Source organism: Esox lucius, chromosome 7 (genome assembly GCF_011004845.1).
Source record: "Esox lucius isolate fEsoLuc1 chromosome 7, fEsoLuc1.pri, whole genome shotgun sequence".
Lineage (NCBI taxonomy): Eukaryota > Metazoa > Chordata > Actinopteri > Esociformes > Esocidae > Esox > Esox lucius.
In genome coordinates, this window is record NC_047575.1 from 2,346,318 (window position 1) to 2,473,802 (window position 127,485).

The 127,485-nt window shown below is 40.7% G+C and overlaps 1 long non-coding RNA gene across 2 annotated transcripts; it reads left to right on the forward strand.

Annotated features, from left to right (window-relative positions):
- Nucleotides 1-3,299: 3,299 nt before the first annotated feature.
- Nucleotides 3,300-101,619, forward strand: LOC105031119. Of its 2 annotated transcripts, XR_829670.3 has the most exons (4): nucleotides 3,300-3,720; nucleotides 56,045-56,100; nucleotides 84,221-84,369; nucleotides 101,440-101,619. It is a non-coding gene; the product is annotated as an uncharacterized LOC105031119 (long non-coding RNA). The 2 variants fall into 2 exon arrangements; XR_002196536.2 differs by lacking the exons at nucleotides 84,221-84,369; nucleotides 101,440-101,619 and adding an exon at nucleotides 58,129-58,155 and having other exon boundaries at nucleotides 3,302-3,720.
- Nucleotides 101,620-127,485: the final 25,866 nt, after the last annotated feature.

Consider the following 127,485-nt stretch of genomic DNA (forward strand, 5'->3'; position numbering starts at 1 on the left):
TTGTTCACATTATATGTCACAATAAAAATGGAAAAAGTTCTGACGTGATTTATCTTTGTCTCATTCTTTTACATCACAAAAAACTGGCATTTTAGCAGGGGTGTGTAGACTTTATATATCAACTGTAATGCACTGCTTTTCAAACACAAAAGTGCATTTAGGATCAAATTTGAACACATTTAAAGATTGTTATTAATCACAGTTGACTATATAAGATCATGCAATTAATCGCTATTGACTATAGAAGATTATGCAAATAATCGCTATTAAGTATTCTAATTGTTTGACAGCACTACAAATAACACAAAGACATTATGAAAAAAATGTATCTAACAGTTGATTTTTATAAAAAAAATTATAAAAAAAATCTTTTAATTTGTAGATTTAGTACATCTTTAAAGTTTATACATTTACTCAACAGTTGTTTTTGGTGCCCTATTCCTTGCATGCAACAACAACTTAAAACTTTTATCCCCACAAACTTAATGGATGCATTTGCATTTTTTGGGGGTGATGTTTGAATATGTTTTGTCTGAAATGAACTATGAAATATGTATTTTAGTAAATTTTTGTCCTTTGTCGAGTTACTTTTATTTGTAAGATTTCATGTGTCTGAATAGGATCTAGATGCTAACAAGATTATGGATAATCATCATAAGTAAGAAATAATCAGAAACAATTTGAGAAGTAATTTGAGAAGGTGAAACAGAAGAGAAGGTTACACAAGCAAAAATATCATACACGCAAGTCTTACCACCCATGTAGTGGGTAATAGGTTATATTTTATTGTCTTTTGACTAATCGTTATTCATTCATGCTTTATTTAAAATCATTGCATTATAAGGATCACAGAAGTTTTCAGAAAAATCTTGACTATTTAAAATGCATAATTTACCAGAGTTTGCCAATATGTAACACAAAATGTAGTCACAAGTGTATTGTTGTAATTTAATAAAATAAATATAGAAATATGGGGCCAAGTTTTCGATTTTGGAATAAACTTTTATAAGCTGATTAATTTTGACTAAGAAGCTTTTTTACAAAATGATGCTTCATCTAAAATTACGACTTAGTATTATTAAAAGTTGGGAACTAATTTTACATAATATGTATGCTGAAACAAAACAAAAAGGCTAACAAACTTCCTCTCACAGCTGTAGGTAATACGGTTCCAGGTTAGACGTATGTGTTCTGAAGGCTGTCTGTTTATCTGTCTGACGGAGGAGCAGGGATAGACAGGTTCTGTGAGTGAGAATGCGGAGGCAGAGAGGCAGGCAAACTAGGTCATCACAGACACAGCCGGAGGAAAAATTGAGTTTAGAACGACGGACGACCAACATCGCTGTGAGCGGAATTAGATTGCAGAATTTCTAGGACAGCCTTTACATAACAGCCAAAACAGAACAGAAAAGAATGAATCAGACAGCTGAAACACTCTGGGAATATTTTCTCTTTTGTTTGATAATGTTGGGGTATAGCTGTCTAGTAGGCACCACCAGTGGGACAGTGATCCTGTAAACATCTTTGTGTACTTTCCATTTTAGTCTATAGTACATATAAATAAATTACAATTGCAGACTGTTTACACCATGAAGGAGCCTACAATCTCTGTGACTGAGGTGGTTTCTTCTCAGTACAGTCTAAGGAGTGTGTGTGTTTTCATTTTATGTATATTTTCTTTTTATCGTGGGATTTATTAGGTCCTTTTGTTAGTCCACACAAGGAAAAGTACTTTCCATCTTAGGGGTTAGGTTTAGGGTAAAACCTAACTGTGATTAGTGTTAAAATGTATATACATTTTATGTTCAGGAATTAAGGGTTAGGTTTAAAGTTAAAGATGCTCTCTGGGATGTTTGCCATTGACAAAATGTGTGTGTGTAGAACAGAACATGCAGCTGTGGGGCAGGTATGATTAGCACTGCATTCCAGAGAAGAGACAGTTGCCAAAGGTTCTGCATCTGGAGCCAAGAACATACCCATCTTGGTTATTGTCTATTGGTTTACATTAAGAGCAGTCCGTGCTTCTCATAGGATACTGGACTTTAGAAATACTTCACATTCTATTTGACAAAACATTTTGTGGCAACAGAATTAATCCATCCATTGTTATTTTGGAATAAAATATAACTTTCTTGTTAACTCATTCTCTGTATTGTATCACAAAAACAATGAGTGACCGAGGATCTAAACGTTAATGCACAACATTGCAGGATGTTATATCAATTCTTGATTAGCATTTTATTTGACATCAAGAATATAAGATGTTCCATAGGATGGTTTCCCTAGAGGGTAGAAAGAGGGATTCACTTAGTGTGTGAAGTTTACCTCCAGTCTCTATACCTGCCTCTTGTTGTCAGCCACTAGCTCATTAGAATTTCACAGTCCAATAATGTTGGTGTCCCTGCTCTTTAAGGTAATTACAATATGAGCAATGCATGGTATCCACCATAAAGATGAGGGAAAATCATTGTATTATATAAGTCACACAAACTCTAAGCTATGATGTGTACTTAAAAATAATACTTAAAAATAATTCAGTGATATTCTGTTACATTAACTCAGTATTCATAAAAAAATATATATATCTAAAAAAGACAGGTGTCAAAATTATTGCTACCACTGTTTTGAGTGACTAAACTCATGACATCCTCAGATGAAAAAATATACGATAATGCTTTGTAGTTGGTTATGATAAATCCATCTTATTTACACATGAGCAGTATGGGTATATCAGTTTTAATGGAGACATCTAATAGAACACGACGAGTATGAAAATAAATGAAGCTTCAAAATCAAACAACTTGGTGTCCTTAGGGAATAGATCTCAATTTCACCATTTGCTGAATATTTTAAGAACACTTGGAAGGGCGTTGAGAACTACTGCACCAATAATGTATAGTTACTGGTTAATGTGCTGTTGGTGTGTTTACCAGTTTGCTCCCTGTTCCCTGCTTAGTACACTATATTAGACCACAGCCCTACGGAACCTGATGCTATGAAGGGGATAGGGTGATATTTGGAATGAGTGTTCCTTTCAAGTCATGCACATTTGCAAACTGTAGTCAAACACACTGAAACACAGGTTTCTGGACTGATGTGATATTTAAAAAGGGGCATCAAAATTATTTCCATTCATGTATGTATAGGACTTCTATCTCTCGCTCTCACTCACACACACTTATAATAAATGTATAGAAGCATTCAGGTGTGTACTAATACTGTACATGAGCGCTCAAGATAACACACGTATGCATCCTGTGTGGTGTGGACTTCAGTCCCTCTCTGCACACCCACTGGCTGCAGTTGAGCAGAAGCGGATAAAAGGGAGGGGAGGAGGGAGAAGAGGAGGAGGAAAAGCCAGGCTTGGAGTCCCACACAAGGGGAGCAAGCCAGTGGGAATCGAAGCAGTGTTCATTTCAGAGTGTGCCTCTGTTAGCAGGGCACTACACTCTCTGAGTCTACTCTCTGTATCTACTGGGCCTTTATACACGCTTTCTCTCCTTCTCTTTTATCTTACTCTGTATATCGTGACTTCAGTCTGAGCTGGTTAGAGAAGTAAACTCGGCGAGAGAGCAGCTGAACTGGATTTGAATGAAAGACTCGAAGCAATGAGAAGAAAAAGGTGCCAAAGAAAAAGTGGTTGAAGTAGAAGAGAAGAAGAAAATCTGTAAGCAAACATTCCTATGAAGAAAGAAACATGTATGACTTGCAAACACTAAGGTAGGAAGCACAATACACACATTTTTGCCATTGTCACAATGTTTGGTGGTTGGGAAATGCAGAACAGAGGCTGCAAACCTTTCTACTTCATTCAGAATATTCATTTGCCTGAGAAAAGTATCAAACATTTTGTTTGAACCTGACATGTTCCTAGCATTCACATGTTCACATTGATCAAGTCCCTATGGTTTCTTGACATTTGTGTGTGTGTGTGTCTGTGGTTGAGTGCATGCGCATGTGTGTGGGTGTGAGGTTGTGTGTGCGCGTGTGTTGGACGGCCTCAGCTGCTCTACTCACGTTCTCCTGGGCATGTCTGTGTCTCATTGTGTTCAGACGTCCAGACGTCTCACACGTACAGAAATAGACACATGCTTGCACGGACATGGACACACACACACATATGCACAGATAGAGGGACGCAGCCGGCAGAGGACACAGTGCACCACTGTCTCTCCAGTCAGTCCATGCTGTACTGAGTGAAAACCTGGGAAAAGTTTATAAACCTCAGGGAAAGAACTTGGTTGGACAACATATTTGATTGCCCAGTGGAGCAGTTGTGAAGAATTTAATATACAGATCAAATGAGATTACTATAAAATAGCAATACAGTTCTGCAGTTTATACAACCTTTTTTCATATATTCTGATATTTTTTATTTATTTTGTGTTAGGTTTTCTCTATACTACCATTGTTGTCATGTTGTGGTGTTTCACTGAGATCAAAGGAGTTCATGCCCCACTATGTATTTTCTGTGTTTTTATTCAGTCTCAGCCAGTGACATGAAATGCTGTAAAAATTTATACATTACTCAACCTACTATCTAGGCTTTCCACTGGTAGCTGAGATCTTTATTGCTGAAACGATCCCACTGTTTATTATATTCAAATGCCATTACTGTGACAATAATGAATATATATCTTGGATTTTGAGCTAACTAGCATCTAAGGATAATACCTTAATTCTACTATATCAAAAACATAATGGCTGCAATTTAGCAAATGCTTCCATTCAAAGCTACTTACAATGTAGGTTGCTCCTGCAGAAATAAAACCCAAAACCATTGCTGTTTCAAGAGACGCTTTACTAAATGACCTGAAACATTTAAAATTACCATTTTGGAATTCAGTTTTTGCGGTGTTGATGAAATTTTTGCCTTTTTTCAACCATCCAATCGCTCTATTAGACTTAAAGGAATGATTTGTGAACTTAACAGAATAGGAGAAAACTGTGTGCTTCCAACACAACAAGACTACTATTCCCAGTACAAGGAAAGTATGAAATGTATGTATGCACTACATACATCATGTAAGTTTGCTTAATGACTTTAATTAAACCCCAAAGGATCTCCACACACATTACTGCATTTATATATTATATGTCATGGATTTTTAAATTTTTATTTTTTGTTGATCAGTGCTTATGTATCCACAGTGTAATTGCAACATTGGATATTATCTAAGTGAACATTTAGGTAAGGTATCATGTCTATTAAGAATATGCTCAACACCACTGTACAGTTTGTGTTATTACGGAATTTTCAGAGTTTCGTCACACATTCACAGAGTGGCTGAAGCATCGACCTACCCCACAGCATGTGTCTCTGTGCACTGGAGGGTTTCGAAATACACATGGTTTCCAAAAGGATATCCTGCTGGGAAACATACTAAAATAGTCACTCTCCCTCCCCCCATATGTTTTTCAAACAGATCAGAGCAAATATAGGTCCAGCTGGGGAATATTAACCAATGTGAGTTTCACACAGCCTTGGAGTCATATCTCTGTGAACTCTTTTACACTCCTTCCACAGGAGGAGGGGCCAAGATTGAGGAAGAGTTGTAGAGACCATGAGAGAGATAATCAAAGAGACAGAGGAAGAAAGAGAGGAAAACTGAGAACGAATGAAAGCAAGTAGGATGCAAAGGGAGCAAGAAAAAGAGATAAAAAGGAGAAACAGACAGAGGGGAGAGGTAGCAAGAAAGAAATAAAGGGAGAGAGGAACATTTGAGGTAATAGACCTAACTGTATCTGCATACATTGTACACATGAAAAAGAGAACCAGGAAAAGATCCAGAGACTGAGATAAACAAAGAGAAAGGAATTGAAACAGACAGATGTAGAATATATAGAAAATGGAGGACAGCGATGAGGAGTTGGTTGTAGAATGAGAGACTTATACAGAGAGAGGGGGTGAGAGACTGAGCGGGAGAAAGATAAAGAAAACAGGAGGCATGTTTTTGCCTAGCATGCCTGACATTCTTAGCTGCTGACCTCTATGGAAAATAATAACAGGAGTGTTCCAAGGTCACCATAACATGGCCACTGGCTCTGGAATACGACCAACGATGTTGCCATGGATGCACTGAAGTGAAGAAGTCTCTGACCTACGTGCCTTGTGTCCACATGGTGCATCTCGTAATGTTGTTTAAAACCAAAAACATAAAAAGTAACCAAATTAATGACTGTTTCGGACCGACTTCACATGCTATTTGTGCATTTAAGGCATCAACAAAGTCGTTTTTCAGTTGTTTACAAGTGTCAATCAGATGTGGACAGTAACCGACTTACTTGATTTTCATCACTGGTTCTGTTGGTGCTGTTGTGTGTCAAGTAAATTCGATGAGATTGATTATTTCTCTTTTGTATTTGTTCATTCTGCTCTTTCAATTGGAGATGACATTTCGATTTTAGTAATTTAGTAGATTCTCTTATCCAGGGTGCCTTACAGTTCATCTAATAACTAAGTTCAGGTTCAGAAATAGTAAGTCCATTTTAGTCAAAGTAGCTGGCAGCAGGGTCCACACTAGAAAGAATTCCTTTGGGGATATCACTCCTGAAACATATTCCATCCATAATAATTTGTACGGATCACTGCACTTCTGATTTGTTCATTCGGATCCCAGTTAGCTAATACTCTGACAAATTCTGGTCTTCCTCGGGTCCAACATTGTACAAATACATTTTTTAAATTGCACACATTTTACAATAACATTTACATAAACACAGACATATAATTGCTTGTTTAACTCAAACAAAATAAAAGCTATGAAAAATAGGTGTTTGTGTGTCTCACTTCACAAGAATAATTGTGTTATTTTATTTTATTTGACTCTTGAGTTGGAAAAGGGACTTGAATTTCTTAATTACTGAATTACTTATAAGACAAATGCAAACCAAGAATGAATTTGAATTAATACACCATTGATTTGTTGAAAGGTGTATATTCTTATTTTGCTTATTTTAAGTTTATTTTAGCATATAGGAACTTTTCACACTTTTTGACCTCTATGTTGACGGGTCACATTGATTGGCAGCAGAGTTTTAGGGTGAAGTGTTAGGGGAAGAGGACGAGGTCGTGCCCTTTTTGTCTTTTTAAACTCTGTGTCCGGGGTCACAGCCGGCAGTGACACATAACAAGGTCAAAGTTCAGAGTCAGCCGAGGTAGCCGATCAGCAGGGAGAGGGACCATGGATGTATTAAACAACCCTGTATTCAGCCTCTAAGCCACTTGTGACATGTGGCTTATGTCTGAAAAGGCCATTTAATTTGTGTGGACACAGGCTGTTGGGAAGAAAAACGTTTCAGGCTTTAATCCCTAAGCAAATAGAATGAAGGCAACGGCGGCAATGAAAGCCATCCTCCTATATGTTACCAAGCATCAGCTCCATTCAGTTCTCCTCATCGGAAACAGTCAGAGGACTGTCTCAAAAATGAGACAGAACACATGTTCACAGTCAGGGCGATGGCCGAAGAGCCTGTTGACTATAATTAACAGTGAGAGTTGTAGTTATGTAGTCACTAATGATCAAATCCCAGTCGAGTCTTAAGACTCATTCTGATGGCTAAGTGATATGCGTAAAAGCATGTGCACAGCTTTAAGTGACTTTGGAGAAAAGGGTCTACTAAATGGAATGTTATTCTAAATTGGGCAGTTTGGGTCCTGGTTGCTGATTGGTTGAAAGCCATGGTACATCCAATAATACTTTAGCCCCCCTAAAATATGAATTAGCTCCCCCTAAATAAATACATATATCAGTCAATATATTTTCTCTGTGATTTCTTTTTTTATCAACCTTTCCATCACATCTTAACTTGCTCATCTGAAGCGAGCTGTCTTCTGTAAATAATAGTTAATGTTTCTAGTGGTCAGAGAAGTAAATACTTTCAAATTAAAAATGTAATAACACTAGAAAGCAACGGTACGTTTTGATAATCAAAATACTCTTTGAGTTAGCCCCCCACCATTTTTTATAGAAATGTATGGAAGTTAAAAAGCATTTTAAGATCTTAAAACTGTTGTATGGAAATTGTTTAGACAAGTTGCAGTTTGTGAATTTCGACTTGCAGGACTGTCCGGACGTCATGTAATATCAAAGTGATTAGTCTTTTTATTCTTTACCGGAAGGCAAGAAAGCTAGCTACAACTTTCTAGTAGACGATTTGTAATGAAAATAAAAAGCTATTATGATGTAATTCAACAAAATAGTAAGGTGACCAATAATTGGAGACGGTGGCTGATAATACGCAGGTCGTATTTTTTTGCTATGTCAGTAATCAACTACTGAAAATATTAATTTCCCATCAATGACATGCTAGCTAACATTTGTATGTCACAAATAATCATCATGAACATTGATGACTTGATCAAATTATCACTTGGTACAAGAAGATATTTTAAAAAATTGCTGTTGGATATGCCGATAATTGGTTTGAGATTAGTCATGTTTAATACTTCGGTTTCAACGGAACACAGTTACAAAACTGTTTGCGTTTCACAGATTAATGTTTGTATGGGTTAGAAGTTGACATATTGCTACGTATTCTGTTCAGAAAGAGGGAGATTACTATTAAATGTACGTTTTTTTGATTATGATACATCTTTTAATGACTTCATTCCGAGATGAATGGACAAATGAATACATCTGTTTTTAAATTATTCTGAATGATTCAGAGATATCTCGCTTAGAAACAGAATTTGTACTGTATGTTGATGTTTGTTTACTATAAACTATACTATATTTTGGTTACAAAGAACAGCAGTTTTTGTGCCTTTTGTTGGTGTTGGATGGATAAGGTCAGAGTTGACTTTCATTTCTTTATTTGGTTAGAATTTAAGTGTCTAACAAAGACAGGTATACTTTTAGCTGACCTTGAAAATATGTTTTGCGGAGTATACCCAGACCCCCCCAAAATGAGGCTTAGCCCCGCATTCATGATTTTCTGGTCACGTCCCTCTCGTAGGGTAAGATTTGCTGCTTTATAAGAATGACCCTTTGACACAGTACGTGCCAAAAACCTTTTCAGAATGGAGAGCTGAACAGTGAACAAATTGATTGGCACGACAGTCCAAACCAATGGCTGACCCTGAAGGGATGCTGCAGGGCAGGGCTGAAAATAAGAGCTATTCCCAGTGAAGTGAAAATGAGATTTTTACCCAGGATAACATCCCAAATGGTTCTGTTTTCTGCTGAACAACATTCTCTGAATTCTCATTGCATTTGTCCCTGTCTCCGCTCCTCTGTTGGCTGTTCCCTCCTTGTTATAATGATCTCACAGCGTCCTCTTTCTTTGTTGGGAGAGAAAGTGGTTTCACGCCTGAAGACAAAAGCACTCATGTGCCCACCAGCTGTGATTTGATACACGTTCTGTTCTGACGTTAGTGTGCACACACCCGCGCACACACCTGGGTTATGTGTATTGTACTACAGAACCAATGAGATGTTATTGTCGCTCTAAAGTCGTGTTCTGTACATATAACATATTTCTCTACCCCATATCTTGGGCTGGGTATGTTCCTGGTCATTATAGGACTGGGATATGGAACAATAAGACAGCTGTGTTTGTTAAGTAATCATTTGGAGTGGATAGGGATTGGGTTGAACACTAAAATTATAATGATGGTTTTGCTGTCAGGTAAGGCTTGCCTTGTCAACAGTGATGGCTAAGTGCAGTAAGCTGGAAGCTCTGCCTCCAATGATTGCGGGTTCACTCCCAGTGCAAGACTGTCTTAAATTGTTTCTTTACTGAGCACTAAAGAAGTATTCACCCTGTGAGTGAAGATGGCTCATCCTCTTTATACATGTGGTTTTGTGTGCTTCGGATTTGCATGCTGTGGTTTCACTGAGGAATTGAGGTGCAAATCTTCTGTGTGTGTGTATGTTTGTGTCTGAATGGTTTCATGGAGTCATACTGTAAAAAGTCTTTATGGAGCAGCACTGTGTGTCCTGGTGTCTGGGCAGTGAGCTGTAACTGGGATGACTAGCAAAGACTGGTCTGAGCCTGATGGCCGTGAGTTGTGATCCGGTGTAGGCAAGTCCCTCGTAAAAGCAACAACCCTATTAAACTAACCTCGGCCAGCCTGCCAGGCAACACTCCCGCTGTCACTAGTAAAATATGCCCCTCACTGACCTTATTCTCTCTGTCTTATCTCGCTTTCTTCTACCTCTCTTCCCATTTCCCACTCATTCCTCTGTCTCCCTGGTCATGGTGTCGCAGTTTCAACAATCAAACATTTTGGTTTATTTAAAGTTCATTAAGACCTTTTTAATTGCTAATAAATAGGATGTTTATTGTCACTTATGGTTGCAACGTGGTCTAAGGGGACTACGTAGACTATTTTATGAAAATCTATGGTCCCCGATTTCGCATTATATTTCAAGTTACATTACAATGCGCTACCAAAACGTATAATACATTATGAATTGGCTAAAACATAACATATCTTACGAATGCTACTACAATGTATAATATGTTACGACTGCTATTAAAACATATAATATGATACAAACGCTTTGAAACCATATCATTCATTATGAATTTGCACGAAACAAATGAGCCAAGTTTTGATCCTGCATCATTCAGGTCTGAAGGCTGGCACCCTACCCACCGCTCCACACATGGTTTAGGGATGTCAAGGGATGAGTAATGGCCTTAGCATTGGGGTTAATGTTTGGGTTAGGGTTAGAAAGAAAATCACTTGTAACATATTTATGTTGTAACACCACAACTCACCATCTCTGACAGGAATTTCCTGTTTGGAGCAATGTATAGGGTGCCCGTCGACAGAGCGCAAGGACCTGGATTCAAAACATGGTCTATGATAACTTCTTTCTGTATTATTAAGATATCTGTTCAGGCTTGATTATTTTATTTCATTCTGTTGTGCTTATTGGACTTTTCTTTTTTCTGATGTTTTTTCAACTGCATCAGACAATTTTATGTTTAATATGAACATATGGCTAGAACATTTGTCAGTAAATATTACTTTTATTATAAGTTTATAAATGTATCAATTTTATATTTTTTATTCTTTTGAATATATTTTGTTGGCAATATAGTGTATTTTCGCTGATAAGTATAACGTAATAAATTAAATAATGCAAACACACGTGGGAGCACTGAGATGGATTAATTGTATCTATTGTATATCCTGTAATGACTGTTGACTGCATTGCACTACAGTAAGCCTTAACACAAAATGGAACTCAGACCAAAGTGATGCACCTTGCACGTGGTCTGATATCAAAACCTGTTGCAGACTAAAGGAAGTTTGGTGTATGTTGTTTTTTATTATTCTCACTATTGGGCTGAACCAGTACTTACCAACATATTGAAACACATATTTGGGCATTGCCACCCCTAACTCTTATTACCAAGACTATCCGAAAATGAAAAACATTTAGGTTATGTTAGCACAAAAGCTTATATGTTAAATTACTTTCCAAAAGTGTTAACTATTTGGGGAGGCCTTAACCTAAGCAGTTAGTAAACCTTAATGAGGACCTTATCTGTCTTCAGTTCCAGTCCAAACTTCACCCACTGAACTTGAGCAACAATAAAATCTTACTAGGCCAAACTTTGCTACACATATTTTCATCATATTTTCAAGAACATCTTATATTCAGCAATAAATTAAATCAAATGTTTTGCATGGCAGCTTTCTCACTCCATTGACTATTTTTCTTGCTATGCGACTGTCAGGTCCTGGCTGGGGACCTCTAGACATATTTATGCACTTGGGGGCCACAGTCAGGACCTGACCACAGAGGTGCCTCTTTTAAAATAGATGACTAAATAAGGTGACCAGTAGAGGTTGCTGTTCGAAAGTTTCCAGCACCAAACCGCCCAGATCAACCACAGAGGCTTTGGAAAAAGCATATGATCAAACAAAGCTTCAGACATCAGATATCAATCACGTGGTATTACACCGATGCAAGCCGCACCCCTTTCGCCTGGATTCAAATGGGTTGCAATTTCAAAGCATGCCTCGATCGGAGATGTTGGTTCAATCTCCTGACCAAATATTATTTAACCCTTTGGCGCGTACGATCACACTGGTGTGATCAATCTAGAGTGGTCCCTGGAGCGTACGATCACACCGGTGTGATTAGAACGTCATGTTTAGAACGCACCATTAGCATACCTAGCTACAAGTAACGTAACAATGGCTGGTAAAACCGCGCTATTATGTACTCACATTTAGCTCAAACAGTGTTTATAACTTTATTTCTTGATTGTAATTGTTTCAAGACCATACTATGATATTAACCAGGTAGAAAGCATTCAAATCGGGACAAGAAGTGTTAGTTACATACCAACAGACAGCCAACACTAATGCACAAAAACGAATTATATTAGCGACTACTACCGATCAAAACCATTGCAAAAACTTTCTAAAAGTTACGTTCCCCGTTGTATGCATTTTATATAGTTTATTCATTTTCACTGCACTGAATAACTGCTCACGATTTGTTAGCTAGCGGGCAGCTGACGTTTGCTAGCGGTTAGCTGACGTTTTCTAGCTAGCTACAGTAATAAATCAACCAACTTTTGCAGCTCTTAGAATTCGAGTCAACGAGAGAAGCTTGCAATGCAATGCATGTAGTGTTCCTTACCTAGCAAGGTGACTGTTCAAATGCTGGCATGAGTTCAAATGCTGCAGAGTACTGAAGTCACGTGCAAAAAAAACTCACGCTGGGGGGTCGGTAAGGAATATTTGAAACTCACGCGTGAAAAGGTTAAAAACGTTTGCATCCTTGGTATTATTGAGGATGCAAAAGAGAAAATATTAACATAACTCATAAGAAAATAAATATAATAATTTCATTAAGTGTGCTGGCACATAAAACCTAAGCTAAAACCCGATTCAACACTGTGACAGTGATGTCAGATAATTATCTAATCACCAATTTCCCATAGGCTACTTAGCTATCCACTTGTAAATAACTAGGCATTTAAATAACCGGTCTAATAGGTCTACAGAGGATGCCATCTCCATGGCTCAACACTCTTCCCTGATCCATCTGGACAAAACCAACACCTATGTGAGAATGCTATTCATAGACTTCAGCTCAGCTTTCAACACAGTCATCCACTCTAGGCTGGTCAACAAACTCCATAACCTGGGGATCAGCCCCTCTCACTGAAATTGGACTCTGGACTTCCTAACCAACAGACCCCATTCTGTCAGGTTAAACAACCTCACCTCCTCCACCCTGATCCTGAACACTGGTGTACCACAAGTGGTGTGTCATTAGTGACAACGACAAGTCAGCCTACAGGGAAGAGGTCATGCCTACAGGGGACAACCTGGCCCTCAAGGCAAAGAAAACCAAGGAACTCATTGTCGATTACAGGAAGTCTAAAAGCTGCAGTTCTCATTGAGGGTACTGAGGTGGAGTATGTATCCAGCTTAAAATGTCAGGGTGTCCACATCTCCGAGGACCTCTCCTGGACCATCAAAACCTCAGCTCTGGTCAAAAAGAGGCTGATTGAAAGCCTGTCTCTCATCCAAGATCCTTGTGAACTTTTAGCGCTGCACAATCGAGAGCATTCTGACAAACTGCACCACAGTGTGGTTTAGCAGCTGCTCCATAGCTGAGCAGAAGGCCATGTAACGGGTGGTGAAAACTGCCGAGCACATCACTGGTGCTCAGCTTCCTGCCATCGCAGACCTCGAGCGCCAACGGTGCTGGAATCATCAGGGATCCTTCACACCCATGCCACAAACTGTTTGCCCTCCTACCGTCAGGCAGTCGCTACAGGTCTCTTCGGTCCCACACCAGCAGGAACAGTTTCTTCCCATCCATGGTAACCCTGCTGTAACCCATCACTACCATACCCCCCACATCTCAAGGACCTTGTTACACTACTCCCTTGTACTACTCTGACACTGCCTAGCAAATCCTGATAATGGAAGTTTTCCTCAGGAACCTAATCGCTGGTATTCTTGCATTTAAGTTGCGCATGCACATTGTAGATTCAATTTACCTCTTTGCACATTTAAACACACATGCCTACCTTGAGGACCTAAGTGCTGCTAACTCTGCATCATGGTTCCTCATGGTACCCTACTACAGTACTCGTTTGGGCATCTTGTATACCGTTTAGAAATTGTCATTTGTACCCGAACAACTGTCAGCCCACTCGTAACATACACTATACCTAATACTTGCAAACTTTCTACCTTCCTTTATTTGCCTTAATTGCACATCTACATATTCCACCTGTAACAGGCATATGCTTAATACTAAAAGATGCCCAGTTCTACCAATGCCACTGACAAGTAAACATCTGTATATGGTCACACAGCAATGCCGTTATGCTAAACAATCGGAGAACAAAGCATTTGATACACTGCCGGTTTTCAGGTTTTCCTACTTACAAAGCATGAAGAGGTCTGTAATTTTTATCATAGGTACACGTCAACTCTGAAAGACGGAATCTAAAACAAAAATCAAAAAAATCACATTGCATGATTTTTAAATAATTAATTTGCATTTTATTGCATGACATAAGTATTTGATCACCTACCAACCAGTAAGAATTCCGGCTCTCACAGACCTGTTAGTTTTTCTTTAAGAAGCCTTCCTGTTCTCCACTCATTACGTGTATTAACTGCACCTGTTTGAACTCGTAACCTGTATTAAAGACACCTGTCCACACACTCAATGAAACAGACTCCAACCTCTCCAGAATGGTCAAGACCAGAGAGCTGTATAAGGATATCAGGGATAAAATTGTAGACCTGCACAAGGCTGGGCTACAGGACAATAGGCAAGCAGTTTCGTGAGAAGGCAACAACTGTTGGCGCAATTATTAGAAAATGGAACAAGTTCAAGATGATGGCCAATCTTCCTCTGGTCTGGGGCTCCATGCAAAATCTCACCTTGTGGGGCATCAATGATCATGAGGAAGGTGAGGGATCAGCCCAGAACTACACAGCAGGACCTGGTCAATGACCTGAAGAGAGCTGGGACCACAGTCTCAAATTGAACCATTAGTAACACACTACGCCGTCATGGATTAAAGTCCTGCAGCGCAAGCAAAGGTCCCACTGTTTAAGCCAGCGCATGTCCAGGCCCATTTGAAGTTTGCCAATGACCAACTGGATGATCCAGAGGAGGAATGGGAGAAGGTCATGTGGTCTGATGAGACAAAAATAGAGCTTTTTGGTCTGAACTCCATTCGCCGTGTTTGGAGGAAGAAGGATGAGTACAATCCCAAGAACACCATTCCAACCATGAAGCATGGAGGTGGAAACATCATTCTTTGGGGATGCTTTTCTGCAAAAGGGACAGGACGACTGCACCTTATTGAAGGGAGGATAGATGAGGCCATGTATCGTGAGATCTTGGCCAACAACCTCCTTGAAGATGGGTTGTGGCTGGGTCTTCCAGCATGACAACGACCCGAAACACACAGCCAGGACAACTAAGGAGTGGCTCCATAAGAAGCATCTCAAGGTCCTGGAGTGGTCTAGCCATTCTCCAGACCTGAACCCAATAGAAAATCTTTGGAGGGAGCTGAAAGTCCGTATTGCCCAGTGACAGCCCCGAAACCTGAAGGATCTGGAGAAGGTCTGTATGGAGGAGTGGGCCAAAATCCCTGCTGCAGTGTGTGCAAACCTGGTCAAGAACTACAGGAAACGTATGAGCTCTGTAATTGCAAACAAAGGTTTCTGTACCAAATATTAAGTTCTGCTTTTATGATGTATCAAATACATATGTCATGCAATAAAATGCAAATTAATTACTTTAACATCATACAATGTGATTTTCTGGATTTTTGTTTTAGATTCTGTCACTCACAGTTGAAGAGTACCTATGATAAAAATTACATGCTTTGTAAGTGGGAAAACCTGCAAAATTGGCAGTGTATCAAATACTTGTTATCCCCACTGTATTTACTTGTACATTTTCATCCCTTTTTGCACTTCTGGTTAGATGCTTACTGCATTTCGTTGAACTTTACTTGTACTATTCAATGACAATAAAGTTTAATCTAATCAAAATTATGTTGTGGAGGCATTTTGCAGGAAATAGGAAGGGTGTACTTAAGAAAATAGATGGCACCATGAGGAAACAACACCTCAAGACATCCACAAGAAAGTTAAAACTTGGTCGTAATTGGGTCTTCCAACAGAGCATACGGACCCTAAGCATACTGTGACAGTTGAAACAAAATGGTTTAAAGACAACAAAGTCAGAGTCTTGGAGTGGCCATCACAAAGCCTTGACCTGAATCCTAAAGAAAATGTGTGGACTAAACTGAAAAGGCGTGTACGAACAAGGAGGTGGTCATATCTGATGCTTGAGCAGAAGCTTGAGGAGTCTGAATGTCTTTAGCCGAGGTATATGTTTGGCCTCAACTGTAGATGAGGCCATGTGTGCTGTCAGCATTGATGACTTCTGCTCAAGTGTGCTGTCAGCATTGTGCAATAAACTCATGGAAGGTTTGCAAAAGATGGGTTTATTGATCTGGGCAGAGAAGAACATAAAGTAAACAGAAAAATCTTTGATCAGTAATTGTAATATTATAACTGTAATTGGTACAGTATTGCTTTATATTACTTGTTACAATAAAAAATAATATTATTAATGTAATGCGTTACCCATAACATTATTGGTTAATTTATTGTTTGTTAAAGGCTTAGCACTGGGATTGAATCGGTGAGCCAGAGTCTTCCGCAACAACAGCCTAGCATGCTGCATGCTACAAGCCTATTAGACAGAAAGAGTAGCTCACGTTGCCCATTTTGGAAGGATGGCAGAAAATTGCTGCAGCAGTAAAATCCCTGCCTTGTGCCATTGCGAGACCCACGAGTCCTGCAGAGGGAAATTGGCCAGTACTGTCTATGTTTGGGGCAGTTAGTGATTTGAATATGGTTCCCTTGACTCTTTGCACTCTTGAAAATATTTCTTATGGCTTGGACGCCTGTTAGCTCAATCAAGAAATTCATGGGGAATGCTTCCTTCTGGAATCCAGTATAAAATATATGTTGAAGTGAGCAGCATTTTAATTATACTAATCAACAAACAAGTATGTAGGTTGTGGCTTTAGGGGTCCATTTGAGATTGAACCTCTGCCCTATGGACCCCAATCAAAAGTAATGCATTTCACAGAGAATATTGTGACATTTTGGTCGCACATACTAACTGTAGCAGAGGTGGGACCATTGTTTTCAAGTCACAAGTCATATTTGGCTGCAACACCAAGACTTCATGTTGCCTTCAAAATAAAGGTCTGCAGAGTGTCTATAGTTTTAGTAGTTATTGTGTAGGCTACATTTTCAAAGGTAAAAACTATGTGGGGGAAATTATGAGGAAGAATTTATATTTCAATAATACTTTAGATTTAGTTAAATAATATTATAAGGTGGAGCACACTGAGAAATGGTAAGAGCTTAAGTTAATGTAGAGAACATTATGTAATATAAAAAAAAACTATTTTGATGTTACTGTTGTTCATTTGCTTGTGCTCATTATCTTTGGAAAGGGATTTTGTAATACATCCAACCAACTATATTTTCCATCCCCCCACTGTAATGTACAAGAGTTACTTTTTGTGGAAAACGCTTTTGTGGAAACACAACGGGGGCTAGAAGGGCGTCCAGATATCCCCCCCAACGGGTTTGAATGTCAATTAATGTTTTTGTTCATGTCATGCAGGCTTGTCAGTGACAGTGTTAAGGTTTCCTCAAAAGCATTTTTCAATTTCCTGCTGTTGCTGGAATAATTCCTGCAAAAAACAGACGATCAATTTAGTCTTCCGTCCACACACACTAAAAAGGGTTAGATGGTGAACTAGGTCAACAGACACTATTGGAGACAAACACAACACAGTCAGACAGAGGATGCTCTGACAGCTCATAGACTCAGGATCACAGCGCGGATCAGATAATTATACTTTCCATGCGTCCCACTACAACCTTATCTCCTACTATTAATTACTTTTCTCCAGGGCGTCAGTCAAAGGTAGTGCACTATATTAGGAACAGAGTGTTGTTTGGGACTAAACAGGCGTCTTTAATATGGCTGAGCACTAGCCGACCCAGCAGGGAGTAAAATGTCCATATCATATTTATAACTTATGGTGTCAGCAATGGGCCTGGCGCTGGTCTCTGCCTATCTGTCTGCCTGCTTGTCTTTATGTGTGTCAGTCTATCCGTTGTCTGTCTGTCAGTCTGCTTACCTTAAATCTAGCTGTGTCTGTCAGATGATCTGTGTATCAGTCTGTCTGCTCAACTGAACTCTATCTTTGCCTGTCTTGCAGTCTGTCTGTGTAACTGTCTGTCGACTAAAATTAAATCTGTGTGTCAGCCGGAGACCTCAGGCCCAGTGACAGAGAGATGATGAACTGACTGATGACACAGGCAGCCTGAGAGGGAGAAATACTGCAGATAGAGAACATGAAAAGCCTGGTCTCATGAATTTTAGGTCTATACGTTTGGCATGTTAATGACTGTTCGGGTGTACAAGACAGCACAAACAGATCTGGGACCAGGCTACTAGAATCTGAGGATTTAATGAAAAATAGTTCATCTTTCAAAGGACCTATCTAGCCCTTCTGTTCCAAATAGTTAAAATATGAAAGTAAAAAAGAGGGAAAATAAAGAGATACATAGAGTCATATGAGTGAGTTTCATATTGGGGGGACACATGTAAAATGTTTGCAAAATGTTCTTATTATTGTAGGAGGGACCAATTTATCTCCTTCTAACATTGGGGGGGGCATGTCCCCCCTGCTCCTACGCCCTTGTATAAAGTATAAGTTACCTTCATGGTCAACAATGTTGTTTATGCTTGACTGGTTGTCATTTTCACAAGGCAACTGGTCACAAATCTTGCCGCTATGATTGCACATTGCAGTACTATAATATTAGTTCATCAATGTTTGAATTCTCACATTCTCTGCAGGTCTGTATGACCTGTGGGAAATATTGGGGTTGAATGTGGTCTATCCTATCAGGTGGTTGAAGTAGGCCTGATGTATTCCTGATGTATGACTGAAGTATTGTCGACATACAGCAGAAGTATGGTAGACATATTCATGGTTAAAATGTGACTGAAGTATGGCCAAGTAGGGTTCATGACTGAAGTATGGTTGATATATGCCTGAAGTATGGTTAATGTCATGACTCCCGGGACTCAGGACAGAGGTAAGGTCCAGAAGCAGATACAGACACCGGGGTAAAAGGACAATGATGATGTTTATCGTAGTAGTCTGAGATGATAGTGGATATACGTAAGAATTACATAGGTGGGTATGAATGTATTGTTGGAGGGTGGATAGTGGGTAGCAGTGGTACGAAGTCCGGGAGGCAAGAATGGTCAGAAGATCAGGCAGGGTTCGGTCAACAGAGTGGGGAGTCAGTCCAGGCGAAGGTCGATAACGGGAAGGCAGAAAGGTGGTTGGGAGGGAGGTACAGGACGGGTCTCGGAACAAGGGGCTAAAAACGAACGGGGGGAAAACACGGTGAACAGAAGATAACAAAAATAGGATACTCAGGGAATAGGATAGCTTGCTTAATTAGGTAGCGAACACTGTAATAATTACGTGGCTGTACAATAATCCGGCAGGGACTGAAAGCAGAACTCTCCTATTTATAGGGAGAGTGGCACTCAGCCCCCCAGGTGTGTAGACTGGTGCAGGTGCTCAGGATCAGTGGTGATTACAGGTGCCTTCGTGGAGTGCCGGGAACAAGGAGACTGGTACTCAAGGAGATGAAATGACAGACAAACAGCTCAGGAGGGCTGAGTCCTGACAGTTAAAATGACTGAAGTATGGGCAAGTAGGGTTCACGACTGAAGTATGGTTGATACATGCCTGAAGTATGGTTAAAATGACTGAAGTATGGCCAAGTAGGGTTTATGACTAAAGTATGGTTGACAAATGCCTGAAGTATGGTTAAAATATGACTGAAGTATGGCTCAAGTAGGGTTCACATATGACAGAAGCAGTGGCGTTAGGCCTGGGCTCCCGGGACTTTAACAAAGATCTTTTTGTACTAGCCTCAGGTCTTTTGATCCAATTCCAAATATATTCAGTGGGGAGAACTTGTATTTGACACACTTCCGATTTTGCAGGTTTTCCCAATTACAAAGCATGTAGAAGTCTGACATTTTTATCATAGGTACTCTTCAACTGTGAGTGATGGAATCTAAAACAAAAATCCAGAAGATTACATTGTATGATTTTTAAGTAATTAATTTGCATTTTATTGCATGACATAAGTATTTGATACATCAGAAAAGCAGAACTTAACATGTGGTACAGAAACCTTTGTTTGCAATTACAGAGATCATATGTTTCCTGTACTCCTTGACCAGGTTTGCACACACTGCAGCAGGGATTTTGGCCCACTCCTCCATACAGACCTTCTCCAGATCCTTCAGGTTTCAGGGCTGTCACTGGGCAATACAGAATTTCATCACTCTCCAAAGATTTTCTATTGGGTTCAGGTCTGGAGATTGGCTAGGCCACTCCAGGACCTTGAGATGCTTCTTACGGAGCCACTCCTTAGTTGCCCAGGCTGTGTGTTTCGGGTAGTTGTCATGCTGGAAGACCCAGCCACGACCCATCTTCAATGCTCTTACTGAGGGAAGGAGGTTGTTGGCCAAGATCTCACGATACATGGCCCCATCCATCCTCCCCTCAATACAGTGCAGTCATCCTGTCCCCTTTGCAGTAAAGCATCCTCAAAGAATGATGTTTCCACCTCCATGTTTCATGGTTGGGATGGTGTTCTTGGTGTTGTACTCATCCTTCTTCTTCCTCCAAACACGACAAGTGGAGTTTAGCCCAAAAAGCTAAATTTTTGTCTCATCAAGACCATATGACCTTCTCCCATTCCTCCTCTGGATCATCCAGATGGTCACTGGCAAACTTCAGATGGGCCTGGACATGTGCTGGCTTGAGCAGGGGGACTTTACGTGCGCTGCAGGACTTTAATCCTTGATAGCGTAGTGTGTTACAAATGTTTTTTTTATAGACTGTGGTCCCAGCTCTCTTCAGGTCATTCATCAGGTCCTGCCGTGTAGTTCTGGGCTGATCCCTTACCTTCATCATGATCACTGATACCCCACGAGGTGAGATCTTGCATGAAGCCCCAGACAGAGAGAGATTGACGTCATCTTGAACTTGAACATTTTCAAAAAATTGCGCCAATAGTTGTTGCCTTCTCACCAAGCTGCTTGCCTATTGTCCTGTAGCCCAGCCTTGTGCAGGTCTACAATTTTATCCCTGATGTCCTTACACAGCTCTCTGGTCTTGGCCATTGTGGAGAGGTTGGAGTCTGTTTCATTGAGTGTGTGGACTGGTGTCTTTTATACATGTAACGAGTTCAAACAAGTGCAGTTAATACAGGTAATGAGTGGAGAACAGGAGGGCTTCTCAAAGAAAAACTAACAGGTCTGTGAGAGCCGGAATTCTTACTGGTTGGTAGGTGATCAAATACTTATGTCATGCAATAAAATGCAAATTAATTATTTATAAATCATACAATGTGATTTTCTGGATTTTTGTTTTAGATTCTGTCTCTAACAGTTGAAGTGTATGAAAAAAATTACAGACTTCTACATGCTTTGTAAGTAGAAAAACCTGCAAAATCGGCAGTGTATCAAATACTTGTTCTCCCCACTGTATTTGTTCTCCGATTATTTAGCATAACAGCATTGCTGTGTGACCATATACAGATGTCTACTTGTCAGTGGCATTGTTAGAACTGGGCATTTTTATGAATAGTCCCAGATCTGTAATTATTCATGTTTGAGGTATTTTTTACCAAACATTTTATGAATTAGTTCACAATACCCTGAATGTATTGTGAACATAGCAACACCTCTAGACTGAAGTATGGTTAAGTATGGTTAACATACAGCTCTGAAAAAACCTTTTTATTTCCTTTCCAGAAAAGTTGAGTGAGGAACAGAAGTATTTAATTTGCAGTGATCTCTTAATTTTAACCCTTCCGTTTCTCACTCAAAACCTCTCACTCACTCCAACTTTTTTGGAAAGGAAAGAAAAAGGTGCAGTGGTCTCTTAATTTTTTTATATGCCTGAAGTATGGTTAAAATATGCCTGAAGTATGACTGAAGTAGGGTTGACATATGCCTGAATTATGGCTGAAGTAGGGTTGAAATATGCCTCAACAAAGGTTGAAGTATGATTGATTTATGCTTGAAGTATGGCTGAATTAGAGTTCACGTATGCCTGATATTTGGCTGAAGCATAGCTGAAGTATGGGTGACATGACATAAGTTTGGTTAACATTTCTGATGATTAAAGACAGATGGGCTTGTGTTTCAATAAGTTTTAAGCAGAAAAATGCTGAACATGTAGTTCACTGGTACTTTGGATAAAAATGTCTGCTCACTAAAGTACTGTATAGAACTATAGTGTTATAGATCAGCATTTTCAAAAATAAATTGTGTCAGGGACTGGCATGTCATGGCCTTTTTCCACTGTGAACCACTTAGGTAGATAGACCAATTTGAAATCTGAAGTATTTAGGTCTATGTTTGTGGGGAATGAAACGCAATCAGAAATGCATCGTACTGGGAAGTCTGTGAAAATATTAGGGAAGATCAAGTAATAAATAAGAGTAGAAAAAAGGCAAGTATTTCTTAGAAATCCAATTTCAACACGTACTACACAGCTTTAGAGCATAATAGACAGAAACAGATGTTACATACATGTTCCTGAGATACGTATAATTTAAGGATGCATACTATAGCTCCAAAGCTAAATATATTTTTTTAGGACTGAAATACAACCCTTTAACAAAAGATGAGACTCTGTGTAAAATAGAAATAGAAACACAACGCCTAGATGTGCAAATCATTTGAATACAATATTCTACAGAAAATAGAACAAAGACATATATCAAATGTTGAAACTGAAAAATCTTTGCTCTGAAAAATGCCCACTTTGAATATGATGCCAGCATAATGTCAAAAAAGCTGTGACTGGGGCAACAAGGATGGGAAAGTTGTGTGATACAAAAAAATAACCTGGTGGAAATAATTAGGTTGATTGGCAAACAAGTCAGTAACATGATTGGTTATAAAAAGAGCGCTCCCAGAGAGGATGAGAAGTAATGATGGGGAGGGGTTCAATTTAAGAATAACGTTTCTTAACGCAAAATTGTCGAGTTTATGGTACATAATATAATTAATAGATTCAGAGTATCCGGAGAAATCTCTGTACACAAGAGATAAGGCCAAAAACCAATACTGGATGACCGTGATCTTCGGGCCATCAGGTGGCACTAAATTAACAAGAAAGCAGGCAAGCCTAGTTCAGCCAGAGAAAGAATTGCCCTCTTGAGATTCAAACACAGGTAGCCGACATGAAAAGCTGTGTTGCTAACCACTACATCACAGAGCTGTTCATTCAAAATTTTTGTCAATGCAGAATAATTCACAATGCGTACTTCGCTTCACCTGCAAGGAGATAAGAATTCGGGACCTACAGCTCACAAGTCCACTTCTCTAACCACTACGCTATTTAACAAGGGGTAGTCCGTCCGTCAGTCAGTCAGTCACTCAGGAAGAGACATTCACTCTTCTTAGCCGGCTCCGCTTACGCGGTCTGGCAAAAACAGATACGATTCTGTAGTGGACATCACTGCATAGTCTCAGTAACACTTCCAAAAATCACGGTCTGTGAACGCAATACATCGCTGCATCCTCAAATTAAACCATTTAAAGAAGAAACCAGATATAAACAAGATCCAGAAACGCTGAAGTGTTCTCTGGGTCCAAGCTCATTTAAGATGGATTGAGGTGAAGTGGAAAACTGTCCTGTGGTCTGAAATATAAAAATTTGATATTTCTTTTGGGAATAATGGACACAGTGTTCTCCAGGCTAAAAAGGAAAGGGACAATTCGGCTTGTTAGCAGTGCACAGTTTAAAAGACAACATTTGTGATGGTATGGGCATGCATTAGTGCACATGGCATGGGTGACTTGCAGATCTGTGAAGGCACCATTAATGCTGAACAAACTGTTGAGCAGCTGAAAACCTATTTCAAACAATAATTGGAAAACATTTAACTTTCAAGACTATAGCAATTGGTCTCCTCAGTTCCAAAATGCTTACAGTGTTGTTTAAAGAGGAGATGGAACATGCAACACAGCAATAAACATCCCCCTGTCCAAACATTTATGAAATGTGTTGCTGACATCAAATTCAGAATGAGCAAATATTTTTCTAAAAACAGTAACATTTCTCTGGTTCAACATTTGATATGTTAAATACAGGGATTAAATGATTTACACATCTTTTGTTTTTATTTGCATTTTATTTGCAAGCATCTCAACTTTTTTGGAAAGCACTGTGTATCTGCCAAATATCACCTGTTGGTGAATACTCCAGTTCTATGAAGGATTTGTCATTGCAATGGGTGGAACTTTATAATGAGAAGATATCCCACCAACTGGCAGGCATTACTCTATGGACTGTTGCCGCTCAGAGACCCAGGGTTGAGAAACTTTGTTATAGAATACGCTGTTGGGAAGCTCAATCAAATATAATTGTATAAAAGGCCAAAAAATTGTATAAAAGACCAAAAAAAAAAAATTATGCTAGTCGACTCGAGCCTGAATGAAAGATAGAGAGTCTTTTTTTCTCCTTAAGAACAGCCCTAGCCATGGGGCCAGAGCACGGGTGGTGTCAGACCCTCTGCTGCCCTGGAGGATGGAAAGAGGCCCAAACCGGTTTGGTATTTCTGTATGGTTCTTTCCTTTTCCCAGCCCCAGACGTCTCTCTCTCTCTCTTTCATCCTTTCTCTCACTCCCTCTCTCAACATGACAGCTGTCACATGTTTTACCTGGCGAGCAGCTGTCACGTGGCACTACCTGCAGGGATGGAGGGATCAATGAGAAGCCTAGCAGGGGCCAGGCCAGCATGTGAAACATCTGGAACATCTAAAAGGCTGTAACTCTAGGAGCTCTCCAACACTCTACTCTCCATTTACAGTACATTGTTTATTTTGGTCCCTTTTACTCCCCCTGGTCAATAGGCAGAGTTCTTAGAACCTCTCACCAGGTTACTGTGGCTGACACCACCAGGAGGCCCAGTTGGAGGGGTCTCCATCTCTACTCTTTCTCACATAGAGTGCACACACACATTTCTTTCCTTGTGGGGACATAAGACCTAACCATTCATGTTCACACTTAGCCTCAAAACCAACCATAGCATTAAAACTAAGCCAAACTTACCCAGCAATGCCTAAAACTAACAGTAATCCCAATTCTAACACTGTGCCCATAAGGTTTTCCCTAAACTGAAAAAGAAGTTTTTAGGCCAAAAAATCTTTATGACCTATTTTCAGGTTTTGCTATGTTTGTGGGGAAATCAAGACTCCACATGGACATCTAGATGTGGATCACAAACACAGACACAAAGACATTGGGGATAAACAGAAACAGGCCTGTTAAGGAGTCTAAGGAGTCTGCTGTTTCGGGTAGTTTGCACAATTTCAGCAGTTAGTTACCTCAGTTGGATTCAATTTCAAGCAACCCGGACCCATACTGAGAGAACAGAGGCAGCTGACATTATCTTCTGTTTCACAGGGCAAACTATTTCCAATAAAGTGCCTTTCTTTTGACCAGAGTGCTATGGACACTCTGGGCCTTGTACTAAAGGTGGCACACTACAAAGGAAATAATGCAGCACAACCATTGATTTTGTGATGTAAGCCTACTAGAAAGTCTGTTTCCTATACTACAGTTCAGAGGTGGGACCAAGTCATAGTTTTCAAGTCACAAGTCACATTTGGCGGAAAAAATAAGACTTCTGATTTTCATTTTGCCTTCAAAATAAAGGTCTGCAGAGTGTCTATAGTTTTAGTTTGTATTGTGTAGGTAATTTTGTGGGGGAATGTGTGGGGGAAATTATGAGGAATAATGTACATTTCAATAATACTTTAGATTTATTTAAATAATATTATAAGGTGGAGTACACTGAGAAATGGGTAGAGCTTAAGTTAATGTAAGAGAACATCATCTAATATAAAAAAAACTATTTTGATGTTATTGTTGTTCATTTGCTTGTGCTCATTAACTGTGGAGAGGGATTATGTAATGCATCCAACCACACTGTATTTTCCAGGATGGAAGCAACCTGAAGCTCACTGCATCCCTCTGCCAGTAATGCCAGAATTGAACCCTTCTTTTCCTCACTAAAGATTTTCTTTTGAACTCTTTCATCATGCTGAATAATTTTGTATTTATTCAAATTACCTTTGAGGTACTACTTGCACTGTTTTTGCCATCCAGCTGGTCCTATAGTGATGTATATATACTTTTCCTCGTTAAATTAGATTTGGTTCAGGTAATCACCTAATCAGTACCTCATTAAGTAAAATGAGGTGTGCCTGTGTTGGAATTTAACAGACACTAGAATGAAATGGCTGCCATTCATGTAGAGATGCTGATTTAAGGAAAACAGACCTGTGAATACACTCACCTAAAGGATTATTGGGAACACCTGTTCAATTCCTCATTTATGCAATTATCTAATCAACCAATCACATGGCAGTTGCTTCAATGCATTTAGGGGTGTGGTCCTGGTCAAGACAAACTCCTGAACTCTAAACTGAATGTCAGAATGGGAAAGAAAGGTGATTTAAGCAATTTTGAGCATGGCATGGTTGTTGGTGCCAGACGGGCCGGTCTGAGTATTTCACAATCTGCTCAGTTACTGGGATTTTCACGCACAACCATTTCTAGGGTTTACAAACAATGGTGTGAAAAGGGAAAAACATCCAGTATGCGGCAGTCCTGTGGGCGAAAATGCCTTGTTGATGCTAGAGGTCAGAGGAGAATGGGCCGACTGATTCAAGCTGATAGAAGAGCAACTTTGACTGAAATAACCACTAGTTACAACCGAGGTATGCAGCAAAGCATTTGTGAAGCCACAACACGCATATCCTTGAGGCGGATGGGCTACAACAGTAGAAGACCCCACCAGGTACCACTCATCTCCACTACAAATAGGAAAAAGAGGCTACAATTTGCACGAGCTCACCAAAATTGGACAGTTGAAGACTGGAAGAATGTAGCCAGGTCTGGTGAGTCTCGATTTCTGTTGAGACATTCAGATGGTAGAGTCAGAATTTGGCGTAAACAGAATGAGAACATGGATCCATCATGCCTTGTTACCACTGGGCAGGCTGGTGATGGTGGTGCAATGGTGTGGAGGATGTTTTCTTGGCACACTTTAGGCCCCTTAGTGCCAATTGGGCATTGTTTAAATGCCATGGCCTACCTGAGCATTGTTTCTGACCATGTCCATCCCTTTATGACCACCATGTACCCATCCTCTGATGGCTACTTCCAGCAGGATAATGCACCATGTCACAAAGCTCGAATCATTTCAAATTGGTTTCTTGAACATGACAATGAGTTCACTGCACTGAAATGGCCCCCACAGTCACCAGATCTCAACCCAGTAGAGCATCTTTGGGATGTGGTGGAACGGGAGCTTCGTGCCCTGGATGTGCATCCCACAAATCTCCATCAACTGCAAGATGCTATCCTATCAATATGGGCCAAGAATGCTTTCAGCACCTTGTTGAATCAATGCCAGTCCTGAAAGCGAAAGGGGGTCAAACACAGTATTAGTATGGTGTTCCTAATAATCCTTTAGGTGAGTGTATATAGTGTATATTTAGCTGATGAGGAATACATACAGTGGGGAGAACAAGTATTTGATACACTTCCGATTTTGCAGGTTTTCCCACTTACAAAGCATGTAAAAGTCAGACATTTTTATCATAGGTACTCTTCAACTGTGAGTGATGGAATCTACAACAATCCAGAAGATTACATTGTATGATTTTTAAGTAATTAATTTGCATTTTATTGCATGACATAAGTATTTGATACATCAGAAAAGCAGAACTTAACATGTGGTACAGAAACCTTTGTTTGCAATTACAGAGATCATATGTTTCCTGTAGTCCTTGACCAGGTTTGAACACACTGCAGCAGGGATTTTGGCCCACTCCTCCATACAGATCTCCAGATCCTTCAGGTTTCAGGGCTGTCGCTGGGAAATACAGAATTTCATCACCCTCCAAAGATTTTCTATTGGTTTCAGGTCTGGAGAATGGCTAGACCACTCCAGGACCTTGAGATGCTTCTTACGGAGCCACTCCTTAGTTGCCCAGGCTGTGTGTTTCGAGTCGTTGTCATGCTGGAAGACCCAGCCACGATGCTCTTACTGAGGTTGTTGGCGAAGATCTCGCGATACATGGCCCCATCTATCCTCCCCTCAATACGGTGCAGTCATCCTGTCCCCTTTGCAGAAAAGCATCCTCAAAGAATGATGTTTCCACCTCCATGTTTCATGGTTAGGATGGTGTTCTTGGGGTTGTACTCATCCTTCTCCTTCTTCCAAACATGGCGAGTTGAGTTTAGCCCAAAAAGCCCAATTTTTGTCTCATCGGACCACATGACCTTCTCCCATTCCTCCTCTGGATCATCCAGATGGTCATTGGCAAACTTCAGACAGGCCTGGACATGCGCTGGCTTGAGTAGGGGGACCTTGGGTGCGCTGCAGGACTTTAATCCATGACGGCGTAGTGTGTTACTAATGTTTTTTTTGACACTGTGGTCCCAGCTCTCTTCAGGTCATTGACCAGGTCCTGCCGTGTAGTTCTGGGCTGATCCCTCACCTTCCTCCTTATCACTGATGACCCACGAGGTGAGGTGAGCCCCAGACAGAGGGAGATTGACCGTCATCTTGAACATTTTCTTATAATTGCGCCAACAGTTGTTACCTTCTCACCAAGCTGCCTGCCTGTTGTCCTGTAGCCCATCCCAGCCTTGTGCAAGTCTCCAATTTTATCCCTGATGTCCTTACACAGCTCTCTGGTCTTAGCCATTGTGGAGAGGTTGGAGTCTGTTTCATTGAGTGTGCGGACAGGTGTCTTTTATACAGGTTACGAGTTCAAACAAGTGCAGTTAATATAGGTAATGAGTGGAGAACAGGAGGGCTTCTCAAAGAAAAACTAACAGGTCTGTGAGAGCTGGAATTCTTACTGGTTGGTAGGTGATCAAATACTTATGTCATGCAATAAAATGCAAATTATTTATTTAAAAATCATACAATGTGATTTTCTGGATTTTTGTATTAGATTCTGTCTCTCACAGTTGAAGTGTATGATAATAATTACAGACCTCTACATGCTTTGTAAGTAGGAAAACCTGCAAAATCGGCAGTGTATCAAATACTTGTTCTCCCCACTGTATATGCCTCATCAGCTACAGTTGTGCTCAAAGGTTTGCATACCCTTGGAGAATTGGTAATATACAATTTGTAAAGAAAACTGTATTTTATTTGTATAAAAATGTATTTTATTTCTTATGAGATTCACATTCTACTGAGACAAAATACCTCCAGGTCATGCAAAGTCTTTGGTTGTCTTGCATGAACCGCACGATCTCCCCAGAGTGGCTCAATGGTATTAAGGTCAAGTGTCTGTGATGGCCACTCCAGAACCTTCACCTTTTTCTGCTGTAACCACTGGAGGGTCAACTTGGCCTTGTTCTTAGGGTCATTGTTGTGCTGGAAAGTCCAAGAGCGTCCCATGCTCAGCTTCGTGCAAATTGTTTGCCAGTATTTTCTGATAACATACTGCATTCATCTTGCCATCAATTTACACAAGATTCCCTGTGCCTTTAGAGCTCACACATACCCAAAACAACCATGCTTCACTGTGGGGATGGTAATCTGTTCATTATAAGCCTTGTTGACCCCTTTTCAATCATAGCGTTTATGGTTGTGACCATTAAGCTCTTTTGGTCTTGTCACTCAAAATTACAGCGTTCCAGAAGCTGTAAGGCATGTCAAGGTGTTGTCGGGCATATTGTAACCAGGCTTTTTTGTGTCACTGGTGCAGTAAAGGCTTCTTTATGGTATATCGACCATGCAGCTAATTTTTGTGCTTTTTCCAGAGCAGCCTGTATTTCTCCTGAGGTTACCAGTGGGTTTTTCTTTGTATCCCAAACAAATCTCCTGGCAGTTTTGGCTGAAAACTTTATTGGTCTACCTGACTTTGGCTTGGTATCAAGAAATCCCAAAATGTTCTACTTCATAATAAGTGATTGAACAGTACTGACTGGCTTTGGGTATCTTTTATATCCTTTTCCATCTTTATAAAGTTCCATTACCATTAACTAGTTATTTTCTGCTCCCCATGTCTCAGTATCTAGCCTTCTCAGTTCATCCACGTGAGAGCTAACAAACTCATTGACTGTTCATACACAGACACTAATTGCAATTTTAAAAGCCACAGATGTTGGTAATTCACTTTCACTGGCATTTCCACCTGTGTTTGTCACCTAGTGTGTCTGTAACAAGGCCAAACATTCAAGGGTAGGTAAACTTTTGTTCAGGGCCATTTCGGTGATTTCTGTTATCATTATAATTTAAATAGGAGCCAAACAACGATGTTATAATAAATGGCTTCATAATAAAAGACCAATGTTGCAGCCAACGTTTTTTTGCAAGATCAGTCATATTTTTTAATCAATGCCAAAATTTCACAGTTTTACCAGGGTATGCAATCTTATGTGCACAACTGTATATTTTGTCCCCAATCAAAACCCCCAAAATCTACTTGTTTAAATAAAGTCAATATTTACAAACACTACACAGCCTTGAAACATGGCTTATGCTCTAATGTTGATATCTGAATTGTTAGTCCTTACATATTTAGCTCTGTCTATGAATTTAAGAATGGTTACCTTTCTGCAGGCACATTATCAGATTGAAAGAGTTTATTGTTGTTTCAAGTGTTGATTTAAACTACTCAGATTAATTCCATACAGTAGATTGGGCCATCAGAAGACTTGCATTATGTGTTATTGTTTGTCCACCTGTGTTTATCACCTGCAATACAATAATCATCAACTGTAAACAATATCTGTGATGTAGGAAGATAGTAAATGCTCTATTTACAGCACCCTCTAACACCTTACTGCTGCACCTGCCCATCGAGCCAACATAGTGTCACATCATAAAACCATAGCAAGAAGCACATTTTTTTGCGAAAAGATAAGCATCACCCAGACTTATGATCCTAATCAACATGGATGGTGAGCTTACAGATGTAGTAAAGCCATTACGATTAGATAGGAGCAAAACGTCTACTTTTTGCCTTGGTACCATTCTTTATCAAATTCTCTAAATAAATTGTACTGTAACCAGCAAAATAAATAAGTGTGATTATATTCACAATTCACATTGCGGTTCAAGATTTTATTGTATCAAGCCCACTTACAGTTTTTTACAATCGCTATGACAGTTTTTTCAATACATTTAACAAGTTTGCTAAACTCTTAACGCACCAACACACCTAAAACACACAATTGGCAAAACGGTTAATTTCAAGCTCAAAATCACACATTGTAAACTAAACTCCAAAACTAATTTACAAAATACAATAATACACTAACACAATACACTATGTCTAACAAAACACTGCAAACATGTTTCAAAATCAAATAATTATTCAAAACACTAACACATGTTCTCTTCCAACAGGAACATTTAGTCAATCATAACACAATGACAAAAAAAACACTATCATCAGCTGAAATTACAGAAACTGCATTATTTTATGTATCAGGTCTGCCCTTATACAATAGACAGTATATTGTATTGATCATAGATTGTGTTTTGCACTGCAGTTTCTTTTGATGCCTCTCTACATTTTTGTTTTGTTGGGTTTAGTAAATGCATGCATTTTGTTTCTTTTGCTGCAGAAATTCAATACAAAAAATGAATGACCATCTTAGAGTAGCTTTATAGAATGTACAGTTTATGAAAAAAAAAAGACAGAGACAGAATTGCTGCAGTAAAGACTTTATTTGTAAAAGGACATTGCTGCAAGATATACAAACAGAAAAAGCACTGGAATAACAAAAACTAAGTAATCTTCTAATCTGCCCGGTCTTCTGCATTTGGCCACATGTTCTCATCCTCTACCTTGCCCCACTCCTCTCCCTTGTCCTTGCCCCACTCCTCTCCCTTGTCCTTGCCCCACTCCTCTCCCTTGTCCTTGCCCCACTCCTCTCCCTTGTCCTTGCCCCACTCCTCTCCCTTGTCCTTGTCCCACTCCTCTCCCTTGTCCTTGTCCTTGTCCCACTCCTCTCCCTTGTCCTGGTACTCGTCTTCCTCTCCGTCGTGCAGGCATTTTTTTCTTTCTTTCTTTCTTTCTTTCTTTCTTTGTGTTGCTCCATATTGTTCCTTTTCCACACAATATCAGCCCAAAGAGTACTCTTTTAGAACATATGATCATGCGATTGAAAGAACCTCAACACCTGAGTGTGCTTCCTAGATGGGAATCAGCTGTGATTTATATATTTGCATAACTTCAATAAGCTGTTTCTCATTAGCATTGGAATAAAATACAGGGAATATATTTGTGTTTCAATTCACAATATAAACAGCTGTTTACCTTGACTTTAGCCTGTAAGGTTAGGTTTAGAACATGGTGTTATCTGTTCTGACATACAGTGTGAAAGCATTTGTAAATTTGACTGTAAAATTACATTGTTTTGGTCTTGGTTGAGCTTGTGTGTAAAAGAAGTTCAAGCATTTTAAATTTGTGTTAACTGTATGCATTTTGTGTCAAAGCAACAAGAAATGTGTTAATTGTATAGCCTACAAAGATGGATGTTGTGCTAGCCGTGTTAAGAGTTTAGGAAACTTGTTAAATGTATTGAAAAAACTGTCATAGCGATTGTAAAAAACTGTAAATGCGTCTCTTTATGTGCTGTTGATATTATCTCTTAGTTTTTTATCTCTTAGTTTTTAGTTTTGGTTTACTTAATCTAGTGTGTTTATATATTGTTTACCCTTTTTAGTTATGTGCACATGGATTACAATACCTTGCAAGCTAGTTTTGTTTAAGTGTATGTGCTACTGTTGATCAAATATTCAATCAAATTCAATCAAATTTATTTATAAAGCCCTTTTTACAACAGCAGTTGTCACAAAGTGCTTTACAGAGACACCCGGCCTTAAACCCCAAGGACAACAGTAGTGTTGGATTTCAAATAGTGTGCTCAGAAAAAGTCACATTGCAAAATAATATATCTGAATGGAGACAGTGGTAGTGTGGGAGGGAGGACGGAGGTAGGGGAATTGAGAGGGAGGAGACATGGCATGTTCAAGCACGTGAGGAAGGGAGGGAGAGCACATGTGGAATGGAAGATAAAAGGGAGGGGAGAGAAGGCGACAGAGGGGTTGAGACCTGTGTGTTGACAACTGGTCAAATATACAAGTAATACATCTTAAAAATCTTTATGGTCCCACTGTCCCCCCAAGCCTTAGGCCCTCATAGCTCTGTCCTTCAGTCTTAGCCCTATTCCTAGCCCAAAAGCCTCTGGCCCTCTCATGGACAAACACTCAGCCCAGGGAGGCATTAGTTGACAGGGTTGATTTGGGATTTCAGCAGCTAAGTCTGGCTTCCCTTGGGTTCATTACTAAAGCCCTGAGGTGGCTGAATCAGTTCTGCTGTTGCTCTGAAAAAGAGTCAGCAGGATGTTGAAATATTTCCAAAACATACTGCCTAGAATAAATTAGCACATACAGGAAAGAGAGAGCAAGAGAGGGTGAAAGGTGATTCACTAGTTATGGTCTGTGGAGTGAACAGCCTTCAACAGGTGTAGTTTTGGTGCGGAAGACTGCATTGCAGTCCTGTGAACCAGTGAGGTGCCCGCCCAGACCTCTCTTATTAGTAGATAGTGAATTTGTGAGTTGTGTCTTTCATGTTATATGTTACTGGCGCTGGCACTGGGAGTGGTCTACATTCTGTATCTGACACATAATCAGTTGAGGAATGGTATCTCTTATCTGTTGCTATTTCTGTCTCTGTCCACTTTCTCTGTCCTCAACTTTCTCTCATTTCATTTGCAATTTAAACACTTCAAATTTTTAATTATTAGCAACAGTACATGCAGGGTTGTAACAATGTGCAGGTAATAACATATATAATTGTTTATCTCTGTCTCTTTCTAACTACTTCTTTCTGTCAATTCAATGACAAAGATTTTATTGGCAGATGTAAACATTTGTTTACACTGCCAAAGCAAGTGAAAAATAATTTAGTAATGCTATAATAAAAACAAGCCTAAAAAAACAAGTGTACAATTTTTTGTAGACATTACATACAGGTTTTAAAAGGATATAGGCTTTTTGATGGGTATTTTAAAGGTTATGTACAGTGCAGTTAACGTGCAAATAATGATGAGTGAGAACAACAAGGTGAAATAACTAAAGACATATAGATTATGTTCACAATGTTGTTTCCGCTCCACTAGTTATCCTGTTCTCATGGCAACGGGTCATTAATCATACTGTTATGGTTGCACATTGCGATATTTCGCCTAACAAATATGGGAGTTTCTCAATGTTGGATTTGATTTCAAACGCTTTGTGGGTGTGTGTGATCTGTGACAAATGTATGCCTCTAATGTGGTTATACATTTGGCAGGAGGTTAGGAAGTGCAGCTCTGTTTCCACTTTATTTTGTTGGCAGTTTGCACATAGACATTCATCCCTCGAGAGAGGCAGGTCTGAGTGTGGCAGCCTCTCTCAACAGCAAGGATGTGTTCACTGAATCTGTGTGTAGTAAAGATTTTTCTTAAAGGGGCCATATAAGATGTACTACTACTATAAATGACAGGAAGATAACTGCAGTTACATTTTCAAATATTTTTGAATGCTTGAGATATAATACTAATGGCCTCACTGAGAAGAAAGGACTAACCCTTAGAAATCTGATTGACGTCTCTCTCATTAGGTAACTAGCTAAGTAATTTTGCTGGAGTGTCCACCAAATTTGAGAAAGCTAACATTAGTTTAACTACCTAATGAGAACATTACCACTGTCTAAACATTTCTAATCACATATGTTGGTTTAGAAGAAATTCTGTGTAGTAGAACAATGTAATTAAAAAATAATTAGTGTAGGTGCAAAAATGGGTGAACCCCAAGTTGGATTGATTAAATCAAGTTGGTAAGTAATATCCGGTGGGTGAATAATTAGGTACCAAATTAAGTATCTTTAGGAAAGTTTTTGGGCAGGACTGATAAATGGAGACACAAAATCTGGTCAGTATGGTGTTACCCATACAGGGGAATGCAAAACAGAGGGGAAAAGAGATCTCAGGGAACAACAGGAAGAGAGTATTAAGACCACATCAGTGTAAGGAAGGCTATGCAACAGTCTCAAAAAGATTTGAACTCCATCAGTCCACAGTTTTGCAAATACTTTATAAATGGAGTGCATTTAACATGACAGCAACTGGGCCTAGAAGTGAATGCCCCTCCATAACAACCCCAAGAAAAATAATAAATCACTTAAATGCCAACCCAAACACAACATCTGGAGATTTACAAACCTCCCTTGCTACATCTCAAGGTATTGTGTATGCTTCAACAATAAGAAGAACCATGATTCAAAATGCAATTCATGGGTGGGTTGCTAGATAGAAGCCTCTGCTCTCAAAAAAGAACCCAACTGCCCATCTTAACTTTGCCAGAGACCACCTGGACACAACTGAAAGTTTCTGGAAGTCCATTCTCTGGTCAGATGACCTTTTTCAATTGACCTTTTTGGTCACAATCAAAGCCATTACGTTTGGCGAAAACCAAAACACTGCTTACCACCAAAATGAACTTATCCTGGACAGTCAAGCATGGTGGTGGGAATGTCAAGGTCTGGATGCTTTTCCTCCAGGACCTGGTCATCTGCACATCACCAAGGGAACCATGAATTCTGAGTTATACTGGGATTATTATAATGAAACATTTATTTCAACAAGGAACACAGACTGCGACAAAGGTATCTTTTAAAGCTGGGCCCTGTATATACATGTTTACACTGTGGCAAGCCCAGGGGTGTGGGCTTCCACGTCACCAGTTCAATAACACAAGCCGGCACTAGGAGTACAGTTGAACACAGTTGGAAAGTTTATTAAGGATAATTCACAGCGTAGGAGGGAATTTTGCCACAACTTCACCGTCCACTGCTTCACGGTCCACAATCCGTTCTCATCGTCTTCTATCCACAAGTAGTCCACAGGTAATCCACAAACAGGTCCTCATCCAAAACAGTTCGGTACACAGGGGGTTAGTCAGCCAGTCCAGGTCACACCACGTAGTCACACAGTTTAGTTCTATATTCTCATCACTACTCTCTACACGCTGTCCCACTTCGTCCTCTCCTCTCCTCTCTCTCCTTCAAAACCACCTGCTTCCCTTTTTCCCTCCAATACCAAATCACCCAATTAATCCCAGCCTGTCTGTGTTTGAAGAGGAAGTCCATATAAGGCTCAGGGGAGGAGCCAACGAGCCACAAGATACCTTCCTTCAATTACCACACCCCTCACCTCTCCTTGTAATCTGCCACAACACATACAGTTTAGGTTCAGTTTAGGATATTGTTAAACAGAATGTTAGGCCATTAGTCAAGGAGCTAAAGCTGGGACAAAAATGCATCTTCCAGCAAGATGATCCAAAGTATGCAAGCAAATCTACCAAAAGAATGGCTCAGGAGAAAGATGACTTGTGCTTGTGTTTTGGATTGCCAAGTCAAAGTCCTGAGCTTAATTCTATTAAAATGTTGCTGTAGGGCCTAAATTTGGCAGTATATGCCAGAAACCCCTCAAACCTCAATTGGGTGAGTTCTGTAAGGTATGGGCAAAAATCCATCAAAAGTTGCTATAAGAGATGTTTACTCAAAGTTATCACTGCAAATATACACTCACTTAAAGGATTATTAGGAACACTTGTTCAATTTCTCATTAATGCAATTATCTATTCAACCAATCACATGGCAGTTGCTTCAATGCATTTAGGGGTGTGGTCCTGGTCAAGACAATCTCCTGAACTCCAAACTGAATGTCAGAATGGGAAAGAAAGGTGATTTAAGCAATTTTGAGCGTGGCATGGTTGTTGGTGCCAGACAGGCCGGTCTTAGTATTTCACAAACTGCTCAGTTACTGGGATTTTCACGCACAACCGTTTCTAGGGTTTACAAAGAATGGTGTGAAAAGGGAAAAACATCCAGTATGCGGCAGTCCTGTGGGCGAAAATGCCTTGTTAATGCTAGAGGTCAGAGGAGAATGGGCCGACTGATTCAAGCTGATAGAAGAGCAACTTTGACTGAAATAACCACTCGGTACAACCGAGGTATGCAGCAAAGCATTTGTGAAGCCACAACACGCACAACCTTGAGGCGGATGGGCTACAACAGCAGAAGACCCCACCGGGTACCACTCATCTCCATTACAAATAGGAAAAAGAGCCTACAATTTGCACAAGCTCACCAAAATTGGACAGTTGAAGACTGGAAGAATGTAGCCGGGTCTGATGAGTCTCGATTTCTGTTGAGACATTCAGATGGTAGAGTCAGAATTTGGCGTAAACAGAATGAGAACATGGATCCATCATGCCTTGTTACCACTGTGCAGGCTGGTGGTGGTGGTGTAATGGTGTGGGGGATGTTTTCTTGGCACACTTTAGGCCCCTTAGTGCCAATTGGGCATTGTTTAAATGCCACAGCCTACCTGAGCATTGTTTCTGAACATGTCAATCCCTTTATGACCACCATATACCCATCCTCTGATGGCTACTTCCAGCAGGATAATGCAACATGTCACAAAGCTTGAATCATTTCAAATTGGTTTCTTGAACATGGCAATGAGTTCACTGTACTGAAATGGCCCCCACAGTCACCAGATCTCAACCCAATAGAGCATCTTTGGGATGTGGTGGAACGGGAGCTTTGTGCCCTGGATGTGCATCCCACAAATCTCCATCAACTGCAAGATGCTATCCTATCAATATGGGCCAACATTTCTAAAGAATGCTTTCAGCACCTTGTTGAATCAATGCCACGTAGAATTAAGGCAGTTCTGAAGGCGAAAGGGGGTCAAACACAGTATTAGTATGGTGTTCCTTATAATCCTTTAGGTGAGTGTACATGCCACAAGCTATTGAATGGAAGGGTTCACATATTTTGGCACAAATTATGAGTTTTTAACCAAGAAATAAACAAAGAAAATATATGTCAAATATTTGTTGGTGTTCTTTATTTGGATTGTCTTTATTATGAATTTTGGTTTTGATAAGGATTTCATTGCCTTATTTAAAATGGTAACATCAATATTGACCATGCTGAGATTGACTCTTATTACCGCTTACATTCTGCACTCTCATGACATAACTGCACCAAAAATATCTTCTGATGCTTTTTAAAGGGAATGAGTGCCACGTCTGAAGCAAGGGTCCACCAGACATTCTGTGAATTTGGGCAGAATTGTCTGGGAACGAGATAAGTAATGAGTCTACAGTACTGCTGCAGTGGGCTGAGCTATAGGTGTATCTCTATCACTGACTATGTGTGGAACCAGTGTGCGACACGGTCAGGATCTGTGACCCAGTCTTCTGTGTTATCGTATTTGTGTCTATGGGAATCTTTGGGGAGGGAATGCTGCTCCTCTAGATAGGTATTTGACCCTCTGTTTGATGAGGCTGTTCAATTCAGTTGAAGTGCTTTATTGGCATGGGAAACCTTTGTTTACCTTGCCACAGGAAGTGAAAACTGTAATAAATAACAGAACTAAAAAAAATTAAGTAATGAAATCTGCAATTTTAAGTAAATTTAAAAAACTATTTTTTTTTCCCTCCCCTGGTTGTCGTTCTCTCATGGCACACTGGTCTTGCTGCTGTTATTGAGGTATTTCACCTTAAAAATATTTGATTTAATTTGAATTTAGATGATCTGAGGAATGATTTGGATCCAATGTTGTCACACCTTTGGTAGATGGTTCGGAAGTGCAGCTCTGTTTCCACTTTATATTATGGGTGTTGTGCATTATGTATAGCATATCTTCTCTCGAAAGCCAGGTCTGCCTATGCTGGCTTCTTTCAGTAGCATAGGGCCATGCTCACTGAGTCTGTACATACATTTTGGATCAGTCACGATTATCAGGAATTCTGCCATTGTGTACTCCCTGTACTCCCTTAGGAAAAGGTACCCCACTTTGTTGATTCTTTCCAGAATATCAGGTTTTCTTTCTGTTTTCTTGAGATTTGTTTGGGTCTAACTGTATTACACTCCTGTGCCTCAAAATGGTCTGGCTTAGGAGTCTCTTTTCTAGAGAATCTACTCTCTCCCTCTCTCTCTCTTTTTGTCTCTCTCAATTCAATTAAATTCACTTTATTGGAATGACGCACGTGTACATATTGCCAAAATATGCACAAAGTACTCTCTATTTCTTTTTCTCTATTTTTCTCTCTTTCACATTCCTTTCTTTTTCTCTCTGTCTTTCTATTATATCCTTCTGTCTTCGTGCATCTCCTTTGTTTTATTTTGGAAGTTCTTATTAATCATTTGGAGTCCTTTAGTCCAGACAATATATTTATTAAATGATTCTGTTTGTTTTAGTCTGTAATGCATAGAACACGCAGGACACCCTACTGCTGAAATCTGAATACTGAGTCATAATTCTACATACTTTTTTACCTCTTTCATCACATTGGCCTTATTATTGTCAGAGTTAGTACATGTACCCCATATTTCTCATAGACTTGTTAAAGGTAATCAATTCTGAAAAATCTTTGAAAGGTCTAGATTTTGAACGGATTGTAAACAGCTCCTGTAGTAGGACTCCCTGCGGCCAACAGGTCAAACGCCCAATGTAGATAAAGGAGTCACGCAAATCAAATGAATTATGACTCGAGTCAGTCAAACCGAAAAAATTGTTCACAACCTGCATATTGCTAGCACATATGTATTTTTCTGTTCATAATTTTTCAGCTTCTTCAGTATTAGGTGGTAACGTGACAAAGTGTCAGTTTGGTTCTTTTACTTCCAAACCTTTTTTCTGGTCCGTGCACACGTGCATTTGATTTCAGTGCTCACATCCTATGCAAGTCTTCGAACGGTACAGTGCTTACCATTCTTCAAAAGGTGCAAGGTGAACCTTGGGGAATGTCTCAAATGTCCTCCAGCCCTTAGGGATAGATCTGGAGCAGATACTAAAGTGCAGACAAGGCAGCTGACAGAGACCCAATGATTGTGTGTGTATGTGTGTGTGTGTGTATGTGTTGGCAGGTTAGCATGAGTGTCCCATTTTGATCTTGAGTTACATGTAAATCTATATGACTGAAGAATACTGTCCATCTGATCGGCTGTTTGGGGTCTATGTACATATCTATATTTCATGGTCAGCACACAAACACACTTGTGAAATGTTCATGCACACACACACACACGCACACACACGTACAGACACAAGCAGTGTGCAGACCATTCTAACCCTAATCAGTAGTGGAAGGGATGCAAGAAGGGCCACCTGGTTTGTGTGTGTCCCTCCGTCCATGTCCATGTAAATGTACACATACATTTATTTTTTATCCCCTGCTGATTTTATACATTGGCCCACTCACAAAGGAATGATCAGTCTATGATTTTAATGGTAGGTTTATTTGAACAGTGAGAGACAGAATAACAACAAAAAGATCCAGAAAAATGCATGTAATGACTGAAATAAGTATTCGACCCCTCTGCAAAACATGACTTAGTACTTGGTGGCAAAACCCTTGTTGGCAATCACAGAGGTCAGATGTTTCTTTTTGTTGGCCACCAGGTTTGCACACATTTCAGGAGGGATTTTGTCCCGCTCCTCTTTGCAGATCTTCCCTCCACAGATGTTCTATGGGATTAAGGTCTGGAAACTGGCTAGGCCACTCCAGGACCTTAATGTGCTTTGTCTTGAGCCACTCCTTTATTGCCTTGGCTGTGTTTTGGGTCATTGTCATGCTGGAATACCCATCCACAACCCATTTTCAATGCTCTGGCTGAGGGAAGGAGGTTCTCACCCAAGTTTTGATGGTACATGGCCCTGTCCATCGTACCTTTGATGTGGTGAAGTTGTTCTGTCCCCCAAAGCATAATGTTTCCACCTCCATGTTTGACGGTGGGGATGGTGTTCTTGGGGTCATAAGCAGCATCCCTCCTCCTCCAAACACAGCAAGTTGAGTTGATGCCAAAGAGCTTGGTTTTGGTCTCACCTGACCACAACACTTATCACCCAGTTCTTCTCTGAATCATTCAGATGTTCATTGGCAAACTTCAGACGGGCCTGTACAAGTGCTTTCTTAAGCAGGGGGACCTGGCGGGCACTGCAAGATTTCAGTCCTTCACGGCATAATGTGTTACCAATTGTTTTCTTGGTGACTATGGTCCCAGCTGCCTTGAGATCATGGGACAAGATCCTCCTGTGTAGTTCTGGGGTGATTCCTCACCGTTCTCATGATCATTGCAACTCCACGAGGTGAGATCTTGCATGGAGCCCCAGACTGAGGGAGATTGACAGTTCTTTTGTGTTTCTTCCATTTGCGAATAATCGCACCAACGGTTGTCACCTTCTCACCAAGCTGCTTGGCGATGGTCTTGAATCCCATGCCAGCCTTTTGTAGGTCTACAATGTTGTCCCTAACATCCTTGGACAGCTCTTTGGTCTTGGCCGTGGTGGAGAGTTTGGAATCTGATTGATTGATTGCTTCTGTGGACAGGTGTCTTTTATACAGGTAACAATCTGAGATTAGGAGCACTCCCTTTAAGAGTGTGCTCCTAATCTCAGCTCGTTACCTGTATAAAAGACACCTGGGAGCCAGAAATCTTTCTGATTGAGAGGGCATGAAATACTTATTTCACTCATTAAAATGCAAATCAATTTATAATATTTCTGACATGCATTTTTCTGAATCATTTTGTTCACTGTTCAAATAAACCAACCATAAAAATTATAGACTGATCATTTCTTTGTCAGTGGGCAAACGTATAAAATCTGCAGGGGATAAAAAAATTTTACCCTCATTCTACACATGCGTGCGTGTTTTCGGAGAGCTTTACTTTTAGGGCGAGCCTCTCCACTTAGTTAAACAAAAGGGCCTCTCCGTTGGTCCTTTAGATAAACACACTTCCCTGAGAAAACATGGACACGGTTACACTTTAACCTGAATAGGGAGGCCTTCCAGCTAGCTCCAATCCCACCCCCGTCCATCCGGACAGTTAGGGTCAAGGAGGCCAGGGAATGCTATGGTCTTGAGGCCGACCCACATAGAGACAGAGAGAGAAAGAGAGAGTGTATCCAAAATCACCCACCCTATCCCTTATGAAGCGCACTATATTTCAACAAAGCACAACACTACGAAGGGAGGGAAAAGAGGGTATCGGGTGGCGATACTTGGACGCATGTGAAGAGTGTCATGTGCCGCGCGTGAAGCCCTCGCTTCGCTTTCCCACCCTGCCTGTTGGGACAATGAGGTCTTTTAGAAGACCCCCCACCCCTCCTTTGCCCTGGGTACAGTCGGAGTACTGTCTTTCTCTGCCTGGGTGTCACTCTCCGTCTCCAGGGAGTCCGGTCTTGGATCTGCTCCCCTGGAGCTGGCCAGCTGGCCTAGGCCTCTGGGAGACAGGAAACCAACACAACAACCATTCATACTGCATGCCTTCAAAAGCTCAGTCGGTAGAGGGCGCTGCCTCCAGCGTCAGGTTAGCGAGTTTGATTCCCCCGATCTACCTGATCAAAAGAATCTATACACTAGTGATTATTCTCTTTGGGGTTTTGAAAAATGTCAGTTCCTTACTGTGCATTCGGACCAACCTATTATTAACCTGTAACTCTTCCCACCATCCAGTACAAACATGGAAGTGCATCTGAAAAGACACCCTTTTCCATGTATACTATTTCACCTTTGAACAGTGTCCACTGGCTGTATGACTAATCTATTCAATCCTGGTCCCAGAGTCACCAGTTATTTATCCTACCTGGTCATTAATTGCACTCAGCTGGAGTTCCTGGTCCGAATAAATTTTTGGAGAGATAAGATGAAGACTAGAAGCTGTCCTCACTTTATAACTGGATTTTTATAGTCCTGCCATAGGGCTCTCTGTTTCTCTTTCTGTTTGCTCTCTTCTTACGTTTCTTGCTCTTAACTCCTTCTCACTCCCCTTCACTCTCAACTCTCAATTTAGTCTTTCTGTCTCTCTATCTCTGTCTCTTTTTTTCACTCTCTCTGTCTCTTTCCATCTCTCTCTCTGTCTCTCTTTTTTTCCCTCATCTCTCTCTCTTTGCTTTCCTCTCTCAGTATCTCTCTGTAAAGTTGATTTACATTCTGACCCACAGCATACTGAATGCCAGCGCTGCATAGCATTAGAGGGACGACAGTAGAAAAGGTATCACAGAGACAAAATTGTTTTTATAATTTAAAAATAGTATAAATTAACAGTTGTACAACCGCTGTAATAAATTGCTGGAGGGTAGAGAGGGAGAGACTACGGGACAAGCTCCACCTGTCTAGTTTACAGTAAACCAATTATTGATTTAAATGGGTTATTCTTAAAACAAGGGAAAGTCCATTCCAAGGATCCAACAGAGATGGCTCTGCGTGGCCACCTGGTGATTATTAACTTTCCTTCCATTTCTCTGAAACAATGAATAGAAGGTTCTTGTCTTCACTCAGCAATAATGCACATAAACATACAGGCGTTGAGTGTTATTTGACGGTGTAGTTATGCAGTGGGTGTGTGTTTGTGTGTGTGTGTGAGTACTGGGCCCCTTCATTCCTCCTCCCTCAACACAGCAGCCAGCAGTCGTGTAAACAGACAGTGCCCCAGAGGAATGCTGGACTCGGTGACCTCACTGCTTACAGTGCACTGGGTTCAGCTGCAACACAGCCTGGCTGGGCCCCGCCTCCCCCATCCAACCCATGCCTGCCAAAGCAGAGGCCCCTCCAGGCGGAAAGTAACACACCTTCATCTGACACCACGACGTGCACATGACACATGCGCAAAGGACACAGAGATCACACGCGCTCGTGAACACAGACATGAGCACATGTACACAAGCGGATGCACACGTGAACACTTGGGCACGCGCACCCTCCCTGCGATCTCAGAGCAGCTACTGTACCAGTTCCTGAGGCTTAAAATGCCTTTCTTCCCTTCCCCCTCCATGCTTTAGTTGCCTAACTACTGTTGCAGGCACTGAAAATATTGTTTTTTCTTTTAAAAGCGAGTACATGCGCAATTTTTGGTGGGAAACTATCACAAATTAGTCAGCCAAGTGCCCTGTTGTACACTGCTGCTGTTGTTCTAATAATAATACGCACAACACAAAAGTACCAGATCTGTTACTGGGTCCTGGTTGAAAAATATTCTCTGCTTCCATAGGGTAATAATGTTTTGATGTATCCAGATCATAGTATAATTTTTGGTTTATAACATAAGATAATGTATAGAATGTATAATATCCCTGAAGTATAACATGTCTGCAGTACTAGTGGAATTATTGTGTTTCACAACATTTACACACCAGAAATTGTTTTGGGTGCATGGAAATTAAGAGAGAGCAATCATTTCTCTTCAAAGCAAATTTCCTGGTTGCTAAAATTCTAAACAGCTCGCTCAATGTCTGTTGATGTGAGAAATCAAGCAGAGAATAATGTATAGATGTTTAAATGATCTAACAATATTATTTATACAACTTTTGTAAGTGATATACCAAAACAGTAAATTAAGTGAAGGAAAGTTGCTTGACCCATTGCAATGCACATTTGCAATGAAGAGATCCACATACTGGTTTCCACAATTAAAACCAGAACAGTGAATTGGTTTTCAAATGAGTGAATTGTTAATTTTTTGTTTGACCTGCTAGATGCAATAATTGTACAGCAGGATCAATACAACCTCCTTCAGTGGTCTCAGAGGATAGCTTAGACCAGCCACTGTCTTTGACAATACTTTAGAACTGCTAATTGATTGCATGGTTCAAGACAGTCAGCCTCTATTCAACACCTCAAGTTGAGAAGGGATCAATTGGGGCTGCTGTTACAGTTCCGGAGCAATATTGTGATAATCTCCCTTGCGTCATTGATCTCAAATAGTTCACAGGTTGTGCCAGCTACATCAACATGAATTTAATATATAAAGGTGGGGTTTGATTTAAAGGCTTTTATTTTTACCAATGTGAAAAAAGAAATGCTACTGCAATTTAAATTATGAAGAAACCTCACTAATTTTTTACTGTTGTTACTTTCATGAGTACCAGGTTTTGAGGAAGAGGTGGGTTCTACACATAACTTTTAGGAGTAAGTCCCTTGCAAGATGAATCAATACGTACTTATTTAGGAAGAATATGTAGTAGTTTCAATGGAATCGATAGGTACAGTATATAGAGGAACTAATCAATGTGATTTCATTTTTTCTGCTGCAATGCATTTCTTGCATAAACACACTTTCCCATTCTAAATTCAAATATTTTGCGGAAGGAGCTCTTTAGCAGTTCCTCGTTTAGATGGGTATGTTTGAGCTGTGTGTGATGCAGGCCAATGTGTACATGTGGGGACCTGGATCACATAAAGATAGTGAAATCTGTGTTAGGACTAGCTTTAGGGATCAGGGATAGAGAACATGGATATCTGTGTTTCTGGTCCCTGCAAGGATACTAAATTAAATGAATGCATGCAAACCTGGGAAAAGTCCAGAATATTGGCATACAAAATTAATTCTAGATGAATAACTGTTAAAGCAAGTTGTTTATTTGTACACTGAAAGGAAGCTTAAATGGTTGCAGAAACATCTGAACCAATGATTTGTTGTTCTAGTTTACTGAAGTAGTCTCAGTTTCAGTCTATCTCACAACAATCATTTTGAAAGCAAGTGATTAACAACACCCTTTGTTGGATATTCAAAATCTTTCTGAGTTCCAACCAGTTATGTACAAGACTTTGTATTAATGCGACATTCAGGCTGAGGGCGTCCCACAATCCAGGATTTACCCAACACCACATTCAAGGGTTTGATTACACTCTAAAAGTGTAGAAGGTTCAGTAGAGGTTCCTCACAGTAAAACTGTGGGATCTCCTATATGTTTTCAAGCAAAGAAATGAAAGGGTATTTCATAGTACTCCTTTTAACACCTTGTTCCTCAAACAACCATTTGAAGGAGGGTGTATTTGTGTTTTGCGAAGCAGAAGATTGCTGGTACCATACTGTGGAGGAAGCGATACTGTTAGCAGCAATCTGTTAATGTTGATTTCAGCTACATGTAGGGATATGCATGGAACATTATGCACAAATGTGCTTCAAAAAAGTGAATTGTAATGAAGAAAAATTTACATTTAATGACTGGGTGTATGCGTGTTAGAATAGGGATAACATGAGAGAGAGAGCAAGACCTGACAGACAGAGAGAGAGGCCATACCAACTTCAAATATAGAATTTGCCTGACTATATAATTGAAATTATTGACTTGTTTCAATTTTGTTTATTTTATAATGTTGTATTTGTTAATCTGATTTTCATTTTGCTTTGCAAATGTGAACAATGTTTCCCAATAAATACTGGTTGAATTAACAGAATTAAATTAAAGGAGAGAGAAAGCATTTATTGAATTGAAGATAGAGATATGCCTTAGACATTTTCGTTTGTATGTTTGCTAGTAAAGGATGAATGAGTTTTGTTGGTAACTCACCTGCCTTAACACTTTAGGCCTCTGTCATTGCAACCATTTATTCTTCTTCGTTTCTCACAGTGAACTTGTTTTTCTTAAATTTCATGCAAAAGTACCTATCATTAGACAGTGCTTGCTCGCTATGAATTGATGTGAAATGACATGTTTATTTAGTCCTCAGACTGTACCTTTTCAACAAGCATTGTGGAATGGAATGTTCATTTTACAATGAACTGAAAAAAGGAGCATTCTAATTAGCTGGATGCGGAAAGTGATGACATGTCTTTGTAGCGACAAAGAGAGGGCACGAGAGCAGTTCATTCTACAGTTTGTTTCTATTTTCAGCATTTATTTATCATGGACACAGGATGTATAACAGCAGTCGTTCATTACTAACAATAGAGAATTCATAAAAGCTACGTGAAAGAAATAATATAAAGAACAAAAAATAAGACTCAAGAACACAATTATGAAATGTAAAACTGTTTACTGTTAGGGATATATGTTTTATCTATTTATCTATTAGAATAGCTTGAAATATTAATATATTAGGTTATACTTTTTACACACTATTTTGAGAGTCCCTAAGTCGTCTATTTATAAGAAACTGCTAGCTATGGTTACCCACGGAGCAAAATTATTTGAAAGACATCTTTTGAATATAATTTCAATGCCATTTATCCAGAAATATGTTGTATTAAAGCAGAAAGAGGAAATGGTTAGGATAAGGGGTAAGACTAGTGTTAATACACAGTTCAAATGTCACTTATTGTCTGATGGCCTTTACATTAAAAAAAGTGTTACACTGTATTTTCAAACTTTAAGATAAGGTGTCCACTGTTGGAATAAGTTTGAATCCAGCCTACTGTCAATTTACTTTGATATTTATATGCTATATACATACATACAGGTGCTGGTCATTTTTTAATATCATCAAAAAGTTGATTTATTTCAGTAATTCCATTCAAAAAGTGAAACTTGTATAATGTATACATTCATTCCACACAGACTGATATATTTCAAGTGTTTATTTCTTTTAATTGTGATTATTATAACTGACAACTAACGAAAACCCCAAATTCAGTATCTCAGAAAATTAGAATATAATGAAAAGGTTCAATATTGAAGACACCTGGTGCCACACTCCTATCAGCTAATTAACCCAAAACACCTGCAAAGGCCTTTAAATGGTCTCTCAGTCTAGTTCTGTAGGCAAGACAATCAATGGGAGGACTGCTGACTTGACAGCTGTCCGAAAGACGACCATTGACACCTTGCACAAGGAGGCCAAGACACAAAAGGTCATAGCTAAAGAGGCTGGCTGTTCACAGAGCTCTATGTCCAAGCACATTAATAGAGAGGTGAAGGGAAGGAAAAGATGTGGTAGAAAAAAGTGTACAAGCAATAGGGATAACCGCACCCTGGAGAGGATTGTGAAACAAAACCCATTCAAAAATGTGGGGGAGATTCACAAAGAGTGGACTGCAGCTGGAGTCAGTGCTTCAAGAACTACCACACACAGACCTATGAAAGACATGGGATTCAGCTGTCGCATTCCTTGTGTCAAGCCACTCTTGAACAAGACACAGCGTCAGAAGCGTCTCGCCTGGGCTAAAGACAAAAAGGACTGGACTGCTGCTGAGTTATGTTCTCTGAGTACATTTTGCATTTTCTTTTGGAAATCAAGGTCCCAGAGTCTGGAGGAATCAATCAATCAAATGTATTTATAAAGCCCTTTTTACAACAGCAGTTGTCACAAAGTGCTTTACAGAGACACCCGGCCTTAAACCCCAAGGAGCAAACAACAGTAGTGTTGAATTTCAGTGGCTAGGAAAAAATCCTTAAGAAGGTCGAATATTAGGAAGAAACCTAGAGAGGACCCAGGCTCAGAGGGGTGACCAGTCCTCTTCTGGCTGTGCCGGGTGAGATATTAAGAGTCCAATTGGAATAATAAATACATTTCTCTGGGCTAAATCCAGAGTCTATTTGATTTTAGACTAGGTAAGGAGTGTGACCAGGTAAGGACAGGGATAGCAACGGGCCCCCCAAACCAGGTAATCCGCAGGTGTTTACCTGGTTTGGAGACTGAGAAAAGTTAAAACTGGAGGAGACTGAGAAAAGTTAGAAGTGCATTCCTCATATCCCCCAGCACAATAATATAGCAGCGTAACACCTTGGAACTGAGACCGGGGGGTCCGGTGACACTGTGGCCCTACCCGGGGGAGGCCCCGGACAGGGCCCAACAGGCAGGAAATAGAGGAGGAAAAGAGGAGAGGCACAGAATCCACATTGCTTGACGTCCAGTGTAAAGTTTCCACAGTCAGTGATGGTTTGGGGTGCCATGTCATGTCATCGGCTGGTGTTGGTCCACTGTGTTTTCTGAGGTCCAAGGTCAACGCAGCCGTCTACCAGGACGTTTTAGAGCACTTCATGCTTCCTGCTGCTGACCCACTTTATGGAAATGCAGATTTCATTTTCCAACAGGACTTGGCACCTGCACACAGTGCCAAAGCTACCAGTACCTGGTTTAAGGACCATGGTATCCCTGTTCTTAATTGGCCAGCAAACTCGCCTGACCTTAACCCTATAGAAAATCTATGGGGTATTGTAAAGAGGAAGATGCGATATGCCAGACCCAACAATGCAGAAGAGCTGAAGGCCACTATCAAAGCAACCTGGGCTCTCATAACACCTGAGCAGTGCCACAGACTTATCGACTTCATGCCACACCGCATTGCTGCAGTAATTCAGGCAAAAGGAGCCCCAACTAAGTATTGAGTGCTGTACATTCTCATACATTTCATGTTCATACTTTTCAGTTGGCCAACATTTCTAAAAATTATTTTTTTGTATTGGTCTTAAGTAATATTCAAATTTTCTGAGATACTGAATTTGGGATTTCATTAGTTATCAGTTATAATCACCACAATTAAAATAAATAAACATTTGAAATATATCAGTCTGTGTTTAATGAATTAATATAATATACAAGTTTCACTTTTTGAATGGAATTTCTGAAATAAATCGACTTTTTGATGATATTCAAATTTTATGACCAGCACTTGTATATATATATATATATATATACTCACCTAAAGGATTTATTAGGAACACTATACTAATACTGTGTTTGACCCCCTTTTGCCTTCAGAACTGCCTTAATTCTACGTGGCATTGATTCAACAAGGTGCTGAAAGCATTCTTTAGAAATGTTGGCTCATATTGATAGGATAGCATCTTGCGGTTGATGGAGATTTGTTGGATGCACATCCAGGGCACAAAGCTCCTGTTCCACCACATCCCAAAGATGCTCTATTGGGTTGAGATCTGGTGACTGTGGGGGCCATTTCAGTACAGTGAACTCATTGTCATGTTCAAGAAACCAATTTGAAATGATTCAAGACATGGTGCATTATCCTGCTGGAAGTAGCCATCAGAGGATGGGTACATGTTGGTCATAAAGGAATGGACATGGTCAGAAACAATGCTCAGGTAGGCCGTAGCATTTAAACAATGTCCAATTTGCACTAAGGGGCCTAAAGTGTGCCAAGAAAACATCCCCCACACCATTACACCACCACCACCAGCCTGCACAGTGGTAACAAGGCATGATGGATCCATGTTCTCATTCTGTTTACGCCAAATTCTGACTCTGCCATCTGAATGTCTCAACAGAAATCGAGACTCATCAGACCCGGCTACATTCTTCCAGTCTTCAACTGTCCAATTTTGGTGAGCTCGTGCAAATTTTAGCCTCTTTTTCCTATTTGTAGTGGAGATGAGTGGTACCCGGTGGGGTCTTCTGCTGTTGTAGCCCATCCGCCTCAAGGTTGTGCGTGTTGTGGCTTCACAAATGCTTTGCTGCATACCTCGGTTGTAACAAGTGGTTATTTCAGTCAAAGTTGCTCTTCTATCAGCTTGAATCAGTCGGCCCATTCTCCTCTGACCTCTAACATCAACAAGGCATTTTCGCCCACAGGACTGCCGCATACTGGATGTTTTTCCCTTTTCATCCCATTCTTTGTAACCCTAGAAATGGTTGTGCGTGAAAATCCCAGTAACTGAGCGTATTGTGAAAAACTCAGACCGGCCTGTCTGGCACCAACAACCATGCCACGCTCAAAATTGCTTAAATCACCTTTCTTTCCCATTCTGACATTCAGTTTGGAGTTCAGGATATTGTCTTGACCAGGACCACACCCCTAAATGCATTGAAGCAACTGCCATGTGATTGGTTGATTAGATAATTGCATCAATGAGAAATTGAACAAGTGTTCCTAATAATTCTTTAGGTGAGTATATATATACATTTACAGCTCCGGAAAAAATGAAGAGATCACTGCAAATTGAACGCTTCGGTTCCTCACTCAAAACTTTCCTTTTCATGAAAATAGTGCAGTGGTCTCTTAATTTTTTCCGGAGCTGTATACATATATGTATATATATATATATATGTATATATATACACACACACAGAGCAAAATTATAAACGGAACCCTTTTGTATTTGCCTCCATTTATCAAGATCTAAGACTTTCTCTATGTACACAAAAGGCCTTTTTCTTTCAAATATTGTTCACAAATCTGTCAAAATCTGTGTTAGTGAGCACCGAGATAATCCATCCACCACACAGGTGGCCTATCAAGATGCTGATTAGACAGTATGATTATTGCACAGGTGTGCTTTAGGCTGGCCACAATAAAAGGCCACTCTAAAATGTGCAGTTCCATCACACAGCACAATGCCACAGATTTCGCAAGATTTGAGGGAGCGTGCAATTGGCATGCTGACTGCAGGAATGTCCACCAGAGCTGTTGCCCGTGAACTGAATGTTTATTTCTCTACCATAAGCTGTCTCCAAAGACTTTTCAGAGAATTTGGCAGTACATCCAACCGGCCTCACAACCGCAGACCACATGTAACTACACAAGCCCTGGACCTCCACATCCAGTATCTTCACCTCCAAGATCGTCTGAGACCAGCCACCCGGACAGCTGCTGCAACAATCGGTTTGCATTACCATAGAATTTCTGCACAAACTGTCAGAAACCGTCTCAGGGAAACTCATTTGCATGGTCGTCATCCTCATCGGGGGTTTCAACCAGACTGCAGTTTGTGGTCGTAACCGACTTGAGTAGGCAAATGCTCACATTCGATGACATCTGGCACTTTGTAGAGGTGTTCTCTTCACGGATGAATCCCGGTTTTCACTTTACAGGGCAGATGGCAGACAGCGTGTGGGTGAGCGGTTTGCTGATGTCAACGTTGTGGATTGAGTGGCCCATAGTGGTGGTGGGGTTATGGTATGGGCAGCGAACACAGGTGCATTTTATTGATGGCATATTGAATGCACAGAGATACTGTGACGAGATCCTGAGGCCCATTGTTGTGCCATTCATCCACAAACATCACCTCATGTTGCAGTATGATAATGCACAGCCCATGTTTCAAGGAGCTGTACACAATTCCTGGAAGCTGAAAACAGTTCTTGCATGGCTAGCATACTCACCGGACATGTCACCCACTGAGCATGTTTGGGATGCTCTGGATCGGCGTATATGACAGCTTGTTCCAGTTCCTGCCAATATCCAGCAACTTCGCACAGCTATTGAAGAGGAGTGGACCAACATTCCACAGGCCACAATCAACAACCTGATCAATTCTATGCGAAGGAGATGAGTTGCACTGCGTGAGGCAGATGACTGGTTTTCGGATCCCCCCGGACAGTGAAACTGCACATTTAGAGTGGCCTTTTATTGTGGCCAGCCTAAGGCACACCTGTGCAATAATCATGCTGTCTAATCAGCATCTTGATATGCCACACCTGTGAGGTGGATGGATTATCTCAGCAATGGAGAAGAGCTCACTAACACAGATTTAGACAGATTTGTGAACAATATTTGAGAGAAATATGCCTTTTGTGTATATAGAGAAACTTTTAGATCTTTGAGTTCAGCTCAAGATAAATGGGGGCAAACACAGGGTTGCATTTATAATTTTGTTCAGTGTATATATACACACCGATCAGCCATAACATTATGACCGCTGAAGTGAATAACATTGATAATATCGTTATCATGACACCTGTCAATGGGTGGGATATATTAGGCAGCAAGTTAACATTCTGTCCTCAAAGTTGATGTGTTCAAAGCAGGACAAATGGGCAAGCGTAAGGATCAGTGCGACTTTGACAAGCGCCAAATTGTGATGGCTGGACGACTGGGTCAGAGCATCTCCAAAACTGCAGCCCTTGTGGGGTGTTCTCAGTCTGCAGTGGTCAGTACCTATCAAAAGTGGTCCAAGGAAAGAAAAGCAGTGAACTTGCGACAGGCTCATGGGCGGCCAAAGCTCACTGATGCACATGTTGATTGAAGGCTGGCCCATCTGGTACGATCTAACAGACGAGCTGCTGTATCTCAAATTGCGGAAAACGTTTATGCTGGTACTGATAGAAAGGTGTCAGAACACCTCAGAGTTTATTGGGTATGGGGCTGCGTAGCTGCAGAGCAGTCAGGGTGCCCATGCTGACCCCTGTCGACTGCCGAAAGCGCCTACAATGGGCACGTGAGCATCAGAACTGGACCACAGAGCAATGGAAGAACGTGACCTGGTCTGATGAATCACGTTTCCTTTTACATCACGTGGATGGCAGAGTGCCTGTGCGTCACTTACCTGGAGAACACATAGCACCAGGATGCACTATAGGAAGGATGCAAGCCAGCGGAGGCAGTGTGATGCTTTGGGCAATGTTATGCTGGGAAAACTTGGGTCCTGCCCATCATGTGGATGTTACTTTGACACATACCCCCTATCTGAGCATTGTTGCAGACCATGTGCACCTTTCATGGCTACGATATTCTCTGATGGCATTGACCTTTTCCAGCAGGTTAATGCGCCCTGCCACAGAGCAAAAATAGTTCATGAATGGTTTGAGGAACACAACAACGAGTTCAAGATGTTGACTTGGCCTCCAAATTCTCCAGATCTCAATCCAATCGAGCATCTGTGGGATGTGCTGGACAAACAGGTCCGATCCATGGAGGCACCACCTCGCAACTTAAAGGACTAAAAAGGTCTGCTGCTAATTTCTTGGTGCCAGATACCACAGCACACCTTCAGAGGTCTAGTGGAGTCCATGCCCTGAAGGGTCAGGGGTGTTTTGACAGCGAAAGGGGGACCTACACAATATTAGGCAGGTTGTCATAATGGCTGATCGGTGTATATACAGCTCTGGAAAAAATTAAGAGACGACTGCACCTTTTTCTTTCCATTCCAAAAAAGTTGAAAAGGAAGGTTTTGAGTGAGGAACAGAAGCATTCAATTTGCAGTGGTCTCTTAATTTTAACCCTTCTGTTCCTCACTCAAAACCTTCCTTTTCGACTTTTTTGGAAAGGACAGAAAAAGGTGCAATGGTCTCTTAATTTTATCTGGAGCTGTACATTATAAAACAGTTGTGTTGTTTGCGGGTAGGATCGGACATAGTGTAAAGACACTGCCCTCTGCTGGAGTTTGGTCTGTTTACAGATGAAAAGATAGGGAGTGAGGCAGGTTGGGGCTGAGTGACAGGGAGGTAGAGAGGCAGAGAGAATGGATGTGAGAGAGGGGAAGAGGGAGAGACTGGGTGGGAGAGAAAGGGAGAATAGAGATGGGGAGAGAAATCCGGTTGGAATAGACTCAGGGAGAGAGTGAGACACAGGGAGAGGGGGAAGGAGTGAAGGACAATAAGGGATAGAGATGGAGATGAAAGAGAGAGGTGAAGACAGAGAGATAGGGAGTGAGAGAGATGGGAGAGTGGGTGAATGAGTGAGAGGGGAGTGAAAGAGAGAGAGAGAGAGACAGGCTAGATATTTAGCTTTGACCTCTGTTGTCCTTTTCTGCATAATGCATTCATTTTCTGACTCTAATAATGTTATGAGTTCAAACACATACTCTCTGTCTGGCATGAGCACAAACACACACACAACAATCCAGGCCTAGACAGACTAACAGATCAAATCAAATTATGATCATAGTCTCCCTGCTGCTACCTCGCTTCATTCAAATCTGCTATTAATGAATTGCAGCTTTTTCTCTCATTAGGTAAATCACCAGCTATCAATGTATTGGAGCTGCTCACAAACACATGAGCTGGAATAGTGATGATCTTTTCAAATGAAAAACAACCATCCCCAAATCAACCAATAGTGGTGATTATTCTAAAGGAAAAACTACTATACCCAAAGCCGAAAAACATGACAATTACTGTCCCACTCATTCATGGTAACTAACACTTAACGTAGGAAATTAACATTGGTCACACAGGTAGGCAGACACGCACGCACACAGACACACACGCACACACACACACACACACACACACATCCACTTTCAGACAGAGAATCACATTTACTCCTGTCTGAGGAGGGAGAGAGATCTGTCTGGTGCCATAGCAACCAATGCAGATCTCCCCACCCTGCCGCCATCAGAAGGATGGAGAAATGAAAGAAAAAAAGAGAAGAGGAAGAGAGAAAGAAAGTGGCACTGACAGAATGACAGGATCCTAATGAGATAGAGAGAGGAACAGGGAAACGGATTGACAAACAAATCACACGCGCACTCAAAAAACACACTCACAAAGGAAGGATTGAGATGAAATGAAACAAGTGAGACACCAAGGCATCTGAGGACAAAGAGACAGTATGATGGAACGAAAGAGAACGAGAGAAAGAGGAAGACACAAGTGAAAGAGAAAAGAGGCAGACAGAGAAAAAGAGAATAGATGGAACGATGGAGAGTGAATGAGGGACAGATGCAGAGACAGATAGAGGCATATTTTTGTCCTTATGACTTTGCTGTACAGAGTGAGCCGCGGGCTACTGTTCACTCAGACAGAGTAGCACTCTGTAACACACTGCAGCAGTCTGTCAGGCCTCGTTGCCTGCCACAACCGTTGGGGGGGGGGGGGTTGTTTGAAACCCATGGAGAAAAATACAGAGAGCATCACTGTGCAGTCTGGAAGAACCAACCACACTTAGAAGTAGTCTCCAGCTGACCTGGTTGCACGTTGCTCTGACAAGGTCATCAGGGAGGGCTTGCCAATGCAATTGGAAGTCCAGTAAATCCTATTGGTTTGGTAGTGTACAGCCTTTCATCCAATCAGCATGCGGGACCCAATTTACCTAGTTTCTAAAATGTTATTAATCACGATCTATAGAAAACACTATCTATAGAAAAGTAACTTCATGGACATGTCTTGGGCATCCACTGCAACCATTGCAGTTCACTCTAAATCAACTGCAGATTGCAGCTGGAGCCTTTTTCTAAATAAGCCAGCCTTGCAAAAACAGACATTATACGATTGCTATGCTTACAGTGGAGTTATTATTGATTGTGTAGGACTGTGCTCATTCGTCAGATGGGATAAGACTCACCCACTTCAACACTTTGAAAGTCTCAGACAACACCCAGTCTCTAGCTGCTGCTGACCTCCCCTTATTTTTTTTACTTGCACTTTCCAGGTAGCCGAGTCAGCAAGACAGAAATGAAGATGGTTCATCGTTAATGGCTTTCTATGGTAAGTGTTCTCACAATGAATTGTTTATGTTTCTTTGCCACTCTGGCTCAGTACCATGTCTGGCCTGCAGGTGGCAGTCACCCCCCCATCTCCTTCAACATTGACCGATTGTATTGTGGGCAGGACCAACAGCAGCAGCAGCTGCTGAAAAAAATCCCTGTCCCCGTTTGTACATGCCGCCTAACCATGCCCCTCTCCACTCAACACATGACGAAGCAGAGTATCCGATGCCCGGGTGATGAGTGAACGAAGCAATGGTAAAGGGAGCGGTTTTATGGCGCAAATGCACGCCCAATGGCACATCTTCTGAGTCAGCCGCAATACAGGCGTCTCCAGTCAGGCTACCGTAGCTCTGAGTCAGCCAACCATGTGGGCCTCTCTGCAGTGTTAGAAGTCAGTGTATGTGTGTGTGTGTGTGTTTGTGTGTCCTTTTGTGCCAAATACAACGAACCACAGCACCACCCAGTGACACAGCTTTGGATGATGGAACAGGGCCCAAACTGTCCCAAAAAAAAAAAACCTGGACAGAGAGACAGGAAGGGTGGGAAAACTCAACCATATAATAGCACTGTCTTCCCCCAACCTCTCATCCTACTATAAGTTACTAAAGTGTGTCTAACCTTAACATGATGACAATGTAACAGAACACATAATGTAATGGGTGGCCAAAAATGAATGTCTTAAAGCCACACCTTTACCAAGCAGTGCCTCTTTTTCTTCCACAAGCCTGTTGCAACATTGGACCGTTGGTTCCTCAAAGAAGTTCTCGACTAAGGTGAAGATAATTAATCCACTGATTTTGTTCATAGACACCACTAATTCTATAACGTGTGTGGTTAGTTTATCCGAGACTGGGCCAGAGCCATGGTTGGGCCTATATTGCCTAAAGCCTGGAACTCACTTACCCGGGCAGCCCAGTGTGCCCTCCCCTTTCCTGGGCACAGACGGAGAGGCACAGCCACACCTTGCCAGCCTGCCCTTCCATCCAACCTCCCACTCACCCGCCAGCTGCCAGACGAGTCCACCTAACCTATCTGGGGAGTGTGTGTGTGTGTGTGGGGGGGGGGCTGATTGGCTGAGAGTAGCCAACAGCTCTCAGCCAGCAAGTGTGAGTGGTTTGAGACAGGCTGTCAGCCAATAAGACTGCACTGCAGCAAGGAACGCAACAGCACTGATAGACACAGAGTGAGAGAGAGAAAGAAAGAATAATAAATTAGAGGGGAAAAATAAACTTATCAGACATGGACAAAGGAAGTTCAGCAATATTACAGGGAGAGCCTCAGGTGGAATATAGGCATGAAATGATTGTGACCAATGTATTGTTCAGTTTGATCCAGTTATTTTCATAGAGGCGATACTCAGGTACAAGGAACATTTTCTTTTTTCGTAATTCCTTAACAACAACACAGAGTGTAATCATGCGTTCCCTGAAGATTTTCTATAATACCATTACAAACAGGAGGAAACAAAATGGCGATTGTTACAGGGATTTCATTACAGAAATACTTTCATTAAGTCCTACATTCAGAGTCTGGACACGCACTGAATAAACGTCCTCAACTCTTTTCATTCCAGCCCAGACAAGCCTTGTACATAATCGCATTTTCACAACTACCTATCTCAATGCAGCCCCGATTTAATATTGATCTCAATGGTCCTTGATCCATCCACATCCTGATAGGAATAAATATCAGGCTTTAGTCATCCCTGCAAAAGTCCACAGCAATCAAACGGCTAGATAAGTAACTGCTCATATGGTCGTCGGACTGTGTCGTTGTCTTAGATGAACCATACCATCACTTGAAACTTGGAAATGGACAAAGTGTGTCCCAGGGTGTTCCAGCAGTTTAAGCTGCTGCATCTGGTGTACAGCAATACACAGATCAACCATAACATTATGACCTCATCACCATGGCACCTGTCAGTGGGGGGGGGTATATTAGGCAACAAGTGAATATTCTGTCCTCAAAGTTGATGTGTTAGAACACAAGGTGTTCATGGTATTGACTTGGCCTCCAAATTCCCCAGATCTCAATCCAATTGAGCTTCAGTGGGATGTGCTGGACAAAGTCCAATCCATGGAGGCCCCACCTCGCAACTTGTGGGACTTAAAGGATCTGCTGCTTACATCTTGGTGCCAGATACCACAGCACACCTTCAGCGGTCTAGTGGAGTCCATTCCTTGACGGGTCAGGGCTGTTTTGGCGCAAAAGGGGGACCAGCACAATGTTAGGCAGGTATGCATAATGTTATGACTCATCGGTGTATAGAATGTGTTCAGATCAGACCTACTGCTTTTTCAGCAAAAGCTCTCCTTTCCTCACTTTTCTCTCTAAAAAAGCATAAATTGTCCCCCCCCAAACATTTTTGGGGAAATTGACAAAAGTGTCTACCTTACTGCACCTTACTGATTGATGTTGCTTAGCATGGGCTCATAACCATAGCCCAATCACGTTTGGATCCACTTCTCAATCCAAAACCATGTGAACCATCAAAGCACTAATCAAACAACTAATACCATCAATACACCCACCCTTTTGCTGAACATGCCAGTGATGACAGCCCCCCATACCACCAGAGGCACTCTGTCTTCTCCAGTGTCTGCACAGTCAGTCATAGGCACCAACAGGTCATCATAACTGTCTCACACCCCACTGCACCACTAAACTGGGCCAAAAAAGGCCCCAGGTTGGGCTGGTACCTCAAAAACATCTCTGTTAGCACCAATCCTGTTTCATCGTATTACTTCTTCTTTTTTCAAATTGTGAAACATTTGTTAGCACTTCATTAATTTAGTTTGTTTTTGCATGAAGTCAAAAGATTGTCAAAAGATTAGACTTTAAACATTCAAATGCATTTAAAGTCTAATCTTTTGACAATCTATTGACCTTCGGCCCAAAGCAATAAATCAAATAAATAAAAGTCCCACTGGATGGTCTCTACCAGGCCATACTAAAAAAGGATTTCACTTGGTGCTACATCTACAGATCGTAAGCCCTCTTCTTTCATTTTTTTATTTGACCTTTACTTCACCACTCATTGAGATTGAAACCTTTTAATTCACATTCTCTCCAGTTATGCAGATTGGCCAAATGCTACAGAGGGTGTTTATATGACGTTCTCTGGCCATTCAAATGATGTTAATATCTTCTGACTGCTCAGTAAAACCTCTGTTGTATTATGACAGTAAGCGTTTCTATTTTCAATTTCAACAATGTACTTATCAATATCCCAAAAAAATGTATACGGCCAATAAAGACATTAAAATGTATTTAACAAAATTAAATAATTGTTGTACTGTACATACTATATATACATGTTAAAATTACTTGCAATTGTACTGCTCTATTTCATCTAATGTCAAACACGATATGTAGGTAAATACAAAGCCCAAATCAACACAATATATTTGTGGTTCAAAAAATCTGTGTCGACCCTGAAAAGCTTTACAAACGTCAAATTTTGTCAGTGATGAGCCAGGCACACGGCAATGTATATTATCCCAGAATTCCTATCTCCCTCCTTCTCGATGCCTGTGTTTAATTTGTGATGAACAGACTCCTATTCCCAAGGTGAGACTGACCTTGACATAACATTGATGCCTGTATCTCTTCTCACAGCTCTTCTATAGCCCTCCTGTTATCCTCTTAGGAATGCCTCAGTGCGCTCTAGGATCTGTTCAATAGCACTTCCATTTGGCCTTCACTGGCAGTGAAAAAGAAATGGCACCAACGTGAACATTCATTTATGTGTTTTTAGACTTTAATTTACATATAAACATATTGGGATGCTTTTTGTTCATACAATCAGTCCTACTTGAATACATTTGGGTATGTTTCATTTCAGAGTTTTAACATTTTGAATACCATGCACTGTCTATTCATAAGCTTATTTGGAGAATTTGTAGATTTTTCCTTTTGTGTGGTTGATGTAACAGGTATAGAGCTACCTGTGTCTGGTGTGTGTTTCTTTGTCCTCAAGGTCACACTGTTCCATTCTTGTTTTTTCCTCAGGGTGACTCCTAAAGTGCCCTGTATAGTACACTACAACCAGAGCTCCATGGACGTTATCTGAAGAAGTGCCCTAGGAAGGGATGTGCCATTTTGAACGCAATTCGTTGTGTGGCATATTCTGTAGATAATAACTGGCTTGGTCTTGGACTCCAGAGAGGGAACAGAGCACAGCGCTTTGCTTCTCATCTGGGCAATATTACTTTATTATTCCTTTAAGCACTGTTCAAAGCCTCGCTGGGATAGCTGCCACATAGCTCACATTTTTACCCATTATTTCTGGGCATGAGGAATACAATTTTGCTGCACCTCCTGCTGGACCCGCTCAACCCGTGAGGAGCCAGGGCCTCCTCTTAGCTCCTTTAAACCATTAGGGACCAAGACCTCCTCTCACTGTTAACCCGTGTGAAGAAAGGCCCTCCACTCACCTTATTTAACCCATGAGGACCCAGGACATCTTCTCACCTTCTTTAACCTATGAGGACCCATGACATCTTCTCCTCTTTAACCTCTGAGGAGCCAGAACCTCTTACCTGCTTTAACATGAGGAGCAAAACCTCATGTCACCTCCCATTTAACATGAAAGGAGCAAGCAGTGGCAGATTCAGGCTGTCTGAGGGGCAGGGGCAAAACAATTTAAAAGGACACCAGCTGCATGTGATGGGGCACCAATGTGTAGATATCTGTGATGCATTCATGGTGAAACAGTTCCAAACCCTGGTAAAGATTAAAATTGTTTTATTACATGACGATTTTCACACACACACACAATGTCACTGAGAATGAACTGTACAGGTGAAGTTGGAAGTTTACATACACTTAGGTTGAAGTAATTGAAACACATTTTCATTTAATTTCAATTTCATGTTAACAAACTATAGTTTTGGCAAGTCGGTTAGGACATCTACTTTCTGCATGACACAACTTATTTTTCCACCAATTTTTAACAGACAGATTATTTTACCTAAAATTCACTATATCACAATTTCAATGGGACAGAAGTTTACATGCACTATGTTGACTGTGCCATAGGGTAATGTACATAATTTGAGTCTATTGGAGGTGTACTTTTGTATGTATTTGAAGGCCTACCTTCAAACTCTGTGCCTCTTTCCCTGAAAGAGAAAATCTAAAGAAATCAGCCAAGACCTCAGAAAAGAAATTGTAGAGCTCCACAGTCTGGTTCATCCTTGGAAAGAATGTCCAAAGGCCTGAAGGTACCAGGTTCATCTGTACAAACAATAAAACGCAAGTATAAACACCATGGGACCACGCAGTCATCATACTGCTTGGGATGGAGACACATTCTGTCTCCTAGAGATGAACGTACTTTGGTGCGAAAAGTACAAATCAATCTCAGACGAACAGAAAAGGACCTTGTGAAGATGCTGGAGGAAACAGGTACAAAAGTATCTATATCTATATTAAAACAAGTCCTATATCAACATAAACTAAAAGGCCGGTCAGCAAGGAAGAATCCACTGCTCCAAAACCGCCATAAAAATGCCAGACTGCAGGTTGCAACTGCACACAGGGACAAATATCTTACTTTTTGAAGTAATGTCCTCTGATCTGTTGACTGATGTAACAAAAATCGAACTGTTTGCCATAATGACCATCTTTATATTTGAAGGAAAAAACGGGAGGCTTGCAAGCCTATGATTGCCATCCCAACCGCGAAGCCTGGGGGTGGCAGCATCATGTTGTGGGAGTGCTTTGCTGCAGGAGGGACTGGTGGGACAGGAGGGACTGGTGCAATTCACAAAAAGCATCATGAGCAAGGAAAAGTATGTGGATATTTTGAAGCAACATCTCAAGACATCAGTCAGGAAAGCTTGGTCGCAAATCGGTCTTCCAATGACCCCAAGTATACTTCCAGAGTTGTGGCAAAATGGCATAATGAATAAAAAGGAAAGGTATTGGAGTGGCCATCACAAACTTGGTTACACCAGTTCTGTCAGGAGGAATAGGCCAAAAATCACCCAACTTATTGTGGGAAGCTTATAGAAGGCTACCCAAAAAGTTTGACTCAAGATTAGAGTAAATAAAAGTTAAAGATATTACTACATTTTCTACTTGATTCGAGTTGGGTCAAGTCCACCAGTTAGCATATAAATGACTATCTAGCGAGGCATCTTCAAGCATTTTGTATAAAATGGTATACAGCTTAAAAACCAAAACAAACCAGAAAATGCTGTCTACATACATTAGTAATGCATTTAAATAAGCTGCAATCTTCCCGTTCGTTTAAATGTAACACATACTGCTATGTAACCAACACGCTGAAGTGGGATGTGAAGGTTACAGCTCAGACCGCACTAAACCCACTGACAGCTGAATATTCTTAAGGGGGTGTGGCTGAGTGTGTGTGATGATTGTACCTTTTTAAATATATGTTTAACTTCTCCATGCTAACACTTTTTAACTTTTACATGCTAATGATTCTAAAAACTGGATGAGTTTATTGGCTCCAAACTGTCTGGATGAGTTTATTGGCTCTTTTTTAAAACAATATATAAAAACAGGGGTCACCAGGAGGGCATTTTCCACCATAGAGGCATCCCATGAGGACACATTGTCTGGCATGTTGGAGCACATAGAGGCCAACAAATGTTCTAGCATGTATGGCAGCATACATGGCAATGCATCACTATATCTCCATTGGAAGGACACTTAATCATATGTCCTCACACATAGGGGCACACTGCATCACAATTTTCCACTGGAAGGGCCCCCATTAGTGTACTGCATCACATTTTCTCAACTGGAGAGGCACCCAGAGAGCACTTCATCATGTTTTCTCCACTGGAAGGGCACTCATTAGTGCACAGCATGATATTTTCTCCACTGGAAGGGCACACAGATGGCACTTCATCATGTTTTTTTGCAAATAGGGGAACATTTGAGGACACTTAACCACATTTCCTCACAAACAGGGCCACCCTAGAGTGCACTGCATCACTATTTCTCTGTTGGAAGGGTGCATGTTAGGGCACAACATCACGTTTTCTCACAGGTTGGGACTTTCTTGCACTCTGGGCCACCGTAGAGCACTTTATCATGTTTTATCTACCACAGGGGCATCCAAGAGGGCACTTTATCATGTTTTATCTACCACAGGGGCATCCAAGAGGGCACTTTATCATGTTTTATCTACCACAGGGGCATCCAAGAGGGCACTTTTGCAGCGTTTTTTTCTGACATGGTGCACCAGGGGGGCAATCTATTGTTTGAATTTTAAATTACAAGGTACACTGTGTTACTCCAAAGGACTGCCTTGTCATTGTGGAAAGACTGTATTAAGTGTAGGCATAACTAGTTAGGTTACTGTACAGTTTGTCCCTTGTGAGTGAGCTGAGGTTAAAAGAATTAGGAGTGGACTGACACCAGACTGGCCGGAGTCCCACTCTTTGACCCCACTCCCTCTGGCATTTGTGGAATCTCCCTAACACACACAGATTTTCTCGCCCACTGCTCTAGGATATGACTCAGGGGACAGGGTGTGTTTGTGTGTGTGTTTGTGTGAGATGATATAGGGCCTGGATGCACAAATTAGCGTGGAAGTCATTCCAATTTCCACGTTCCTTCTCAGATTAGGCCCTTGAGTGGGTTGTTTCACACACCACGGCATTGAACGAAAGACTGTCTAAGACCATGTCTGCGCTGGGCAGAGGTTTGTCTGCCTGTCTACGCACCCACCACTCTTGGATATGACAAAAGGAAAAGAGGTGTGTCACGCTTACTGCTACTTCTGAAACGCGTGCGTGTCCTCGCCTAGGATATGACTCAAGCAGGATGAGTAGATCTGTGTGTGGAGTAAGGACATAGAGAGGATGAATGACGGGGTTAATTTACTTTCGCCTCTATCCGACCAGCAAAAGTATTCTGAGTCATCACAGACATCTGAGCCGCAGTAGTGAAACCACAACCACCCGAAACCCCTCCCGCCCCACCCCACACGCCCAGGGCCACTCTCAGCGAAAAAGTATGACTGTGATTTTTGCCAAATTCCTCCGACAAGCTCTCACAAATGTACCTTCAAATTGGCCAGCAGGGGAAATTTATTTGGGTGAAATGTTGGTGAACATCTTTTTTTTGCCACAAACTATTGTGGGTGAGGAAATGTTGAACATATATTTTGGGTATAAATATAAAAGTGGGGATTAACTTTTTTTAAGTAAATGCCTACGGTGCTGTATTGATCAAATTTTCTTTAACAAGAATCCCATCCAAGTCCTCCTGCCTTCATTTTATTTTAATTCTTAAACCTTACAAAAAAATGTTTTATCAAAGAACCCCTTTCTCTTTGATTACTTACTTTCAGCTTGAAGTCCAACAAATATAACTTTCACTTATAGGTGACTTGGGTGTGCTAAGTTAAGATTTTTTATATATTTTAAATAATTCATAATATATTTGAGGAAACTGTGGCAGTGAAATAAGACCAAAGCATGGATTGCTGTTATACTGTGTCCATAGACTGCTTGCAGGGTAAGGACACCAATGTATAATGTTCCAATTTGGGTGAAACATCTCTCACTTGAGACACTGCTACATCAAAATAGCAGTGAAAGCAAAACTAACTAATACTGTACCACAGAAGAACAGCATGGGTATTTAAAATAAAACAATTAAATAGCTCATTTTAGGTATTGTTTCCAAATGTTAAAGGGTTACCTTTTGGGAAAGGCTTGAGTCAAAAATACAAAAATAAAGCACTGTGACTGAATACACAAATACAGCTGGAGTTTTATGCCTATCTACCATTCCCAACCCACTAGCAACTTGCCATTTAACTGTAAAAGCCCTCACCATTGATCCTCATCAAGGCACATTTGGGGCAACAGTACAAACGTCTTAATATTACTGTGCACTGTGATCTCCCTGCATATGGTAGCTTTCCACTGGCTGAATCATCTGTGAAAGTGGATTAGTTGTGTGTTCTCGATATAAAAAACACCCCGGTCAAACCCAGTGCCATGTATTGTTTCCATGGGCCAAGATGTGTAGTATATTGTTTCCAGAGACAGATAGCCCATTCATAGACACTAGCGGTCAATCAATCTCCACCAGTGACCTTTAGGGTGTAACTGCAGAAGGTCAGCCGTCAGGTTGGTGTCTGAATTTGTCCTTTCAGAGGAAGTGTCCATGGCAGCCCACTTCCTTATTCCTCCACCCATAAGACGTTAAGGGGAATTTCAAACTGAATGCCCAGAAACCGTGAAGAGGGTGATAGCATGTGGTCAATATCTTTCTAAACTTTCCTTATTGATGGCTTATTACTGACAGGGGTCACATTAGTCAGTCCACACCCCTTCTCACACACAGCAGGCGTATGTACTGATCTTGTAATGTCTGTAGGATGTTTGTATTGTTTGTCATTTTCCTGCTGGTTTCTGGCTAGCAGTTAAGAGTGTTTGGTTAGTAGTTCCTGCTGAAAGGTCCTATTGAACGGTACCCTTGGAGGGAGAGACTCATTAGGCCCTGAGAGGCCCAGGGTAATATCGGGGGTAGGGGGAAGTGGGTGGGACTGACTTGGGCTGAAATTAATTCCTATTTCTGTTAATATCTCTACTTTGACACCGTCTACCCACAGAACGCATTGGCCATGCACAGTATCATCAATGTCAGACTAAAACGTCCAACCAAAACGTAAACTATTAGAACGTTTTTTATTTTTTATTATATTAAGATATATCAATTCAGGACTTAATCTATATTTTATAATCCGAGGTGAGGTCAAAATGTTCATTGAGGGGGAGTTAAGAGAGGTTTTTTGAGTAGAAAAGTATTTGTTAAATAGCAACAATTCAGGGAGACATTTCATAGTTAGCCCTGGACCCACAATGAGCTCTCTGTCATTCCGGTTCACTAAGAAATCTCCCCCTGTTTGATACAATCTGCCATCGTTATGTTCCCTTCAACAGTGACCTAGCTACCTGTGAGTATCAAAAAGGGTTGAACCTTAAACCATACCTAAGCTTGGCCTTGATATACCAACATTTCAGTTGCAAAATGTTGCTAGAGCTATGTTCACTGTCTCAAACAACACCTTATTCCAGCTTACAACACTGAGGCTCTGTGTGTCGGTAAACACCTTCTGAAAGCCCTCTGTACTCAACCTCCTGTTAAAATGCTGTAAACACCTGGCTGAAGAAAGAAAAACAGCACACATCGCCATACATTTTAAACTGGTCTGACCAGGATGGTCTAAACATTTTTCCCAATCCTCATCCTGGGGAACCAAAGGGTTGCATTATTTTTTTTTGCCATAGCACTCACACACCTGATTCAAATAAAGACTTAATTATAGGTTGATTACGTCAATCAAGTGTGTGAGTGGTCGGGCAACATTTGAAAATGTGCAACTCTTTGGGTCCCCAGGAACGGGATTGGGAGACAGTGGTCTAAAATATCCAGCTGAAATAAAGCATGCTGGAGAATATCATAATACAGCAGAATGGACAAGCTTGATCACCATCATAAGAAACCCACCAGCACGAGTTGATCACAATTGTCCAGAACACAGTGAAGACTAATCACCTGTGTACCAAACACAAGGGCTAATAACCAGTGTCCAAAACACAGTGAGGACTAATCACTATTGTCTAAAGAAAGTGATAACTAATCACCAGAGTCCAAATCACAAGTCATCCATGCTGTTTTGTTTTCAGCAGGGCACCCACACACACACACTATCGAGAGAATTAGAGCATGTGTGTGGGCGCATACACACACACCTTCACTTCCTCCCCAAGCCTTATGCTTCTGCTTTGGGAATGAGATTTGAAGAAACCCTGAAATAGAGGTGAAGCAGAGATTTTTCAAGGACCTCTTTTGAAATTGCCAGTATTTCATTTTCTCCAAAGATATTACCACAGAAGCTGAATGCTTATGTGTAAGAAAGCAAGAAAAAAGATGGAAGATAAAATCAAATCAAAAATGGATATAAAATAAAAACAAAACTATTTTTATGAAGAAAACAAGAAAAAAATGAATTTGTTGTCAGTACTAAATTAAAGACCTATTAGCTTTTGTAATTGGTCTCATAGTTAGGATCTCTTTGATGACTAGCTTTGGAAGGTGTCAGTTATGTTAAACAAATAGTTGACACATTATACATAATTCCACAGTGATTTCCAAACCTGTTAACAGTCCGTGTACAACGTATTACAGCATTCCTTCTTATAGTTTAGTTTACCTAGCAGTTACTTAAAAGTAAGTTATATTTAAGTTATTGCATTAATATTAACAGTTTTAAAAGGTCAATTAAGGGAATCAAGGGACTTGATGACTAGTGACTTTTAAAATCTTTAGGATTTATGCAACATTTAGACTGCCTACAAGGCAAACATTATGTACTTCTGTAATTTGGGTAAACTATCACTGTAACATCCAACAAGCACATAACAATTTATTTTGAAAATATCATTTCTTCATTGTAGAAGAAATAATACCATATACAGGTCAAAAAAACATAACAGCAAGCTCAGGAGAGTCAGTGTTTGAGACGTATCCCTCCAAGCACATCTACCCCAGCTGATTAACTTCTTATTGACTTGTCCAACCCCCCCAAAACCTGGATATTGCTGAGACAATTTGCACTTCCCTTTTTCTAAAAAGTGGTCAAATTTCTGCAACAAGGATGTATAAATGGACGTACAATAATGCAACTGCACTGCAATGTAGAGCCTTAGACCAATTCATAGGCTGGCCAGGCCTTTACTCTACCGTACTCACTGCCCAGGGTTTTGCCTGTGTCCCAATCTCACACTGTTCCTGTAGGTTGGGCATTTCATTTTATGGGAATCCTGTGCAGTAAATAGTACATAGTGAGGCATTTGGGGCTTACTGTTTGAGTTTGAAGTCTGAAGTCTAGCATGCCATTAATTGGGGGATTAGACGCCCTGAGAAGTTGTTAATCACCACAGTCATACACACACACAAACAATCACACACACATATACACACACACATATACACACATACACACCAAGTGGTTTGCCCTGAGGCTTGTTCCACTATGGGCTAGGAGCTCAGGGTGTGACCGGGCTGAGAATGGACACCCCGGGGAAGCTTGGACGAGGCGTCGGGGCTGTTTGAGAGTTGGAGGGGCCAGGCTGAGAGAGCGTGGAACTGAGACTGAGGGGAGAATGCACCTGTGGGGTTGCGGTGAAATAGGGCTTGTGGCTCTGAGGGAGAGTGAAGGAGAGGCTGAGGCCAGGGATTCTGGGGGGGATATTTGGGACGGTGGGAGAGTGGTTCAGTGCTATTGGAGCCGATGGTTGTTAATTAGAAGGAGAGCTCCGCGGGGGAACAACGAAGTGAAAAAGGCTCTCAGGATGTGAGTCCAGGGTGAGAGGGTTCACACACAAAACACTGGCTTTTCATCACAACATGACTCATTCAGTTAGTCCTGTGTGTGTGTGCGTGTGTGCGTGTGCTTGAGTGCACGCGTGTGTGTGTGCATATGTGTGTGCATGTACGCTGGCGTTGTGCATGCGTGTGCGTGTCTTACCTCACTGCTCAGGCATTCCTTTACAGAAAGCGGTGTGAAGTGAAAGAGTGGAGCTCTCACAGTGAGGGTATTCATGGCTGCGGCCCCTGTGGCCAGGACCGGCCCTCCTCTGTTCAGTGGACAAAGACGGTCCACCAGAACCCAGACACAGTCACACAGGAGGATCGAGTAAAGTTGGGGGGCAGGGGAGAGAGGAGAGGGAGATGGGAGAAGGACTTTTTTTTTTGGGGGGGGGGGGGCAGCAACATAGAAGAAAATAAGCTAGTAAGAAGAATAGGAGGAGAGGAGGGAAGGGGGGATACGAGGGCTCTCTGCGTAGGGACGGAGAAAGATGGACACAGGAGAGATGGGGAGAGAGGAGAGGAATGTATGGCAATCACAGAAGGTCTAGATGTACAGGTGGGGGTGTTGACGAGGCTAAGTGAGTCTGTGAGTAGGATCACAAGGAGACAGAGAGGGACCAGAATCAGCTACTCTCAAATTCAAATACCACAAACAATATCCTTAGCTTCCCATGAACGCAACAAATATGTAAAATATACTGTATGTTTGAGCTTTATTATACATTTCACATGTACATTTAATTTTTGGTGGATGGATTCATAATTGACAGTCCAAGCATTGAAAACAGTAATCAATAAAATGATTTGCGTATCTATGTTAGATATAGTTATTATGGTCATTTATTGTAGGCCACTTAAAGATGGATTCCAGAGTGGGGAAAAAGCACATTGGAACCATTGACTGACCATCAATTCATAAGATTATATTATTTATATTGACACTGATGATTCAGACTGAATGTGTGGTGATTGATGAATCTCTACACACGTTTATGAAGCTTGAATAAAATTCATGGTGAATAGTTCGGTAACCAGAACCCTGCTTTGGCCCTCTCTCTTTCTCTTGATCTTTCTCTCTCTTTCACCCGGTATCTCACTCAATGACTCTCTTTTATACTCTCTCTTCCTCTCCTGTTCATTGTCTCTAATTCTTTCTCATTCTCTCTGTCTTGCTCCCTTCTCCCTTCTCCCTTTCTCATTTTGGTTATTTATCTTCTTCAAATCTATCCTATCTTCCTGGTCCTCCTCATGGCTCCTCCCCCTTTTTTCTCTATCCTCCAATCCCCTCTCTCTCATCCCCTCTCCCACTGGAGCATGGTGGAGCTCGCTGGTTGGTTATGAACTTCTAGGATTCTTCAAGTGTTCCTTCCAGCCGGCGGTCTGTCACATCGTTACACCCCCTTGCCCGGCCCCTTTCCCTCACAGATCGGGCAGCTCGGTTCACTGTGTCCTCAGACAACCCGTGTACATCTACAGGAAAGGAAAAGGGGCCCCAATCTGGGGAGGCCCACCTCCAGCACTCAGCAGGCCAAACTCTAAAAATGAAAGCGCAAGAGAAACATCATTGAGGAAATAAAAGTCTGTCATCATACATGCAGAAACAAAGGCTACAAACTAGAATGCAAGCCTACAAACACACAAACACACACACTCTAAATCTGCATCATTAATACTGTGCTGAAAAGCAATAAACTGTATATTGATATTATTATAAACCAATGCTGCTCAAATAAATGATTGTGTTAATGCACCTTTCTGCAAATCATGTTTATCTAATATGCACATCATACGCTTGCTTGTAGGTTCAGCTCTGAATGATTCCAAATAACAAAACCAATTTAAGTTAAGCCTTATAAAACTTATAGAGCTTAATGGAACAAAAATATTGTACATTCTGTTAAAATATCCATTCAAAAAAGACAATTTGCCATACATTGGACAGTAGATAAGTGAACATTTGAGTAAAGCTCTATTTTGGCATTTTCAGTTCATATTTCACTTTGTTTGACAACTGTATCTTTGCGTCCATACTCACAAATGTGAGTGACTTTATTGCCACAGATGCCGTATTTTTTTTTGAGTTTCGCAGAGCAAGAAATTTAACCTTCTTTAACAGAAAAGGTAAATTTTAACAGCAAAGGTTCATTTTAATGTAATCTAAAAATGTTGTTATGACAAATCAAGTCTGATATTTTAAATCAGAAGTTATAAACTTTGGAATAATTTTTTTTAAACCTTGAACACAATACACACATTTCATGCAGGAAAACTCCCGCAACAAAACAATGATTAAATTACGATGCAGTAATTCCATACTGGATATAATGTGTCTGCCCACAGTGACTGAGATAATTATTTTAATGAGCCTGTCTTCTGTAGTTCTGTGACAATTCTATACTGACTAAAATGTCTGCCCTCACTGTTGTCGCTGAGATAGTTCTTTAACGAGAAGTCTTCCGTAGTTCCATGTGCCAAACTGTTCTAACTCTATATCCAGACTCGTAAAAAAACCCATCACCCTGGGGGGCTGAGCAGAGCAGGAAGTGGTGCAGTAATGAGTGAGGAACAGTGACAGAAAGAAAGGGAGAAAAACGACTGGAATGAAAAGAAACATATGATTATGATTTCATTGACTTTCAGGACAGCTAATTGAATTAGCTATGGTTCAGTTATGCAAACAGTACCTTCCATGTCCAACCCCCCCCCCCCCCCCCACACACACACACACACACACACACTAAACCCCATTACGAAGCAGAGCTTCAATGAATGGTGTTGTAAGACTGTTTCTATAGACTACAGAATTAAATGGAGTGAGACAGAGTATGTTTTTACTCGTTTCCCTTTATAGGCCGATTTCCTGAGTGGAAGTAATGAGCCAGGTGTTCCAAGTCTGAGACAGTGAGACGGTGCAGCTCTCTCGATCATTAGGCTGTCTTTCAGCTATTGACTGGGTTATATGACTCTTGTGTCAATGTAAGTCTTGTGTACTTACTACAGACACAGATTTTTTTCATTGTAAATCCTGTCCTGGAAGCAGCTCTGTCTTGTTCTGGAGGCAGACATGATGTGATTGGTTGACCAAGTTGTGATTAAGTTGACAGTCATGTTGGTAAGAACAGAGATTCTGAGAGCCCATTTGACCAGACAGCCCAATTTTAGTTGAAATTTAAAATGTTTAAGGTATGAGCTATGGTTTAGTAAGGTTTGTGGTAAAATTACAGGGTGAGTGTGTGAGGTACTGTAGGGAGAAAAGTACTAATGGCCAAATGTCCACCCAGAGCATGTGTGGCTACTGAATTTTTGCAGGGTGAAGGATGTGTGACGTGGCTAAGTATTTACAGTGGAGCAAAAAAAGTATTTAGTCAGCCACCAATTGTGCAAGTTCACTCACTTAAAAAGATGAGAGAGGCCTGAGAGAGGTACACTTCAACTATGAGAGACAAAATGAGGAATTAAAAATCCAGAAAATCACATTGTAGGATTTTTAATGAATTTATTGGTAAATTATGGTGGAAAATAAGTATTTGGTCAATAACAAAAGTTCATCTCAATACTTTGTTATATACCCTTTGTTGGCAATGACAGAGGTCAAACGTTTTCTGTAAGTCTTCACAAGGTTTTCACACACTGTTGCTGGTATTTTGGCCCATTCCTCCATGCAGATCTCCTCTAGAGCAATGATGTTTTGGGGCTGTCGCTGGGCAACACGGACTTTCAACTCCCTCCATTTTCTATGGGGTTGAGATCTGGTGACTGGCTAGGCAACTCCAGGACCTTGAAATACTTCTTACGAAGCCACTCCTTTGTTGCCCGGGCGGTGTGTTTGGGATCATTGTCATGCTGAAAGACCCAGCCACATTTCATCTTCAATGCCCTTGCTGATGGAAGAAGGTTTTCACTCAAAATCTCACGATACATGACCCCATTCATTCTTTCCCTTACACGGATCAGTCGTCCTGGTCCCTTTGCAGAAAAACAGCCCCAAAGCATGATGTTTCCACCCCCATGCTTCACAGTAGGTATGGTGTTCTTTGGATGCAACTCAGCATTCTTTCTCCTCCAAACATGACAAGTTTTTACCAAAAAGTTATATTTTGGTTACATCCAATCCATATGACATTCTCCCAATCCTCTTCTGTACCATCCAAATGCTCTTTAGCAAACCTCAGACGGGCCTGGACATGTACTGGCTTAAGCAGGGGGACATGTCTGGCACTGCAGGATTTGAGTCCCTGGCGGCGTAGTGTGTTACTGATGGTAGCCTTTGTTACTTTGGTCCCAGCTCTCTGCAGGTCATTCACTAGGTCCCCCCGTGTGGTTCTGGGATTTTTGCTCATCGTTCTTGTGGTCATTTTGACCCCACGGGGTGAGATCTTGCAAGGAGCCCCGGATCGAGGAAGATTATCAGTGGTCTTGTATGTCTTCCATTTTCTTATAATTGCTCCCACAGTTGATTTCTTCACACCAAGCTGCTTATCTATTGTAGATTCAGTCTTCCCAGCCTGGTGCAGGTCTACAATTTTGTTTCTGGTGTCCTTTGAAAGCTCTTTGGTCTTGGCCATAGTGGAGTTTGGAGTGTCACTGTTTGAGGTTGTGGACAGGTGTCTTTTATACTGATAACAAGTTCAAACAGGCGCCATTAATACAGGTAACGAGTGGAGGACATTACAGGTCTGTGAGAGCCAGAAATCCTGCTTGTTTGTAGGTGACCAAATACTTACTTTACAGAGGAATTTACCAATGAATTCATAAAAAATCCTACGTTGTGATTTTCTGGATTTCTTTCCCCTCATTTTGTCTCTCATTGTTGAAGTGTACCTATTATGAATATTACAGGCCTCTCTCATCTTGCACAATTGGTGGCTTACTAAATACTTTTTTCCCCACTATAGCTAAGGACAACTTTACCAAGATATTTTTAGGGAAATTACTGCGCAAAATTGGGATGCAAAAAAAAGTTTGCGTTACACAATTATCTGATGGAAGTCAAGTTTGAAATGCATTGAAATGCAACATTCCTTGATCTTTTGTTTAGAAAAAGAATCAATCAATCAAGCCCTTTTTACATCAGCAGTTGTCACAAAGTGCTTTTACAAAACACCTGGCCTTAAACCCCAAGGAGCAAACAACAGTAGTGTTGAATTTCAGTGGCTAGGAAAAACTCCCAAAGAAGGCAGAAATTTAGGAAGAAACCTAGAGAGGACACAGACTCAGAGGGGTGACCAGTCCTCTTCTGGCTGTGCTGGGTGAACATATTAAGAGTACAAAGTGTAATAATTAATAAATGCATGTGGGCTGAGTCCAGAGTCTATTTAAACTTAGTCCAGATTGGAAGCATGACCAGATGGCCAAGGACAGGGACAACACGGGGGAGGGGGAGGTGTCAGCAGTAGCAGCTGAAATCGTCAGGTATCGTCTTGATCTGCAACACAACCAGGAGGACTTTGGACAGGGACAGCAACTGGTCTTACAAGCCAGGTACTGCTCAGGTGTGGGCCAGGACCTCATGTTCTCCTAAGTTTAGAATGGCATAAGACAGGGAACATTTAGAAAATGCATTCTTTATATCTACAGGGATTTATAGTGGAGAAGGAAAACTGACCCTACTCCCCCAGCACAATAATATAGCAGCGTAAGACCTTGGGGCTGAGACAGGGGGGTCCAGTGACACCTCTCAAGGTGAGGCCTCGGACAGGACCCAACAGGCAGGAAATCAATCCACCCACATTGCCAAGCATCAACCAAAGGGACCCTCACCAATCGCAACCACCCTAAATGAGGGCAGAGTATTGCCAGCAGAGTACAGCCCAAATGCACAAGTGCGCAACAGAGAGACAACAACAAGCCAACAATCTCTTCCCCAGTCTGATTTACTGCTTTTGATGGAAATACAAGACACACACATTTTCCTGAGAGTTTTATCATTCCAGAATGGACTGTTTTATTTTGGAGCTTTACCCATTAAAAGGTCAGAGCCACAGCAGCAGGAAATAAACATAAAACCACATTTCGTGGCTACCGGAGGTTACCGCATCTCTGCACCAACTGACGCCTCGAAGCTCTGCGCTAGAGGGATCTGAGGCCATTTACATGAAACATTTCTGAGTAAAAGGGAATGAAGGTGTATTCATTCTGATCTAAAGGCCAGTCTGTTCTTAGATCAAGATACCAGCCCTAATGAGTACAAAGAATAGAATAAACAGGTAGCATGGAATAGAAGAAGATGTGTAGGATCTACATTAATATCAAATTTGGCCTCACTGATGTTGCAGATAAGAACTGTAGAGGTTACGTAAACTGCAATGGGTCTGACAACATAAACATACACACAGACATCATATGACTAAGTTATTAAAAGTAAGCCTGCTATCACTGCATAAATGAAAATACTTTCATAAAAAGGCTTTATGAGCCTTTTTACTGTGATCTCCTGAAATCCCCTTGTGACCCACAGCCTTTTACTCTGACATCTGCCAATGTGTATGTTTGCGCGTTCGTGTGTGGGAGTATGTGCTTTCTGGCTCTGTAGGTCACCAGTTTCACAAATGCCAGGGTGGGGTGGGAGAGGGCATGACACACAGGTCACATGACACTGTGGTTGGGATTTGATTGGTGGGATGAAACAGAATGGAGGAGACTTCCACGAATAACCACAATCACTTCTGGAAGCCAGTGACAAGGCAAAATATGTCACATGAGACAATGGCTGGACTGTGATTGGTTGACTTGGTACGGGATAGAAACACAGAGTAGTGTTAGGAGAATGGCCTGGCTCTAGAAAGCAGTAAGAATAAGTGCAGATCATGCAGTATTTAACCTCCCTGACCCTGAATTAAAATGTTGTATTTGCGTCAGATGCCTCATTAATACCCAAGCACATCAAGTATTCCTTTTTGCATAGGACGCTTTGACTTCACCCCAGTATCTTTGCAAGTTAAGCGCAAGTCAGTAGGCCAAATCAAGAAACAGATTGTCACCTCATGTTTCATCGGAATGAACAGTGACAATTTTTTTTCAACAATCGTTAATCATTGCGTCAGTTGACAGTTGCTATGTGGTTAGTTGCTAAGAGACCAGTTAGATTATGTGATTCCATTTTCAGGATCTATGTAGTTTGTAATAATGCAGTGCTCTGGTGCAGCTCATTAATTATCAGATCTGCTCACATTGTTTGTGTCTTAGCGGATGATCATAAAGTGTCTTGGTTGCATAGCTACCATGTTGCATGTCTATGTAGCGCTCATGCTCTGGGATGCGTCGGCTATAGCCAGTGCTGGCTCTAACCTTTTGGGGGCCCTAAGCAAAATTTTATGCGGGGCCCCCTTTCCCCTGGCATTCAGGGGCTCCCTAGCGGCCGGGGGCCCTAAGCACCCGGTTATGTCGCTTATGCCTAGAACTGGCCCTGGCTATAGCTCTTCTGTGCGTTGTTATCGTTAGGATGCACATACCCCCCGGTTGGCTAATTCTGCAATGAGGAGAGGCTTACCTCCATGAATTATTGGGATCATTTGGACATTGAAATATTTTATTGGTAGCTCCTTCTCAGATCAAAGGGAAATGTTAGTATCTGTGACACCTCTGTCATTTGGTCTTGTGTGACATTTCGGGGGCTGCAGTTGGTTTTGTTACTTTCCTGGCTCACTGCACATTAGCAAGTGTTCCTGTTTGTTTGTTTGTCGGTTTTCTGTGGGTGCAGCAGGTTAGAGTCTGAAGTTAAAAAAAATGTTGTGTGCGCATGTATGTTTGCTTGTGCGTCTGTGTGTGTGGGTGTATGTGTATGTATGTGTTCAGTGTGGGTGGGTGTGTGGGCGGTTGTGCGCTTAAGCACTGAATTCCTCCCGCACTGCAGACAGTGAGCTAGGTGCATGATGGGAAGGCTGGCTGGCTCATGGGGGGGTTGGGGGTTCAGGGTGGGAGGGAGTGGAGCTGGGGGGGTGGACGTGGCGGCAGGCCAGAATCAATTGGCGGTGTAATGAGATGGCCCGACGCCAGGCAACCATGGAGCTACCCTCTCTGTCTACCTCTCTCTTTCTTCCTCTCTCAGTCTGTCTCTCTCTACTCTCTCCCTTGCTGTCTACCAGAGCAAGGTTCAAAATTTTACTGGGTTTGCACAAGGGAATGGGGGGGGGGCATGAGGGGAGTGAAACCCCAACAGACAGCAGATAGAAAGAGAAATGGTTGAGTTGAGCAGAGAGGAAACAGGGAGAAAGTGTCTTATGATCAGTGAAAGAGCAAAAGAAAGGCTAAGGGCAAGAAAAGCAACATAGGTTTTAGGAGAGGGGTGCCTCATAAGACCCTCTGTGGTCATCTGAGATTGAATGTGTGACCTAATTTCATTTGAGGAGAGGTGGGGGGGTAAACTGCAGTACTGCAATGTTTTATCTCTAAAATTGTCTCCAGGTACTTATCCTCCATCATCCTCCATCACACCACTGTCATATAACAAACTGGCATCCCATGAAAGAGGAATGCTCTCCTCTCCCCAGACCCCCTTTCAAGTCCTCCAGTCCATTTTTCTCCACTCCCTTCACCCTTCCTTGTACTCTCTCTGCCTTCTTTTTTTCTCCAATGTGGAGTGAGCTGCTCCCTTCGCTAGATTAATGGCATTAGTTAGTTTCATTTCACTGCAAATCCCTGCATTTCTTTATGAGGTCTCTGCGCCCCCTCACAGTTTCTCAGGCAGGTTTGTCTGTCTCTCCTCTTTCTTTCTCTGTCTGTCTCTCCTGTCTGCTCTCCTTCTCCCCTAGTTTGTCTCGCGCTCTCTCCATTTCTCTCCCACTCCCTCTCTCTCTGTCTGCCTGTCATGTGAGATGAGATGTGTTAATATTGCTGTATTCTTGGCAGCAGCAGCAGCAGTGTTTTGAGGGTCATTAGCACCAAGGCACTGCCTCCTGTAGATGAATAGAAATTACTACAGTAATTAGGTCCCCCCTTCATTCAACCTTTAGACCTCCCTCCCGCACACCCTCCCTCCATGTGTCTCTCATCTTTTGGGGCTGATTTGTTTTTAAAATGCTTCCATGAATATTCTGCATTACAATTTTGCAATGTCTTTGTTTCAAGCCATAAATAGTTTCAAAGTTTTATTGGTGAACTAAATAATAATGTACACTATAATTTAAAAATGACCTATTTAGCTATTTCTTTTGGGGAACCATTGCATTTGTTAGTTGAATATTTATTTATAAAATGTTTCAGTTTGGTTCTTTACACTTTTTCTCACTACTTGATGCAGTGAAAATATAATAAACATACAACAATTAACTGTATTGTTTGAGAAAGATTAAGTTACTCTTGAATATAGTATATATCATTACTGCTCTTCAAAAATGTAGGTAGCCTGTATGTACTGGCGGATGCTCATTAGTATGGTCAAAAATAGTGTGTATTTGTGCTAACCATTAGTGGCAATGTTGTACAAGTTTAAGTGGTTTTATCGTTATGCTGATGGAGGTTAAGCACCTAATTTTTCCAGTCCCCATCCTACAATCTTTTTAGAACATAGCATGTGATAATCAAGAGCTGCCCTGTTTGGAGGCTACTCTTCATTTTTTTTTTATTTCATGGGTTATGGTCACTCACTGAGACATTATTTATAATAAACTGTTGACTATCTTTCTCTGATGTGATTGTTTTGGTGATCAACAAACAGCCTTAAGTATGCTCACCACAAATAACATGCAGACATAATTGTGGTGCAAGTAAAATTACATGTTTTTAGTTTTTTAAGAAAAAAAATGCTGGGAATGTCAGTCTTCTGACAGTAAAAGCATATTAAATTACTGGAAGCTGTTATAACTGCTAGTGGCAGATATTTCTAAAATTGACTAATAAGATGGTGTAATCCTTGTCTGCCAAGACTACTTAAAACCTCTGAACAGTGTCTGTACTGTAATTTTTACAGGTCAATGTAACTTTACCAAAACAATAACAATGCAATAAAAATAGTTGGGAAATGGGAAAAGATGCAGTGAAGAAAATATGCCATGTCAGAGAGATTGCAAATCTCTTTGTTTCCCCTTTGGCAAAATTTGCCTACCTTTAGGCAATTGATTTCTTACCTTTAGGCTATATTACGTCAAACAAAAAATCTGAGTTAAATGCTTGTGTGGATGTCAAACCCAATATTTATAAAGCACTACATTAAGTATTTTTTTAGATAGCCAACTAAACGTGGCTAGCCTGTCATTTGCTAAACATAAAAATAGTGGCTAAAATAATAATGTGTTCTTAGGCATGCTTACCTGGTAAAATAATGGTTAAAACAGATCCATTGTAATGTCAATACTAACTTTGACCAGAAATTGGATTGCTCTGTTTCTGCCTTTACTAGCAGTTACTGTTAGTTTGTTATTTACTTGCAACTAATTGCCATTGCTCTATAGTCACATGAAAATAGAAAGATTGCAGAAGTGGGTGTCACAAGAACTGCTCAACAGTTGACAATGTAAACTGGTACAATAATTCCACAATTGGCGCTAATTCACAAAATGCAGTGCCTTATTTCTGTTTACCATCCTTTAACTGCAACCACCAGTAGTAGTACGATTACAATTGCAGGAACATTTTAACCTCAAAATATGATGGAATGGAAAATAACAGACTGGTTCTACACAACCCTTGAAGAACCATTCCTCATATGTAAAATATAAATGTGGTCACATATAAACTTTAATTCTGACTTAGGAGGGTAACCTCTACAGTCATCATGGCTTTATTCTTTGTAGTTACTATAAACATGTATTTTTAAACAATAAGTGCCAGTTTAAAAACATTATCCAAAATCAGCTGGAGCAGGGTTGTTGAATTGGTGGTCACAGACAAATGACTGAGATTTGTTCTTACATATCTTTCCATGGCAGGTGTACTATTTCGATATTCTGGTATTCTTTTTTTCTTTCTTTTTTTTTTACTGACAGCACTTTAATAAATATTTGCTGTTTGCTTGCCCTTCGTGTATTTTTAGAGACACATCAAAGCGCGAAACTGAACTTGGCATCGCTATTAGCGTTTTAATAGCTTTAATAGTTTTGGGCCTAGCCAAGGGCTACGTGAGATAGAGGAGGAATTGTTCTTCTACTCTATTGTCAACTTCAATATTGGACTATGAGTGGATATTGTAGTTGTCTCTGTCTCCACAGGCAGACTTTTGATTTAGTGGATGTTGTGTGTAACTTCAGTGTGTCACAGGATTTATCATCAGTGGAGCGTGTATGCGTTCATGTGCTCATGCATGGTTGTGTGTGTGCGCAGCCAGTCCTTGGCTCAGACTAAGTGAGCTGGAGAAGAAGCAATGCATTGTGGGAGTGTCTGGCGAGACAGTGGCGTTCCGAGCTGTCTGAGGTGTGGATTAATAGGAGTGGAGAAAGGGTGCCGCAGGAGTGCGTGAGCCGAATAATTGAATGAGATCTAGGGAGAGGGAGAGAGGGGGAGAGAGTGAGAGGGAGAAAGGGGGGAGAAAGAGGGAGATGAGAGGAAGAGTTTCAGGGAAAAAACAGGGTGGGAGTGAAATTGGGAAGCAGAGAGGCCAAGTGTGCTGTGATAAAGGAAGAGTTAGAAGCGAAGTGTAGAGAAAAGAAGATGAAGATTACACTGAAACAACAAGGAGTGTTCGCACAGCAGGCATACAAACACACACATTCACACACACAGACATTATCATCAGGCTTTACCCCTTGAGAGATGCAAATTGTGATTTGCGTGTGCTGCATAACCGTAAAGAATATGTTGATAAAGGCAATGCATTAACTCCTTACAAAGACAATACATTATCCGGTCTGTCCTAATTAGTCAGACTCATTGTATGGCTGCACCCTGTTAGTTAAGATCTATGTCAAACTATCAGGCCTTCACCTATTTAACTTGGCCTGGAAGGCGTAACCTCATTCTCAATTCGTCTGGATTTCCAGTCTCAGCTAGTTCTATTGAAATTAATTGCATTGTGTAATACTAAAACTAGTGGCAGCTTAGCTGCCACCAACTTCAATATGACAAAACTTTGACTTTTGTATAACTCCAAGTCTCAACCTTGTCTTCACTACAGTGGGTACAATGCTCCTAGACTGTCTCACAGCTGCAGGCTAGTCAGGCAGCAGATGAGATCACCAAGCCGATATAAGGGATGAGATGAGGCTCTGAGGGAACAAAGCTGGTGAGCAGCTGTGTTACCCCTTCACTGACTTTCTACGACTCCCCCCCACCCTGTCTGTATGTCTGTCTGACTGCCGGCCATTAACTTTTCTGTTTGCAGCGCAAGAGTTTTGGAAAATATGCAATGGAGGAAGTAAAGAGGGGGAGTGAGTGAGAGGAAAAGAGGAGAGAAAGAGGACAAGTTAGAGAGAGAATTGAGCCTGATTTCTAGGAATGGATGTTGGCTTGGTTACAAACAGATGTTGCATGTCATTTGTTTGTTAATTAGGCTGCTAGCTAGATTAGCTAGATTAGTTCAATTAGATGATGCAGAGGGGCGGACGTAGTCATTTCCAGCAGTTATTCTTAACTTCTTGCTCATACTTTTACTTTTCAAGTCTGTTTTCCACCCTGGAACTTGCGGTTATATCAATTTTTTCTATTACTGTCATCTCACTGTTTGAGTTCTGGTCCGTTTGTCTTTGTCTGTCAGTCTGTGTCTGTGATGGAGTTGTTTTTTCTGTTGTGTGGTTGTGAGCAGTGTGTTCACTCTCTCGCCCTCAGTGGACATGACTCATCAGTTACTGGAAAAAAAGGGTTCAGCACCCTGAGAGACTTGGTGAAAACAAAGATGGAGTCCCCACTGCTGCTTGCAAGAAATTCACATTATTACCTGTATTGGGAACACTTTGTTACCTGTGTTGGCCGAAAAGTGTTTGATAGTGAGTAGGAAATGATCACAATGGGACGGATTGTATATTCAGTCCATATCTCAAGGTGGTCCAATTTATCTCCCTCTTTCTCTCCTACCCCTTAGAGTTGGCTGGGTTCTGGGGGGTGTTGGTCCTTGTTCCCCTGGGGTTCATTGTGGTAATATGGTTCCCGTTGTGTCTGGTATTGTGTCCACCATGACTGTTGGCCAGCTTCTCTCTTTATCGCCCTCACCCATCTCCAGTGAGGGATGATGGTCTTTGTCCTCCTGGGCTTCTGGAAGGTTTCAGGGTTGACAGAGATGCTCTATTGGGCAGTACTCTGGGGTTTTGCCCATGTCTGTCTCCCCTGCCTCCCACTTTGTCCCCCCTGATTCTCCAGACTAGGTCTTAGTTGCCCATACGGACTAAGCATGTGACCCTATTGTCACCCTATTCCCTATATAGTGTGCTAATTTTGACCATACCTCCAGGGATGGGTTGCGTTTTGGGACTCAGCCAGGCACTGTGACAACCAGTTAGGGGACTTGGCAAAGTGTGTCCTGAAAGTCAAATGTGTTCATTGAGATTCAAGTGGTGGCTGTGTCAAGCTGTGGCTGTAAAGGAGCGGAGAGGAGGGGAGACGGGAGCCTCTTGGCAGGGTTTATCCAGGCAGACCCAGGGACATGGTCCCATCATTGCCCATGTATTATTTACCTGGTTTCTTGCTACAAAAGTTAGCTATGAAATGTTATTTTTTCTGGCTTTGTGTGTGCACACCTGTCTGACTCTGTCTCGACGTTGACAAATGAAATAGGTATTATTTTTTCAATCCCATTAATTTAGGCCCTGCAAAATAACAAGCCAGATAAATTGTTTCTTTTGGTGTATTTTCATACAGGACATAAAATCATTATAATTTAAATTTTTTCATTAGACGTGAGCATTTCATTGGGAATAACTCCATCAAAACATAATTGTTCCCAACAACATAATTGTTGCTATAATAAACATAGAATAATGTTTTGTATGAAATGTGAATTTAAAGGTTTAAAGGTAGTCATTTGTAATCTATAACAATTTACCTAACATACTAGACTGCTTTTATTTCCTTAAATATTTTTTTTTATTTTCATGACTAAAGATTAACTGCCAAAACAAAACAGATGTTAAAAACATATTGTTTCTAATTGTAATTTTATTGGTTATTATTTTAAGTATTATTGGTGTTACTATTTTCATTATGTGTAGAAAATGTCCATCAGCCGACATTTCACTACTTAGGCAAATACACCAATTGTCTTTACATCTCCCTAACCATGGGGAAGAAATTTGGTGTTGCACTGCCAACCATACTGCATGTTGGCATGTGCAACCCTAAAATGACTCCCTCTAGATCCAGACATTTTGTGATTTTATGAACATGGACCGTTTTGAAAAGGTCAAAGAAATTAATATGGATTGAAACATAAACAGCCAGAAAGACACATCACTGCATCTAAACGTGGGACTTGCAGACCGCACGCCTGACTAACAGATAAGCATATAACATGTAGTCAGGCTCGAGCATCATCACACTTGAACCATCCCCGGGCCAGCCTGACTAAAAGGTTGGGTTGACAACACAGCTGTTTGCTATTGCGCTGGCCTGAAAGTGATTGTGAGTGAATGGGACAAAGGGTGTGTAAAAGGAGAAACATTGAGAGAGAGAGCAAGATGCTGTCATACAGCAGGCGGGGTGAGGTAGGGTGAACCGGGGTGAAGCAGCGTTCAAGGCGACCGGGCAAGCCCTCTTTTGAGCAGGATGGGGTGCAGAAGGAGCACTACTATCCCTCTCCGCTAGCTGTAGCTCTGCCTCTGTCTCTGCCCCGGCCCTCTCAGCCATTTTGAAAAGGGGAGAAAAAAAGTGTCTGCTTTCTAACTCTCTTTCTCTCTTCGTCTTTCACTACGTGGCGTGGATGGGGCTGAAGGGAGGGCTGCTGTGTTTTTGAAGCAGGCGGAGGAGAGGATACTCACCAGGCAGCTGGTTTGCTGGCGTTTGGGCAGAGATGGGAGACATGTTTGCAGAGAAAAGTCCGGTGCGAAAAGCAGTCCTTTTCAGTCTTCACTTTTCCTTTGATTTTTTTTCCTTCTCAATCTTCTGTTAAGCTTCTATAATTTTTTGGTCTTATGCTCCCTCCCTCACAATCTCTTTTTCTCTCTCCTTCTCTCCCGTTTTTTCTTTAACTTTTGCTTTGTTTTTTAAATGTTTAACGTTTGCGGTTAATTATTTTTTTTTTTTATTGCCGCCTTGTCTGTTTGGAGAAATATATTTTTGTCATTCTCCTGTTTTGATTTTATTCAGGGGAGTTTAAGACAAAGGGAAATGTCCAACATTTTGGCACGACTAAGGAGAGTCAGAATCGCAGCCAAGGACCCTGCTGGGATCCAAAAAAACCCAGGCAGAACGATGCAGCACCAAAAAAAAAAAATGAAAACACCACCCTTTCCTTTGCATGGTCACAAATTCCAGTTTCTCTCTAGCCAGCCCTTCACAGCTACAGCAGCTCCTCCTCAACCACATCTCACCGTCCGCATTCAACCTTTCGCTGTCTCTAGCTCACCGTAGCTTTTTTCAGACCCCATCTTGGGGGTCGTGTTTGTACCCCTGTAACTGACGATAGGACAGCGGGACAGGAGAGCAGAAGAAGGGAGGAAGAATGAGGGGGAAAGTATATTTGCTTTCTGACGATGACCTGCCGATATTTCCTTAAATAGTTGTAACTGGTCTTTTTTGCTAGTAGTTTCTGAACTCTTTTTTTTGGTCTGTGATTTTGGTTGTACTGTTGGGAGGTGTTTGTGACCGTGTGTTGTGTGCATGTGTCTGGTTTCAAGGAGAATGTTCTGTTCACAATGTGGTTGTAATGATTTATGTGTGTGTTGTCCCAGGTCTCTGCTGTATTTTTGCTGAAGGTGTCGGCCTACTCTATCCCACAAGCCTGACTCCATTTTGATGCCAGCCATGGAGATGAGGACTGACCAGTACGGTAGTACCCAAACTATACTGGCACCATCAGCAATCCACTTCATCCACACCGGTACGTTGGCATTTCTCTTTTCAAACATCTCTGCTTTTCTATTTATTTCCTGTTTCATTTGTCTGTTTATTTAGCACTTGGTCTTGGTTTGTTGTGCTAAACGAGCAAAGCCGAACTTATGATCTTACTGTACCCTACAGTACCTGCTGCTTGATTTTCTGGGATGCAACTACAGTAAAATAAAATAATGAATAAAGCAGGTGAAATCACTGCCAAACGTGTAGGCCCAAGATTCACTATCAGCTTCTGACAAGGATCTCACAACATTTTTACATTTTGAAAGGTACTGACAGACAACAATTTTGAACAATAAAAGATCCTTGATGTCTTAAATGCCAGGTTGATATGAAACACCAATACCACTTTGATCCAAAATATCCTTGTATTTATTGTTCCTTCACATTGCGATAAAAAATGTTTTCATATTTGTTTCGTCATGATTTACAAGTTTGCAATTTAATTACCAATTTCTTGTTGAATGCCAAGAGGTCTTTTATTTGTGCATTCAAACAGATCTTAAGTAGATGTGTTGTGTTTTTGTTAGAAGTAGAAAGACATGGTGGCTTGGCAGACATTATTTAGTTCATTGCTTTAGTGTTTTTTTCATGTGAACTTTGATTTGACATTTTATTGTCGCTGCCTTATTGATCGTTAAATTCTACATTTTAAATTTGTCCCCCAAAAGCAGTTAGTAATTTCTCTTTTTATAAGAGATTGCCAGTTCTGCATTGCAGTATTTCATCAAGACATGTATTTGTACTTTGTGGTTACATTTTCTTTGTGGTCTGTATGTGTTCATTGTTATATTACAATTCAGTCATCAGGAAGACAGGCAGACAGCCATGTCTGAAATTAAATTTGTTTTGATTGTTCAGATGCTGAACATTTTCACTTTTCACAGAACTATGCAAATGCAGTAAAGCATTCTAATCTACACATAATTTTCTCTCCTCCCTTTCAGAGTTTGATATTGAGAAACATAATAATGGGAATTTATAGGGTTATGCAACTAACGCCAAGCCTGTCTGACAGCCGGTGTGTCATGTCCACTTCAGTGAACCATACAACAGTAGATCTGCAGCCTTTTTCAGCTAACACTAATAGGTATCAAATAAAGGATAAGTATTTGTATACAGAACTGATGTAAAAAGGGGACATTTTGAAAGTTATGTTTGACTCCTATACAGAATGCCCTTTGTTTGATGTTGCAGCCTAGAGTGTTGTTAAAAAATATTATTCAATATTAAATAATAAGAATATGATGTCTATTTTCCAAGACAACATTTTGTCACCCAAATACAATACATCCTCAAGGGTGACCACAACTAGCATAATTATATTATTTTGCCATGGTTTCCTGGGATAGTTCACCCAAATTCTAATTGACGCATGTGTCCTTACCCTGTAAAGCAGGGTGTGGACAAGATTTGTCAGCAATCCATGTTTTGGGTTTATTTCCTTGGCACTGTTTCCAGCCCACTTGAGGTGCTAATCCCATTTAGCATTTGTGGCACAAATCCTATTCAAGTCATAGGACCAAAAATTGTATTTGCTGTGCATCATGTTGTACATAATTTATTTTTGATTCTGAGGGTTTAATTGCAGTTAATTTAACAATAGTCCTTGATATTTATTATTTTGTTGGGTTATGCTTTGTTTTCTAGTGTTGTGTCAGGTTTTTGTGTAGTAGGTGTCACCGGCACATAGAAGAAAAAGAATACTGCTGCTCACTGCATAACGATACATGTTTTCTCATCGTATTCCCCATTTGACCTTTAGGGACATTATATTTTGCTCATTTATATTTTTATGTTTGCATCTGTCATATTCAGAAGGATTACAGATTTGATGTCAGATTTTAACATTTCCAAGTTCAAACAGTTTCTTATTCACCTTGTTTACTCGCTGAAGGGAACTTGCCAGCCGCCACAAACCCGTAGATCCGAACTTGTGGTGACTGGCCTCACAAGCTCGTGTCTATAGGTCTGTGTTAGTGTGGCCATTGCAACACGCCTTTCTCACCTTGGAGTATTATAAAGTACATGCAACAAACCTCCACTGAGCTACTGCATGACATTCTCCACTCCCAATTCCTTAATATGTAATATTCAGAACCCTCATTATTTCGCTACCCCCATAGAAGAATCATCGTCACCACTCATCACAAAAACACTCTTGCCCTAGTCATCATAGCTCACCTAAGCCATACCTCACTTATATCCAGCTGTATTTGCATTAAACACCCTCACGCCTGTGTACCCTATGTACCCCTCAACCCCAAAACTGTAAACCAGCCATTGCTTATTGTAAAAACATCATTACTAGACGTCCATCTTCAGCACGCAATGCGGCAATCACTCAGCCAATCCTGTAACTGCTGCTCGATTTTGAGGTGAGCGAACCTTTCTTTTGTCCGAAAAGGGACCTGAATACCCCCAGACCCTCCTCATTCTCCAATACCTGTCTCCCACAAAGGGCCTAGACGTTTAATGCTTGTCTTCCTTCCTGAGCATGGATAGACAGGTGTTCCCCCCAGGCCTAGGTAGAAGGGGTCTGGCACTGTATTTTCGCCCGAAGACCTTTATACCCTCCACCTATTCAGCTTTATCATATACATTGCTCGTGTTTGCCTCTGGCAACAGATTCTCACCCAACTCCTCCACACGCCTCCTGCCACTTTTCCTCTGCTGGATGTAGAACTGCGTTTTCACAGGATGAGGTAGTAGGTTGTATAGTTCAGAGTAACACCAGGGGGGATAACTGTACAGCCTCCTAGCTTTCCCTGAGGAAACGGCATCTCACAGCAGGGCATTGACTGGAGTAAAAAAAAATGCTGATTTAGCATTTACGAAGCATACATTTATGTGCCCGATAAGGTCGCTTTCGATTTAAAGTCACAGGGTATGTACTGTAATTTTGTCTGAACATGAATTAGTACAACAATGTTTATATATGTACATTTTAATATCTATACAGTATGTACATATATATTTAAGAGACTACTGCACCTTTTTCTTTCCTTTCCAAAAATTTGAGTTAGGGTGTTTTGAGTGAAGAACAGACACGTTTAATTTGCAGTGGTCTCTTAATTTTTCCAGAAGCTGTATATATATATATCTATATATGTATTTGGGCAAAACAAGTAATTCAAGAGTATTTCTTTATTTTTACTTGTTTTCACATAGTCGAATTATAGTGTAGACTTCAATACTATGAAATAAAACATATGCAATCATGTAGTAACCAAAAAATACATTATATTTTAGATTCAAAGTAACCACACTTTGCAAACCCTTGGCATTCTCTCAACCAACTTCATGAGGTAGTCATCTGGAATGCTTTTCCAACAGTCTTGTTGGCTGCTTTATCTTCACTCTGCTAAGCAACTCATCCCAAACTATTTCAACTGGGTTGAGGTCAGGTGATTATCGAGGCCTGGTCATCTGATGCACCATCACTCTCCTTCTTGGTCAAATAGCCCATACACAACCTGGAGGTTTGTTTTGGGTCATTGTCCTGTTGAAAAACAATTGACGGAATGGCATATCATGACACAATACTGTAGTGGCCATACTGGTAAAGTGCGCCTTGAATTCAAAATAAATCTTTGGCAGTGTCACCAGCAAAGCACCCCCACATCATTACACCTTTGCCTCAATGATTCATGGTGGGAACAGTTGATGTTGAGATGTGTATTTTACTTGAACTGTGTGATTTATTTATTTGGTCTGCATTCTGAGGTGCAGTTGATTGCTGATTTTTAAGGCTGGTAACTCCAATGAGCTTATCCTCTGCAGCAAAGGTAACTCTGGGTCTTAATCTCCAGTGGCAGTCCTCATGAGAGCCAGCTTCAGCATTGCGTTTGATGATTTTTGAGACTGCACTTTTTCCGGGATGACTGACCATCATGTCATTTTTCTTATTGTTATTTGAGCTGTTCTTGGAAGAATATGGACTAACATACAGATATAATGATGATGTTCTATATACCAACCCTATCTTGCCACAACACAACTGCTCAAAGGTCTGAAAAAGGAAAGAAATTCCACAAATGACCTTCTAACAAGGCACACCTGTTATTAGAAATGCATTCCTGGCTACCTCATGAAGCTGTCTGAGGGAATGCAAAGAGTGTGAAAAACTGTAACGAAGGTATGGAGGTTTATTATTTTGTGAAGCGATCACGTAATAATAAGATTACTATCTCAAAATAATGAAAATTGAAAAAATCTACAACATGTATTTTGATCTGTTTATTTATTTCTTGGTTGCTAAGTGATTCCATATGTGGAAGTTTTGATGTCTTCACTATTATTTAACAATATGGAAAATAGTCAAGCTAAAGTGTTACTGTTACAGTATATATATATATATATATATATATATATATATATATATATATATATATATATATATATAGTGAGACAGTTATGGTTTATTGTCTTTCTGAAATAGCAGTGGGCCAGATTCATACCCTTGCGGCAGTACATGTGCAAGATCGGTTTAGTTTTTAAATGCATCATCTACATCAAGAGCTGACAAATTATAAATAGGTACCAGGGAGTTCATTTGTACTGTCTGACCTTGTTTTTATTCACATTTAGCTGCATTAAAAATGGGACTTGATTAAATTGTGATTTCTGGTCAAAACTAAATACTAGAAATGAATAAAAATAGCATATAGTAGTTGTATAAGTATTTATTGGAAAGACTTCATTTGTTCAGGAGTAACAATTGCCTTTAGAGAATTGCATAGGATACTTTAAATGGTAAAATAGTGGGGTAAAATTACAATCCCATTCTCTATTTCCTACAAATATAGTACAGCATTGGTATGGTCCCTAGTCGAGTATTACATTTCAAGCACAGATTGAACTATAAAGACTAGGGAGCCTTTTGTAAGCCTCATAAAGAAGGTTAGTGAGTGGTAGATGTGTAATAACCATCAGTTGGTGGCAGTTAGCCTAGTGATTAGAGCATCTGCTCAGTAACTGAAAGGTTGTAAGACAGAATCCTTAAGCTATCATGGTGAAAAATCTGCAGTTCAGAGCAGGATTTGGACTGTTATTGCTTCCTATTTTCTTTTGTAAATATAAATTTGTTCTCCATTGTTTAACAAAATAATGTTTTTAAGTAATCCTTCAGATACTCATATCCAGAGCAACTTACAATAGTGACTGGATACATTCTCAAATTTGTTTCCAAATTTGTTTCCTCAGTTAACAGATTTCTAATTATTGTGGAGCACATACAAAATACGAGAGGAATTCACCTTTCAGCAAGACACTAACCAAGAACATAAGTCAAAATCTAAACATGATCACCAATACCTTAATTAACTGAACCTTAATAATTATGTGATTTTTGTGTGTGCGCATTTTCCAGGTGTACAAAAGCTCTTAAAATGACTAAGGTAGCGTATTTTTTTATCGTGTTTATTTTCAGTACTCTAAAAGGTATTATATAAATCACAAATAAATACATTTTAATACCACAATTTTTTGAAAATCTAAAAATGGTGAATACTACTGATCTCCATTCTAGACCAAATTATATATATATATATGTGTGTGTGTGTGTGTGTGGCCGAGAGATAATTTGAAGAGAGAAGAGACCAATAACTGAAGAGAAACAAGGGAGATTTGAAGGCAAATCGTAGCCCAGTACGAACACGTCAGGAAAAATCAGAAAGGATTGTAGGAGGGACGTGGTAATGAAAGGGATGCCACTGAAGGGGAAAACCGTAGAGTGGAGTACAGCCACGGGGCCACAGGCAGCTATGGGAAAGAACACAATGATCTCTAGCCAATTGTGTACAAAGTTCAGATTAACTTATTCTTTCTGTTGAACAATATCATAAACACCTCAATCCAAAGCTGTGTGGAAACAAGATAATGGACACCTCGCTCCAAAGCTTTGTGGTAAACATCTGATGGTAAAGGAGAACTAGGACGGAAGTCCTGTATTTACTCAGAGATCAATAGAGAAAGAAGCATATTTTATGATAAACCATATAACAAACAATTTATATGTTTCCTCTATCACTAGCAACTATCATTTAATTTCTTGGTTAAAGGGATAGTTCACCCAAATTACAAGATTAGACATTGGCAACCATACCTTGTAATTTGTCCATGGATAAGGTATGCTCCACAGACAGATTATTTGTAACCCCTCCTTTAGTTTTAATTTCTTTTGCATTCTTGGAAAGCACGTTGGGACCTTCGTTCATTCCTCTACAGAGAATTTTTCCAAATCGTTCAATTTAAACCACAGTTTTTCAATGGGATTCAAGTCAGGAGCCATGGCAAAATGTTGATTTTGTGGTCAAATACCAATTTCTTTCTGGATTTAATGTGTGCTTGAGGTCATTGTCTTGCTGGAAAATTTACTTAGCCTCCTTTCAGAAGCAACTGGGTTTGGGGCAAGAAAATATATTTATCTGTCTTATTTTGTACAACCTTTTTGGCTCAGTGTTATCAAGAAGCCAATAATTTTGGAGGCAACTGTAGATTATCTGACCATGATGTGCAAAACATTGTCATGCTATCATTTTGCATCCTGGTACCATGATAAAGTCAAAGCCATAAAATTAACATGCGTGCATGTAAGCTTGCTGTTATTTGCAATTTTTTCACAGTGTTGCAGAATACAAAGCATAATGTAAGTCTGTGACTGCCTTATACAGCCACTAAGGAGAATCTGATTTTATTTGTGTTAAAAGTATACATTTTGGGATTGTTTTTCATTGAATTTATAACTGCTAACCGACATGTTCTTGGATGAATTGAATCTGTGATACAGGCCTATGGAGAATTGCTCCATAATTCTAGTATAATTCACTGCCTTGTAATTTTTTTTTCAATCAATCAATTATCAGTGAAATTTCAGCGAGTTCAAATATTTAATGTTAATGGTTCACATGATATTTCTGTACATACTCTAAATTAGGAAACATTTTAACCAGCATGTTCTTTAAAAATAATATATATTTCTGACCATGTTCTTTTTTTAAACCATACCTGCAAAAAATAGGCATAAGCCCTATTTAGAGTGTTGGGATATTGAGTTTTTATTTTCTCTACCCCAATGTTAGCTCAGTTGTCTGCACTCTCAATTCCAGTACGTACAATTCCTAAATATGGCCTAGCCTTTCGCAACAACTCCCAGCAGCTTCTGGAGCAGGGGAGGGAACAGTTTTCAGCTTGGGGCCACTACATCTGACTTCTTTCAAATGAAATGTAGGGCAATTTTTTTGTCATTTGTTAATTATAAATGATTTGCAGGACAGAAAAGGGCAATAATTTTTACAGGAAGTCCATTATAATGTCTAAATAATTTCAATTCAGATGTTTAAGAAAGGGCTGGTGAGTTATTTTTACCTCCCCTCAAAACTATTTTATTACTTACTGTGGGCAGGATTTAACTGACAATTTTTAAAGGCTGATTTTTTTTGTTGGAGTGGATGTAATAGTTATTACAAATCATTTCTACATTACAAATTAACCACAACTAAGCCAAAAAAGAATTACACTGAGAAGGTCACCAAATACCTCTTTATTTATTTTTTATTTTATTTTATAACCCAACAAAAAGTATAGAAAACAAATAATAGTTTGTCATTAGTGGGCCACTATGAATCACCTTGTTTACTAGCATTACAACCACAAAGTACTGTATATTCCGACTGATAAAAGTAATAGTTATTTATGACTCATGGTGATTTGTAGAGCCTCTTGAACATGGTATATCCTTTTCACCAACTCTATGAACTGTAATCATTCTTAATCAATCGAAGGATTTAGCTACAAACGTTACTAAACAACTTTTGGAAGTGCTGCAATGCTCTTTTTTATTATATGACATTGTGGTGAAGCTTGCTTGTTAGCTTTATTGCTTGATTAGTATAAACATTATACTGACAAAACGAAATACTAAGTAAGGCTAGTTACAAAGCTAGCGAACTAAGTTTGTTTTGTTAGGCTATTTATTAACTCATCCTGAAATAAGCCATCAAATCTGTTAACGAACACAAATTAAATCCTTGGAACAAACTCACGTTCCGTTTGTGTCAATACCGCTGAGGCCCATTGTTAATGTAGTTTTTGGTGCCTTAACTGAAACTAAACTGATGGTAAAAAACTGAGGTTTAAACAAAACTAATACATTGATGGCTCAAGACAATTAATAATAATTCTCCGGATTTGCCACTCTATAGTCAGTCAACCTTTGAAATTGGATATTGGAGTCCCTGTAGATTGGTAACACTGGAGCACCCCAGGGGTGTGTCTTCAGACCTCTGTCTTACTCCTGCATCAAAGTCTGGAAACTCAATACACGATTACAAGGCACTCCAGTGTGTGGTAGAAAAAGGGCTGGCACATCACTGGGGCTGTGCTAACACTCATCCATGACATCTGTTGGAAACCTTGCCTTAGTAGGGTATCGTACTAAGACAGTCATCAGCAAGCTGTTCGACTGTTGAACACTGTCTTCAACAAATATGGACATTATAACTTCCCATTACATTTGTTAGAGCTCAGAACCTGCTCTTGATACTTGATAGAAACAACTTTTCATTGATTTCCCTACATTTCATTTCAATGCACCAAACCATTTTTATAAACACTTATCATAGGGGGTACTAGCAGGTATTGGATGTCTAGCCAGGTAACTTTGTGGATTCGTGTGCTCCCATGACCACAGTTTTACAATAGCCTGTTTTACAAAGGCAAAATGTAGAAGCCTTAACTATTCAAAAGGTTTTTTAATTAAGTTGTTTTCAGAAATCTGAGGAGGCATGATGAGATTTGGAGGTATGTCCTTGTGATTCTATTATAATTATTATAATCTCATTATTTTTTATATTTTTTAAGTATATTAAGTATATTTTTTGTATTATTGTCTAACAGGAACCTACCATTAAGAATTTGCACTTGATTTTGTGTATCATGTACTTCAGGAGGTTCAGGACATTTTGTTGTGTTATAGACAAAAATGTATGATTTATTACATTTACGAAAATGTCGCCGTCAATCTGCATAAACACATTTTATCATGTGTTTCATTGAACATAAAAGAAACACAAATAGCTGATGTATATAAGGATTCAGATTGTTTGTTCTGTACTCTGTAGAAGCACCTTTGACATTGATTACGGCTAAAGTTGGATAGTTTATTTCACTCTTTGGTGCATATCCTCTCCTGCTCGGTCAGATTGGACCACAATCTTCAGGTCCCCCCATGAATATTTAATGGGTTTTGAGTCCGTGTTTTGGCTTGGCCACTCAAAAATCTTCACAGATTTGTCCTGAAGCCACTCCAGAGGTGTCTGTTTGGGTCAATGTTGTACTGAAGGATATATCTTCACTCCCATCTAAAGTCCTGTAGATCTCGATCAAGTTTTCTTCAAAGACCTCTCTGTACATTGCTCTGTTCATCCTTCCCTAAATCCTGACTATTCCTAGTCCTTGCTGCTGAGAAGAATCCCTACAGCATGCTCCCACCACCATGCTTAATCGTAGGGATGGTATTAGCCAAATAGTTCTATTTTGGTCTCATCAGACCAAATCACCCTTTGCCCCATGCTCTCAGAGGCCTTCAAGCAGCAAGTCGTGGAAGTCATGCCTTTTACTCAGTGTCTTCTGTCTAGCCACTCTGACATTAAGGCCTGATTGGAGTGCTGCAGGCATCATTGTCCCTTCTAACACATTCTCCCATCTCTGCAGAGAAACTCTGAAGCTCTCTTAGTGACATTTGGGCTCTATGTCACCTCCTTGACCAAGGCCCTTCTTGCTCCCAGGATTTTGAATGATTTAGCAATTTTTATAACCTTCCCTACACACTATTATCCAAGGTCTATGGAGAATTCCTTGAACATCCTTGCTTGGTTTTCACTCTGACATGCACTGTGATTTGTGGGACCTTATATAGACATGTATGCCATTATAAATCATGTCAACAAAATGTGGAGATATTGAAGGGGTCTTAATATTTTTTTAAGACCATTAAACTTATTAGTAAAATTGTGAACAAAACATTTTGAGAACAAAAGGGAAAGCTTTTTCACGTTTCAATTTGTTTGTTATTTCTGGAGCTTATTATGGATATTATTTAATTAAGCTGGAAAGCAGATCATGACCATTTCTGGTTTTGTCTCTGTTGTTGCCAAAATTAATAGATAAATATTGCTCTATTAAAGACAGTTTCTACTGGGATCAAAACAAGCCAGAGAAAACATACATTACCACCAGTAACTGTATCTTCTATATACAGTTGTGCTTAGTGATGGCCATAAGAGTTTTCATTACCGTTCTTATAGCAGCAGGATATTATGCTATCAGCGCTAACTCAGATTTTCTTTTTCATAATAAAAGCCATTATTCAAATATATAAGACAATATAGTAGGCAATCTAGTCTGTACATTTTATGTTTAATGCCTGTTCCAATATTGTTTTTGTCTGTTATTTTTTACAGACTATATTGTTAACTATATTGCCGTAAACATTTCAATGATGACCTTTATTGTGATAATGAAAATTGATTTAGAAAATATGACTGATCATGCAAAGAAAACTGTCTTTTATTTAAGGATAGTGATTTCCCACACCTGTGGCTTTTTAAATTGCAATTCATGTCTGTGTATAAATAGTCAATGAGTTTGTTAGCTCTTACATGGGTGAACTGAGCAGGCTAGATACTGAGCCATGGGGAGCCGAAAAGAACTGTCAAAAGACCTGCGTAACAAGGTAATTGATGCTAAAGGTGGCTATACACAGTATTAAGAGCTAAGGGTATGCAACGTTTTGAATAGGGGTCAGTTCATTTTTATGTTTGTTGCCTTGTTTTGTTTTGTGATTGTGCCATTCTGTTATGACCTACAGTTGAATGTGAATCCCAAAAGAAATAAAAGACATGTTTTGCCTGCTCACTCATGTTTTCTTTACAAATGGTACATATGACCAATTCTCCAAAGGTATGCAAACTTTGGAGCACAACTGTTCTACTGTATTACTTTAGAAGAACCTAGTATCCAAATCTCCTTACAGTACATTGCAGGCATACATTTTTAGTATCTGTGGGAACCAAACCCACAACCCTGGGATTGCTGGCCTATTTTCTTACCAACAGAGTTGCCTAGGACCACAGACCACAGAATCTCCAACTTCCATCCGAGCTGCATCCTCCTTCAACTCACTGAATAATATAAACTGTACATTAAAAAACCATCATGATGCATTTGATTGCTATCATCATATAGGTTTAAGACCTTTTTTCCTTCTTGTTGAACTAAAACACCAACTTTTTCACACCACCTTGTTCTGTAATGAGGCATGGTTTAAGTATAAAATGCAGGAAGGTTTTTCCATTTTAGACTATAATTAGCTTAGTGTAAAAACTTGACTTGTGCAGACTATGGACGTGCAGTCTATATATGCCGGATATATTAATATATGGGTTCCCAAATTTTTTCAAGAGGGAAAATGTTATGCCCCTTACAGCTTCACAATCTTCTCCTTTTCTTTGGCTTTCCAGAGCTGGTTTACTGGGGCCCTTTTATCATCCCCCTGAAAAGGCCTGATTTGGGCAGGTGTGCCTCATCAAGGGGTGGCAGCCTAGCTGCGTTCAAGGGCAGCAGCTGGGTTGCGTTCTTGGGCCAGGTGGTTCTCCCTGGGGCGTTGGCCTGATGTTAATGCAGGAGAGGGCATGTCCTTGCCACAACACATTTAAAAAATCTAGGTGGAACAATCACACAAGTCAGTAGTAGTACGTATTTTAGGTACTTTTTGAAAAGGTACATTTTAGTGAAATGATGCAGAGGACATGCTAGGAATTGGTGCCACTAAGGCAGGGGTGTCCAAACTATTCCACGGAGGGCTGTGTGTCTGCAGGTTTTCACTCTCACCTTGTATTTGATTAAACTAATTAGGTTACTAATTGGTTAGCTTCTACTCTCAGCTGGTTGTTTAGGTGTGAACTGGGAGCCAATTTATAGGAAAAACCAAAAACCTGCAGACACATGGCCTCCGTGGAACTGTTTGGACATCCCTGCACTAAGGTATTTCATATGGTTGGCACCCTTTTTACACAAAACATTTTTGGGGGGTTTTGCATTTATGTATATTTGTTGTATTTTATAGATAGATATAGATATCTGTTTTAAATAAGTTTTCATGTCTGTTTTGCTTTCTTTTGTCCATACAAATAGAATGTGCTGTCTTTTCATAATTCCAGAGCTTATTTGCAAAAGAGAACTTGATCTCAACAAAAAATCCCTGGCATATTTAATGTCAACTTAAATCAAATCAGTATTAATGGATATTTGCAATATTCGTTTTTTATTCCCCATAATGCCAAAGGCGGGAAATGTTATAATAATACCTAATTTCTATAAAGTTTATTTAGAAACCAAATACATTTTTTTATTGCATTCATATGTACAGAAAGTGAATAGATCCATTTACATTGGGAGTGTCATACTTTATGTAAGTTTTTTTTAAATTACCCTCTAATCAAAAAAGTTATTCTGCCCCTAGTAGATATTCTCGTCATTTATAGGGTGTGCAACAAGATTGGGACGGGCCGCTAACAATAGCTCTGTTCTCTCCTGAGTTGCAATGTTACTCTTATAAACATGACATTCTTGTGAATTAACAGTCAATACTGTAACGCAATAATATGTACTGTAAGCAGTTGATTATACTGATCAATATGTTGATTTGACACCACATCTGATATATGTTTGCCCTCGCTCAATTGCTTTGTGTAAGGGTTGTAGTCAAGTTTAAATGTAGATATTAATTGTTCATTACTTTCAAAAAAAATATTGAACCTTAATTCACCACACCAGAAAGAATGCAGAATAAAAGGAAATATATTGTAACTGATTACATTTTCAGTTCATAATAATAGCCATTTAAATCAGGGACGACAGGGAATCCCTGGCCAGTGAATGTTTCTGTCCCTGGCCAAAGCAGTTAAACATCTTTTAACTCATTTTTTATATTATAAAATGGTTACAATACCATGCAGCAGCCATTAAAATATTTAGTTTTAGATATTTTTTATTTATAATCTAACTAGTATTCTAAATACTGTGTAATTTTTGCACTATTATGTGGCTTATACTTTTTGCAGAATACTTTTTAAATTCATTCTCGTTGCTTTGAAATTATTGGAATTAAATTCTACTTCCTTCTATTTAAGTTAAATTAAAATTAATGTAATTAATTAATTAGCAGTGTGACCAAAGCTAGACCATCAATTGTTTACAAAAGTCCCAGTGCAATCTTCGTGATTACAACTATGAATCATCACTGTTTGTCTAATAAACCTGCATGTCATCAATTTAATTAAAATAACTCCAAAGTAAAAAAGTCATAATTTATTTACCCAAGCCTCACACAAATACATTTTTGTAACCAAAATGGTACAATTTCACAACTTCTCTCAATAGAGCACATAGCCTCCTTCCCATTCCTAGGGGCAGATGGCAGCCAACCAAAGTGAGCCGTCGGGCGCCCCCTGTCGGCACAGTTTCGTACTCTGGCAGTGTGTGCTGCAGTGGAGTGGAGAGCAATGTAACCATGACTTATATAGTGCACTACTTTTGACATTAGGGCTCATCTTAAACACATGCACTCAAGAGGAAATATGGTGGCTTTAAGCCAGAGTCTTTTGTTCTCCCTCACAAGGCCACCGAGCAATGTGTGGGGGAGTCGGTATAATCACTGAGCTGAGGGGAAACGTGTAGGGTGGTGTGTGTGTGGATGGGGTAACAGCTCCTAGACGGGGAGATGGGAAGGCACTGGGGGGTTGTTACTAAAGGAATGTATTGTAAACCTGTTGACTCCCTCTGTCACCACCATCACTTCACCCTCTTGTCACTCAAAAGACAGTGTTATTTTTTTTTGCTTTGTGGGTTTCATTTTCTTTGTCTCTCTTTTTTATAGTGTGTGTGGGTTAGAATATGTGTGTGTCTGTGTCTAATTAGTCAAATGCTGTGTGTGAGGGTCTACAGCAGAGGGTCAACTCTATCTGCCCATGTCCTACATTTCTTGAAGTTTTAGTGATTTAGTTAGTAGATGCTGTTATCCAGAGCAATTTACAGTTAGTGCTTCAATATTAAGATAGCTAGGTAGGAATACCAAAAAACAGTAGTAGGCAATTTATACACTCAGTGAAGTAGTTAATAAGCAAATTTAGTGCTAGAAGAAAAAAAATGCTAGTATTAGTAACTATCCTGTGTCTTCCTCTCTATTTTGCTGCACAGCCCCACTCACCCTTTCTGGGAGTTTATAAATGGCTGTCCATGAGCTGGGTTTGCCTTGGAGTGGAACATCTAATAGTAGCTGGTGGTATGTGTTTTGTGTACTGGGACTGGTAAATGAGTGGCAACTCATGGCAACAGTGATAAGCAGTAGTGGGGGGTCGGAGCAAGAGGACTAGGCTTTTGCATTACAATGTTTGAGCATCAGGCCAACTGTTTAGACTACTGCTTTAGCTCACCAGCTGCATGTGATGTGATGATTTGTACACAGAGCATGTGATGTCTATAGGTGACCTAGTGAAGGCTTGGCTTGTAGTATGAAAGCACATGGGAATGAATTAACGTTAGCTCTAATAAGGAAGTGTGGACACAATAGCTTGTTCTCAGAGAAAGAAAGAATGGAGAAAAAGTTATGATGACTGATTTTAATATATTCGACCTGCGGAAAATGTCATTACTGAATGTATTGTATTGTTCATTTGTATTAATAAAAACGAATACAGAAAAATAAAAAACTTATAGAATGGAGACTAAGGGAGGACATAGTCAGGTGTCGTTGATTTGTGTCCGCTGCGTGTCGTCTGTCAGCAGTTCCCTGTCGTGGCATTTCTTGTCCGTCTCCCTTCGTCTCTCTTTCCTGACATCTTTGTCTTTGCCACTATTTCCTTTCTCTTTTCATCTCCTGTTTAAATTTAGGATTATACCGGTCCAGAACTCATGTTGATAAGACATTTAGACAGACACATCATAACATAGTTAATATCTTCTCCCTTTATCTCACTGTCCCTCTCTCTCCGTATGAACTCATTCACTCCGTTTTCCTCTCGCGCGCCTGCTCGCTTGCTCCCGCCCTCTCTCCCTATTCTCTCTTGCGCTCCCTCCCTCGCCTGAAAGCACGCGCTCTAATACCCAGTTGCTCGGTGAGGGAGAGAGGGACATCGCTGAGAGGAAATGGGAGCGGAGAGTGTGCCGTATTTGCTGACCAGAAACGGATTTCGATTTTTTCCATTTGATTTTGAGCGGAAAAAGAGCACGAAAGGGGGAAACCGTAAGGCGAGAAGCAGTTGTCTTTTTCTCGTTACCTTCGTTCTCGTTTCTCCATCTCTCGCTCTCCTTCCTTTTCTCACTCCCTCTGTCTCCCGTACCCTCCGTGGGTAGCGGGCCTCTGGGTCTAACTGATTTCAGCTGTGGGAGGAAATGAATGGATGATATGTATTTATCTATCCAGCTTTGTTCTGGTGCTACTGCTATTGGATGCTGTCCCTGACAGGGAGGAGTGTGGCAGGGAGGGAGACAGGCATGGAATTGGGCAAAGAGAGCATGCAGGGCAGGGCATCGTAGATTACCGTTTCGGAGACTCGTTGAGCAGACTGCCAGGCTGACAGAGAGAGGAAAGTAATACGAAGAGAAAGGGAGACTGAAGAAAGGGGAGAAATAGACAGATTGAAAGGGAGGAAGGGAGAAAGAGCAGAGGATGGGTTAATGATATGCCCCAGAGGAGCGGAGCGAACTAGCGGAGGAGAGGAGTGGAGCGTGGGTAGAGGACAGTTAGCCTACAGCAACAGGCGTTGGTTGACACATTCTTTCCTATTATTCTATTCGTTCTCTGGGATGATTTCTTTGCCTTTCCTTTCTGGCCGTCTGACTCTCACTGATTTTCCTCGATGTATCGGCCTGTCTTTCTGTCTGTCTGCCTCTCGGTCTGTCTCATGGATCAGATGACACTCAGGCTTCCGCTTGTTTTCTCTGTGTGCCGCCGGTGCAATATCGGGAGAGGGTAATGGGTTTACAGTGCACGCATCTGTGTTCCTGTGTGCGCGTGTGTGTGAGGCTCCTGTGTGTATACGCATGTTAGGTAGGCTACACGTACGTGACAGTTTTTTTAACCTCCACATTTTTCTCTGCTGGTCTGTGATGCTGGCGTCATGGCCCTGTCTTTTTCTTTCGTTCATTCTTGCACTTGTAGCTTTCAATTTCTTAACAGTCAGAACTTAGTCCTATAGGCCTATTAATCTTCTGATCCATTTTATATTTTCATGCCTCATCTCCTTTTTCTCTTCTCCGCTGGCATTTGCCTCCTGTTCCGATGAATTTTTTTATTGTTTCCAGCTCAGAATCTCCGGTTTTGTATCCTTTTCCCCCCACATTTTATTGTTGCTTCCACTGTCATTCTTCACCCATTTCTGTCATATTCCCTTGGGTCTGGCACCTGTCAAAGGTTTGCAATCTTCATCTTTAAAAGAAAAAATTGCCCGTCTTTTTCTCTCTCTCTTTGCCTTTATCTTATGCCTCTCTCCCTCGCCTCTCTCTCTCTCTCTTGTCTCTGTCTTGCTCTCCTTTTCGACCCTCTCTCTCTCTCTTTCTCTCTCTCTCTCTTTCTCTCTCTCTCTCTCTCTGTCTGCACATGGTAGTCTTGCATGTCTGAGCAGCAGACGTCCAGACAGCAGCAGCCTGATTGTAGCAGTGTCCATCTCGCGCTACAATACGGCACTTACAAACCTGATACTACGCGACGCCACACCGCAAGATCACCCCTAGATACTACGCAACGCTACAACAGAGCCCCCTCCAACCACCATTACCTTCCACTTTCTGTCTTATTTCTCTTACTTTTTCTCTCCTTTGTCTTTCTCCTTTTCTCTTTTCTCTTCTCCCACTTTCGCTCTTTCTGCCCATCACTCTCAATTAAATTTTATTTAAAGGGCTTTATTGGCATGGGAAGCATTTGTTTACATTGCCAAAGCAAGTAGGGAAAAAAGAACCATATATGTCTCTCTCTTTCTCTCTCTGCTTCTCTCAGATTTAAGAGACAGCTCAGAGTCTGCGACTGGAATCAGAGCGGTGAGTTCAAGTTCCTCCTTTCTTTTCTTCCTCCCTCTCGTCGACCTACTCCTACTCCTCTCCTGATCCTCCCCTTCTTACTGCTCCCCCTGTTGCGAGATGCTGCCTGTGCCACAATAGGTCCGGCTGTCTAACAACTCCAAATTGAATTGGTAATGTTCATGGCGAGGGGTGCCGCCTGCGGAGGGATTTTTGTGTTTATTTACTGAGACTAAGATGGTTTTTTTCTGGGCTCCGGTTCCTGCCGATCCTTTCTGGGTTTGATGGGGCTGGTGGACTGGCGCTGCCTGTCTGGTCTGGCTGCCATTGCAATTGTGTGTTTCTACGTATGTGTGTGCTCTGTGTGTGGCACTGCTGTTTCGTGGGAGGCTCCCGTCATCTCTGATAGGAATGACGGGGACCAGAGATTGGGGTTGTAATGGGATTGCTTTCTGGAAACTAAGCTTTCTTATAGACCCTGTGTTACAGAGTATGACTGTCTGTGTAGGCATGTCGTTGTGTGATGTGGGCTCAATATCTAGTGTGTGTGTGTGGTCAACGTGTGTGGTCTACCAAAAATTGAATTTGCTTATTGCGTTTAATCGTATGCAGCACGTTTATTTTGTTGAGGCGGATTATTGGGGCAGTTTCACGATAGGGAGTCAACATTTATGCAGGACAGGATGGGGATGATGGACGATGTATATGGCGCGTGGTGGGTTTTGTGTGCGTTTGGTGTGTGTGGTGTATATCTGGTGTGTATGTGCCATGACCGGAGATTGCACTTGTTCTCAGCCGTGAGGCAGTGAGATACTAACTGTACTCCAGTACAAAGCTAGGGGGGGACAGATGGAGAAACTGCCATTTTCTGTGGGTTTCAGGCCTGTCTGTCTCGCCAGCATTCAAATCTGTACCTCTCTCAATCCCTGAGACCCTAACTTGTGACTTTTTCCGTTGATGTGCACGGGTTGGGTTCTCGGGAGCTGTGAGGGGTGCTTACACGTCTTGGGCCGGTCACATCTTTAGAGGAGAGATGGCTTTTTTTCTCTCCAATCGGGGGGTGGATGCTCGCGTCAACGGACCGACTCAGAAATAAATGCAGGGGCAGAGAGTGAGGGATCTAGTTCACACTGAGGTTATGTTGAGTGAGTAGGAGTGAGCGAGAGGTTGGGTAGAGGAGAGATGTGGACAGAGAGAGGAGAAGCGGGGAAGAGAGGAGAAGAAATGAGGAGAGAAAGGAGACGAGAGAGAGGGGAGAGAGGAAACAGAGGAGAGGCTAAGGGTGGGGGTAGTAGGATACTGTAGCAAAGCGGTTTTTGGCCTGAGAAACATAGGACTGACTGGGATAGAGACTGTTGGCGTGGTGCAATGAATGATGGAAGGATAGAAGACATGAAAACAGACTGGAGGGGTAGAGAATATTGTGATAGAGAATGGATGGATGTTGGGATGAGGGCTAGAAGGGTGGATGGTAGCGGGATGAGGTAAAGCAAGCAAGTTTATTTATATAACACAATTCATACATAGAAGCAATTCAATGTGCTTTACAGTGAAAATAAAAATACAAAATGCAATGGAATTAAAACATTCAGATTGTTACAATTCTCTAGCTCAGCTGTCTCCAGGGGGATATATAGATGGGCGGATATACAGATGTACAGATGGGGGAAGGATCGGGATGGAGAATTGTAGAATGAAATGATGGATAGGTAGATGCCAAGATGGAGGGATGATGTGATGGAGGGAGCTACACAGAAGATCTGCTATAGATGGGGTTACCCATGCTGACATACATTGCCTACATGTAGCCCATGAAAACCAGGGATGAAACTCATTAGGGCGCATTGATGGTCGCTCATCCACTTGTTTTCACACCCCCCTCAGTTAATTGAGAAATTTGATGGGCCTGTGACCTCGGTTTTGAGAGCAGCACAAAGTACTGATGAGAGCGTGGTACTGAAAGCTCGGTACACATGTGCCTGACCTCATGGAAAGCTTCGTCGAGCTCAAACTCCCATCATTGTGCTTCTGTTTGTGTGTCTCTGTGAGATGCCCCTTTTATGTGGCCTTGGCTTTATACAGCATACTTTTCTTTTGCATGGGTGGTTGGAACCCTGAATTCTGATTGGCTGACGGTTGTGGTATATGAGATAGTATACCATGGGTATGACAATTTTTTTAAACTATTTTTATTGCATTGGTAACCAGTTTATTATAGCCACAAGGGGTTGTGGTATATTGCCAAAATATTGCAGCTAAAGGCTTTTCTTAAGCATGAAGCAACACAGAGTATTTTGGCCATATTACACAAACTCCCAAGTATAGTAACATGCTGTTACTATGAGAATAGGGTCCCTGAACCCAACTCAAGGACTGCATTCCAGATGTGGAACCAGAATCGTGTTACTATGGGCCACTGTTCCAACATGTTTTATATTCAGAATCAGACCCTATGCAATCATTTAGCCAAGCATCAGACATGGCAGAAGGTTTATAACTGTAGAGAATTACCTTATTTTAAAATGTCCCACTGCCTAATTTTAATGTGCAGAATTGCAGCTAATTAGTTTCAGCAACAATTCTTAACAAAAGGTGTTTATTTACTACACCTATTAATGACATTCTTAATTTGGAACCTTTGCCCCTAAAATAAGTTTGTGATCGGGCATGCTCAAATACATCTCACAAAGACTAGAAAACCTTTGGGCAAATGTGTGTTCAAGTGTGAGCTTTTGAAGAAGTAAGCGAGTAAGTAAAAGTTTAGAGACAGTTTTCTGTCGTACTGTAGTAACAGTGATGATCATATCACATCGTGTATGAGGGGCGCTCAACCTGATATGAATAAAATCAGTGTGTTCTAGCCTGTGTGGAATTGTGCCTCAAATCAGTGATATTCAGGAGTTCAACAGTTTGTTTCTCTCAAGATATTGTTGTTGCGTTAGGAGCTGCGTGCGTGCATGTGAGCCTTTCTATGTGTGTGTGTGTGACAGGGTGCCCGTGTCAATTTGTCTGTAAGCATGTGCGCATGCGCATGTTGTCGTGCTGCAGTAAGATGGTAGCCTTCAGCAATAACCGATTACCATAGCGTTTCCTCTGTATTGCGTGAGGCAGAATTTTCTGTGTGTGACCCAGGCTCTTGTCACAGTGGTCTGCCCTACGTCAGTCCGAGTGTCTTTCTGTGGGATCGTAGGCCGATATCTGTGGTTATGCATCAGCTTTTTTCTGTTGGGAGGAGCAAGGTTTGTGTAATGTATGTCTTGTAGGCGATAGATAGTGTTCTCATGCCATCTGTCAGAATTACTAAGTTTGTTTGGATGCTTGTTTCTATGTTTGTGTGTGTGTGTGTCTGAGAACACTGAATGTTTGCTAATGAAGTCTGTAAGCACTTAAATGCCTGTGTGAATGCATATATAATGTTGTCTTGTTTATATGTGCTTGTGTGTGTGTTTGTTTGTGTGTGTGTGAACCATTGTTTGACGGTATCGATAGGGATAAAAACGTCCTTAAAATGTGATTAAATCATGTAAATTAATTAAAAAACCATGTCCACATTTTAAGTGTTATGATTACTTTAAAATAAATGGGGTTAGAATGAGGGTTAGGCATGAGGGGCTAGGTTTAGGGGGTTAGGGGATAGGTTTAGGGGGTTAGGTTTTTGGGGTTATAGGCAAGGGTAGTAATTATTTTTTTTTAATGGGAAATCCATTTTGATATTCCCCTTTCGATAGATGAGTTAGATTGTCTGTGTTTGTGTGTGTGTGTGTGAGAGAGAGAGAGAGATGGTAAACTCTGGTGGCATGTGGTGTCCTGTGAGTTCGACAGTGTTTCCCTGCACCACTTTACACAGGCAAAAGCAGGTCGGTCTGTCTGTCTGCTCTATGCAGCGGCAGTGGGTAACAGTGCCAGACCGGCACATTGAGGGCGAGAGAAAGAGACAGATGAACAGAGAGGATGCAAGAGAGGTAGAAAGGAGGAGAGAGGGAGAGAGACCAAGAAAGAATGAAAGACAGAAAAACATGAGAGACAGAACAATATGAAGAGAAACAGCTAGAAAGACAGTCTGCAAGAAAGAAAAGTAGCGAGAAAAACGAGAAAGATTGCCAAAGAAATAGACATCCACGGGGAGACAGAAAAAGGCGGAGAATACAGGAACTGACTGATAGCAGATCAGTCGGCCGGCAGCCATTCGCCTTCCCTCCTAAGTGCCTGATTACGATCCCGTATCGCTGATTGCGATAATAATCGTCTGACGCTTGGCACAGTACAATATATGTACTGTGACTTGTACACGTGTTGCCAGTGACTTCTGAATGTCAGTATGCAACCCGGTTTAGCTTTGACACCCTGAGAGGAGGTGGCCAGCTCTGACCTTGAATGGCTTGTCCTTAAGGGTATGCACGCACTCATGGCTGTGTCTGCATAGGGTTAGCGCACCCCCCCCACCCCACCCCCGGGCCGGTGTCTGTGAAAGATCTTTGCCGCGTTGTAGTTGTAAAATGGCCGCCTTCCCATAGTAGCCAGAGCCCAGTCTGTGCTGATCAACTTGTGTCCATGAGCGGTGTTCTCCCTCTGGGTTGGAATGTGTTTGTGTGGCGCGTTTCCTTACAAACATTCCACATGACTCTATATGGTTCGGTGGGCATCGCGAAGCTTCATGTCAGCGGTGAAATGTATTGTTTAAACGCTCAGGAAATTCACCCGGTCATCTTGTAACAGTTACAATAAAGAACATTTTCCTCCTTTCCGCCGTGTTTTTATTTTTTACTACAAATGTGTCTCTAGCATTTATAACAGATTGTTAACTCCAGGGTTGACTGCGTGGCTCCCCGCCCCCAGGTTTGTCTGAGCTTTGTGTATTTCTGTCAGCGTGAGGGGACCTGAAATGCCCCCCCCCCCCCCCCCCCCCCAGTGGTTGGTTAGTGAAATAAGCCAGGCTCCTCTGTGGAACTGTGAATCTAGCTCAAGTTGGTACTCTGTCATCCGCCAACATAACTAACATGGCGTTTTATATAGTGCCAGGCTGAAAGCGGCTACGACTGGTTTGCTCTCTCTCTGATATAGAGACGAATGCAAAGCGCCGGTCTCTTTTCCTGCCAGTCCGTTTCTCATGCCAGTCGACAGTTCACTAGCTACAGCGTACGCCACCACAGAGTGAAGGAGTGAGGGAGGGCGCAGGCGTGTCTGTCTACCCCCCCCCTTATCACTGCGGAACGGTTGCAGCTCTGCTCTGTCTCTCTCTCTGGCAGCCTGGCAGCTCAGTTCTATTGTTCTGCCAGTGCCGCCCTCCCCCTTTTGTGTCTGTGCCCTAAACGGCACTCTATCATGGCCAGTGCCCCAATGAGCCCGGGTCAAATGAAGGGCACTAGAAATGGGATGGGGTGCCGATTAGGAAACGTCCACGCTTGGCTTGTCGCTACTGTCTTTTTTGGGGGCTGCTGGCGCCACTCTGTCGACCACGCCACCCTGACTCGCCGTGAGGTAACGGCGATGGATAGACATACATCTCATTGCGAGCTCGATCCCAGGTGTTTTGTGCCAGAGTGGACAAGTTAACCCAATCTGGCTCAGATAATTTTATTGGTATTCAAGACTCTGCCGAAGTGGGCCGTTGCCTGTTATAGTGTGACGCTGGCCTCTCGATCCCCCCACTGCCCCCAGAATTTGAGTCGGTGAAAGTCCGCTTTTTACTCATCCACTCACGCTCATCCACTCACACTCCCTGTCCTCCTCGCCCTCAAGTCTAGCATCCCTGCAACCCCTGTTCCGGCCCTGTGCCACCCTCTGCCACCCTTGTGCCCCTCCATGCAAACCGCGGCCCACTGTACCCTCACCCGCTGTACACTCACCCACACCCAGCCAACACCCATGTTTTGCCGCAGTGCTGTGGTTATGTTTCCCCGAAAGCCCTCAAAGTGCTCTCAGGTGCCCCATCATTACCATCCTAAATCCCTTGTATAAAAGGCAACAGAGGTGTAAATGTGGAGCATAGCTCAACGAAATACTACAGATAAACGCTGCCAAAACTGTCACCAGGTACTAAGACGACACGGGTAAGAGTGTCTACGTAATTACTAAAATGTATTCTTGCTAATGACGTCTGATATAATACATCCTGTCACTGATTGTCTGGCGTTTTTGCATTCTGTGAGAACGTGTTGTGCTGTGAGTCATAGTGTGTCTGTGTGTGGTCATCATTTGGCTGTTTGACTGCAAGCGTGTTTATGAGTCGGACAGCGCAAGGCTAAGCGACTCGCCATGGCAGTGAGGGGAGACGGGTGACTCTCCTTGGCTGGCTCTTCCCTGTGTTACTGGCACCTAATATGCGACCAGATTTGCTGCAGTTGTCGAAAGCCTTGGGCTGGTATCCAAAAGGTTGCAGGTTCAAAACCTGTCAAGGTGAACATGTCAATAGCAACTAGTATACAATAAATTGAATTGGATGAAGGGCATTACACACACATACGGTTCCATACAAATGCCTGTCACCAAACCTATGTGCATCATTTGAAAAAGGCTAATTGGTCATTAGAAAACCCCTTAGCAACTATGTTAGCACAGCTGAAAGCTGTTGTGCTGATTAAAGAAACAATAAAGCTGGCCTTCTTTAGACTAGTTGTGTATCTGGAGCATTAGCAATTGTGGGTTTGATTACAGGCTCAAATGGCTCACATGGCCAGAAACAAATAACTTTCTTCTGAAACTTGTGGGAGGCCCCTGTGCACAACAAAAGAGGAGTGGGAGGCCCCTGTGCACAACTGAGAAAGAGGACAAATACATTGGAGTGTCTAGTTTGAGAAACAGGTCCTCAACTGGCAGCTTCATTAAATATTGCCAACAAAGCCCCAGTCTCAACGTCAACAGTGAAGAGGCGACTCCGGGATGCTGGCCTTCCAGTCAGAGTAGCAAAAAAAATGCCATAGAAAAATGCTCAGACTGGCCAATAAAAAGAAACGATTAAGATGAGCAGGACATAGATTGGGGGAAAAAGTGTTATGGACAGACATATCTGTACACCAGGCTCTTCTGTGGAGTGTTCTGGCTCCGACAAGGTTTTGTTCCATCCCCCACGCAGTGTCATACCCCACCGGGAGCATTTCAGAGGCGGAGCGCTGCGAGTCACCTGTATTGCGAGATCACAAAATCAATAAACAACAATAAACTACTTTGCCTGTCCGACTTTGATTCCCTTATTGTTTTTGTATTTCTTCCTTGATTTTGGGGGTTCTAACATGATGTTCTTCTATAGTTCAAGAATTGTAAAACATTCACTGTGTGCTAAATTATTAGGCAAATCGTATTCCTCAAGATTTATTTTAATTGTTGAACAAACACAATGCTCTCAGTCAATCCAAAATATAATTGTATAATATAATAAGTAACCCAAAATCACAATTAATAAAAAAAAAAATTAAGAAATATTCTGTGTCCAATATAACCACCCTTCTTTTCAATAACTGCCATGAGCCTTCCATCCAGGCAGTCTGTCAGTTTCTTGGTCTGTTTACGATCAACTTTCGCTGAAGCAGCAACCACAGCCTCCCAAATGCTGTTCTAAGAGGTGTATTGTCTTCCCTGACTGTAAATCTCACGTTTGAGAAGGGCCCACAAATTCTCAATAGGATTTAAGTCAGGAGAGGAAGGGGGCCAGGTCATTATTTTGGCATTGTGGCCCTTGCTTGCTAGCCAAGCAGTGGAGTACTTGGATGCATGTGATAGTGCATTGTCCTGCATGAAGACCATGGCCTTCTTGAATGCTGAATACTTTTTCCTGTACCACTGCTTGAAGAAAGTATCTTACAGAAACTGGCAGTGTGTTTGGGAGTTGAGTTTCAGTCCATCTTCAACCCAAAAAGGTCCAAAATGATAGCAGCCCATACCAGTACCCCTCCTCCACCTGGCTGGCGCCTGACTGAAGTGGTGCCGTGTGTCCATTAGTGATCCAGCCACGGGCCCTTTCATCTGGTCCATCAAGAGTCACTCTCATTTAATCTGTCCATAAAACCTTTGAAAAATCTGTCTTCAGGTATTTCTTTGCCCAATCTATACAGTACAATTCAAATCTTATTCAGTGCTGGTGGTGTTTCAGCCTTCTTGACCTTGGCCATGTCTCTGAACACTTGACAACATGTACTTCTGGACACTCTAGGTAGGTTGCAGTTCTGGAATTTGATGGCACAGGAGAATAATTGATTCCTGGTACTGTAGCTTCACGTTTAATTATTCTCAAGTCTTTTTCCAGTTAATTTGCGTCTTTTCTTCTACATGCGTTTTTTGCACCCCAGTTGACTATTCGCAACAAAACATTTGATTGTCCAGTGGTCACGCCTCAATAGTTTAGCTATTTTAAGAGTGTTGCATCCATATGAAAAGCATTTTTAAAAAAAGTGTCAATTAAATTAATGTTTTGGCCCATTTTACCTGAGGTCATGAAGCTGCCTAATAATTATGCACACCCTGATATTAGGTGTTATTCATTGTTGCCACACCCTCCCTCATTACACCAATACATTTAGCCTGAAAATTATTCAATCCAATAAGCATTCAAGTTTATATGATGTGGTGTTGGAAGATGTGCAAAGAAAAATGTATACAAATCCGTATACTCACTTGTCTAATAATTGTGCACGCTGTGTATAGGCAAGTAACAAAAGCTTAAAATCAGGCATCAGTCTAACCTGTGTACAAAAACTAGGCCTACCTGAAAAGTGTCTGTACCATATGTAATTATTTCTTGATATAGCAAATAATATCTCACAGGTCCTGTCCTGTGTAATGCAAGGTTACTGAACATTTTAATGGGTTTTCAAGATGCATAAATACTGAATAGCTCTATACAAGTAGGGTACTTTTCAAAATCACATAGGCCTGTTATAAGGAAGATATTTAGGTTATAGTTGCACATTCTGTACTTACTTACACTACATTTTTTTGGTATTTGAACTATGCAGCTTGGACAGAGCATCCATAAAAAATTGACAAAGTGCCTATCTTTAGCGAAGCAGAGTGGAGAGCTGCTTCTGGGACGCTTCTGGGATGCATTGACTAGAATGGCCATGATCAACTCCGGCTAACGCGTCGGAGCCAGAACATGCCGCAGAAGCACCCCGTGAAATTTAGGGGTAAGTTTGAGGTGTTCGGATTGTGAGATGCTGACCAAATAAGAAATGCTTGACGCCATTTGTCAAGCATGGTGAAGGCAATTTGATGGTCTGGGGGTGCTTTGGTGGTGGCAAAGTGGGAGATTTGTACAGGGTGAAAGGGATCTTGAAGAAGGAAGACTATCACTCCATTTTGCAACGCCATGCCCATCCCTGTGGACGGCGATTGATTGGAGCCAATATCCTTCTACAACATCTATAATGGAGTGGCTAGCACAGTCATTAGATCTCAAACCTGTTGACCTGTTGTGGGAGCAGCTTGACCGTATGGTACGTAAGAAGTGCCCATGAAGCCAATCCAACTCATGGGAGGTGCTTCAGGAAGCATGGGGAGAAATCTCTTCAGATTATCTCAACAAATTGACAACTAGAATGCCAAAGGTTTGCAAGGCTGTATTTACTGCAAATAGAGGATTATTTTATGAAAGTGATGTTTGAAGGACAATTATTATTTAAAATAAAAATAATTATTTCTAACCTTGTCAATGACTGTATTTCCTATTCACTTTGCAAAATTTCCTATTGAAACTATGTTCTTTCATGTATGTTTTTATGGAAAACTAGGACATTTCTATTATTGTATTATATTCAAAGAAAGCTGACAAATGAATGACACTAATGCATGACCTATGTGCAAACACTCCACAGGAACAATAACTAAGTCATTTTGTAAGTAATTGAATTGAATTTTCTGCAGGGCGACAACATTTAAATACAACCCACATTTCCCTGAAAAATCAATGGAGTTCAGTGATTAATACAGCATATTTATAAAACACAACCATCTAGCCAATTAAATAATTTGCTTTTGTACTAGATTTCAATGTTACCTATACTTACCTGAAAATCACAACTGATGTTTATGTTGAATATAGTATTAATATAGTTGCATAATTTTAAGGTCATAACATTGTTTAACATAACACTTATCTACAATATATTACATTGATTTCATTAAAACACATTGTTTCAACATTTACAACAACACTATTAGGACATTAAAAGGAAAGTACATTTGTATAGCACTTTACATACAGAGTGGAAATTCTAAATGCTTTACATTATTAGGCCAAAATATAACAAACAGGCATAGGAATAGATTTAGCATTAAAGACAAAGCATAAAAAGAAAATTGCACATTTATGTAGTGAGTGAATTAACAGTAAATTACTTTTATCAATTAAAACGCACCAACTGTACCCTAACAATTACCTTTACTTAATCTCTTGGTATCTCAAGTAACTACCCTGTCCCACTATTTGAATCCACCACCTCTCAAGTTGTTCTGGTTAAGTGTGTTCGCTAAATTGCTAAAATGTATAAATAAAGGCATAGTATATCATTTGACTTCATGAAAGAATAAAAGATCTGTGCCATCTCTCCATCACAGTCTTTTTTCATAAACCTCTTATGCTGTATCTCCAGACGTGTTTTCCAGAACCTTACACTGACTAAATGGCCTGGACCTTTGTCTTTGAAAGCCAGAAATGATAACAGATAAGTTGGAAAAGAGGAACCCAGAGGAACCCAGGGGGAACATATCCTTTAGATAAAATAGTACCCACTTCTAAAACGTTCTTAAAAGGAAATAAATTCAAGGAGAGAGCAATCAAAAACACAATTGTAAGGAGAACCCAAGGAACCATTGAACTCCGGGGAGTGGAAAAGAACTACATGACAAACAAAACCTCGATCATAAAATACATCCATGGTCTTATTATTTTTATAGTTCTCACTCATAAGTTCGGTAGGAAAAAAGGTTTGTCTAATAATAGCCCTGATGTAAAATATAGCAACAAATCCTGAAGATATTGATTCATAATTAGCAGTAATTATTTAATTATGTTTATTTCACCGTCATTTAAAATGTAAGTAAACTGAGAACAAATTATTGTTGCCGGACCGCGTAAGCGGAGCTGGCCTAGAAGCGCGAATGTCACTGACTGACTGACTGACCTTGTTAAATAGGATTGGGGACCTGTGAGCTATAGGTTCCGCAAAAAAATCTCCTAACAGTCAAAACAAAGTATGCATTTAGATTTGTTCTGGATAGACAAAAACCTCGTTGGTTATAACCTTCAGTATCTACATTATAGTAAGCCTAAAATATAACTCTTTACGGTTATATTGCTACTGTTTCTGGTAGATTTTCGAAGTATGCATCCGTGCTGGATAATGTAGCTGGCTACATACAACATTCAGTAGCTACGTTATAGTAAGCCTAAACTAAAACTGTTTACGGTTATATTGCGATTTGTGGATTTTCAAAAGTATGCTTCTGTGCATGCTTTTGGGGGTAATAATATAGGCTTTATCAAAAGCCCTTGGGCAGTAAAGGAGTGGGGGTTTCCATGATTCTCTCGTCTATTAACTTGACGAGAAAGTCAGTGAAACTCATGTGGGAGACCTGAGTACGTATACAGAGGATGGCATTATTTAATAATTTTTACGGTTTTAGTGCGACTATTTCTTGTACTCATCTGGGCATTCTTTTTGGGTCAGGATAGACAGAAAGGTAGATGGCTACAACATTCAGTAGCTACGTTATTGTAAGCCTGAACTAAAACTGTTTACGGTTATACAGTATTGCAACTATTTCTGGTGGATTCCACGATTCTCTGGTCTCTTCACTTGACGAAAAAGTCAGTTATCGTCACCTATATTGGTAGATACTGTATCAATGTCATTCACAAATGGCAAATTAGCTGTTAAAATGGCCAGTGGTAAGAGAGGATTTGTTCAGGATAGAACCTTCAGTAGCTACATTATAAGCCTAAAATGAAACTGTTTACTGTTATATTGCGACTATTTCTGGTGAATTTTTGAATTATGTCTTAGGATTTGTTCAGGATAGACAAACACTTTGCTGGCTACATGATTCTCTTGTCTTTTCACTTGGCGAAAAAGTCAGTTATCGTCACATACAGCTCCGGAAAAACTTAAGAGACCACTGCACCTTTTTTTTTCCCTTCCAAAAAAGTTTAAAAGGAAGGTTTTGAGTGAGGAACCGAAGGGTTAAAATTAAGATACCTCTGCAAATTGAACACTTCTGATCCTCACTCACAACTTTCCTTTTCAACTTTTTTGGAAAGGGGCAGGAGAGTGGGCTAAGCCCCGAATGTATTGTGATCCTAGTGACACCTCTGACTGTAGTTATTGTATCAATATCATTCAATGGCATGCTTGATTGGAGTTCTTGCTTGATTGAGACAAACTGCATTGTGGGATTGTTGACGTGCTGTACTCTGCCTGCTGTTACCTACCTGGCTACTTGCCAAACTTTTTCGAATTTACTCTTTATAAACTAATTGGTCAAAATGCTATTTTAAGAGTTTTACCAACGCAATATTTATCTGTTGACCTCTTACCCAACTTTACTACACCGGGACTCTTTTTGGACATAATTAACGGAACTACTTACCCCTGAACACCCGAGGCTAAGTATCATTACAATGCCTTATCACTGTAATTGTTGTAGCAACAACACAGAGGAGAACGTTCATCTTCAGTTAAAGATAGCAGAGTTAGAGGCTTGGCTTCTGACGCAAATGTCAGGCAAGGATTATGCTAGTGTAGAAATAGAAAAAACTGCGTCAGTGCCACCAGATAGAAACAATAGTTTTGTTAGCCCCCCGGCACAGCTCCTGCAGCCGGGCAATAACTTTCTCTTGGTCAATGGGAAGAAATGCTGACGACCAGTTAAACCTGAATCGTTGCTAAATCCAACTGAGACTTTGAACAGGTTTTCCCCACTGGAGTCGGAGTCAAGGCCCGAGTCGTCTTTGTAGGGGAATGATCGACAGGCTTGTTCTACCGGTGGCTTTGAAAAACTAAAAACTTTAGTCATCGGCGATTCCATTACACGCAGTATTAGACTAAACAATCAGCCGGGGATCGTACATTGTTTACCGGGGGGCAGAGCCACCGACGTAGCCGCAAATCTGGGGTTGGTACTAGCGAAGTCTAAAACTGGCAAGTATAAAGAGTACAGAGATATTGTTATTCACGTTGGCACCAACAACGTTAGGATGAAACAGTCAGAGGTTACGAAGCAGAACATAGCATCAGCGTGTAAACTAGCTAGAAAGATGTGTCGTCATCGATTAATTGTCTCTGGCCCCCTCCCAGCTAGGGGTGGTGACGAGCTCTACAGCAGACTTGCGCAACTCAATCGCTGGCTGAAAACGTAGTTCTGCCCGTCGCAGGAGGTAGAGATTGTAGATAACTGGCCTTCTTTTTGGGACTCTCCCAGAAATAGGGCCAGGCCTGATCTGCTGAGGAGCAACGGACTCCATCCTAGCTGGAGTGGTGTTCTTCTTTTATCTAGGAACATTGACAGGAGTCTCACTCCAATAGCCTTAACATGAGATAGGGTGCAGGTCAGGCTGCAGGCTGTTAGCCAGCCTACTAGCATAGTAGAGTCTGTCAATAGCATAGCCAGAGTAGCTGCCACTGTGACTCCTTCCAGGCTGAGAAAAGTAAAACAAGGTAGTGCTAACAAAAACAACCTTATTAAAATAAAGCCTTCCTCCACCTCGGTCACAAATAAAAATGATTGTATCACTTCGCATCTCAAAATGGGACTCCTAAATGTTAGATCCCTTGCTCCAAAGGCAGTTGCAGTAAATGAATTAATCTCTGATCATAAACTAGATGTTATTGGTTTATGTGAAACGTGGCTAAAGCCTAATGAATTAATTGCCTTAAATGAGGCCTCTCCTCCTGGTTATAATAGTGATCATATCCCTCGTGCATCCCGAAAAGGAGGGGGTGTTGCTAATATTTATGACAGTAAATATAAATGTACTCTCAAACATATCACTGAGTTTCATTCTTTGGAAGTTTTACTCATGAAAGTTAACCAGGCCGATAAATCGGTCTACATAGCTACTATTTATAGGCCCCCCGGGCCATACACATTGTTCCTCAATGTGTTTCCAGAATTCTTGTCTAACCTTGTAGTCATGGCAGATAGTATTCAAATTTTTGGCGATTTCATTATTCATATGGAAAGGTCCAATGATCCTCTTCAAAAAGCCTTTGAAGCCATAATTGACTCAATGGGTTTCATCCAACATGTCTCAGGTCCAACACATTGCCACAATCACACCTTAGATTTAGTCCTGTCATGAGAAATAGATATTGTGGATCTAACAATTTACCCCCAAAATCCTTGATTATCGGATCACTGTCTTATTACATTTACCGTTAAAACAAGAAATCCTCTTGCCCCCCAAACAATGAGTTTCAAAAGACGTAGTATAAATTCTCGGACTACAAATAAACTCCTTGATATTCTTACAAGTTCGCTCATTAACGATAGAGTAAATAAATCTGTAAACGATCAAATCGAGGATCTAAACTCAATACTGCGAAATACATTAGACACAGTTGCACCACTAAAAACAAAAGAAATATGCAACAAGAAACTTGCTCCCTGGTACACAGACAATACTAGAGCAGTTAAGCAAGCCTCCAGAAAATTGGAGCGAAAGTGGCGCTCCACCAAGTGTGAAGTATTTAGACTTGCCTGGATAGACAGTACACTACAATACCGAAAATAACTCACGTCTGCTCGATCAGCATATTTCTCCAACCTGATTGAGGCGAACAAAAACAATCCAAAATTTCTCTTTGATAAAGTTGCAAAGTTAACAAAAAAGCCAAGCTTAGCAAGTGAAGTGGGTCTTCATTTTAGTTGTTATGAATACATGAACTACTTTGATGAAAAGATCGTCACCATTAGAAAACAAATGAGTGACTCCTCCTTAAATAGTTATGGTCCTCAAAATCTCAGTTGTCCAAAAAATTTCCTGAACCTCCCTGACCAGGTGTCAATGGGGACACTTGAATTTTTTGATACCATATCGCTCGACACATTTACAAAATTTGTAATGAATTCTAAACCCACAAACTCTCAGCTAGACCCGATTCCAACAACATTTCTTAAGAAGCTATTTCCTGTGCTAGGTCAGCCAATCCTGAACATAATAAATTGCTCCCTTTCCTCCAGATGCGTACCAAACTTACTAAAAATAGTGGAAATTAAGCCTCTTCTAAAAAAAATGTATCTGGATCCCGACATATTAAACAATTATAGGCCAATATAGAACCTCCCGTTCCTCTCAAAAATCTTAGAAAAATGTGTTTCCTAACAACTGAATTCCCTCCTAAAGACAAATAACATTTATGAAATACTCCAGTCCGGTTTCAGATCCCATCATAGTATTGAGACTGCAGTCGTGAAGGTAACAAATGACCTTCTAATGGCCTCAGACAAAGGTTCTGCATCCGTCTGCAGGTTCTGCATTCGACTGCAGTCTCAATACTATGACAAGTCAAAGGTATGCTTTGGTGTTCCTCAAGGCTCGGTTCTGGGCCCATTATTGTTCTCACTATATATGCCCCCTCTGGGCGATGTAATCCGAAATCACAATGTAAACTTTCACTGTTATGCTGATGACACACAGTTATATATTTCAATGAAGCATGGAGAAGCCCCTAAATTAGCTACTTTGGAAGCATGCGTTTCAGATATTAGGAAGTAGATGACAGAGAATTTCTTGCTCTTAAACTCAAAGAAAACAGAAATGCTTGTTTTAGGACCCAAAAAACAAAGAGCGTTGTTAGCAGATCTCACTGTGAACCTCGACGGCTGCATGGTCGTATCCCAAAAAACTGTAAAAAACCTTGGCGTTACCCTCGACCCTGACCTCTCCTTTGAAGAACATATTTTATATGTCTCAAGAGTTGCTTATTTTCATCTTCGAAACATTGAAAAAATTAGAAACTTTCTATCAAAAACTGAGGCAGAAATATTAATCCATGCTTTCGTTACTTCTAGACTAGATTACTGCAATGCTCTTCTCTCTGGTTACCCAGACAAATTAATAAATAAACTTCAATTAGTGCTGCACACGGCTGCTAGAATCCTAACTAGAACAAAAATAATTGAACACATTACTCCTGTCCTGGCGTCCTTACACTGGCTGCCTGTTAGGGTTAGGGCAGATTTTAAGGTTTTACTCTTAACCTATAAATCAATACATGGACTTGCTCCTACTTACCTTGCTGAAAAGATCCAGCCATACATACCTACACCTAACCTTAGATCACAAGATGCAGGCCTTTTAATTGTACCTAGAATTTCTAAACAAACAGCTGGCGGCAGGGCCTCATATAGCTCCACTCCTGTGGAATGATCTGCCAATTAAGGTTAGAAATGCAAACTCAGTGCAAACTTTCAAGTGTCTACTAAAAACTCATCTCTACAGCACGGTTTATAATTAGGTGTAGCCTGGCCCGGGGGCGTGAAGGTGACCAGTAGGCTTGATACTGTCCACCCTTGCTGTCTTGCCAGGTGGGCTCTCGTCGCCACTGGGATGCCCTCCCTCCAATGCCTTTCGGGGGAAGAGTCACTGGCTTGTTGTTGACCCTCTGTTGCGCACTTGTGCAATTGGGCTGTACGCTGTTGGCAATACTCGGCCCTCATTCATGGGGGTGGCGGTTGGTGGGTGTCCCTTTGGTTGATGCCTGGCAATGTGGGTGAATTGATTTCCTGCCTGTTGGGCCCTGTCCGGGGCCTCCCCAGGGTAGGGCCACAGTGTCACCGGACCTCCCCCGTCTCAGTTCCAAGGTGTTATGCTGCTATATTATTGTGCTGGGGGATATGAGGAATGCACTACTAACTTTTTTTCAGTCTCCTCCAGTTTTAAATTTTAGGAAGAGATGAGGTCCTGGTCCACACCTGCGGATTACCTGGTTTGGGAGGCCCGTTGCTGTCCCTGTCCTTGTCCACCTGGTCATACTTCTGACCTAGTCTAAAATCAAATAGACTCTGGATTTAGCCCAGAGAATTTTTTTTTATTTTTCCAATTGGACTTAATATCTCACCCGGCACAGCCAGAAGAGGACTGGTCACCCCTCTGAGCCTGGGTCCTCTCTAGGTTTCTTCCTAAAATTCGACCTTCTTAGGGAGTTTTTCCTAGCCACTGAAATTCAACACTACTGTTGTTTGCTCCTTGGGGTTTAAGGCCGGGTGTCTCTGGGATTTATAAATAAATTTGATTAAAAATTTGATTCACAAATGGCTAATAAGCTGTTAAAACAGCCAGTGGCAAAAGCCATACATATTGTAGATGCTACTTGTAGGGGAGGAAAACTTAATAAGAAATGTTAGTCAGTTTAACACAATGTAACTGCTCAAAAAAATTTATGGAACACATAATAATCACGGTATAACACCAAATCAATTAAACTTCAGGGATATCAATTTGTCCAGTTAGGAAGGATAAGCAATTGTGAATAAGTGTCACCTGTTTTGATGCAAATAAAAGTGACCACAGGTGCACTGAAGAGGCAACAGCAAGACAAACCCCAAAAAGGGAATGGTCTTGGAGGTGGTGGCCACAGACATTTGCTCTCTCCTTATCCTTCCTGACTGATTGTTCTCTAGTTTTGCGTTTTGTTAATGTCTCTGTCACTACTGGTAGCATGAGGCAGTACCTGCAGCCAATTCAGGTTGCACAGGTATTCCAGGTTCAATCAGTTGGTGATTTTGGTTTTCATTGACCGTTGTTACGTCATTTTGTTCTTAATGAATTACACAATGTGCAGTAAAGATTTTTATATTTAATATGTTTCATTCTTCGAGACCCGTTGTGTGATTTAAGTGTTCCCTTAATTTTTTGGAGCAGTATACAGTACAATTTAGGGCTCAACAATAATGATGGCCCCGGGCCAGTAAAAAGTCGTGATTAATCGAAATAGCAAGTCGTTGTCCCAATCGGGCCACCACAAAAAAAGCGAGATTGTAAAATAATAATTGCATTATAAACTCAACATCCTCCAGTTGTTTCGTAATCTGGCACACAAAACTACCTTGTAGCTCCTTTCGCGCGCTGTTGACCAGTCAAGTGTTGAGCAGTGATGTGACGTGTGGCTGTCTGGTATTGTTTTTCAATAAAACATTTAAAAACATGCTTTAGTCACTCAATTGAAGATGGCAGTAAAGGATAACTATGAGCTCAAACGAAAGCGAACATTTTTACCTCAGTGCAAAAAATGATTTACCTGTTTTTACGTCAATGGAACACAGATGCACTGTCCTAACTTTCGCAAACAATCCCTGACCAGCCATGCCAATAGCAAACAGCACCTGGTCAGCATGACAGCTAAGCGGGTGGCTGAAGATCTGTCTTCAGGGCCCTTGGTTGTATCAGGAATTTGAATACAGATGCCCATTGGGTGATTGCACGTCATAACAACTGAATACCTAGTAACTGACTGTTGCTGGTCACCTTGTTCCTTGGGGTCAATAACTCAGTGCGGAGTTTTCGTTTGAAAGTCAGTGTTTTGTTTGAAAGACAAATGCTTTTTTTTTATAATTTGAAATGTTATGAAAGAAATGTTTTTTATATATCCAGAATGCATTTCATAAATGATTAATCATGTTAAGTAACAAAAGTATTTGGTTCTTTGTTGTAACACTGATAAATTTCAACTTTTGGAAGGAGGGACAGTAAAAAACCAATTCGGGCCAGTGAATCAAATCATTTCTGTAAGGGCTTTTTTTCTCATAGTTACAAATGTATTCAGAACTCTCCTAATCATGGGAACATACCTATTAAGGTAGATGGGTTTAAAAAAACATGAAACTCCTATCGATTTGGCGTAAGCACACAGTATGCTCTATTATTGGGTAAATAAATGTTTTAAGCATTACTAATTAAATTATGAAATTGTGTCCTTTTAGGGCTGGACCCGAATATTTAAATATGTGTTTGTTACGTATTTGTTTTTCATTTTCACTCTTTGGATAATCTTCTTTTTTTTTTTTTTTACAAACACAATGTAGGCTATCAATAAAGGCTAACTGCCAAATATATTTTGTGAGCTGCCTGACATCCCTCTCACTCAGAGCAGTGAACATCATGCTTCAGTTCACCTTGGATGTCTAATATTGGCATGCAAGCAGTTGTTGCCATGCATACATAGCTTCATTCATTGTACAGAAGAACCAGGCACAGTTGAAGCTTTCCAATTGTGTGATACGTGCATAGGAACTTTCACGCATATAGTGATTTGTATGCACGCAGTGTATTTCTGGACAAAATGCCTAAGAGGTCAACAGTGTGGGAGCACTTTAAATTAAACAAAGATAAGACAAAGGCAGTTTGTCAGCTATGTGATTTGAAACTGGCCTACCATGGTGGGACAACAACTTTTAAAAGAAATCCTGAATGCTGTAAGTACTAAGTTGCTTGGAAAAAAGTTGTAACTTTAACCCGAAACACTTAACATGAAATATAGGAAAAACATGAAATAATATGGTCCTGACAAAATTCTATGTCATTTCATGAATTCATTTTTATTTTATTTGGGTTTAACGGTGTTGTGCAGTAGCCTACCTTTTGTTTTACGCAGCGTGCAAGTGTTTTGTTCAGCAGCAGTCCTGCATTTGTGCAACCTCTCCTGCAACTGGCTCTCCCTCCTTCCACACGTAACATTGGGATTAATTAGTTTATTTGCATGATTGAGTAGATATTGTTAGTTTTTTTTTTTAAATGTGTTTTGATGCTGTTATCAAAACTGCGCTAATTGCCCTACCAACCTTGTTCTATTTATTACAGTTCTATTTATTATAGTTTGCTGCACTGCGGCTGCTTGCTGCACTGCGACTGCCCACTGCTGTGTATGGATGTAATGGTTTAAATGCAGAGCACAAATTTTGTTTGAATGTATGCCATACTGAGAAATGACAAAGAATAAAACATCTTAGAAATACATCTTAAATGCTTTTGATCTACTACAGTGGGGAGAACAAGTATTTGATACACTGGCGATTTTGCAAGTTTTCCCACATACAAAGCATGTAGAAGTCTGACATTTTTATCATCATGACATAAATAAAATCAGAAAAGCAGAAGTTAATATTTGGTACAAAAACCTTTGTTTGCAATTACAGAAATCATACATTTCCTGTAGTTCTTGACCAGGTTTGCAAACACTGCAGCAGGGATTTTGGCCCACTCCTCCATACAGACCTTCTCCAGATCCTTTAGATTTCGGGGCTGTCGCTGGGCAATATGGACTTTCAGCTCCCTCCAAAGATTTTCTATTGGGTTCAGGTCTGGAGACTGGCTAGGCCGCTCCAGGACCTTGAGAAGCTTCTTACGGAGCCACTCTTTAGTTGCCTGGGCTGTGTGTTTCGGGTCGTTGTCATGCTGGAAGACCCAGCCATGACCTGGGGAAGGAGGTTGTTGGCCAAGATCTCGCGATACATGGCCCCATCCATCCTCCCCTCAATACGGTCCAGTCGTCCTGTCCCCTATGCAGAAAAGCATCCCCAAAGAATGATGTTTCCACCTCCATGCTTAACGGTTGGGATGGTGTTCTTGGGGTTGTACTCATCCTTCTTCTTCCCCCAAACATGGCGAGTGGAGTTTAGACCAAAAAGCTCTATTTTTGTCTCATCAGACCACATGACCTTCTCCCATTCCTCCTCTGGATCATCCAGGTGATCACTGGCAAACTTCAGACGGGCCTGGACATGCGCTGGCTTGAGCAGGGGGACCTTGCGTGCGCTGCAGGATTTTAATCCATGACGGCGTAGTGTGTTACTAATGGTTGTCTTTGAGACTGTGGTCCCAGCTCTCTTCAGGTCATTGACCAGGTCCTGCCGTGTAGTTCTGGGCTGATCCCTCACCTTCCTCCTGATCACTGATGACCCACGAGGTGAGATCTTGCATGGAGCCCCAGACAGAGGGAGATTGACCATCATCTTGAACTTGAACATTTTCTAATAATTGCGCCAACAGTTGTTGCCTTCTCACCAAGCTGCTTGCCTATTGTCTTGTAGCCCATCCCAGCCTTGTGCAGGTCTACAATTTTATCCCTGATGTCCTTACACAGCTCTCTGGTCTTGGCCATTGTGGAGAGGTTGGAGTCTGTTTGATTGAGTGTGTGGACAGGGGTCTTCTATACAGGTAACGAGTTCAAACAGGTGCAGTTAATACAGGTAATGAGTGGAGAACAGGAGGGCTTCTTAAAGAAAAACAGGTCTGTGGAGAGCCAGAATACTTACTGGTTGGTAGGTGATCAAATACTTATGTCATGCAATAAAATGCAAATTCATTATTTAAAAATCATACAAGGTGAAAATTATAGACCTCTACATGCTTTGTAAGTAGGAAAACCTGCAAAATAGGCAGTGTATCAAATATTTGTTCTCCCCACTGTAGGACTGTGCTGTATCTGAGCTTCTGTTCTAGTTATAAAATCGAAAGACTATTGTTACAGTCAGTTGCCATCCATCTCAGCCAACACCAGAGAAATGTCAGTACCGAAGCTTCTGATCCCGAATAATGGAATTCGGAACAGACCTAGTGGCCTATCTATCGTAACTATAACAGTTATCTGATCACTAGAGATGGCCGGTGGTTTTGCGATAACTTTACGATTCTTTCGGTTTTGGAATATATTAAATACAGTCCAAGTCATTCAATTTACGTATTTGCATTTCATTTCATTGATTATCATTCACTTAAGGACACATATTGCTGACTAATATTAATAATTTAACATCTTCACTAGCAGTAAACACAAACTGAGATATAAATCGATTTTTTCCCCACCCACTAATGACTGGTCTTACACACTATCAAAATTCAGAAGGTTTTTAAAACAATTAGCTGCACTCTAGATCGCCAAATAACTCAGTGTATGGTGTAGACATACCTGTCTATATCATTATGACAAATAATACAGTACAGTATATTTTGCTTACATTTCTAAAAAGTATGTTTAATATATTTTCCTTTAAGCAGAGAAGTCGTAGCATCTCTCTTACTGTCTCCCTGCTAGACTATTTTGTACATTGCCACAGCAACCATAAAAGCTTTGAGCTAGGAGTGCAATGTTTAAAAATGTGGCTGGATAAATACAACTCCTAAACTGAGAGTGCATTTCATTTAAGGTGAGGGCAATAGACTGAAATATTCTAGTGCATTATTATCCCCATAAACTCGAGCAGCAAAATATGATACTGGTTCTTTTCACATTTCCCCATCCATTTATTCCAGTTGTGCCGAAGGGTTTTATGAAGATAATGACTAATACTATTTCAGTCTATAAACAAAATAACGGTGTCCGCTTGCTTGCAGTGCCAGGATGTGACATTACCAATGTAAAAAGATCTGAATTGGACAGCATGTTTAGTAGGCTATGATCGCCTAGTAGTCCAAGCCATTTCCATTGAGTACATCTCTAATCAAAATTTTGAATAGTTGATGTCTGACTAAACAGGAGGGTTCAGCAAGTCTTGCTCAGTTGTCAGAAGCCCTCAGCGATGTTCATGCAGGAACATGTTTTATCTTTATCTTATGTCCATTACTTTGTTGTGTGTCTATAGCCTTGTGATAAACCAAGCGAGTAAAACTAGTAGTATACAACTGGAAATAACTCCAGCGAAGAATACACTTTATATAGGCTGGTCCTTGGCTTATATTCTAACTTCACTTTGGTGCAGGATGACTTCTCTAATGTAACACCTTATCAAACAAAATCAAATCAGGGAAATTATTATTCTTACAATTGCTACATTTTTTGGAAGGCTGCGGAATTATTTTATAACTGCCTTGGAAAATGATTCCAGTGCATGCAATATTGCTGGGTTGACAATTTAATGTACAAATATTTTAACACTACTTGGAAAATTAAACTACACGTGTACTACCAGTCTACGAACAGTCTACCGATAACAAACCATCTAACATAGCAGGATATATGTTTGAGCATAAGTATTTATAGTTACTGCAAATGTACACCTTTTATGTGCTAGCCAATGTTACCTAGTTGCAGAGCCAGCCATGAATTTAGACAACAAACAGCAATATTAGGCGGTGCAGGATAAACTTTCAGAGAAAAAGCAAATAGATTGAATTAATCAACATTCATTTTTACAACACTTTGGAAACGAAAGTTAGTTAAAAAGCTACATTTAGAGAGAATCTAACTTCTAATCCATAAGAAGGTTTATTCTGTTTTAAAAATGTGCATTACTTGGTCAAACAAATCAATTTTGGTTAGTTTCAAGATTTTGTAAAGATATTTAATTAACATGGTTAGTTAAAAAGTAGTTTATGTACAATGTAGCCTGGTATTCTTTCAAAACATAATAATGTTTACTCCGATGTTTACCTCATAAAAATGTTATACTGACATTACAGTAGATGAGAATTCTGAGAGATGTGTTTACCACCATCCATTGGTTTATTAGGTGGAAACCGAAGTAGTCGCTCTGTACTTTTTGGGATGTATTTTGCTATGTTACAAAAAGCCATATTCATGTCATCGGAATTCACACTACCAAAACTATAGTCTCAGCAGTTCGTAATCCAAGCCTAAAATAACACATTTATTTTTCCCAAACTGAAGCTCATGGATGGAAACATTATGCATTTTGCAGCTTCATCAGTCAGTCCATTTTCAATTTATGATAAGCTTTCATGATTTAGCTAAATGAGTCACTTCTCTACAGGTTTGTTTGGGTATCACATTAGCAAAAATTATATTGGCAGTACCTTTATTAGGTTTATTAATATTCTTAAAACATTATTTATTTGGGGAGAACATACAGCTTTATTCATTATCATTACCTCATTTTACCATATGCATATCAGGAGTCATACTGAATTATATTGTTTGCCTGTAAATGCTTAATAAACCTTTTTTGCCGGACCGCGTAAGCGGAGCCGGCCAAGAAGAGCTAATGTTGCTGACTGACTGTCTAACCTTGTTAAATAGCGAAGTGGCTAGAGAAGCGGACCTGTAAACTATAGGTCCCGAGTTTGTATCTCCACGCAGGCGAAGTATGCATTATGAATTATTCTGTATAGATGAAAACTTCACTGGCTAAAACCTTCAGTATCTACATTATCGTAAGCCTGAAATAAAACAGTTTACGGTTATATTGTGACTGTTTCTGGTGGATTTTCAAAGTATGCATCCATGCATGCGTATTGGGTCAGGATAGACAAACACATTAGTAGTAAATGTAGGGTATAATGTGTCACTGTGGGCGGTGTGATGTATAGACTTCCTGTATGATGTGTGTTAGGGCGGACATTTTGGAATGACATATGCATGTCCGGTGACTTTGTAATTTCTGATTGCAGTATTGTGTCTATGTCTGATGTTTTACAACGACTGATAAGCACCCTGGACGAGTGTTATAACAGGTGCGATATGTTTGATGTTTAACAATGGGGTTTTAGTTTTCCAGAATGTTAAATTCCCAAATACGTGTTATATCAGTGGCAAGATGTTTTGGTGTTTAACAAAATGGCGCCAGGGTTCAGCAATGCTATAACCCTTGACGCATTTAATGTTCTGACAAGTGGTACAACAGATGTGCTACAACCAGTGGGTGTTAACCTTTCATGTTTTATGTGCTGATTGGCGTGGTCTGTGTATTTAAACCACGCAGACCCCGTGATGGTCATTCAGTATAGCCTGAGTACAGTGGCGGCTGCTGGTCTTTCAAAGAGGGGAAGCTAATTTTTGGCCTACATTACAATCCTCTGATGGTCTTCATTTGTAATGACACTTGGGGTCTTTTGGACCCCAGACAATAAAATGTAATTTTGTAACAGTACATTTTTTTTTATAGGTGTAGCCTATATTTGTGTGAAATGTATGATGCAAATCGGCTAGCAATTTCGCCAAACAAATATCAAGAAATATTGCAGCAGTTTGTCTTTCGAATACACTTGAGAAATCCGCAATGGGACTGAGCATGAAATAGCTTCAGTGACTTCTTATAGTACAGACTGCTGTCAGTCAAAAGGAGATGCAGTTTGACAGATTGTATGAGAAGAAAATCGAGTCAGCCGACCTGTAGCTGATTCTGAACTAACTAGTTTTAGAGATGAACATGTTCTAACACATTTTTAGTCAATACAATTTTTACACAATAGTACATATTTGACCATTATTTTTTTGGACATTATAGGGGAAGCCAAGCTACCCTTGCAGTCTTAAAGAAATCCCCACTGCCTGAGTAAAATTACCTACACATAACAAACCATGGCAGATTGTGCAGCGATCAGCATTTTGGGTGAAACACCATTGAAAGCTAACAGCTTAACCGCAGCTCAGCGAGTCGGCACGAGATTACAAATGGAAAGCACAGACGCAATCAACATGCCAGCCCCGAACAAACCGATACAGAGTTTAACCCAAAACCATCAACTACACCAGGATAAGTTGGCACAGGATTGGAAATTGGATGACGGTCAAGATCGGTGGATACATTTTCAACCCAGAGATACCTGAGGTTGCATTTTATGAATTACACGAAGGCCAAGAGTTTAAGGCTGGTGTGACTAATCAAATGGTTTTTAATGCCCATTTATGGAACACCTTTCGAAAAGTGTTTTATTTGGGGCCAAAACAGGGCGCACACAATACGGTAGATGTAATGTTTAACCATCCATAGTCGACATCCGCGATACCGCGGACAGTGCTCATTTGCATAAATATTTCGAAAAATAGAATCGCCATAATCGTCCGATTCCAATGGTATATTATTTGTAGCCACTTTCGGGAAGCGTTCCGTGTATAATTGGGGTTGTCCGTGTATAATATGGGTTGTATAGTTGTATAGTTTGGGTTGCTATGAGAACTTTTCACCAGGCAACGACATTGCCAATGCATCTTAGAAAGGCTCATGTGTACACCAGAATAAATATTACAAGCGTGTACATCACTATATATGATGTTTTGAACCATAATACATTGTTTGTATTATATATAAGATATAAAAATGTATATTTAGTCAAAATAGTATGGGGATGTTCTTGAGTTTT